Below are 125,401 nucleotides of genomic sequence, written 5' to 3' on the forward strand. Positions count from 1 at the left end.
CAAAAGGAAAGTGAAAGACGGGAAGAGAGAAAAACAGTTCTTTTGTGTAAATTAAATATATTATATATAATTTAAAACAAATTATATATAAGGGAGCCGTCGTTTTACTGACGGTAACAGTAAAGAATTATGAAACGACGGAGGCGTTATTTTTGGGATTAATTGGACTTTGAATTACAATATTAAAAGCCGCCAATTAATAATTTTAATAAAAAGTATTAAGTAACAATAATAATAGTCCGCGTGAGAAACGCATCCTCTAGTTTCTCGACACGTTTTCGGTCGACCATTTAAACGCCCCCAGACTTTTGGCAACCATAAAACTCCAGATGGCATGGCCGGCGGTGTTTTTCCATTCCCATGCTATCTTTGACAATTTCAATCTCTCGAATTATTATTCTCTTTTCGGGAAAGAATTACCCGAAAATTCTATTATGCTAGAGTTAGGGTTTAAAATATCGATATAGGCCAAAATATTGATGGATATATCTCTATATCTTGATATGAATTGCTTTTGACATGGAAATTTGTAATGCAATGTATATACTAACTTATACAAATTTAGTCGAAATTAGTAAAAAAAATCTCACAAAAAAGTTCAAAATCTACTTTGGATTCCTACAAAATTTCTGTAGTGAATGAGAAATTTTGTCAATATTCATTAATTTCCTTATATCTCGCTGATGTAGGGTAAAGTTTTCGTTTTACCCATTTTCATATGGATCCTTGATTTTTCCGATATTTCAATTGAAATATCAACAATTTGTGGATGTGTTGAACACTGACTACAATATAGAACACTTATCAGATGAATCGGGATTCAAATATATCTGATAACTAAAGATCTCATGACTAAATTTTTTTATGTATGCTATATATCGGTGCACACTAAAAAGTCCAAAAAAATACTAATATATATATTAGAAAACATTATAAAAAGTTTCTCAGTTATTGTTGCACTGATTTTCGACGGTGAATTATATTCATTATCCATAATGGAATTGCTAAGGAGATTCGCTCAAAAGTGGGACACTCCGAACTCTCCACCATTCATGTTTTTGGCATAATTTCCATGTCAATATTATAAAATATTGGGAAAATTAGAATCCCCTATAGTTTTTCTATATCATTTAGATTAAATATCTTTGCCTTTTTAAAATTTGATTAAAATGCTTTGACCAATAGCCACCTCAAACTAAATGACATGTCATTATTATATTTTTTTTTAAATTAAAATAGTTTTTGAATTTATCTTTTTATCTGCGTAATCCACTTTTCCTTATTTAGTGGAGATATTAGTAATTAAACTGTATTTTCTCTTCTTCTAGATATGTTTTTTCGATCATAGTTTTTTTTTTTTTCAAATTTTTTTTTTGCGGTTTTTTTAAGTATAGTTATTGACAAATTATTATTAGGTACAATACATTACGTATATATTATCTGGAGGTACGTTTGAATTTACAAAAATCATTAATTGGTACGTTTATTTGCAATTTTGGTCCGTTTGATTTGATATATATTGTTAATATTGGTACATTATTTATATTTTGGTAGGTTTTATTTTGTACATATTGTGTATTGGTACGTTTATATTATTCTCAATCCTATTTTCTCTTAACATACTAAAAGAAAAACTTATTTCAGTACGTTTGATTTTGTGGGATTTAAAAATATTTTAAACTATTTTGGAAAGAAAATATCTTAAATCGTAGATAATTATTGCTAAATTGTAGCATTATTGTGAAAATAAATTGAATCTAACCATTTTCCTTTTTTTTTTCTTTTTTTTTTTACAATTATCTCTAACAGAGGAGAGTGTAATCAAAATGCTAGATTATAGGAAATTTGTTACAATACAATGTGCATATAGCACCAAAATATGACAAAAAAAAAGTTTAATCAAATCACTAAAAAGCAGGATGTTTGATCTATAAAATTCAAAACCGAAGCGCCTATATCAAAAGATCTCATCCCTAAAATATTATTAAAAAAATATAAAATGACAAAAAATCCATAAAGAATCATACTTTAAAAAATCTCCTTTTAAGTTTCTCTATCCAGAACTCAATTTTGTATATAATGTGAGCACTTTGTTTTGTTTGGTTTTAACCAAATTATAAGGGATTTAGATGCGGATCCCATCAATTTTTCTACCCTATCTTTTGCTCCTTTTGAGATACAGATAACAAGTGATGAGAGTGAGAAAACTGTGGATGATCCGTGCAACTAAATGAGCATCTGACAAGGCGCTTTGTCCCTGTTTTATTTTCTACACCAAAAAAAGGGGATCCGGTTTCTCTACCCTCCTAGTTTTCATACTCTCATTCTTTTGTATTTTGTACAGTCACGATTAAATCATGTAAATATTTTATATTAATTTTTTTATAAAAATAATAAGATATAAAATATTGATGTAACTTAATCGTAATCGTACAAATAAAAAAGAATAAAAATATAAGAGAACCGGAGGGCAAAGAAGCCAGATCCAAAAGAAGGTGCGAGGGTGTCGGGCTAGTAAAGATTTGGTCTCAACATTCCACAATGGACTGCTTACACATGTCTCGCCATCGTCAAATCATCGTTCGTATTTTCTTTTTGGTCGCAATTATTGTCCAGGGAAATGACAGAGAGCCTTTTCTCCGTCTCATATTTTTTTATAATATTTTATAACATTAAAAAGAAAATTATACCAAGAAAATATAATGTGACGAAGAATTCCATTTTTAAGAAAATCTTCTTAACATTTCTCTTATCGTTCATATACATGACTTTGTAAACCAAATAGTATACATACATTTTTTTTTTCAATTTTATTTGAGTAGGAATTAAGACATTTTTAATTAAGTGAAGACAAAATGTTACCCAACTAAACCTGTCATGTGGATTAACTTATGAATCAATAAGAAAAAAAGTGAAGTGACTTGTTAATAAGAAAAATAAACAGGAAAAAAGAAAACAGATTTAGGATTAGTTTAATATTGCTTTTAAAGTGACTCAAAGCATTTTTTTTCTAAATGTTTTTTGAACCAATCTTTAGTAAAAATGTAAGTAAATCCTATAAAAAAAACTTGAAGTGCTTCTTACAAGAAATACATAACTGGTGTTTCTTGCATGAAGCGCTTGAAGTGCTTTTGGAAATAAATTTTTTTTCTTCTAAAAACGGTCTCAATCATTTTAAAAATACTTTCAAACCAACCGTTACAAAAGCCTTCCCTATAATGGAATGGATGGAACGGGAATACTAACATGCATATATTTTCTTCATGGCAAAGAAAATTAATTTACCCAACTACTTGGTCGTGGTGGTGTACTCCAATTTCAGTTGGAAGGTAAAATTTGGTGTCCGTGGTCCTAAAGCAAAACAAACAAACGTAGAAGGACGAAGTCCTTGTCCATTCCGGTGGCTTATTAATCCATGGATGATAACTGTTTGCCAAACAAGTAAGCTGTTGAATGCAAGGGCAAGAGGAATCTGGGGAAGGCGGAGGCTCTTCTGCCAGTCTACGCACCTGTCTCTACTCCAATTGGCATTTTTTTTGGCAAAAGTAATCAACGAAGGTGGACAACAACAATATCCAATAGAAATTTATCTTTGTTTGTTGAGACGACATTGTTTGACTATTTTATTTACATGTACAATTTAACTTTACTAGATAAGCAAATATAACTCGTATAATCACAAAAAATGATATACGTACATATCATACTATGATTTATCTACAAAAAAAAAAAAAAAAAAGACTTATAACTTGTAGAAAGCCACCTATTTCTGCTAAGGGAAAAAAAAAAGAATAATGGTTTTTAATTATGGTCTCAATCATTTTTATATGACAAGGGGATGAAGCTAAAAGGTTAGCAAATATATTTAGAGAGAGAGAACCCATAGGTGGTCCAGTGGTTAGGGACAAATTTCAAGTTTGTATTTTATATGGTACTCTTGGATTTGATTCTTATTGTTGGTGAATCACACAATGGGAGACAAGAGAGGATAAAATCCCTATGTGAGTCTTTCTAACTCTTAAAATGGTGGACTACTGTGCCGAAGCTAGCTTGTCACTTTTTTAAGGAATGAAAAAAAAATACATTTAGGGAGAGAGGAGTGTAAGAAATTTCTGCCGTCACATGCATTACACATGTTCTATGATATATTTTTAGTACTATGTTATTGAGTCAAATCGTCCAGGAGAAACACGGAATTACAATTTCAATGTCTGCAAGCAAAGATTATCATACTTGTTTAGCTTGCAAGTTTCCTTGACATCCATACACCAACCAACATACTTCATACAAATGATTTTATATATATATATTATATTCTAGTTAGTTTTCTTTTATTTTAATTTTAAAATGCAATTTTCTAAACTATTTTAACTTATAGTTTAAAAAGAGATTCAAACTCAAGAGCAAAGTGATAAATATGCTGCTTTGGCCAACTGTCAACTGGTCTAACACACCTCTGCAATCTTAGTTGTTAAATCCAAACAGACGTGGAGCGATTCTGAGCAATAGGTCCAGTGTACTTGGATGAAACTTTCTTGCAAAGAGGTGGCAAATGGAACTCACGCCACCATTGTAAGTACAATTAAATCCATCTCTTAACCGATTGAGAAACTTTTCTGTCACATCTTTCCTCACAAACGTTGCAGGGTGCGAGCCACCTCTTGACCAATCAACCCAAGTAATGCTCCTGTTGGAGTTCATGCCAGCACCAACTTTAGTCACAAGAGTTGCCATGTAGTGCTCGTCCGTGTAGCAAGGAGGCAGGCAAAGGTCCTTAAATTTAGGGTAGTATGTCACGTCGGAAACTACCTCCACCGCAAGCTTCCGGTGAGCTTCAAACCACTGCGAGCCCTTCCGCCAGTCTGACAATGTCACGGTTGGAAACATTTGCGGGTTGTAACGCCCGCGACCAATGTGTCTTGGATCATCGAATGAGCTAACGAAAGTTTGGTTGGAGTTGATGAGGTACCTGTAGATTGTAGTGAAGTTGAAGAGGGGTATGCATGATTCAGAGAGCAAAACGAACCTCTCGTTTGAGAAATCGAGTAAGGCATTGGCTAATAGGCGCCTCTCTGCATCAACCATTGTTGCCTTTCCCCACTCAACTATCTGCAGAGTACAGTTTCATGAAGAAATTAATGAATTGCATGCCAAATCCCACTAATTACTGTTTAGTTTCCATCGTTAATGTGTCAAAATTTTAAAGAGACGGGCCAACAATCTACTGCTAGTCAAACCGAAAATGTCTCCAAATTGCATATTAAAACGAATCGTTATATATTGTTTTTCATTTGGTCAATTTTCCGACGTAAAAGTTGATGCATTCTTCAACATAAAGTTATGACCTTGCTTGGTATCCTGCGCTTGTAAAACACCGAGGACTCCGGTGGCTTGATCTTAAAGTCTGGTCTTGAATGGAGATAAACAGAGTAGAAGCCTTCATGTCCTCCGAAAAATCTTTCCCAAAGTGGCGCCAATGGCAATCGTCCCTTTGTTAGGAACATAAACGCCACCTTTTGTGTTCGGTTATACGGGTGCTCCATGACTTGTGGCACCATCGAAGCTCGCCAGAAGAGCTCCTCGTCACTCATGGAATGCCATAGATCCTTGGGAGCCAAGTAATCTTTCAATGTCGACCCTCTTGGACTTGAAATACTTATAGGCAGTAAGCCAGAAGACAAAGAAAAGTTGCACTGGCAATGATGTGTGTAGGAAGGCCGAGGTGAGAGTGGGGTGAATGTGTTGAGCTGAGGGACGATCAGATCTGAGCTTAGGAATTTCTTCGTGTGATCGTTAACAAAGATTCCGAAAAAGATAATGAATAAAATCATGGACAGAGAGAGGATGATAGTGATTTTGACATGAAAATGGCCTGCGGAAAGCTCTTTGACAACTACTGTGAGCTTCCCTTGCTTCATAACTCTATGTTTTTTGGGTCTGATTCTGAGCATGTGAAAAGTGAAAACTCAAAACAAGAAGCTAGATATATATGTAGGAGAGAGGCTTGTGCTCCTAGTACGCCAATGTAGCATCCTGAACAAATAACGCGATTCCATGTGTATTCATTTGGAATGTCACGGTAGTCGGTATAGGTAAATTTCTTGCGTTAAATAGGTCATCCATGTGAAATGGTGTGTAAGGGGAGTGTGCTGAGTGATACCGAGTGAGAAAAGGTCGGTGCCTGAGAAATGGGTAGGCCTAAAAGGCTAAAACGTTTGATTGGAGAGCGGAAGAGCACATGAGAAACACCATCACAGCCCTGACAAACGTTGTGACGGAGTACGGGGACATCAGTGGAAAGCACAGGGCAGAGTTCATCAATATCATGTGTCATAGGTTTCAGAAATATAGGTATTTTATACGTACATTAAGAGCGCGTATACACCAACGAATTGAAAGAAGTGTTTCAGTTTCGTCCTTTTAGGATAACTGGGGAACGTTTTTGCTTTTTTTGCTTTGAACGCAAGATAGAGTTAACAATCGTTTTCAAGGGAATTGGCAATTGACACCGAAAAGGAGCCTCGAGGAAACACTTGCATGGGACGAGCGTATACGCCCTGTGTTCATCTCACTCATCGAGCGGCCATGATGAGAGAGACAGAGAGGCGTATAAGCCCGTCCTACCAACCAAGGTTTTTCTCTGGGGTCAATCTGACTTCGATGAACGAATGTCACTGGTATCAAACAAAGAAAGAGTTGTACAATTTCGACATTAACAAACAGTACAGCGCGTTCCTGGGGACTTATCCTAGAAATAGATTTTAAAACAAGTCTTATCTGGGACTAAGCCTGTTTTTAAACATGTACAACACAACAGCAAAGCTAGCCACTGCCCCGGCAACAAGAACCTGAGATTTCCTTGGCTTCGAACAATTTAACCTGACAACACTACTTAAATATGCCCCAATCCATCGAGAGAAGAAGTGCAGCCTACAAGTTTTTTGAAACCTCTGAATCGAGAATTCCTGCACGAAGTAATGCAGCAAGCTTTTATAAGCCCCATGTGAGTTAATAATCAACACTGGAAACACTGTTTAACTCTTCGGTGCTAAAATTGATAAGGGTGCAACGATCAAATAACAAAAAAAGATCATCTTTCTGTAAGTAACATATCAGACCAGAAAAACGGATATGACATAATTCAATTCATAAAACATTTTAAGATTCTCTGTTTGGGCTCTGTATATTTCAAGGATTCAATTAAGCTGCAAACAATCAAATATCATTTCGGGCGAAACGTGCAAGTTTAGTTATCTAACCTAAAGGTAGTTTGTAAAAGGGCCAAAGAGAGAGCAGCTTCCTCGCTTGGGCTCATAATTTACCCACCTTGGCAGAGAATTCAGCCAAACTGCTATGGAAAGTTTCTAAAGAGAATCCCTGCACACCTTAAAGGGAATTGTTTGAATTTGAATTTAACATGAATATGCTTCAAGAACAATGCGTCTGAGGTTCACCCAAATCAACAACCAACGTGCATGCCAAAGTTGCATTGATGTTGGACCAAGTTAAAGATTACGTCATGAAATCAGGAAAATGTTACCTTTGGTAACTTATCTTGCTCGGCAAGATGATCCACATGAAGCCTCACATTAGATGCAGCAGGAATCCAAAATCTACGATCAACCTCTGAATATACAGTGGCAACTATGTCGAACAATGTTTCTGCTCCATTTTCTATCGCTTTCAAGACAGAACTTTCTCTAGCTCTGCGGTTCCTGAAAGGTAATACTCCTCTGTCTGAATACATCTAAAATAGTGACATGATAATACCATTCTGAATTCTAGTTTTTTGGCCAAGAACAGTGATGATGATTCTACCAACAGACAAAACGGGGGGAAAGGGAGAGAGAGTTTCATACTTGAGATATCCACAAAGCAAGTGCTTTGGCCACAGGTTAACTCTCCCATGCATGGGGACCAAGGCATGTGGGGAAAGCTCCATGAATTTGTAAGTTGATTCAAAGTAATCCTGCATTCGAAATTAAAAAAAAAAAAATGTTTATATGTATTTAATTATGACAACGGGAATAAGCTAAACCACCATAACATGTGGGATATACCATCAACCTCTGCTTCTAGAGAAAATTAACTTAAGTAATATACCATAGATAGAAACTTACAGTCATATTTCCCCCAGCAGTAACATCCAGTATAGCACTACCTTGACTGAAACAAACCAAAGTTTTTTTTAAGCAAAGCAGTCACAACAGGTAAAAATGTCTGACTAATAAAACCTAATTTCGAGAACCAAAACTGGTTACAAAAAAAAAAAAAAAAAAAAAAAAAAAAGGAAACTTTGAAGGAAAAGATGATAATTTTAATCCCTCAGATTCACAGGCAAGCTAGAAACATAAACCAACTGAGAAATACAAACAAGAAGGCACATATATTTTCTATTGCTGGTGTAAGTGTATAGCGCAAAGTTTGCAACATGTTTTCACAAGCAAGGGGCTGATCAAATCATAGGTTAGGGGTCTCATAAGTTCATAACAAAGCAGAATTCTCTTCTATCTTACCCCACGCAATGATCACCCACAATCAATGTGTGGGTACTGGCATGAAGCAGTGCCATATGCCCATCTGTATGCCCCTGAATTAAAGTCAATAAATAAATTAAATAAATATTATTTTCAAACTGCATAGTAGATTAACATCAGAGTTGTATCAAATAGAAAGACTAAATCAGTAAAACTCTATATCATTGGTCATAAATATGAAACCAAAACCTTCAGTATGCTTTTTTTTCCTAAAGAAAGCATAAAGCATTGGTGCTAATGTTACTGCCAGGATATCAGGATTACCAAACAGTTAATAACTCATTAGAATAATGGAAAAATAATAGGCTTAAAAATATCTGAGAACAAGTGGCTTTTACTGGTTAAACTCAGAGATTGAACTTCTGAGAGAAAAAAATGGGAATGTAGTGAGGTTCATCACACTATTGCAGTGCCTTTCATCAATGATTTTATTTTGAATAAGAAAGTCAAGTGAGAAGTACCGGAGAAAAAAGGGCAATCAATCGCTGACCACCAATGCAAATCTCTTCAGTTCCAGAAATTGCAGTGAACCCAAGAGACCAGTCATCTGTCATCATATAATACTATAAAATTAGGAAGTAAATTTTATAAGAAGACCTTAAGAAGAGCAGAACAAAGTACAAACAACCCAAAATAATAAAATAGTAAACTAGAAGGTAATAGCAACTCATATCCCTAATTTCATAAGAAGGATCCATCTTCCATCTTACTAAATGATTATCAGTCATTCTACGTTTTTACTATAAAAACTTTACTGATGTACAATCCAAAATTATAAAAGAGGACAGACACTAGGATATCAAGCGTTTTGAAATAAAGGTCTTTCCTCTTCATCTAAAGTTAGTTTCAAAATGACCTCATCTAGAAATCACAGTAAACTGTGGTACAATCACAAAATTGAGCTAAGATCCTTATTTCTAGACTTCTCAGTCACTGGAAAGACAAGATGCTAAGATAACAACCTTTTCCAATGCGTCGCATGGTATTTTCATGTGCTAATAAAGTAGCATCAGGATTGCAATGCTGAATAACTGAAAGACCTGGAAACATCAATAAGACCAAAAGTCTACATGTCAATTTAATTTAACCAAACGCAAAAGTTAAATAAACATATGATATTATATTTTTTCTAGTTTTACAAAAGCTTACCATCCACATGATCCTGATGGTGATGCGTAACAAAGACAACTAACTTTCTTGGCAATGAAGTTACAATTTGTGCAAGCTGAATGTATAAAGTATAAAATAAGTTACCAAGACCTACAAAAAATAGCTAAAACTAAACCATACTACAGAGGCAGCAGAGCAAACCAGCATGTCATACCTCTTCATGGAATTCAGACCGGCACCCAGGATCCACTATCAATGCATCTCCACAAGCAATAAAATCATTCTTCCCAGATTCATTTGAAGCATTTTTGGGTGCAAAAACAACCAGGTTTGTTGTATAAAAAGGTTTTGCTGTCCTGCTTCCCATAGGTACAAGCACAACACCAGGAGGGTACTCCTGCAATCACAACAATCTTTACTCCGCGGGAACACAATAATACAATGCGTATAATGGAAATAAAGAAGGGGTTTAATAAGACCGAAAACACACGGCAAACCTGGTAAGGTAAGGTGGATGGAATGTTCATCCTTCGTGATTGCTCAGATTCATTTAGAAGACCTGCAACTATCAATGGCCCCACACGAACACTGCTTGGTTTCACTTCAACAAGCCAGCTTAGACAACTCGGGACAGACATCCATTTACACGATTCTGCATATGTACATTTAACATAAGCTGCATATATCTCACCAAAATATCACATCCATTACCATTTTATAATTCATACAAAATACATTTACTTAGTAAATTAAACAAAGTTCGAAAAGGGAAAACAAAGAACTGCTAAAGTGACAGTGATATGAGCAAACCTTGTAAATTTTGCTCCGGTGCTACCAATTTTCCCCTAATGAACACCGAGTTAATGGGCGGACCGGGTCCAAACTGACCTTCCTCCACGTACTTGAACAACCTCCAATCTCCACCGTCAGCTGCCTTAAACCCTACTTGTTCCAGAACCTACTAAATCAATACTCATAAGTACATAAACCCTAAACCCAAAATTTACAATTCGACGATTGAAACCACTAGATACCTGGTTGAGAGCAGAATCGAAATCGAATTTTTCCAAATCGATCTTCCCCGACAACGATTCTGCGCCTGCCACTGCAATCGAGGGCTTCGATTGTCCTTCTAGAAGGTTCAATTGGGAGGAGGGCAAGTCCCAGAGATCGGAATCGACGTACGAGTCGTACTCTTCGTCGTCGAACTTCGGCGGTCGCGTCTGTTTCACGAGGAGGAATTCGGCGTCGTTTTGAGGATTCTCGAGAATCACAGCGAGCTTCCGGTGCGCTGCCATTGCTAAGATTTGGAAGAATGAGACGGAAAGGTTGATGAAGAGAAGAGTGCGAGGGTTAGGGTTTTCAATTCGCAGAGTGGTTGTACCAAACGGCGGCACAACCGTAACGGCATTTTAATGCGGGAACAGTGACGTTGATGTGACCGTTCATGGCGGTTTTAGTCGTTGAAGTAGGGATGGGGATTGTCTGTCCCTCATCTCCTCCTTATCCTTTTCTATTTCTATTTGAATGCTTAAATCATATCAATATTTTATGTTGATTTTTTTATAAATAAAATAAGATAAAAAGTAATATGAATATAAAATACTGATGTGATTTAATCGTGACTGCTCAAATAGGAAGGGATAAGAAGAGGATGATAAGTCAGACAATCTCATCCGTTGAAGTAGCCGCGCGTTGGTGTTTTTTTTTTTGTTTCAACCGAATTTAGCTAAGCCCACTTTTAGATTGGGTTGCTTCTCGGGGCTTGACACGCCCCACTTCGCATGCGGCTTTCATAAACAGGCCTCCTCACTCCTCACTGTCCTCACCCATTTGAGATTGTTTATATAATCAACTAGCAATTATACGCATGCAATGTATGTGTTTATTAAAATTTTGAAAAGAAAATTCACCAAGAAAGAAAATATAAAATGATTGCTAAAACTTTTTGGTGACAACTTTCAAATAATTTTTTTGTCGCTAAAGAGGTTATTCATATTTTTAACGACTTTTTTTGGATAACTATTACGTCACTAAAAGTTTATTTTAATTAGAAGAAAAACAAGGAAGAGAAAATAGTGGCCACTTATATGGTTACCTAATGTGATGCTTTGAAAAAAACAATAACATTATTTTGTGTCCATAACTTTTATTTTTCTTTGGTTGTGTTGACAGAGTTAATTTGGTCTTTTCACCATCTTTAGTTGACAAAGAGCGTTTTGTTAATAGGTAGTTTAGATAAGAACTTATGCTTATAAGCGTTTTTATTGCGAGTGTAACTACATTTTATACTATTTAAGTTTACGGTGGTTTTCTAAATAGGTCATTAAATTTTAATTTTCTCACAACACGATGTAATGTTTTGAAATCATATCAATTTATCTCTTATGACTATTTAACCTTCTTATCATATGTTAAATTGATGACACAATATAAAAGTTATTTGTAAGTTGAAGTGGAAGTCACACATGCGCCACATGGACCAAAAGTAGTCCTTATGAAGATTTGGCTTATCCTTAATCTATGCCTCATATATATCCCCAAAACGACAACCAATTGCATAGTTTGGTCATAATAGTGCTGGGACTGAGTTAATAGAATTTGCAGAAATGTCAGATGTGTTCATATTTTGATGGCGTACGTGGTCTGTATCCAAAATCCAAGGAGTGGGTTAATAGATAAACACTCATGATTTGTGTTGATGGTGGGAAAGGAAAGGTGGTCAAAGATTATGAACCAAACTATTTAATCAAAAGTTAACCTAACCATATATAGTGCGACCAAATATATCTGAAAACAATAAACTTTTTCCATGCATACTGCACTACATATATATATATCATTGAGTATGAGTGGTGCAGGAGCTAGCAGGGGGTTTCCAGGGAAGATGGGAGAGCACTTTGCACACGACAGACACGCGAAAGTCGAAAGACACAGATGATAAGGTTCGAAGCTTCTCCCACTAACCTTAAAATTGACTCATGACTGTATATTTAATTTACTAAAAAGGCAGGTGTACGTGGATGCCATTGGAGGGTAATGCAGATATGCAGATGGTGGACCCATTACTACTGAAGAAAGATATCAACACTCTCTGAGGTTTCCTAGCCACTGTTGGGTAATCTGCATATAAATACGCTCACTTATAATTTACATGGCCACCTGGACGTTAATTAAGAAAGATACATGCTTAATTTTGGTTAGAAAAAATTTTAAAACAAAAAAAATGAGAAAGGAAGCTTTTATCTTAAAAAAAGAAGATATAGTTTAGTAGTAATGGTGGGTTATCCACAAAGTGATTTGAATTTACAAATGAAGAGTGTGTGCCGAACATAAGCACTACACGCTCTTCCCAAATTATTTAATCCTCCACTCATCCACTTGTGCGTGGGAGTGGAATCAACCGTGTTCAGATTTTGTCCTTAATTAATTATATGTTTAATCTGATTTGTATGCTTAATCTCAATTGTATGCGTACTTACGAGTTCGATATGAATTGAATTTGACATGAAGATCTTTGGATATACTATGGATATATGTATAGCTGAATAGCTGCATGATCAACGTAGAATATACTTTGAAATTTTTTGCAGTATCAGAAATGTATATACACACATATACGTACTCTTACTGACCTACGTACTTACGTTATTTGGGTTGTTCTATTGCGCCGAAATTCCTTTACTTATTAGTTACTGGGTGTTGTTGATCGCTGGTCATCCTAGTACGAAGTATAAAATCGTCATGAATTTTACCTATACATAACAGTTGAAAGAGAACAAAGAAAAAATTAGCTAGTAAACTGATGGCTAATTATGTACGTAATTAAAAGAAGTCTAAGTATTTCTTTGCCCTAGATTGGTTGAATTTCTGAATGGAAATAGATTATCACCTAAGCATATGCTCAAGATCCTATTGACCCACACACAAAGATCGTTGGATGAAAATTCAACGACTACAATTATTATAACTTTAAAAGAATCATCATATTTATATATGTTGAATTTTCATCCAACAGTGAGGTCAGTAGGATCCTGAGCAGATGCTCAGGAGAGAATCCATTTCCTTTCTGAATAATCCAGTTTACTGACCAATTGATATGGGCCAATGAAATCAGCACAGCTGTCCCTTTAATTCTTCATTAAACTTTTGCTATATTAAGAACCAAACATAGCAGTCAGCCTTTATCTTGTTTGCCAGACATATGCTATCGTGCTATCCGACCACGTCATCTCCCTCACCAAAATACTACCAGCTTTCCATCCCACTCCTATCCCAAGCTATCATCCTCTCCCACCACCCCCCCAAGCCTATCCCACCCATATTCAGCCCACCCAACCCTCCTTCAATCTGAATTTTTTTCCAAATTTGGTTTAATTTTCCGTTTGAAATCCCACCCATATACCAGCCTTCCATCCCATTATCCCAAGCCACCATCCTCCCCCACCCATGCAGCGAGATTGCCCCGACGAAAGCTGGGAGGATTTCAAATTGGGGTTTCTCGGTTAAGGACTCGATGTCGGCTTAGCGAGTGAGCTTGAAGCTTGCATATGATGCCGGAGCCGACGAGGCCACGGGATTGGGTTGATGGAGGTTGGAGGAGGATAGGACTTGTCCAGATCTGCCATGGCAGGGGTAATGGGAGGAAGAAGAGGGTTGTTTGCTTCTTAACATATCAAAAGTTTAATAAAGAATTAAAGGGACAGCTGTGTTGATTTTATTGGCCAATGTCACCTGGTTAGTAAATTAGATAACCCTCAGCGAGTAACCAAATATTATTCTTCTTAAATTTGCCTTCACCAACTACTTATAGTTTATTCATGCTAAAAGTCCTGATAAAAACATTATGAAATAGGCAAAGGGAATTAATTATTTTATTTATAAGGGAAAATTAATTTGTTATATGCATTGGCTGATAAATGTATTTTATGTGGAACTAGTGAAGGCTCCTAATCAATTATCGAAGGTTGAAAAGGGGTATGACTGATAACCACTGATTCAAAGCCACAAGTACATCTTTGACATTTAGAGGCTCATGATGGTAAATGGTTGTAAGAAGGGAAATAATTTGTTATATGCTTAAGCTTAATATTGATAGTTGTAAGAAGGGAAATAATAACTTTATTTGAGCAGGTGGTGTTTTAAGAGATCATGATGGTAAATGGATTTCTGTATTACCAATTTGGGCACATGTAAGATTCTTATTGATGAGCTATGGGGACTTAATTTGTTTGGGCTTACAATTGGCACGAAGATTACGGATTCGTAAACTATTAGTAGAATCAGACTTTGCACTCACAGTTCATTTGGTGTTGCAAGCTGCTGGTGACAATCATCATTTAGGTCCTCTTGTTTTGGGCCTGGCATGTCAAGAGTTGCTTTCAAGATCTTGGCAATGCGATGTTCGACATGTCTATGGAGAAAAGAATTTTGTGGTGAACAGTTTAGCAAACTATAGTCTTGATTTAGATTTAGGCAATTTTTTACTTTGACAATCCTCCTTGTTCAGTTAGTTTTGTTTATGAGAATCGACTTGAAATGTCCCAATCTAGATTTATTATTGATTAATTTTGTTTGGGCTCTTACTTTTAGAGCAGTTCCAGCGTGGGAACCCTTCCCCCAGGCAATACACTATGCTATCCACCCGGTGAACAGTAACTGCCATACAGTAACTGCCTTTTGCATCTCCACCGTTGCACTTCAATAGCCCTGGCAATAGGCAATAAAATATTAGCATTTTTTTTATTTATAAAATAATTTTATTTGTAATTTTATTTGTATTTTTTATTCAACTAATTAATCTATGCCGTTGGATTTAAAAAAATTTGAATTCCAACACTCCAGATTGTGTCATGTGTCACAACGGTAACATTTCTGATTTTTAAAACTGTTTTTTATTTTTTATTTATTTATAAAGGCTAATAATATCAACCACTGAGATCGAACGGACCGTGGAAAGCCACGTGGCTTCCCAACGGTAACAATTTTCAATGGGTCACGGGCCCCAATTCCTGAAATCCTGTCGGCCCACGCTCCCATACGCGCGCTTGAGGGCCACGCGCCTGACAGAAAAAATAAAAAAAGTGGATGACGTCTGGGTGACGTCAGCCGTGCGTCATAAAGCCCTCGGGCTCTCGGGCTGGCAACTCATGCCAGGCCCCTCCCTTGGGCGGGGCCTGTCCCTTGGGCTGCCACACGGTGGACTCTCTCACTCGGGCTCTACAGCCCTGTTCACCAGCCCTTCCCCCGAGCACCAGCCAACGCTGGAACTGCTCTTAACCCCATTTTGTCCAAAAAAAAAAAAAGGTTGTGAGTCTCACTCATCCATGTCAAATACAAGGTTTGAAACAATAATAAGATTAAGATAATTGCTAATATTCCACGGACCATGCATGACTAGCTGTAATACAATGTCCCTGTCCTCAACAACCATGCAACCACAGATCATCCTGCGCTGCGTGATATTATAATATATGACCTTGGAATAAATACCTTCGTATAAACTATAAACTATAAAATAGTTGTCTGTACAGATAGAGAGACTTGATTAGACTACGTTATTTATGCATATACCGTGACATTTCGAACTAACAATTATTATTACAATCTCACACGTCGGCATATCCTGGTGCAAAGAGTCAGAACTCAAAGTGAATACGGCGGTACATCAAATTGATACGTGCAAATTAATAGCCCGTCGTACCAAATATGCTGTCAACTTACAAGTCATAAGATTCTGCATTATCTAGTCACTGACCAGTTATTGCATGCCATCGACAGGTCCTCCTGCATATGCTTCCTTCTTACTTTAGCTCTCTTTGTCGATCTACGAAGTGTTGCGAGTAGGCATACGAATATTACCATATCAAGCCCCTAAAATTAACTAATTCTATGTAATAATGATGAGCAACTTATATAGAACGAGTTTATCGTTATGATAAATTTTTGATTTGAGAAATAATGTTATGATAATAAAAAATTACTCATGACACTTTGTTAGTGAACTGAAATGCTCTGATAAACCGTGAACTCAATTCATATAAATCCTTATCACATTAATCTCACCACGAGTAATATGCTAGCCTATCACGTTAAAGTTTCCAAAAGGGAAAAAAAAAGAAAGAAATAGAATGGTTTGTTTTCTTATTTTCTACAACTTTAGTTACTGTTCATACGTGAACATGCACGTCGTAGTCGGTCGGTGGCATAATGCATCGTAGCCACCGGTTCTGTTCGGGTAGTAGGTTAATTTGGAATCTCCAAAGCCATGGGAGAAGAATATCTGAACGTACACGGAACTTGTAACAACACGGGCTTGTCACGTGCCACCCAAACATTGGCACGTCCTCCATTTCCGCCTTAAATATCTTAATTTCAATTAATACTAATTTTTTTTGTAATAAAATCTCACAGCTATTGAATTATGCCAATAATCTCTACTAATTAATAAAATATTCATTGTCAACCAAAATTTCATGAAGTTACCAGTTTAACCTTCTAATATTTAAAATAGAACATAATAAGAAATATAAGGTAGAAATGTAATTTCACATAATCAAATTTTGCTGTTTTTTTCTTCAAAGTCTCATCTACATGTAATCCTAACATATCTCTAATTATAAAAAAAAAATAAAAAACTTCCCACTCCCACGTTCCTCTCTCGTTCTATTTCAAAAACAAAAATAAAAAATTTTCTCACACATTTGATGTGTGCCCATATGCTAGTAATTAATAAGTTAAAGATAATATCAATATTATTAAAAATGAACCTTTAACCTGTCTCTCATAAGATCCACCTTGGCTCCCTGATTTTATCCATCACTGAGTGGATGCTTACGTGGTCAAAACGACAAACCATGTACACGTGATGCTGCTACCTGTCTGATATTATCCATCACTGAGTGGATGCTTACGTGGTCAAAACGACAGTCCATGTACACAGTCCAAAACCACCGTGGTGGTGGCTTACTCACGCGTGGAGGGCACGTGTAATATATAATTATTTCTCCTCCCGACAACTATTGTACTCGTCATCATTCTCCTCAAACTTGTATATTTACGACAACAACCCTAAAATATAACCTGAGTCTCCTTGATGTCCCCTACCTATAAAACACGGTGGCCAGTTCGCGACGTGGACAACTATAAAATGTCCCTCCCTTATCTATTTGCAAAGCGTTGAACGTTCTCGTGCTGTCGCCCGTTCCGTCCTGCTCGCACAATCAGAACCACCATAAACGAGCGCGCGTGTGTGTCTGCATTTTGGCGAGCCGACCGGATTGCCCAAATCCAGTAGCACAGGAAACCCTAGGGTTTATGGAAATCTGAATCCGCAATCACGTTCCCAAATTTACGACGTGTCGGTTTCTATAAATGGCGGCACCATTTCCTGCTGGTGGAGGTGGAGTTGTGGCGGTAATGGCTGGACCCTTAGCCCCGCTCGATCCTTCTCCGTCCAAGACTTGCCTGAAGAGCTCGGCGCACAAGTCGCCGATCCTCATCTTCTTGCTGTTTCACAAGGCTATTCGCTCCGAGCTCGATGGCCTCCACCGAGCCGCCATGGCCTTCGCCACCAGCGAAGGCTCCGCCGCTGGAATTCAGCCCTTGCTGGAGCGCTACCACTTCCTCCGCGCTATTTATAAGCACCATTGCAATGCCGAGGACGAGGTGTGTTTGTGGTTTGACTCTGGCCTGTGAGACTGTATGCTTGTAGTATTCCAGTTGTTTCAGATTTCAATTTTGTAGAGAATTTGGTGATTAGTGTTAGTATTATTGGTTTAATTACTCATCATCCATGCGTTATGTAACTATTTAATTACATTTTATGCTAGTGATGGTTATACTTGCTCAATTTTGAGGTTGTAGATTATGCACAAACTGTTTAGGTTGTAAAAATTGATGGATTTGGGCTTTTCAGGTCATATTTCCAGCTCTCGATATACGGGTGAAGAATGTGGCTCGAACGTATTCTCTTGAACACGAGGGAGAGAGCGTTCTTTTCGATCAATTGTTTGAGCTGCTAAACTCCGATAAACAAAATGAGGAGAGCTACCGGAGAGAGTTGGCTTCTTGTACTGGAGCCATCCAAACATCAATCAGCCAGCATATGTCCAAGGAAGAGGAACAGGTATTTGTTTCATCCCCTCGTTAACTTTACATGATTTTCGTCATTGTTCAACAAATGCTGAGTTTTATTGGATTTGGCAGGTCTTCCCTTTGCTTATTGAGAAGTTTTCATTTGAGGAGCAAGCTTCCTTGGTGTGGCAGTTTCTGTGTAGTATTCCTGTTAACATGATGGCGGAATTTCTTCCATGGCTCTCTTCCTCCATATCATCTGACGAACATCAGGATATGCGCAAGTACTTGAGCAAAGTAATACCAGAAGAGAAGCTTCTGCAGCAGGTGAGGGTTGCTTTTCACGGCATATCATTTCAAGTTGTTTATTAGAGAAAGAAATATATGTTTTGCTGACCTTAATTTTTATGATGCGAAGGTTGTATTTGCCTGGATGGAAGGGGAAAATGTTTCTCAGGGAAAAGGTAATTCCAAGGGGCAATTTCAAGATTCTGTAAATAAGGGGAAGTGCGTGTGCGAATCTTCCAGGACTTGTAAAAGGAAACGTGCGGACGTACAATCTGATAATTCCAGCACCATTGTTTTGAATCCGATAGATGAAATACTTTTTTGGCACAATGCTATAAAAAGAGAGTTAAGTGACATAGCTGAGGCCGTTAGGAGGATACAACTTTCTAAAGATTTTTCTGATTTGTCTGCATTCAACAAGAGGTTGCAGTTCATTGCAGAAGTTTGTATTTTCCATAGGTATGGTTTTTGGCCTTGTCTGTTCCTTTGATATTCTTCTTGTTGCGAAATGACATACTCCTAATGCATTGAATTCTTTGCTTCGACATCTTATATTATGACCAAGGACAGCTAGTAGTGGGCCATCAGTCAGTCTGCATAATGGATTAGCTTGAACTGCGTTTTGCCACCTCTTGTGCCTATTTTAATCAAATTGTCTTAATTACTAAAATGTTCAGTTCCATGAGTTATGCAAGGTTATGATTTTTGAGGCGATAACTTTGTTGTTGTGTATAGTTTAGTATCTTGTAATCTTAAGTTTCAATAGATCATATGTTCTGTGCCATCATGGGTTATATGCAGTTTATTTATTTTTGGGTTCATAACTGTGAACGAACACTAGACATCAGTGCTGTATAAAGACTTGTATGAATCAAATGCTTTACTTACTTGGTATCTTATGATTGCCTACGTATTGTGAGATGAGTTTCTCTTGACTTCACTGCAGCATTGCTGAGGACAAAGTTATATTCCCTTCTCTAGATGCAGAACTCAATTTTGCTCACGAGCATGCAGAAGAAGAAATTCAATTTGACAAGCTTAGGTGCCTCATGGAAAGCATCCAGAGGGCAGGAGCTAACTCATCCACTTCTGAATTTTATATGAAGTTATGCTCTCATGCTGATCAGATAATAGATGGCATACTGAAGCACTTCCAGAATGAGGAACTTCAGGTGCGTGCTGTTTCCACTTCCAATATGACAATGAGCTGACCTGCCTAAGAGAGGGAGAGAATAGCTAACCTATTTTTCACATTCCTAAGATCATAGTCAAATAAGTAGAGAGCAAGTTATAGGAAAGTAACTTTCATTTTTGTTTTGTGAATTTGTTTAAGGGAAAGTTGTGGGCACCATGGAAATCAGTTCTCCCACCTGATATATTTTTTTTTCTGCAATTTTTATAGGTTTTGTGAGAGAGGAAGGGAAACATTCTAAAATTATCTCTGATAAGTTGATAATAAGTTCCCTGCATCTTTCTTGTTGTCCAGACTAGAGTATTTGAAAGCTTCAAGGATTTTATCCTGAAAACCAAACATACAAGAAAAGTAATTTTCTTTTCCGTTCTTATATCTGGAAAGCTAGATGCTATAGGTATTTTGTTAGACAAATGCATGAATATGATAATTTAGTTTCCAATTCTAGACATCGGTTTTACATTTGTTGAAACAGTTTATTTGAGAGTGTTGTGACTGTGAGCAGTGTCTAGGGTGCCTTAACAATGTTGCTATTCTGATTCAGCGTTTATTCTGTTCAAGCATCTTTTTTCTGCTCAAATGTCATCTTATGAGTATAATGCATTTTAGGTCCTTCCACTTGCTCGTAAGCATTTTAGCCCCAAAAGACAGCGGGTTCTTATGTATCAAAGCTTATGCATGATGCCCTTGAAGTTGATTGAGTGTGTCTTGCCATGGTTGGTAGGATCGCTTACTGAAAAGGAAGCAAGTTCCTTTCTTCAAAATCTTCGAATAGCAGGTTCCTCCTGAGTTATCAAATTATTACTATTGTTATTTTTATTCCAGCAAATGTTGTGTTCTCCATGCTATTTGCATAATCTTGTATACCTGTTCTAACTACCAAAGTTATCGTAATGCAGCTCCAGCATCAGATTCAGCACTGGTTACTCTTTTTTCTGGCTGGGCATGCAAAGGTCGTTCTGCAAACATTTGTTTGTCTTCAAGTGCAATCAGTTGTCCTCCAAGGACATTGAATGAAACCGAAGAAGACATTAGCTATAAATCACTATGTTTGTGCACCTCTATGTATTCTGCTAGGGAAAGGCCTTTGTGCAATCAAATAGATGGAGCACATGACAATCTAAGGCCAGTCAAGAGCGTAAACTCAGTATCAGAAACTTTTGCTTGCCAGCCTATAGAAAGTATAAATACCCTTCAAAGTTCTTGCAGTAACCAGACATGCTGTGTCCCGGGGTTAGGAGTAAATGACTGTAGCTTAGGAGTGGGTTCTCTTACTCCGGCAAAATCTCTGCGTGCCTTATCTTTTAATCCTTCTACTCTTCCGCTTAACTCCAGTCTTTTTAACTGGGAAACAGATACCAGCTCTACTGACGCTAGTAGTACAGCACGACCTATTGATAACATATTTAAGTTCCATAAAGCTATACGTAAGGACTTGGAGTATTTGGATGTTGAATCTGGAAAGCTTAATGGTTGTAATGATGCTTTTATTAGGCATTTTACCGGTAGGTTTCGTTTGTTATGGGGTCTATATAGAGCTCATAGTAATGCAGAGGACGATATTGTATTTCCAGCATTAGAAGCCAAAGAGACTCTTCATAATGTTAGCCATGCTTACACTCTAGATCACAAGCAGGAAGAGAAACTGTTTGAGGATATTTCTTCTGTTCTTTCTGAGCTTTCACAACTTAATGAATTGATGAGTACTAGAAATGTATCTAATGATTCAACTCGAAGTAGCTTGGATTCTTTCGAGAGTGATGATACGCTGAGAAAGTACAATGGACTAGCCACGAAACTTCAGGGCATGTGCAAATCCATAAGAGTGACATTGGATCACCATGTTTTCCGTGAAGAACTTGAACTGTGGCCATTGTTTGATAAACATTTTTCTGTGGAAGAACAAGATAAAATTGTTGGTAGAATAATTGGTACTACAGGAGCAGAGGTTCTTCAATCAATGTTGCCGTGGGTAACTGATGCTCTTACTCAGCAAGAGCAAAATAAATTGATGGAAACATGGAAGCAAGCAACCAAAAATACTATGTTCAGTGAGTGGCTTAATGAATGGTGGGATGGAACTCCAGCTGCATCTTCCCATACAGAAACACCAGAAAGTTGCACATCTTTAGGTCTGTATGATATTTTTCTTGCTGCTGTCTAGTTATAAATTGTCCAGAATCTACTTTTATGGTTATTTGAAAGAAATTGCTGAGGTATGATTTTGATAAATGCGTAGTCATTACTTCTTGAAATCTATAAGATTCAATTGTGTAGTAGATATTACATTTATGTAAAAACTTTCTCATGCTCTTCAAATCTACTGTTTCAGGTGCAGAGGCCTCTGAAAGCTTCGAACATACTGATGACACATTTAAACCTGGATGGAAAGATATATTTAGGATGAATCAGAATGAGCTTGAATCAGAAGTAAGAAAAGTTTCTCGGGATTCAACTCTTGATCCAAGAAGAAAAGCATATCTGCTTCAAAATCTAATGACCAGGTATGTTCATGTTTTAATTATTTCACGAACACTTATGTTCAGCCTTGTAAATCCATGCTGCATTTCACTTGTCCTGATCAAGTAATGGGTCATGATAGTCGATGGATAGCTTCTCAGCAGAAGTCCCCTCAAGCATCTGCAGTCAAAGGTTCAAATGGTGAAGATTTGGTTGGATGTTCACCGTCATTTCGTGATTCAGAGAAACAAGTGTTTGGATGTGAGCATTATAAAAGAAATTGCAAACTCCGTGCTGCTTGCTGTGGCAAGTTATTTACATGTAGGTTCTGCCATGATAACGTGAGCGACCATTCAATGGATCGGTAACTATATACTCTTCATTTCTTTATCTTCTATTGGAAATTTTGTTAGTGAATGGACATTTCTCATTCGTGTTTATTTTGACTAATTTGCAGGAAGGCTACATCTGAAATGATGTGCATGCGCTGCTTGAAAATTCAGCCTGTTGGACCAGTCTGCACAACACCTTCCTGTAATGGATTCTCGATGGCACAGTACTATTGTAGTGTTTGCAAGTTTTTTGATGATGAAAGGTGCATACTTCGGTCAGAACTTTTCCTCCAAATGAAACTAGGTTATGTTAACTTGGATTCTCAAGATTCATCATTTTTAGATGGGTAGTGCTATTCACACACCCCATTTTACCTCTCACACACCCTTGTTAAATTTTTGTCCATTGATCTTCTTCAATTCATTCTATCCGACGGCCAGAAATTGAGAAGGGTGTGTGAGAGGTAAAAATGGGTGTGTAGATAGCACCACCCTTTTATACATAAACTGATGGAATGCTAACTTTGCTGGTGGGTAAGTCTGGGTTGGAGTCAAACATAGACGTATACTATACACCTTTATCATTTAGTGCTCTAGGTGTTGCTTCTTATTTATGAATCTAGAATTTTGATTGCAAATTTGGGTTTCTCACCTCATCTTTTTCGGTTATATCAGGACTGTTTATCATTGTCCTTCCTGCAATTTATGTCGTGTTGGGAAGGGACTTGGCATCGACTTCTTTCATTGCATGACGTGCAATTGTTGCCTGGGGATGAAGTTACTGGATCACAAATGCAGGGAAAAAGGTCTTGAAATAAACTGTCCCATCTGCTGCGACTTTTTGTTTACCTCAAGTGCAACTGTGAGAGCTCTTCCTTGTGGCCATTACATGCATTCAGCTTGCTTCCAGGTTTTTTTTTTCCTTCACTTGTTCCTCTTGAGTTTCTTTCCTTCGGTTCCTACTCCCGTTTTACTCCAAATTTATCTCTAGTTAAAGGACCAATGTTCGAGGAAAGATCAATATGTAATTGTGTTCCCTAATCCATCATGTCAGGCATACACTTGCAGTCACTACATCTGCCCAATCTGTAGCAAATCTATGGGAGATATGGCGGTAATGATATAACTTTTTGTTTGAATGACGGGAACTCCCCTTTGCAAGCCTGTAATCTATAAAGATTTTGACTGCCTTGCAGGTTTATTTTGGCATGCTTGATGCACTACTGGCTTCCGAGGAACTCCCAGAAGAATACAGGGATCGCTGTCAGGTAACTTATCCGACGCTTTTCTCCCGTTTGTTGTGTTGTCCCCTTATCATCTTCATTGTCCCAAGGAAAGCGATTGATTTTTGGTATCCTGCTCCAGGACATACTGTGCAACGACTGTGATAAGAAGGGGACCGCGCCGTTCCACTGGCTGTACCATAAGTGCAGGACTTGTGGATCCTATAACACCAAGATTATCAGGGTAGACTCCAACTCCCACTGCTTAACATCACACAACTGATGGATGGCTTATGGACTTGCTGTTTTCCAACGTGTGTAAATACATTTTCCTGGAGAATAACTTACATGAAACGGGGACGTCAAAGCAGTTGCATGCCATTACAACCCACACGTGGCTTTGTAAATTATGTGCACCACTATAGCTATTTCAATTTAATTTTGGCCATCGTTAATGTTCACATAAAAAGGGAAAATGGAAAGCATTTAGACTGGATGGACCTCGCAAATGAGTTAAACTACACCTCTATAGTTTGCTTAGCGTGGGCGGCCGGCCGAACCGATTAAATAGTGTGACGCTTCTATCTTTCTCCAATATTTAAGTTGCCATTGTGAAAAAACTCTTTAATTCTTAAGAAAACTAATGAAAAGTTAAAAAAAAAAAAATTTAGTTTTAATGAAAAATGACAAATAAAAGTATGGTAAATAATACAGAAAAAAGTAAAGATGTGATTTTTCGTTAAAAATAAACAGTAACAGAAGTGTTTCGTTAAAGTTAAACAAAACACCTTGCCTAATACAAAATCTGGAAGAACAAAATAATAGGGGCAATTAAAAGGAATAATCATTTTTTATATTTATTTAATATGTGATTGTAATATTGTTTGCTATGCATCTATTAAAGATGGTGTCTCCTACTAACCCGATGACTTAGGCATGCTTAAATATGATCTCTGCATGAGGTGATAATGAATTTCTCATTTGATTATTCATACAACCAATTACTTTATATTGTTGAGTCTAGTTGCTCTCTTTTTTTTTGTATATCTTTGAAATTGAATAAATAATTGTTTTAGATATTAAATAGACAAAAATACCCTAAAAAAAAAGTAGAAAAAAAAAAATGATCAGGTAATGTTTGTGTAAATTACTCAAACCAAAAAAAAAACAAAAAAAAGAGTAGAAGGGGGAATTTGCGAAGGGAAGACAAGGCAAGTGTGCTGGCTTTGGGTCTTCTCCGGCTCCCTCAAGCTCTCCCTCTCTCTCACACGCGAAAATGGTACAAAACCCTAATTTATCTTTTTCATTCTCTCTTTCTTTCAGCTATTAGGCCTCGTTTGGATTAGATCAATTTTTTGTTCCAATCCCTTGACCTGTTCGCCATACAAATTCTCATCCCTTCTTCATTTCCCGAGATCAGAAAAAGAGAGAGCGATCCAATACGACTTTGAATTGCGCGCTTCGGCGACCAAAAGTTGCAATTTTACTATTGTTTGTCAATTCGATTCTTCCATGATTAGACCAACTCGGCTGCTTCGAGGGAGATTGCTCTAATTTCCAGATTGTAAAGTATAATTTTCTTCAGAGAGAGAAGAGAGGAGGGAGAGAGAGAGATGGAGACGAATTCGAAATTGGAAGGGACGTCGGCGCCGGCGATACGGCGGGACCCCTATGAGGTGCTGTGCGTTTCGAGGGATTCGACTGATCAGGAGATTAAAACCGCTTACAGAAAGCTTGCTCTCAAGTAAGTTCAATTCCCTTTATTTGTTTAATTCAAATGTTCGGTTTTATTCATGTTATTGTAGGTTTAGTGTTTGATTTCAGCTCAGTGAGGAATTAGGATATTGTTACTACGATCAAGGTTATAGGCTCGAGCTTTCGAACATGTGCCAAAAATGTGGTTTAGTGTGTGGAATTTGAATTGTTTGTGGTGGTTGTGTATTGCGTTTTGTTGAAGGCGATTGATTTGATTTTGTACGTCTTTATTCTAGTCTTGTTAAGCCATTTTGCGTGGAGTTGATCTTCACCATTCGAGCTGTGTTAATAATTTGTTTATCATAGAGAAATGATTGTGCCATAGAAAGTGGGAATTGAGCTGCCTTACTGTGTTTTGAATCCTTCTGCGGGATCTGTCAGTATCTACTGGTTAAAATTGGAACTAGAATTATTTAGAAACATATACGTTATGCAGAAAGAATCAGATGTCCGTGCTGTGATATGCAGAAAGAATCAGATGTCCATGCTGTGTTTGCTGTGTGGTGCCCCATGCATGCATGTGTCTATGTCAATGCCTCAAAGACGATGAACAATCTTGAATGCCAAGTGAATTTTAGCATCAGCAGATGTAATTGTTGCTTGATGCCCAAAAGCTCCTTCCCTCACTCTCCCTCACTAATCAATCTTACATTTTTTTTCCCTTGATAGATGTAAAACGACCCCAATTCATGAATGTAACCATGATTCTACGCAATGTTTTCTTGTTTTTCCTGTTTCACTTAGTTTTATTGCATATGATCATTATAATGTGATGAAAGTACACGTGACCGTTCATTCAGCGTGATGTTAATAACTAGAGTGCTATTCTGAGACATATTTCAAATACAATCTTGTTTTGAACCAAATTATGAAAAGGTATCATCCAGACAAGAATACCAACAATCCTGAAGCTTCAGAACATTTCAAGGAGGTTGCATTTTCGTATAGCATCTTGTCGGATCCAGAGAAGAGGAGGCAGTACGACAGTGCAGGGTTTGAGGTGCTTTTTTAATTTAGCTCACTATTCTATTCCATCCCATCCCTCTCCCCAAACCCACAATAAACATATATACTGCTGAGTAGATTCTTGATTTGGGTCTATTGTGTAATTTTAAGGAATGCATCAGTCAATACTTCTATTCAGATTTGACTTTTGTAAATTACATTCATTTCTCTACATGGAGTTTGAAATTTAATTGTTATTGTTGTTTCAGGCTCTTGATGCTGATGCCATGGACATGGAAATTGACTTGTCAAACCTGGGGACTGTCAATACAATGTTTGCTGCTTTATTCAGGTAATATATTGTTAGATATTTGTGTGGGTCTTGGATCATTGTCTTTTGATAATCATTTTATTCGTTATAGCAAGTTGGGTGTCCCTATCAAGACGACAATTTCCGCCAATGTACTTGAAGAAGCTCTTAATGGTACAGTTACAGTCAGACCTCTCCCAATTGGAGCTTCAGTTAGTGGAAAGGTGCTGTTTTGTTCGTATCACTATGAAACAGTAGTGGATTTGGTGCATCTTTTACATATTTTGTGATTTGCTGCAGGTGGAAAAACAGTGTGCTCACTTTTTTGGTGTAACAATCAGTGAGGAGCAAGCCGAATCAGGGATTGTAGTTAGAGTTACCTCAACTGCACAAAGCAAATTTAAGGTGCATATATATATATATACATATATCGAATCGATATACTGATACATATATCCTTTTCTGCATCCTGTTGATGACGATGTACCATGAAGCATCTATTCAATGTATCTGCTTTGTTTATAATACTAGGACCCTTACTTATATTTCAATCAAACCGTTGTGATGTGCAGTTACTTTATTTCGAGCAAGATGTCCATGGTGGTTATGGTTTAGCCTTACAGGTACTTCATATTATTCTCCGATGCTTCACCTCATTTCTTTTTTATAATCATGTTTGAAATCCATTGGAGTAAATTGCCTGAAATCATTTGAGATTTAAACATAAATGGTTGGCTTCTACTTGTCTGCTTTAGTGTGCCGTCAATACACATGCACACACAACTTGAACGGATCTAGTGGTCACCGAACCTCTTTTGAACCTGTTATGAAAAGTAATTTTAACCGGTCGTGATCTTGTCATGAACGATCTCCCCATGTTTGACTGAAGCGACGTATGTTCAAGTAAGCCCTTTTTAGAAAACTTACTAGAAAAGGGAAACTTTAGGGTGTTTCTAAGATAGATAATGTCTATATAGGTGTTGCGCTGCATTATTCTACAATGCCTTTTATCCAGACCAGTCCACTGATTAACGTCTTATTTATAAGCTATTTTAAGTTTTTATTTGTGTTCTAATTTGCTTTGTAGCAAGTCACAATTCAATGTTGCAGCATTGTTCCTTTTCTTTTCATGACTGGATTAGGTATCAATTACTATGTGTTTGTTTTGTCAACACCAGCTATGTTCTAATTTGTGGGACTTGCACGTGGATATAGGAAATATGATTGTTATTGCTTCTATGTACAGGAAGATAGTGAGAAGACAGGCAAAATAACGTCTGCAGGGATGTATTTTCTGCATTTTCAAGTATACAGAATGGATTCGACTTTGAATGCGGTATGCAGGACACTGATTTTTCTTTTCTTAAAGTTTGTTTCCTGCTGTTTCTGGATGGGCCTGAGAAGTGGTGATTTAATAGATTTCTATTTATGGCTCTAAATGATGTATGGTTTTAATGGTGTAGTTGGCTATGGCAAAGGACCCTGAAGCTGCTTTCTTTAAGAGGTTGGAAGGTCTTCAACCTTGTGAGGTTTCAGAACTAAAAGCTGGCACTCATATATTCGCTGTTTATGGTCTGAACTTTGATTTGGTCCCTTGTTCTTTTGCTTTTTGGGGTTAACTCTCATAAATCGTTGGTCATCCTGTTGTTTAACCTCCACTGATATTTCTTCAGGAGACAATTTTTTTAAGACTGCTACCTATACAATTGAGGCACTTTGTGTAAGGTCATATGAGGATACGACGGAAAAGCTTAAAGAGATTGAGGCTCAGATTTTAAGAAAGAGAAATGAACTTCGTCAATTTGAGACAGAGTACAGGAAGGTATTGGTCTGGATTTTCTTGGCTGTGGCTTGTAATAGGAATTGATCATGTTTAATGTTTATGTTTACAAGTTTTCTGTAATGTTATGTAGGCATTGCAACGCTTCCAAGAAGTGACCAACAGATACACCCAAGAAAAGCAATCTGTAAGTTTTGTGCATAGTTCTCATCATTTGTAAATTATAACACACTGCTAAGCATGGATGCATTCATAAACATACTCATTATTAACATGAAATTCTTAGTACGTGTGAACAACTTTTTTGTTTCTTTTCTTTACCGAGTCTAGATTCTAGGCCAGGTTTTGGGTTTCAGTTAAAAGAGAAAACCATCAATGAAGTTTGATGGTAGTGTCTAAGCAGCCTCTCAGATATCAATTTGAGCAAAGCATTACTTTCGGAAAAATGTGCAGCAGCCTTCCTCTCATCACCACAATCCATCGAATACTTTCAGACTCCGTGATCTGATGTGGGTGGCTAGTAAAGTTCACTCTCCCAGCCGGTCTGGTTTTCCCAATCCTCGCCAGCTGGTCTGGTTTTAATGGAATTTGAGGGACTTAGTCTCCAAGTTTAAAGTTCACCCCTCTATGTTTTAATCAGTGGAAGACTTTGTTGCTATCACTATCCCTTTCTTTCTTCCGTATTTGTTTTCTGATTGGATCTTATAATTCTACTTATATCAGGTAGATGAGCTGCTGAAACAGAGAGACCATATCCATTCTTCCTTCACTATCACCAGGACAAACAGTATCATCGTGGGTGGTGGTAGTGGTACGGCTAACGGCAGCACTAGCAAAAATCCTGGTGAGGATTCAAAGGCGGAGAGCCCAGTGGAAGATGGAGGCTCTGACGGGAAGGATAAGTCGGGTAAAAAGAAATGGTTCAATCTTAACCTCAAAGGATCAGATAAAAAACTTGGTTGAGAATCCGTCTGTCTGGAATATTTTTTATTATTTGAGATGTTTCAATATCCATTCGTGTCAAATGCTTGCGCAGTTCTGTTGCGTAGAGGCTCGTCTTGTATCGTCTTTTCTTTGAAATTTTTCTCTTATAGGTTGCCCCATTGTTGTTCTTGGTGTTATCATTTGTTGTAGTTTTGCTTATGTAAAACGTGCCTGTTAGAAAATGCATCTGTATAAATTATTAAATTTCATAATCCTTAGGTCTCTCATGAATTATCCATGTTTATGCACCATTTCAGTTCAAACACGTTCTAGTTATGATTCCTCAAATTCAGTTTTGCGCCTCGTACGGTATTTTTCAGTGTCACTCTCACACCATCACGCGGTATTAGTACCAATTCACTTATTTTATACACGTTATCTATTTATTAATATTATATCGTAAGTCATCACATATTAACTCTCAGTTTAATCATAACATATTTTGTGTACGAACAAATACAATCATAAAATTAGATTTTCCAACGTAAATTTCCGTTGATTCAGTTGGTAAGGGTGTGTTCATGGTTAACCTCCAATCCAAGTTCAATCCCGCACTATCAGTAGTTTTCTTTGGTATGCAGTTTGTATATTCCTACGTAAATTTATATCGATGGCAGCTGACAATTAGGTGTCACACGTAAGTCCTTTCAACCTGAGGTTGTGGGTATGTTGTGGTACTGATGGTAAGAGTAATCAATCTGTCTTTAAACTTTATTGTATCGATGTAAAGTTAGACTTTCGTCAGCGTAACTATATAATGATGGCCAAAAGTTTTTCCAATGCATATTACAAGCCCATTGAGATTTGGATCACAGCTTTAACGACGTAGTGGTCCAAATGGGCTATATGAGTTGTGACTTGTGAGTAGGAGTTTGGGCCCACTTTTAGAATACCCACGATGGAGGAGAAAAAATTAATAAAAATTGCATTTCATAATTTGTTTTCTATAAAAAAATGTAAACAGCAGAGATTATTTATGCTCATGCATGGCCCATGAGAGGGTAGTTAGTTACGTTATTTGTAACATACTTCTTACGTAAGTACAAAATCATCTGTAAATTTTATTTTAGTTTCATTCGACCTCACGCTAATCTATCAAGTGTAAAAACCGACCTAATCAAGCATCCTACATAAATTTCTCTTAATAACACTTCATAATATACAATTGCTTCAATCAATCAACAAATAGACTGGTTTAAACAACCACTGGCTGCACTAGTGGAGCCACATTGGGGTCATTGAGCTCACATGACCCCAATAACCCAATGTTTTTCCTCTTGTTTTTTTGTCTTGACCCCTTCCAGTTTAGGAAAGAAATGGTTTGTAGGTTAGCTTTTTGTTCTCAACAGTCTCCTCTATGCTGCTGCTTCAATTTTCTTCTTTCTTTCCTCTATCTTCTTCTTAATTCAGATTTCCTCTGTCCCTTACAATGTGATTAACTCAAATTCTTATTAACTGACAAAAAAAAACTTGCGTTCTTATTTCCACTTCTGTCCTTGACTGCATATATTCCTGGATGTATTGACTTCTTGATTCGTGGCTTATTGTCATGTGTGGTGCTTGATGGTTTCTTTTACTTTTTGTTAGCGCTTTACATATAAACAAAAGATACGATATTACTACGTGGACAAACTATAAACAAAAATATGCTTAATTTTACACTTACTTATCATGACCCCATTGTTATATAATCCTGACTCCACCACTGACTGGCTGAGCCAGTTAAAGCTTAGGAGGGTCCAACATATGTAATTTGCTCATAGATGAGGGTCCAACACTTAATTTTATACTTTCATTCTTTGCCTCTTAATCAAATAAAAGATATTTAATTTCAAGTCTTCATACTCATATCTAATTACTTTTATTCAAATTCACACCAAGGTGTGTAAGCATAATTGTTTTTTATCATTGTTGTAAAGCGTCATCTGCCATAATGTAATTAACTAAATCATAACGATATCAAGGTTGGAAAGTTTGGAATATTTTTTATGCTAAATAAGTTGATACTTATGGTCATTCCTTAAGTAATTTTCATGTATAAGCTTAATTTATCCTAATTTTATAGTAATTTAAAACTGATCATTTTTAACAAAATTTATGACTTCGCCACCGTAAACAACCATGGAAAACGTTAACCTTTCCTTAAAATAAGGGACCACTAAGAATAGTAAACAGAGTCTTAGGTTATCTGCGCTTGGACTATTTTGGATTGGCCAAAAACCAGTCACCTCAAGGAAACCTAATTAGCAAGCCAAGGATTCTTTCCAACTCAATTTTTAATCAAGCCAAAAGTTTGTCTTGACCGATGTTTTCAAGTCTACGGTTCAGAACTTTAGACCGACGCATCCACTTGGATCTTGTTTTTAATGAAAGCCATGAGAGTCGGACAAATTCCTGCAGAATTCATGGGATAGTTTATGCGAGTGTTCTTGGTTTAATTTAATTAAACGGATCATGTATAGAATGTAGATTAGTAAATGCTTAAACCCATTTTCTAAGACCAAGCCCCACATGTGTATAAAAACTATGGGATCCCTTTATGTACATAAATATGTATATAAATACATATATATCTTGTGCTAGATTCGATCCCCATGTTCAGGAACAGTAGGTTCTGAATAGTTGCCACCTTGTTTTATAACTTCATGTGGTCGTTTTTTTTTTTTTTTTTGGTAAGCAACTTCATGTGGTGGTTTTCACCCAGGTTTGGAGAACACACTTGTTTAGGGGTGTTTCAACCACATTGTTCGGAGAGCACTTCTTATAAAAATATAAAATTTTTATGTGTTTTCATTTCACTCGATCTCGCGTACACTTTTGTACTAAATGTGAGAACCGTCTACTACTAAATATCTCAAATTAGTTCACAATAAAAAAATAAAAATAAAAGATTGAGGAAAATACAGTGGTCACTTAGTCAACATGGATAGACTCGGTAGAACCCTAAGGTCATCTACAATCAAGGGCTATAGGCCACATTTAGCCCTAAAATTGACAAAATCAATCTCCAACCAAAGGACTAAAGATAATCGAGTTAGAAGAATCAGGTTAAGTTTGTCTCTAAAAAGTAGTAAAATATGAAGGAGAATAGAATATAACCTTGCATGGTTGGAGATAGAAAAATTTGACCCTAAAATCATGTTTAAAGTATTAATTTTTAGAAAGCTAAAATATAACTAAGGACTACGTTTAGCCGTCCTGGAGATGGCCTAATGGCATTGAACTTGTGGCACAGGGCAGGGAGCAGTGATTCAGCAGAATTTAATGGAGAATTTTCAAATGTGATTTTTGTCATGTCGTGTGCAGGTGTCCCCCAGCTACATATGTTGTTTGGGTTATATGTTGTTTGGGTGTGTTTTTCGTGTAGCCGTCCAGGTGTCTCTATTTCTCACATTTTTTTAACAAACATACCACATCGATTTTGTCTCATTGATTGACTAAAGTCCTTCTCCAAATCAATTCAGGGACTTCAAATTATGGATTTTTAAAACCCAAAAGTTTGATGGACTTCATGTAGCAATGCTCTTAATTATTTGTATATATAAAACATTCTAGACTGAAATAACCTAGGGTTTAGCTCTAATTAAGTTGGATTAATTAATAATGGTATGTATTAGTTGAATAATAGAGAGAGAGAAAGAGTGCCACTTCAAAATTCACATGACTTAAAGCTAACTCCACCCAACCTTCACCATTATTTTATTAAGAAAAACAAGTAGGTAGTGTCACTTGGAAGAGGCTCATTGAGTAACCCATATTGTTTGGAATTTCCCTTGAAAATTCCCTAGACATATCCATAAAAGGGATTTCCAACTTGAAAACTAAGTCACACACATTGGGGTTATCTTTTTATCCTTTTTGGATCCTTCCAAAAGTAATGGTTGCAAAAAAGAAACAAAAATAAAGGTGATTAGAAAGTTAATGGGGTTTTAACATGATATGGGATCATGTCTTAAATACTAATCTCTCTTGTTTAATTAATACAATCGATGTTGTCTTGTCATTGGTTTAAGCACAACTAGGTGGGCCATGCTCGAGATTTAGGCAATCTTAAAACGATAATATTGGCATCATTTCAATCAACAACAAAACAAAAAAGCATGATTAAGGCCCTAAAATATGTTTTATATTTAGATGGTGGAAACCATTACAACATCAGGAACAAGAAACCCATTGTTAAGTAGACAGTTGTTAATTAATCAACATTAGTGATTGGACAATCCTCTCATCACCCCGACTACTGATTAACTTAAACACGTCTTATTTGACAGACCTTGTAGGTCCAATGTCACAAAACTTGGAAATTGAGGTGGTCCCAACGTGCCCTAATGTGCGCGGGCCCTGCCAGAGTTTGATCAACCAAGTAGAAGCTGCTGCTTCACATGCCTAACCCTCCATCAGTGGAGAAACCCTGTGCCTATGTCACCCGTCCTACAACATGCATTACATTACATTATATTTTAGCTTCCAGTTAAGCCATTGCTTGATCTCCCCTCTTGTGCAGCATGTTTGATCGGTGTTTCGACTTTTATGTCCAAATGCTTTTTTTTTTCTTTTTCTTTTTCAATGAACATAAAAACTTCAAACCATGCATTGAAAGAGAAAAGTGCAGAACGTTAGAAAATGAGCTTTTTTTTTATATATAAAATATAACTTTCATTCAATTACTAACGTTACGGTATGATAATATTCATTTTTATTACAAACTGAAAATCTCGGATTCAATTTTCATAACGAGAGTCTTGCGGACATGAAATGAACTCTTCAACCTTATAGCACAGACATGCATGTAAATGAGAAGGTCGCCTCGGGACGTACAAGGTGAGCCCCATTTCTTGAGAACCCCAGCTAGTTGGCCTGGTTTTGCTAACCCTCCCCTCAAGTGTGACTTGAGACTCAAAGTGACTGATAGATGAGTGAGAACGACCCAAAGGGATCATTGGATCCAATTAATAAAGCAAAAAAGGCGTTAGGTTTAATTAGTAGAAATGCATCATTTCAAACTAATTAATGCAGAGATATTCCCCATCCCAAGTCCTAAATCAATGTGCAGTAGTAATTTAGAACAATAATTCACAACCCTCAATGAGAGGATTTTAGAGATTTATAAATCCTGTTCGTTTAGGCCTCGTTTGGCAGCTCAGACTGTACTGATTATTTCTGTCGGATAGGATAAATAGCCACCGGATAGTACTGACTAAATTAGTTCGGTGTTTGGTGCAGTATCGGACTAGTGACCGTATTATTTATACTATGTTTGGTATTATACTAGATAGGAGGAATCAAACTTTAAAAAAATTTAAAAAAAAGTGAAATCATTTTTTTGTTCCCAGTTCTCTCCGCACCCCCAAACACCCTCCCTCTCTCTCCCTTCTTCTTCCCCGACTGCATAAGAATCCCAAATAATTGTTCCCCAGCTCTCTCCGCCACACCCCCCAAACTCCCTCCCTTTCTCTCCCATATTCTTCTTCCCCGACTAAATAATCCGGACGTTTTGGTTGGTTTTATTAAGCGGGTGTATACCGTGTTATCCTATCCGACCGGTTAAATTAATCCGGTGCTTATTTAGTACGAGTGAACACCAAACACCCGAGTCCGTATAACTAATCATATCCGATCCTTTATCCGATCTGCCAAACAGGGCCTTATTATATATCGTTAGGTTAATTTTTATCAAGTGTTATTTGTCTTCAATTTTAAATGAAAAAATTTAAAATAATTTCTAACTGTACAATATATAATAAACGAATATGATTTATGAATTCCAAAAATCCGAATAGGATTCTCACTCCCCCTCCTCCTTATCAATATACTCGTAACTCTTCTATGTTTCATGTTCGAGACTTCAGCATTATGGACCCACATAAAACTATACAGGAATGGCCCATCACAAGTCTCAACTATCATCTCCCACCTGCTTTGTACAAATTGGCGTGCTCCTTTGATGAAGGAATCATCTCTCCTCTTAACAAACGAAATGAGTCGCTTGTGGGATCATTATTCAAATTAATCAATAACTCTATTTCTTTTTCCCACTCTTTAGTTAGTAGAAAATTAAATAATTGAAAAACATTACTCGATTAATGAAAACGCTATCTAGTTATTAATTGTAATCAAACAAATAGAAAGAACGTTATAATAGTCGTGATGATAATCAAATTGTTTGAAAAAAAATTGCATGAATAATTCGTAAAAAACGATTATCAGTTAAGGTAGTTCAGTTCATTTGATGTGATTGAAGCACTCCCTATAAACAAAATGAAGTCTAGATATTTGGGTAGAGGGTGAACAAGTTAAATACCCATGAGATCAAACATGAATGATGGAGCGATTGACTTTCGTTTACCTAAACATAGCATATCTAGGTCATATTTAAGCTTTGTAATGGCGCCTGTTGTTTTGTGGTATATAATATTAGTAATCATGATTGATTATCCAGAGCACAAAACAAAAACAAAAAACACATGATTAATTGTGAAATCTAACGGTCGAAAAAGAATGCAAACTCTCACTCGAAAGGTGGTCCAGATGATGATGGGGTATATGGGATCGAGGGGATTTTTCTTGTATGGGAAAATTTGACTAAGGAAATCGGAAAGAGGAGAAAGAGGAGAAAGAGGAGACAAGGTGGGTCAGGTTTGGAGTTGTGATGAAGACTTATTAGGGTTAGGGTTTATAATTAAGCAACTTTATGCTCTCGAAGTGGGAGATTACGAAAGCCAACTTCTTGTCTGTCTTTATAATTTTCTCTCGTAGTTAGTAACTAAGTAAGATTCGCAGAGATCTCTCGCAAAGAAAAAGTAAATCACATTCATTGATTATTCATTTGATTAATTATACTTATATGGACTTCAACGTCAATCACGCAAACATCCTAAACGACTATTGATCATCAACACGTAATGGTGGGGTCCGTGGGGCCCAAATATAAGTTGCAAACACACCCCGAACCCAACTGTCTAACCCTAGCTTGAGTTATAAGAGCTTCCCATGTTGACTTTATTCACGATACTGCCATCATTGCCGTCACTAGGGTTTAGATACGGAAGATAAGTAGACGGTGACACGTGGGCCATGCAAAGTGGAGTAGAGGCAAACCGACGGTAGGAGATCTCAGTTTGAATCCATCTATTGACGTGGGACCCATCACGAGTGCCAAAAACCATGAAAGATTTGGATTTTGCATATTTGCATGCATAAAGTTTTGACTTTGGAGGGAAAGGTAAGGGTCATTGGTGGGTGCTGTCGGCTCCTGAGATTGAGCACCCCGGAGCCATCTAACGGGACCATGAGGCGATGGTAAATTTGGAAACTCAAGTTTCATTGTTGTGAGAGAGAGAGAGAGTGGATGTTACAAGTTTTGGGATTTTAAATTTTCTAAGTTTCTAGCAGTTGAAGGAGCAGTTGGAGTCAGAAAAGGGAAGAAGATTTTCTCTCCTTTTTTTTTCTTTTCTTTTTCCTTTTTTATTTAAACGTCAACGTTTTATATTAATTTTTTATAACAAAAAAAAAAAGTTAAAATAAGAAAATAGGATGGAAGAAAATAAAAAAAATGAGGAAAAAAAATCCTAATTCCAAGAACAGAGAAATGGGCTTCATGTTGCTTCATCGAGTTTCGTCCCCCACAGAGTACGAGATTCCAAAGTACCCAAGTTTTTAAAATGTGAAAAACTTAGTTTGCACGTACTCAAAAACCTAATCAGAAAAGTAGTATTACAGTTTTTTTAGCTTCAAAGACTATTATGCAATGAAGATGTCATAAAACTGTATCTTGAGTTCATCATGCATTATAACGTATTAAAATTAAAATCTACAATAATGTGCAATCAATTTGAGATATTATTATAATAAAATTCATGTTATAAAATTCACTTACCCTATAGCAAGGAGTATATAAGACTATAAATAAAAGTGTGCAATTGATTTGATAAATATATAGGACCATAAGATCTCGTTCGAAGAACTTTTAAAATATTTTTGAAATATTAACTGAAAGCGACGATGATGAAAATATTTTTGAAATAAATTATTAATAAAAATGCAAGTTAATCCTGAAAAAACACTTAAAGTGTTTCATGGAAGAAGCCTCAGTTATGTGCTTTTTGCATGAAACACTTTAAGTGTTTTTAGAACACCAAACATTTCCGCTAAAAGCACGTTTAGTCATTTAAAAACACTTTCAAACGAACACTAAATAAGAAGAGTGTACTTGTCATGGAGTGTAAGACTAGTTGCCCAACAGAGATTTTTTAGTATAAGGCATGAGAGGTTCTCCAATTCGAGAGATTTTTCAGTGTGACGTGGTATACGGAGTGGTACATCACGTGTCATTATACAAAAGATGGGATATGTATGTTAAAAAGTTAATAATTTAAAAAATCAAATTTCCCACCACTGCTATTAAAACACATAATGTACTACTTGTGTTTCCATCACAATTAAAAATTTCTCCTCCAATCTCCGGGCAAAGTTTCTTAATTTTGATGAAACATTATTTTCTTTAGATAGGGATTGGTCATCTTCCCCAAAGTTCCCATCATCACTGACTGAAAGGAAAACTAGTCGTACTGGCCCATGCACTAAGTTAAATTACTTGCATCCAGACTTTTCTAACCCTATTTTTTTTTTCCCATGTGGCTGATAATCCTCTAAGTGAGCGGCTCATATGAAATATGATGGTCCTGGTCCAATTCATAGAAAATGAAATTACAAGTTAATCACATAGCTTGTTTGGCTTAAAATATAATAACCACAAATAATAATAAGAAATTAAGATGGTCGTTGATTAAGCACTTCCTGGTTGAAACGGTAGTGGACAAACTCAATCATGTAGATTTACTTTAAATTAATTTGTATATAAATACATATACACCAAACGCCGTACCATGCTAGCCATCACATGCATCATTGTCTCCTCAAGTCACAAATGACAGAACTCACACATTCGTCTTTAGCAATTTGTAACCAGTAATGTTGTTTAGAAATACAAAATAAATCGTGTTACTATCAGATTCTTCAATGCATATAAATTCGTATATAACTAACTCCGTGAAAATATGTTTCGATGACATGATCAGTAATGTACATCTAAATAGCGGTATTGAATTATAATTTTGAATTTGAAATCCCATCATGTCAAGCAAAGGGCATTCTTGCACCTTGACATGTATTGAAAGAAAGAAACAGAAGTGAAAGAATTGAAAAGAAGTAGATTAAGTGGCAAGACAAGTGCAATCCTTGGGGCCTAGAGTGTCCTTGGGTCGTGTTCCCATCATTAAATCTTTACATCTTTACATCTTTACATTACATAACTCTCACTTTCTTCCCCTTGGGATGTCCGCAACCCGCAACCGTCTCTCTCCCACCGTCTACCACCTATATACACACATACATATATTATACATATACGATTCCAATCAACTAAATTACATCATTAAAGGGTTAAAATCCTTAGAGGAGGGTGGTCGGCTCAGTCACATCTACGCTTTGAAGTTCTGAGGTTGATTTTCGAAAAATAAAATGTGAAAATTAATTCTGAAAATCGAATAATTAAGATTATTTTAAAAATCGAACCATGGTGAGTTGGACTACAAAAATCAAACACCTCTAAAAATTGTTACCAACACTTTAAAATAATTGTTTTTAATTAATTTTTTTTATGGAATTGAAGACCCTCTTTTTATTATCCTGTGTATAAATACCCCAACACATGCAACAACTCCCCTGCATCCTCCATTTCCCTTTCCTTCTCTCTCTCTCTCTCTCTCTCTCTCTCTCTCTCTCTCTCTCTCTCATCACTTCATTTCTCTATCTTAAAATCAAGCATGGCCGAGGCTGCAGAGCTTCACTATGAACCCAAACCAACCAACAACACAACTACACGCTTAAAACTCTTCGGTTTCAATGTCCAAGAAGACGACGTAGAATCATCAGCCGTACTCGACTCCACCAAGACCGCCACAACCCCTTCCGGCTCACCTGAATCCGCCCCCTTCTCCACCTCCGGCGACCGTAAATATGAGTGCCAGTACTGCTGCCGTGAATTCGCCAACTCCCAAGCCCTCGGTGGCCACCAGAACGCCCACAAGAAAGAGCGCCAGCAGCTCAAGCGAGCTCAGCTCCAAGCCAGCAGAAACGCCACCGTCTCCTACGCCCGAAATCCCATCATCACCGCCTTCGCTCCGCCGCCTCACCTCCTCTCTCCGGCCGGATCCGTGATGGCTCCGGCGGCATCTCCGGCGAACCCGTCGTGGGTTTACGTCCAGCGCGCGACCACCCCGTTCCATGTATCGCACGGGTGCGTGTTTCCCGCGGGGACCAATCACGGGAGGGCTGCAGGAAGTTATTCCTACGGTGGCGGTGTAGGGGATTCCGCATTGACTTCAATGGGGCCGGCTCATCATCAGGTACTACAACAGGGCCGGGCCCACGGGAGAGCGGATGGGCCGTCGTTGAGTAGGTTCACGAAGGGGGATGTTGGGCCCAGTTTCGACGATGCATTGGGCTTGGACTTGCATCTCAGCCTTTGACTCAGAAAAATAAATGGTTTTTGTAATATGAACTCAACTGGGAAAAAATGTGCATTTTGCTAGTGGAGATCTTTGTACATTTCAAATTTTATTTATTTGTTTATTTTAAGAACGTAATTTAACGGGCATATACATTGCTCACTAAGCCTCATTTCTACTATTTTTGCTCTTTTTTTTCTCTTTCTTTTGCCACTAGGTTCACGATAAGTAGGTAGAATACAATACAAGTTCGTATTTGGATCATTCGGTTTCGTCTAGTTCTTGGTCTACTGGGATTTCTCTTTCAGAAAGCGGAATTCCCACTTAAGAGTTGGAATGATGAAAGTGGGACGTTGAGAGTTTCTGCATCTTGAGTCGTCGACATAGAGTTTAATGCTATAAAGGAAAACTTTTTGAAAGGATCCAAAGGAAATGAAAAAGGAATGTGAAAGTACATGTAAATGGGGAAGTACTTGCAAAATCCAAATGATAATGCTCACTTTAGAAATTTATCTGATTCCTGAGAATCTGGACATCTGTGATAATCTGGACTTTTGAAGCAAGAAATTAAGTTGAGAAAATCTTCACATTCTAAGGCTACTTTAGAATGTTTATTTTGTTAATTAATTAATTAATTAATTGATATATAAAGTGAAAGATGTGTATGCCATTGCCAACCATCTGGTGTTGACTACTCAAGTAGTCATGGTAGAGATTAAAGTATAGTGAGTTTCATTAAAATAGATTTTGACACTAATTATATTCAAATTTTACCATTTAATTAATAAGAATTTATCTCACACGCTTGTCTAATAAATATTTTTGGAGCTTTGGTTCTTAAACTAGAACCGTGACTTGGTTCCTGAACTTGTTAGGCGACCTCTGTTAGAACTTCCATCCAAAATAAAGGATTTAAGGGACAAAAAATGAGTGGAAGTTGTAACGGAGTTAGCCAAAATGATCATTGTTCCACATTATAGCAAGTTCGAGGGACCAATACTCACAAATGTTTAGCTCAAGGACCAAAACTCTAATTGAGCTAAAATTTAAAAACCATTGCTCCAATTATCTCTTCTCCACTATATATGGTCCATCCTCTCTTTTTTATCTCATTCATGAAAGCATGGGTTGACAATTATATGCTTCTGCATAGATAAACGAAAGATGTTCTTCAGGGCTGCAGTATATGATTCCAATTAAAAGACACCAAAAACATTAAACGTTATTACTTTATATTATTATGTACTTAAGAATTCGCTGACAACATGATCAACTTAATTAGGCAGATAATTGCATCAGCTAACTGAGTAAATATTCTTAGTTTTTAGTATATTTTACCTAATGACTACACAATTTAATTAACTCAAATTATTAATTAAATATATCATTTCAGGAGTTTCTAATCACAAAAAACTCCCAACTAACCCATTGATGGTTTGTTGGTGCCTTCATTTCACCTCTCTTCCTCTTGACTAGTAGGTGGTGGTGATGGAAATGTGGGACCAATCACATGCAGACCAATCTCCCACAACTGATAGAAAAGTAGTGGTTTGATTAGATAAGCTGAAATAACACTAGGGTTTAAGTTAAACACTACAATCTTTCAGTGTTCCCTGTAATTATTAAGCGATTAGTTTATTAATCAAGCTAGCAGCTAAGGTCTAATGGAGGTTAATTAATTGGTTGCTGATATCCAACCATAAAAAAGCAGCACAGATAGAGTGATCAGTGTTGCTGTTGTATTAAGAAACATAAAAAAATAAAAATAGAGTTATAGAGAGAAGTGGTTCGATTTAAATTTAATTACAAGCTGAGCAAGTTGGGAGAGTTTCTTGTGGGTAAAACAAACTAAAGCTTACGTGTTAGCACGAAAACAAGATAATGCATGCCAAGCAAGCATCTTATATATACGCATCATTGGTTTTTTCTAGGGTTTCTTCCCACAAATCTTAAGTTGCTCGGTCAAAAGGTTGGTGGCACTACCAAAAATGGTACCCTTTCGTGGTGTAAATTCAAGTCTTGAACTAACACAACGTCGGTGCTTTTTGCACCCAATAATATGAACTATGGGCACCCAAGAAGTAAGCTTGCCGACATCTTAATTAAATTTGAAAGGAAATATGGCATTCCTACATTTCTGTTAATTACAATTTGGTATGCGTGCAATTTTTTTTCAAAATATTTTTATCGAGTTATATTTAAATATATCATTAAACTGTGATTTACATGAATGGAGAATGACTCATTTGAAAAAATGAGTCATGCATGTAGTGTTCATTTCATATTAGCTAGGGTGGGAACTAGCTAGAGTTAGACTTCTACAAGGAAACAAGAGAAATAATAAGTTATATATGAAGTACTAGAGTAGAGATGGAGGATTAGATGCTTTTAGGGTTTTCCTTTATATTGTTTGTTTGTTTTTGGCATGAAATATTTGATGATTTGAGGAGTAAAGAAAGGAGCTAAGATAGGGTGTGCAAGCAAGCATTTATAATCATAGATAATTTGAAAAACTTCTGCACTTGAAAAAGTTCATTCTTCTTTAGAGCTTTTTGACAATAAGAGAACATTAACCAAAAGAGTAGTTGGTGAGGCATATAGCAAAGAAAATCAAACTCACTCCCGCAGCTTTGCCTTTAGCAATATATTAATCTCCAGATTGGACCCCAACTTTAGCTTCATTAGTGGCATGAAACTTGATTTAGACGTCCACTTCACCTTACAAATCTCTCTCTCTCTCTCGATCAATCCCTGGCCAGTCTAGAGAGACACTCCACTTAAACTTGATCATCTGAGTATAATTTATTTTAAACCCTAATTAAACCAAGTGATTATTAAAGTTTATTAAGTATCGTATAAGTACCTAGTCACCATGATCCAATCAAGCGATGGCATAGTTAAATAATGCACGCCTCTAAACGTGACAAATCAAGCATGCTAATTAGCTTCCCCGAAAGTAATTAAGGCCGGGACCATGGAAATAGGGTTCTCGATGACACACATTGTTATGCCTTGGTTGGTTCCATCTAATTGGAGAGAAAAATACAAGATAATTAAGCAGCCTTTTTCTTGTACGAGTACAGTTCAACCACAGGTCATGAACTCATGAGTGACCTTCAAATGCAACGATATATATATGGCTTGCGTTGGAAAATGACCTTAAACAGGAATCAATCAAGTATCATTTATGCGTGGGTCTTGCACTGATTCCATTAAGTTAATAAGATTTTACAAATGAAGTGGAGGGTTTTGGAATTCAATTGGTAACATATGTTAGTTGCCCCATGTTAGGTTCTCTAATTATGCACTGTACTATGATACATATATATATATATATATATATGGAGAAATTAGTTTCTCATCCTTCATTTTGCTACTCCATTGATTAAAATCCTATTCCTTTTCAATTTTTGAACAAGGTCCTTGGGTATTAATAACATCATTAATTATTTCAATAATAAAAGATTTTTTTATTTCTAAATATATTCATTTAATGTTAAAAATGTTACAATTAGTATATTTATATTTATGACTAAATTTTTTATCATATATTTTTAGTTTTAGTTTGCACCCATTTTTAATTTGTACCAATTTTCTTTTCAATTTTAATTTGTACCCATATATTAATTTCTTTTTTGCACCCATATTTTTTAAAGTTTATTTGTATTTTTACCCATATTTTTTTTTATCTATACTTTTTATTTTGCTAAATGTACCCATGCTAATTATATGTACCCATTCATGTAAAACTTTTTAATCTTAAAATGTACTCATTCTTAAATATACCAATTTGTTATATATAAAATCTATTCAATTTTTTTCTAATCCATTTTTAAACTTATATGGGTACATTCTTTTTTCTTTGATTTTAAAATGTATCCATATCAAGTTTAATCGAAAAAAATTACTAATGTTATTAAGCCTAATATCTTTATTTTTTTGTGATTTTGAAGAATGTACCCATGTTTTGATACAATACGTCTTTTGGTTAATTTTGATGAATATACCCATGTTTATATATATATGCACACACACAATAGTATATTTATATTTTGATATTTTTAATCCCACAAATTATGGTTTTTTATTTAAAATCTCATTTATATAAACAACTAAAATTTCTAATTTTTAATTTAAAAAAAAAATAGTAACGTACAAAGAAATAAATTATCACATTAATTTCAGGAACCTTGATAAAAAATTACAAACTAACAAGGTTTCAATTAAAGAATATTGATAGCTAAGGACCGCATCCAAAGTCTTCCCATATATATAGTACTGATTAATATAGAAATAGTTGGAAGCTAATGAAACCAGATGGAATTCTGGTAGTTTAATTTAAATATATCTTGAGAGAGTTGAACAGATGCATGCATGCCTGTTGTTTTGTGATAGGTTATCCAAACCCTTTCTTGTACAGACCAAAAAGGGCATGCATGTTAAATTTCATCCGTGGTAATTAATAATCAAATAATTTTTCGGTGTACTTGGTACACTGTTACACGATGTCACTTTTACATTCAAATTATAACACGTAAATTTCTTTTTATTAATATACTCTAGAAGTGAGACATTCTATAACCGCTATTGTCCAATCCTTATTAAAACACATAAAATGATACATCAATATAAACTGTTTTCTCGATATTCATAAACATTTCTTGTGAATAATCTATTATTCGATTATAAATATTTCAATATATATACTTGTCCATGTACGGATGTTCCGACGACAAACCAATTTTGATTAAATAAGCTTAATGGCTAGCTAGAGAAAGTTGTGCCGACCTTGATTAACATATATGAACAAGTGCAGTACTGTCCAAAAGAGCAGATTTGATTTGATATATGCATGTATCCGTGTCAAGTTGTCAACTGGGTTACACATGAGATGTGAACTGTATAAATTACAAGACTTCCTAAATCCAAATGTACACAGAGATGATATATGAGCTTTGTAGGGCACCATACATTTGAAATGATCTCCTTGTCGGGAGCTAACAGTAAATATAAATTCAAGGGAGCATATAATATCTTCCAATCTCTGTGCTGATCTGATAGTAAAGATTGTAAGGTAGAAATTAAAGAACAAAAAGTGTTTCATCCTTTCCATATCGTATGGTAGCTTATTAGCTTTAGCTTTCATTTCATGCCTTTGTATAGAGGTAAGAGGTTCAATCTGAACATGAAAAAGGACGAACAGATTTCCAATATACAATACTTTTAAGTCCTGTGTTTGCCTTTATACAATCATGCATGTGCACTATTGTGTATGCTTCACAACTAGCTTCAATACAACCATGTTTAAAGTACTTCAAAATTGCCACAACATTGCTCTGGTCCCTACTTAGGGTTTCACATCTAGTAATCTACCTCACAAGAAAAACTTGTGTACATATTGCTCAGATTATGTCACTTGTGTACGGATATTTCTCCAATTGTGTCATTTGTATGACACCTCTCACTAACATGAAATCTCTATATTTTGATCTCGTTTGATCATCCCACGCGATCATAATCAGTATAAAAGTTTATCTACTCAAACAATCGTACTGAATATCTTCTATCAGCGCTAGCCCACTAACCCTAAAAACAATCAATGAGGAACTACATAAAGGATAAATTTCAGCATATACTAACTTCTCTCGGTATTAAAACAACTATGGTTGGAATCATAATATCCTGCAACTTGCATCGATTATGAGTTTTTCATGTCGTATAGCTTTTTTAGAAGATGTTAATTTTCTTCAGGATTACTCATTCCATCTTAGACTTTTGATACGGAATATTTAGCCTGCAGACTTGACCTCAAGCAATGCAATTTACAAATATATAGTAGCATTCAAAACAATTGAAGTATAAATGATGATAGTGAATTGAGCCAAACTTTTCAACGTAAGGTTTATACTTTCAATCTTTGGGGCCCCATAAATCAAGAGGATTGTCCCAATGTAACCCAAGTACTCTCTTTCGGATCCTAGAAAAAGGTCTCAAAGATCTTTTTTTTCCTCTTGGAATATACAAGAGCGAAACAATCAACCTATTGATATTACAAGAAATTTTTAGTTCAAGTTGTTTGTTGTTGACTGAATTGGATTAACGAAGCTTGAGCTCATGAGGGATCGAAGCTGGAGGTTGTTCCAATCTCATTTATTTATTGGATAATGTTAGAGAAACTAAATTTGTAGATAAAATATTGTAAACTAAATGACATAGAAGTTGATGATTGGATTATTACTTAAGCATTGATAAACGTGCTCATTCCTATTGGTAACACATCATTTAGTTTACAAATTTTGTCTACAAATTTCTCCTTAGTATTACCTTCATTTATTTTGTTCAGAGCTCGACCTTACTTCATTGAACTGCTCAAATTCCGTGTCACATGGGGAAAAAATCAGTGTTTATTGTTGAGACCAACCAATGTCACTGGGTGTAGCATATATTAGAAAGCTAGGTTACAAACACTTAAATTAAAACTGTAATCAAGAAGCACATATGGGGAAACAACCTGTTGGGTTTGGACGTACGTAATTAGTTTTAAGCAGTTTTACACTTCATGATTCATAAGCTTTAAGTGAGATTCATATATAGATGGTGAGTACCATATTATTATGGTATGTGATTTATCCTAAACTCACGCCACTTAGTGTAAATGTTTCATTGTCTTAAAAAAATGTAAACCCTAATACACATAAAAGGTGCGTGGGAATGGGAACCACCATCAACACATATATAGTGTACTCTTGTGAAAAGATATATTACATGGACCAGGTTCATTAGCACTGTGGCATTCATGTTAAGTAACGCAATGTTAGTCTTTCTTCACAAGCATGGCATAGTGTTATAGAACCGAAACATCATAGTGATTACTCATATGAAAGTTGATGTCCTTGTGAAAACTGCTTGACATGAATGAGCATGATATATTATTAGTAATTGGTAGCAGGACAGACCGAAAATAATTCAGCCAAGAACCACAACTATCGGTCGTACTCGTACTAGCACAATACAACAGTTGATGATGAACTTTGTCTTGCAAGGTTACTATCACAGCGGGCTACCTAGGCCTCTGTAAATTGTAATATGTATCTATGAAGCTGCATGCATGGCTTTTAGAACAAGGACAACATCTCCATTATTAAAATTGCGGCTTTTGAAACAAATGATGGGAATTCAAGTCCCCAAAGAAAAAAAAAAAAAAAAAAAAGGGGCAGGGCATTGCTTTTGGCTCCTAGCCTGCGACTGCGAGGAAGGAAGTAGGAACTACTACTTTAACAGTGGAAACCAGACAAAACCGAACGATTTGTGTTTCTTGTTTGCACGTTCGTACTCCTCTATCTGAAAGCTGGCCACTTTGACTTTGAATGTGTATATGATGTGCATGTGGTCCTTCCACTTCCACTCCTTAATCGTCCATTCACAATTGCTTTGTAGAATTCAAAACTATTACAATATTTAGGAGATGAGAGAAGAAGTTTCGAACACATAACGCATGGGGACAATCACAACATCCACGTCAAAGGGCATCCAAGCCTTACTTTATGTCAAAGGGTCTAAGCCTGTCTCAATCTCAACTGATAGTAACAATTAGTGTCACAATCTTGGGCATTTTTTTCTCAAGTGCCTCCTCTTATTTCTCGAATCGCACTTTGTAAAGCTTCCTTTTGTACTTCCGACGATATTAGTGTTTAACTTGTAAATTATAATCTTTGCTCTTGTGATTATGGGTACAAAAGATTCGAAGCCTGTGATTTGATCAACTTAATTAACATCACTCACATAACTTGATTTTTGAGACATCAATTCAGTGTAATGGATTCTTCTCCTTCACTTTTATATTCTAACTTCGATGCTATAAGTATTGATTATACAAAATGTAATATGCATTATGAAACGAAGAGAAATAGTTAGGACTACTCAGTGTACGAGAATGAATGGTCAGAATTGAATTGAGGAAATACTATTTTTGCTTACTCGCCTATCTAATTGATATAAAATCAAACCATCCAATAGTCATGTTTCTTTGTTTCTCACAGTAGGTAGTTTGGATCAACCGGCCAACACCACAAGGAGGGCTCTCAAAGGCTTGACAACCAAACTCCAATCTTGGACCAAGCCCAAGATACACCTATGTTAAGTTCACACCTTCCACCATTAATCTAAAGCCTACATGCTCTCAAGGAAAGTAAAGTACATTGAGGATCCTAATGCACTTTACGCCATTCGTGGATCTACTAAAGTTCAAAAGCCCAGAAGACCACGCTCCATTCCCACCTAGTAAATTAGTATTAATCAACAAGCCCTCTAACCCGGCCTAGTGAATTAGTATTAGTCACATTTCTCATGAGAAGAATTTTGTGGCTGACAAACTGTCTAACTCGAGTTTATCGCGGACGCTGCTCAGATTTCTTATTGTAGTTTCTTTTTGTTAAGCGTTTAGTCACGTTGTCAACCCCCAAAAAAAAAAAAAAAAAAAAAAAAAAAAGGGCGTAATATCATTTCGGACTTGTGTACTGGAACAACTAGTCTAGGAAACAGAATAACGAAAAAAATAGGCTTCGCAGAATCAATCGTGTAGATCTTGTCTAGCGCAAGGGAAATTTATGAACAAAATGCACCAAATAAATACAAAATAAACCATATGCTTCCGTAAATTGTATAATGCAGCAGAACCTGTATCATATGGTGTTAACTGGCAAGACTAAGACAGTATTTCCTGCTTCCTTGATGTTTAAAGGACAGCAGGACCCAAAAAATATCAAAAAGGAAAAAGAAATAGGTTACAAAAACAAACTTCAAGACTCCGGGGGCCTTGGCCCCTCTGATCCCCAAAGTATTACAATATTAATCATGTATGAATCAAAACTAATAAGCGATTTCCCGACCTGAAAAGATTAACCACTCACGCTAACAGGTCAAGGCCGGTAGATGGTTGTACACCATTCATGTAGACGCAGGCGGTTCCTTTGCTTTGACGGGTAATGCCTTGTGTTCTTCTTCACTTGGCATCTGTTTTTGTTCTTCCTTTTGTTCAACCGGCAATACCTTATGTTCCTCCTCAGTCGGCAGCTCTTTTTGCTCTTCCTCGATGGGCTCTTCTCGTACACAAGGTCTCCAGATTGTCTCCTTGCCCACATCCATTAGTGCAATGCCTTTTCTAGTCAAATCAGCTCTGATCTGATCGCTCATTGCAAAATCTTTGTTTTCCCTTGCTTGTTTTCTCTCTTCAATCTTCTTCAGTACATCGCTTTCCATCATCCCTGCTCTCTCCAATGCTTTCACTTTCAATTGCTGCAAAACCTGTACAATGCAGTATCCCTTTGTAGTTGATAACTTCAATCCATGATTTCAAATTTAAAGGAAACAAAAAAGAGGACATATCACCTCCGAGTATGTATGGGGCGATTTTAAACCCAAAACGTCCAGAACATCATCAGTAACTGCTTTCTTTACATCCGTTAGTGACTGGACCATTGATAACTGTTTTTGCTTTTGCTGCTTCTTCTATAAAAGTAAACACACTTTTGTTATCACAACACAGCCATATACACATATAAAGGTGGGAGAGAGCACAGAAAAAGAAAAGGCGAGGCATGGTGGAACTGAATCTAAATGTTTACCTTGAGTCCATTCAAAGAACTATTTATAAACTTCAACGCATCTTGGAAAGCACCAGTCAATATCTGTGCAGTGTTCAAGTCATCGCACATTTTGGACTCAAACTCATTATTTAGCTTACTGATGCATTCTTGGGCAGTCGGAGTAATTTTAACTGTTCTGCCATTTTGATCTGCGCCTTCCTTCAGACCCTCTTCTCGAAATGGAGCTAAAGCATCTTCACAATCTTGCAAGGTCTACCATGACAAAACATCAAGCTATAAGATTCCAGATACAGAAACATAAAATCCATTTGTACTGTGATCCAAAATGCATGTTTAACTTGTCTTATTAACTTCTGTTTCCGTAAATTTGAGACACAGGCAAGTATCTTAAAATAGTCACAATGCAGCTTATGTCGGGAAAACAAAGCAAAGAACACTACATAAAAAGGGTAAACCCATGGCAAGCCAAACTCTATAAAATTCTGTTCAATCTTGATCAGTATTTTACTTGTATTGTGCTAAATTAACCGAAAGTCCAGAATTCTGGAACCAGCTACATCACAAAGATTAATATTTAATGCCAACAGCCATCATTCCAGAAGACATTGGCCAAACAGAAATTTGCAGGGGTAATCCAACAAGATAATAATTACCATTTAACCCAACCAGGAAAAATTGCCAACAGAAAGTTTAGCGCAACGTCCACTAAAATTACACCTCAGGATACAGTAAAAGATATCAGTGGAAAACAATATTCCAGAAAAGGAAAGGTCTCAGAACAGTTAGGAGCTAAGCAGGTGCATGCATGCCCATTGACTAGCTAAGGACTGAGAGACAAACTTCCAAATTAAAATTATTCGGATCCAGATAAAAAACATACCTGATATATGTAATAAATAGCATCTGATGAACTTTCCAGCTGGGAGATTGTGTAGTTGAGAGGAGACCTATAGTGAGCGCTTATCAAGAAGTGTCTCAAAGCCAATGGATGGTACTTTTCTGTAATCTAATAGAGAATGAAATTATATATTAAATGGTAGTATAAACTGAAAATATATAGAAGCTCCAAGAAGCATTAAAAGGAAAAGTTACCGCAATTTACCTCCCTAATAGTGAAAAAGTTGTTCAGGGATTTTGACATTTTCTCATTGTTATTGGTAACATGTCCATTATGCATCCAGTAACTCACACTGCTCTCTTGGCACGCAGCACAGCTCTGGGCAATCTCATTCTCATGATGTGGAAAAATCAAGTCAATGCCGCCACCATGAATATCAAACTTGAATGTCAGATAATGTGCACTCATTGCACTGCATTCAATGTGCCATCCAGGTCTACCAAGTCCCCAAGGGCTTTCCCAACTTGGCTCACCAGGCTTTGCAGACTGCAGATTTATTTTGAAGTTTTATTAATTTAAAAATACAAACAAAAAACTGCAAAAACGAGGTAAATGGTTGAGGATCCCAGACCTTCCACAATGCAAAGTCTGCAGGATTACGCTTTCTTGAATCAACAGCAACTCGTTCACCAGCCCGATTGTGTTCCAATTTTTGTCCAGATAACTGGCCATAATTTGGAAATTTATCAACAGCAAAGAATACATCTCCGCCAACTTGGTATGCGTATTCCTTGTTAATAATCTGCATGATATAACAATCATTAGAGAGAAACTGTGGGCCCGTAAAAATAAAACGAACAAAAAACCATCACAGAAACATAATATATAAGCATTAGAGCAAGCAGAAAACCTGTGTTATCAAATCCTTGATATGTTCTATGTGGTCAGAAACATATGGCTGATGGGTGGGAAGAAGGCACTGGAGATCACCCATGTCCTTGAGATATTCTTTGCAAAAACGACTACTTAAACTAAATGGGTCTTCACCATTCTTATTTGCTCGTATTATTATCTGAAACGTCCAAACATTAGCAATCTCTACATGGCATTAAGTACACAACGAAAATGAAAAGAACAAGAAGAATCAGAAGATTCAAAATAGAAAATTATAAAGAGTCAGAAGATCCAAAATTCTTTCAAGCATATAAAACACCCATCTGTCTCAGATATTCAAATGCCAAACAACATTAAAGCATTAGCCAGCTGCCAGATAACTGATTTCGGACAAAAGAAAAAAGACCTCAATATGAGGCCAGTGATTTAGTCATAAAAAGGTAAGCAGATTTATAGCACTAAACAAGCCAAATGAAAAGTTTTAGCTAGAAAGAGATAACAAGTATAAGATAAGCGAAACATTAATGTTCTGTTTGGATGAGGGATTTCCAAATACCAAGGGATTAGTCATAAATTAGTTAGAAATACACTAAAGGAAACATTAGGTAGAGTGATCGAAAATGCACCACAGGAGCATCACAAAGTCACTAAACAGCAAATGACTCCTTTCAAGTAGTGATTTACAAGTCCCACTAAGTACATTGCATCTAGTCATTTACAAATCACCCTAAGTTCATTGCAGCTAGTCATTCCTTACTAACGTAGCCTAATTCTCTTGGAACTCGGTAATCCCTGTCCAATCACAACATAAATATTGGTGTCTACTCCTAAAATGCAGGAATGTACAAGGGTATTGCTAAAACTACAAACAAACCAAAGCAGAGTGCACGCGAATGAAGGGAAAAGAAGGAATGCAATACAAAATCATCTCATGATATGGCTCAAAATTCTCACCTTGTCATCAACATCAGTGAAATTACGGACGTACGTAACCTCGTAACCCAAATGCTTTAAGTATCTGCAGGATTCCAATTCAATTTCACACATGATTTGTTGCCACAAACTAATCCTCAGTTATGATTTATGCCAAACAAATTTTGCAGCGTTTGACAGTGATTAAATCAACTAGCTTTATTAAATAATTCTAACAGAACACGGAAAAATCAAAAGCACATGCACAAAATCAAACACATCAAATTCTACACTAATCAAAAGCACAATTAATTGCATAATTAATAACTTAAACATGGCGAACCTGAAGAGGACATCGAAATTGACGGCGGCGCGACCGTGGCCGAGATGGCTGAGGTCGTAGGCGGTGATTCCACAGACGTACATCCTAACCTTGCCGGGTTCTATCGGCCTGAAGATCTCCTTCTGGCGGGTCAGCGAGTTGTAAACCATGAACTCCTTGCCGGCGGCCATTCTCGGATTTCTCAACCCTTTGCCGGCCGCTCAATGCTTTATGTAAATGTCTGCAATCGAATTGGGTAAAAACCCTAACCCTATATCAAGTCCCCCTTTTTTACCCAAATCGATTCGCAGTGCGTAAACTTAAAGCACAAGGTTTTGCTTTTATTCTCCTTTTTTCCTCCTTTCTTACAAAAAAGGTCAAAAGGTTACTGTAAAACAGTAGCCGGAAAACACTGTTATTTTTACCCTCATTAAATGAGACAGGTCAAATTGTCTCCGGTCCGGTTTTTTTCTGGGGCCCGAGAGTACCCAATTCCATTAGCGGTGGGGACATACGCAATTTTACGTAGCAAATTTAGGGTCTGTTTGGTATCTTATTTGAAATTTTTTATCATTTCTCAAAATATTTCTTAACAATATTTCTTGAATTTTTTTTTTTTAAGACTCAAAAACTTAATTGGTTTGCGATTTAAGACAAAGAGATCTAAAAAGAAGAGGTCGCAGGAGAGAGAGAAAGAGGAGAGAGGATAAAAAAAGTAAAAGATGATTGAAGGAAAGAGAAAAAAAAAGAGAGGATATGACGAGATAGAGAGAAAGAGGAGTGAAAGAAAGAACCGAGAGAATGAAGAGAGCAAATTGGATGAGGGACGAAAAAGGTAAAAAAAAAAAGAGGAGAGAAGAAGAAAAGAGAGAGATAGATTTGGAGTAAGAGGGGAGGAGGGAGAGAAAAGAAATGAGTGAGTGTAAGTTTAAAAACTCTAAATATTCACTTTTTATGTTTTTAGAGAATATATTATATTTTTGAGTTAATCTTGAGTTCAATTTTTTAAAATAGTCCTACTAAACAAGTTTTTAAGGCCTAAAACTTGAAAATTGTTTTGAGTTTAAAAAGTTAAATTCAAGTAGAATATCAAACAGAATCTTACATTTTTATTATTTTTATTTAAAACCGTATCTAATATTATTTTGTAAATAAAAAAAGAAGAAGATCAGTTTACGAATTTGTAAATATTTTAGTTTTTTAATAGCGAATATGTGTGTTTTATATTCATTGTTAAAAATGGTTGATCTTAAAATAATTATCAATTTACAGAATATGTTAATTGGGCGTAAATCTCTGACCAGGACTTGTGTGGTCCATAAGAAAAATACAACGCTTTCCAATATGATCAAGGGCCATATGATGTGACCAAAACCCAAATTGGAACAAGGCCTGGCCCATGATATTCACAGGGTAAAAAGGTTATATGCCGAGGTGATCAATAAACGTGACACAAATGACGTCGGAAATTTGGATTGTACAAGCAACCTATTCATTGATCCCGACATTAAGACTGCCGGAGACAAAGCTCTTTCTTTTCCAGATTATGATGATACTGTCAAGGAAATACCATTCACTTGTATGGAACTTTGGGACCTTCAAACAAGGCCCAACATAACATACATAAAGTTTTGATTCCGACAACTCCAAAATGTTCCGTCCAAAAAAGTTACTGTATCGGAATCGGAACTTTATGGTAACATGTGAAACCTCTAAGTTGGTCTATTGTCACGGTCATGTTTCTATATATTAAACAGACAGATGGCAGACACTAACTACCATGTTTAGGGATTTGTTAAGATTAATCAATATCTTAAGAAAATGTGCACTAATGATGATGGCGGATTTTTCATACTTTTTGTATGTTTAGGGATTTGTCATGTATATATGAATGCTTCTGTTAAACAGCCCAGCTTCATTGAAGTTCTTCTATCTTCCCTGTAGGCAAATACACGGTACTATGTGGTCCATTTATTTCACTTCCTGCCAGCTTAATTCTGCTATGGACCACCATTCTAATTATCAAAAGGCGACGACGCATCGGTACAACATAGTTGCAGCTACATTGACCAGAACATACAAAAATCAATTTAAGGTAGAATTTCGCTTGTATAAAATAAAAAGTGTCAAATGTCAGACAATTATGAGATTTAATAATTTGAAAGTTTAATCAACACAACAGCGTTCCTATGCCCCAAAAATACTAATTGCCACACATGTCACGAAAAAAAAGGAGTAATATCATTCAAAAATCAACAAATATGCAAAAATTTGGACTAAAAATTTGATTAACTTAAAACGATTCCTGCCTCTGCATTCTCATTTCTTCATAGAACCTCTCAATAAACATCTGCGCCCGCAAGTCAATGGAAGCTTCTTCTTCGTGATCTCCCCAATCCAACGGCTCGTATAAAGCCACTGCATTGTCATCTCCGGCAGTCGGCAGAGCTTCCAACGTGAAATCTCCATCTTCTCCTTCAACTCTCAAGCTATTGCCCCAGCATTTGCAGAGAAAGTACATCGAGTACACGTCTCGAAGGCTTCCGTTCTTCATGAGCTGCCTCCTTCTGTGGTAATGAATGAGGGGACTGTTGGAGGGAGAGAACTGGTATTCTCTTACAAACCCAGAGTTGTAATCCTTCAGGAGCTTCATCTTCTTTGAATATTGTAACTTACTAATAAATGAGTTTTCAAATGATAGTTTTCTCACTTTGGCAAGGAAGATAAAGATTTTCAGGAGTTTCGAGAGCTTCTGAAAAACGGGCATTCGCCTTCTCGACATTATTTTGTGGAAACTTCAATAGATAGTGAGGCTTACATGAAACGAGTACACTAATGAAGTCGGAAATGAATCACTCTCTCTTTTAGTTGCAGAAAGTTTGAGTTGGGGTTTGTGGAGGAGGGAGAGAGCATTTAAGGGTGCAAAAAAGTGGAAGGAAGTGAAAGGAATATAATTGGTGGTTGGAAGCCAAGCTTTAAAAAGCGGGTAGATGGTCGGTTGCTTCTTCTTGTTTGTTTTAGGGTTTAATATAAAGGAATAAGCAAACTAGCCGTTGGACTTTGGGACCCCGAGTGGGTTTCCTTCCAAGTTTAATTGGAGCTTTTAAAACCGATCGATCTCACGTTTAAAAGGCTACTTTTTGATGATTTCATATATCTTTTGATGTTTACCATGTGACTAGAGGGCAGATGAGGAGCTTTTCGAATTATGTGATGTCGCGGCTTCGAGTTTTAGAGCAGTTCGAAAAAGGGTTTTTTTATTTTATTTTATACACAAAAGATCTTGTCTTGAGAGAATGTTTACTTTTTTGGATTCGAGAAAGTGAAAGAGAGAGAAGATTTGAGGACGGAATCAGGTTCATTAGTTGATATGATTCATGATTTTTTAAGTATTAGATTAACAATTATAACGTGAAACTACAAGTTAGTAAACACAAAAGAAGTTAGGAATTGAAATTTTTAATACATTATAGTCAATGTAAAAAAGTATTGAAGAATTCTAATATTTATTATCGGTAAGTAATATTTAACAAAAGTCGAGTTTAAAAGTGGAATTTTGTATACGTAGTGAGAATCCCAATTCACAAATTATAAAAAACCTCCATAAAGTTTAAAAATCATTTTTTATCTAATGAAGGAAAAGGTTCCAAGTTATTGCCATGCAATTGATAAAAAAATATAACTATATGGATAATGCTTGTGTTTTTCCGTGGGAGAACATACTTGTCCTCCTGCTTATGACTAATGTATTTTTAACATATGAACATCACAGTAGAAATTGCACATTCTCTTATCAACATCTAAATATCATATATGCACAAAATCATTTAATTTGAAGATCGTTTAGCCATTCATACATGTCAAACCAATCAACGATTTTGATAACAAATAACATATTCATGATGAACCGTCTATTTGTTTAAAACATATGAATGACTAAAAGATCTTCAAATTGAATAATTTTTTGCATTATGAACTTTAGATGATGACAAAGAAAATCGACAATCTAATTATAATATTTGTATGACGAATATATGCTAATCATCATATTTGACGCTCAGATTTTGGAGGCCCTATGCGAAACATAAATGGAAGCCTTCAATTTATGGCCCTATTCAATGGCCCCGCCTATACTCTCCTAAGATTGGCCGTATTAATCATAAGCTGAAAGACAAAGTGGGTTTCATTACGAAGAAATACAAGCATTATCCTTATTATATATCGTCACTTATGAATCCATGTATGATAAATTGATGGTAAAAATTGAACTTCATAAATTCTATAGCACTTCTTGAAAATTGTTATTGTTATACTCATTTTTACAATAATACAAAGTTAGTTTACCTTGTTTTGAATTCAAGCATGCAAATATACATACCGTTTGGAGTTGGCCCAGTTGGGCATGCAGATGTCAAGGGTTTCTTTCTCCTTACACATTCCTTAATTTTCTGTCACTTTCAAATTATTTGCAGTTTAAAAATGCTTTAACGGTTTTGGTGGGGTATATTGGTCCGACCCGACTTGATTTGTAATGAGGAAGGTAGATTGATGTTAGCAATTAAAACAAGGACATACTTCTTCAGAGAAAGTCTTTATTTTCTAGTTTTGTTCATTCTCTTAAACTCATGCGTATATTGTATTTGAAAAACTTATTTGATTTAAAAACCGTTTAATTATTCATATAAATAAATAAAAATTGGCAATTATGAGAATGCTACTTATTACCATAATTGTCGGTTTGTTTGGCATGTATAAATAGTTAAATGATCTCTAAATCAAATGAATATATGTAAAATCATCTTTACATGATGATGAAAAAATGAACAATACCAATTATGAAGTTTGAACATAAATTAATGACCTATTAGAAAGGAAGTGAGGAAAATATTATCCTTAAAATAATGAGATAGAGAATTTTACAACCCACACGAATTGTATTAATTTTTTAATACATACTGTTTGTACCATATTTCATTAATATCGAAATTATCGAGTACCGGTCAACTTTATATCTTTAGGGACCTATTGAAGGATTTGTGTTGAAGCACTTGTGCCGAAGCACAAGAGTTTCCAGGCCAATCACGACACAACACGTGTCAACATCAAAATAAAGTTCTTAGAGTCTCACATTGACTTAGCCGGATACTCTCCTCAACTATAAAACAGATCATTCTCCAATAATTAATCCTTAATGATATTATTTCCTTTAACCCTTTATTAGAACTTATTAATGATGATTATGCTTGAACATTTGTACTGTGTAAACTCTACATGATTAATGAGAACTCATTTACCTTTGTGGACCCAATTTAGGGTGAATTACGTATATCTTGTGTTTGTTACCCTACCTATATCTCTTTACATGTTACCCTCGCTAGGTGACATGAGCAATCTCGTGAAGGTTACAACTTTGACACTTTATATTGTTCCAAATTCAACCTGATTGTGTGCATCAACACATACGATATTATCTACAGGATGGGTGGAGGAGTTAGCTAAACTTCACGCCATAATAATTTAGTTCAAATTTCCCTTTGATGAAAATCGAATCTTCAACGTCTTACTTGCAACTGGCTTGTCATAGTAGCCGTTGGCCTATGCACATCTAAGGTATAATTCTTCTACATGGATATCTTTTTTATTTTTTATTCCTCAAATATTTATTAATTTCATACAATTTTCTCTACGATTTACATCAACATTTCCTTTCATTTTTGAATTCAAGGTTTCTACCCACATTTTCAATTTTAGATGAATATCTAATTAGTAAAAATTAAATAATTTTTTTTGTTCAGAATAATTAGAAAGAAATAAAAAAATTTGACTAGCGTGGTTCAATCCGACAACGTAGAGCAATAAAGTAATTCAAATTAATTTCGTTGAGAATAATTAGAAAGAAGGAACAAAATTTGACCAGAGCGGTCCGGCCGTATCCAACAATATATAGTAATACAGTAAATAATTCACCATAACTAGTTTTTCTTATCCACACGCTGGTTTTTGTTATTTCACTCATTTCTATAACCGCTTAAAATTGTGAGATTTGATAATTATTATCAAGCTTAAAATTGCGAGATTTCATTATTATTGTCAAGGTTCGAACACTACACAATTACATTTACACATGTTTGAATTTTTGTGGTGAAAAATATGTCACGCTTTACAAGAATGAATTTTGCCACCAAAAGGAAAAATATTAAATGAAAATAATTTTCATTTTTGAGAATTAAAAGAAAATAATTTTAAATCAACGGCTGGGAGAAGAGATCAAGGAGGTAAACTTCAAATCGGAGGGTGGATAAGGACAAAACCTCACTCAAAAACGACGCATCACCCGGGAAACCTCAGCGGTGCGGAAAATGCACCAAGGGCGCACATTAGCAGTGGCCCAAAGAGTAAAAGGAAAAAGAAAAAAAAAAATCCATAGTATATATAATCCGAACGTTAAAACGTTCTCTCTCGGAGTCTCTCAATTCGCTCTCGCCGCGCACTCGTAAACTTACGTTTCCCGGCGATTTGCGAGAGAAAAACAAAACAATAACAACAATCCCAATAGAAAAACTCTCCGTTTTTCCCAGAAAATTCCGAGATTTTCCGAGAAAATCAGAGGAGGCGCGAGAAACAGAGAGAGAGAGAGGGAGAGCTGTGATCTGAGAGTGGCTCTCTTTGGTCTGAGTTTCCGATAAATGGTGTATATAGGCGGGTCGGAGGAGGAGGAGAGAGTGGAGGCGAAGTCCATGGCGATGGGTTCCGAGAGGACGAAGCCTCTGCACAATTTCAACTTGCCGTGGGATTTGAAGTGGGGGAACCAGAGGCACCTGCGGTGCCAGAAGGAGAGCTCCGACGCCGGCGGGAGTGGCGGGGAAGGGTCTGGGGTTAATCGGCGATCGTCGGTTCAGAGGATTGAGAGCTCGCCGGTGGTGATGACTCGGCGGAGGGATTTGGAGTTCGAGAAGCGCAAGTTTCGGCCCTCGAGGCCGAGGATCGAGAACGACGACGCGGAGGAAGGGATCGATGCGTTTAGGCAGAAGCTCATGTTTGATCTCAAGACGGCGGCGGATAAGATGAAAGACGCGATTTTGAGGGAGGAGGAGGTGGCAGTGGCGGGGGCGGCTGCTGATACTCACGTGGCGGCGGAAGAAGAGGATGTTGAGATGGCGGAGGTTGGGGAATCGGAACCTCCGGTGGCGCCGGAGCCGCCGGAGGCGAGGCCATGGAATCTGAGGACGAGAAGGGCGGCGTGCAAGTCTCCAATCGGCGGCGGCGGTGGTGCTAAGGGGGTGAGAATCGAGGAGAAGAAGGCGAGTTACTCGCCGTTGAGGAGTGAGGGTAACAATGGCGTGAAGTCGCCAAGGCTGGTCAGAGGGGCTTCGGGTTCGGGTTCGGGTCCGGAGAAGAATAAGGAGGAGGAGAGGCCCAAGTTTTCATTGACGCTCAACAAGAAGGAGATCGAGGAAGATTTCATGAAGATGCTCGGCCACCGCCCTCCCCGTCGGCCAAAGAGGCGGCCAAGAAATGTTCAGAAGCAATTGGAAGTAAGTCAAATTCCCAAATTCATAAATCGTGACCCTCCTTTTAGTTTCTTCCCTCTCCCCTCTCTGTTTGTTTATCAAATTAACTGGCGGCGGTTGTTCTTGCTGCAGGGTTTGTTTCCCGGTACGTGGTTGACGGAGGTCTCGGCGGAGACGTACAAGGTTCCTGAGGTCCCTGAAAATACAAAGGTGATTGCTTTCTTCTGACTTCTCTCTCATAACCTCAAAAGTCTTCGTCTTCAAACGTTTCATTGATTTGAATGTTTGATCAACACTGAGTCACTGAAGAAACTGGGGTCTCTAAATTATGGAATTCTCCCCAATTTGGCTGATTAATGTTCTTGGGGTTTTCAAATTTTCATGAGTTATGAAGATTATGGAATTCAAAGTTCCCGCTTTTCTTTCTTTCGCACATTTTCAAATCACAAATTTGTTTAGTTCTGAACTGTTTGCTCATTCTATTTTGCAGAGGTAGGGATCCGGGCAATGCCGCTTATGTGGAGTGTTTCAAGGCTCTGTTTGTTTCCTGACTGCTGCTGCTGCTGCTTGCAAAGCTGATTAGTGGGTATGCCCACACACACACACACATTGGAGTTTTGATGAAAAGCATCAAATCCCCTGTTACTGCTGAATGTTCAGTTGCTTTGGAACACTAATTTTGTTTGTTAATTATAATTCATCTTCCTTTGTTTTTTCTGAATAAAATGTAAATAAGGGAAATCTGGCCGATGCGGTTATATAGAATAACATTTGTGCTCTGAGCTAGGTTTTTCCTTTTCAATGACTGTCTAATATAATATCAGTTGCATTTGGTATCAGTGTTCCCAATGTTCATCTTTGTTTTCGTTTTCCTTTTGGGTGCATTCTTGGCCTCATACTGCCTGACAATTTTGAATCTTTTACTTGTTCTGTTCATTTACATCATCTTTGAAACAAGAGATTGAAAGACAAGAGTGGCTAGGGAATTAATTGTTTGTATGGAAACGGATTTGTAAATTTCCTTCTTTTCGGCACATTGTAAAGTATTTAATAAACATGTTCTTTGGAATGTAATTGAACTTCTGAGCTAAATGCAAATCCAACGATGACTTGTTTTGGGTCTCGGTTTCATGGAAGTAGTGTAGCTTCAACGTGGTTGGCTGGACCTGAAACACTTGGTTGCTCTTCCTTCTTGCTTGCGTTTTGGTTTCTGGTGTGAGTTTCTTGCTTGGAGCCTTGGCACATAACTGCTCACCACAGACCACAATTCACAAGTCACAAAATTGCCTGCTCTGCGCTGCTCAACTACCCGTATCTTAACATCTTTGTTTCGCTTAATTAGTAGTATTAATCTTCACTGTTCTGCAATCTTTTCATTTCTTTCCTTGCTGACTGCCATCACACTATAAAATTCTGCAACATTATTCGCAATACTTCCTTGGTCATTGTTTATCGGTAATCGGATTTTCGAGATTTTATAAAATTTTTAGCAATATAATGCTCGTCATTTGCATCCAATCCTTCTGGTATGAGATGGATAATCTTTGTTTTCTTGTTTTGTTTATTGCCTATAGGAAGGCATGCTACTGTTTAAAGTCAATCCTTCACAGATTCCATCATACTCTTAAAACAGTTTGGAGTTCTGTACGTTGGTGATCCTTTGATCAACGTCTCGTAATCAATGAATACTAAACGTCGCGTAATCAATGATCTTAGTATTCGTTGTTGCATTATATCAATGACACGAGATTTCACGGTGATATACGGTGCGTGGACAAGTCTCTCTCTTGCTATCTGGTCTCTGCAGGACCTTTTCCCATCCTGGGATTGGCCTACCCCTAGCCTACTTGTTTGTTTGACTTGCACTTTGACTCGTGGGTTTTGTTCCGGGAACTGGATGACCTGTCATTCTTTTGGCGGAAACCAAGGTCTAACTCCAAGGCTGTTCTTTGACTGGGTAACTTGTCCTTGCCGTGATTACGCGTTCGCCTATGGTTGTTGTCTTTGGGGGATCAGGATCCTCGCCGGATCCTTTTGTGGGGATTCCGAAGATCAAGCAATTATATTCGTTCATCGTATATTGTGCGGTCAGTTTTTTTTAGGTACTATTTATATTTAATTTTAAATTTTAAATTTTAAATGATTTATGATCGCACAATATACAATGAACGGAAATAATTACTTGATTCCTAGGATCCCCACAAAAGGGATCCGGCGAGCATCCTGATCCGTCTTTGGGTTCTCAGTTCCAAATTTCCTGTCGTTCAATTGTTGAGGCCCAACCCAGTTGTACCTCCATTTAAGGGGCCTTTTTGCAGCCCATGATGGCAGCGGAATGTTGCAATAGAGCTTGCTCATGCTCCTCAGACCGCCACATTGTTGCCTTGATTATGTATCGTGTACGAAATCAGCCAAATTATCTAATTCCGTAACGGAATAATCCAATTTCAGGAATTTAATTAAGGGGATTTGTTAATCCAATTTCCTTTTCTTACTTTTTCTCGTTCCGAAGTTATTCAATGTCTTATTGCCTCATTACTGATAAGTAAACGAACCCTGTTTTCTGATTTGGACTGTGTCTTTGTTATTGTTTGAGCTTGAACTTCCTCCCTCCTTCTTGTTGCTGCGACTTTTTCTTGTTGCCAGTGTTTGTAGCTGTTTGAGTTAATGAAGTTACTATTTACCAGAAAAACAACAAGCCATTGCCCAAAAATCTTCAGACATTATATAGAGAAACAAATTTTTTGACACAATATTCTAATCTAAACTACTCTAACCTATGTGAAATGAGAATTTGAACTTGAACGAAAGGAGACAGACACACTACACTATCCGATTGACCCAACCCACGTTTGTGAGAGAGAAACTTTTGAGCCAGCTTCATGGGACCAAAGTGTAAATTATCAAATTAAAAGTTTAAGCCCCCTTGGCCTCTATGATTGATTCTTAACATTCCCTTGAAGCACACTGTTTTTGTCCTAATCCCACAATATTAAAAACAAAAAAAATGAAGCATCGTATGCAAATCAATTATTTCTAAACTCTAAATATACAGAAATCCAAAAGAATTGTTTTATCAAATTTCAAAAGAAGAAAAAGAGAGTCAAATTTACTTATTTAGTAATCTGAAAAGGAATCAAAAAGCAGAAAAGAAAGAAGGGGATGTGCGAGTTGTTCGTATGTCTCCTAACCCAGTAACATGATAAGCATCCACATTTACTGGGACAGACATCATTCCTGGATTTTATTGTCCACAGTCTAAGAACCAGGTAATTCGGACGGTTCAAATTGAATACAACGGTCCCATTACCTTATTCTGCTCTCTCACCTCACACAAATGAGCTTTGATCTCTCTTTCACACAAACCAAATACTTGAATTTCCTAATCTTTAGGCTTCAGAGAGGATCCAAATTCCATTAACACTTTTTCCACTCTACTTTTCACCCTTCCAACAATCAAATTTTAAATTCCTCACATTTTTTACTGCTAAAATTTTCTTCATTTTACAGAGTATGCACATGCTAGCTAATAATACAAGATTGCAGACAGCTAATTTCATATGTACTTGGAAGATTTAACTCGTAGTCATTTCTTCTTCTTTCTAAATTTACCACTACAGAAGAGAGAACCAAACCCGAAAAAACTCACAGTAACTTTGGAAATGTATGGCGGTGGGAGGTTCAGGACAGGGTTGTTTCTAACCCCATTGCCGTAAGATCCACTCCTTCTCAACGCAGGCTTTTGATTCATGTTGCTGTAAGGATAATATGTACTCGAGCACATGGACGCAGACGACGATCTTCTACTCGAAACCGACGTCTGTTTCCGCAAATGCTGCTGCTTCTGATGAATTGTTGTTGTTCTTTCCTTTGGAGGCAATGCTTGCTTTTGATTTGGGTTTGGAGCCGACCCTGTTGAGTTGCTTCTCGAAAGAAACTGCAGCGGGCGGATTAGGTTCTTGCCGCGGGCAGCGTCGCAGTTGAGGCTGCTGCTCCGCCGGAACTGCCAGAATGGCTTTGCTGTTGGAGGGTTGTCGGTTTCATCTGCATCGGCGTTGGTGTCTAGAAATTCTTTCAACCTCTTCTTCTTCTCCTCTGTTTTTAGCCTCTCTGTATTTAGAGGTGTTGAGTGTTGAGCAAGGGCTGGAGGTACTGCCCTCTCACGAGCCTGGCGAGGAACGTCAGGCTGGTGGGTGTCTTCGGCAGCGTTGAGATTTCTCTTGATTTGGATAGGGAGGATCTTCCCGTTGGAGAAAAGCTCGTCCGCCGAAGACAACTCCAGCTTGAGATTGTTTACAATGCAGAAGTCGAAATCGGAAGTGGAATCCAAGAGAGAGGAGTCTAACCGTTTCCCTTGGTTCGAGTCATGATTCGTCTTGTCCAGATCATGGGAGAATGAAATTCTTGGACTGAATCCGGGGCTCGAAATCTCCGAGCATACCTCAATGGCCATGGTTGCTCCAAAACAACTAACAAAACGTTAACGAATTCAAACAGAAGTGCCTGAAACAAGGCTTTAAAATCTAGCAGAGAGCCGAGAATGGCACTGAATGTCAGCAGAGTCGGAGTCAAAAAAAGCGAAAATTCGGAAGGAATTTGAATTGTGGGAATGAGAAGTCGGAAGCAGCAGCTTTAGCTTTCCCATTTTGTCTGTGCTTCGAGCATATCTGAGACATTCCAGCAGCACTGGGAGGATATCAGAACAATTTGTGCAGATTGCACAAGTGGTTATATTGCCTTTGCCCCAAAGTTATCAGAACAAAAAGAGAAAGATAAAGAGAAGGAAATCAAACTGGTTGAATTTAAGCACCGAAAGGCTAGATAAGAAGACCCTTATGGGGGTTTCCAATGAAACTTTTACTTTTGGGGGAGAGGAATAACAGAGTGAAAGTGAGGCACTTGGGATTTAAAGTCCCAAAAAGCTATATAATTGTCTGTTCGTTTGTACACATTGTAACTGAAGAAATAGGAATTTGTAGATTTGGGAAAGACGATCGTGTTTATCTTAAAAATTACTAAGTCTATATGGTGCGCAGACCAAATAACGAATGAGCTAATTACGTCATTCTGATGGATACAGGCATGTCAACTTGCAATTGAGCTCAGTCGGCGAGTAAAATTCATGTGTTGGTGGTGTCAATGCGTTGTTGACTTCTGCACTCAAGCAACCATGGTCGAGGAAGGAACACGTCTTGACCTTGGGTTCTAAAACCTGAAGACTAGTTTGCTTAAATCACTTCGAAGTTCAGGATCTTGTGTACCATGTTTGGCTACCTCTACTATATTCATGAGAGTATAAATGCACTAAATTGGTATTAGACTGTAAGGGAACATGCTCAAAAGAGATAAGCGTCTTGATAGTGAATGTTGTTCGACTATCAGAATGTTGAATCCTAAAGTGTACCTGGAAATAACCAATCATAGAACACTTCACTCGGCTAGGAAGCTGAATGTCATGACCTCGTTTAGCGAAAAAATCAAAGACTGCTCGCTAACTGAGACTTGGATAGATAATTAGCGAACTTGAAGCAATGTTATTAATTCAAAATAAAAATATATCTTGGTTGCCTGATTCCATGGCTCCGATGTTGTTAATTCAAACTGAAAATGTCGACCGTTGTCAACATAGTTCGTAAAATGTTGACTAAGTAACTCAATAGCTTTTATTATGACATTTGTATGGTTAAAATGCGTCAATCACAACCAAGCTGATAGGAAGGTGCGCCTATGAATGAATGGACGGAAGTGCACAGATAAAGAAAATAAAATTTTGGCAGGAGCCATCTGGTTAGATTGTCCATTAGGAGCCTGCTATTGGGCTTCATTTCTGAACTCAATCAGTAATAATCCATGTGAATATTTATCTAGTACTATTATTTATATCTGTAGATTATAAAAACCCAAAATTCTGATATCTCTGCATGAAAGGGAACAAAAATTGCATGGGGAAGCAACTGGTTTTTGGGGTGGATCTAGTTGATTAATCTTAATATATATTTTTTATGTTTAGACAGAAGGTACATTCAGATCTAAACGGTTGCCATTTGGATTAGAAATCCAATTCAACAAGTTCCAAATTCAAAACTAAAAGGCGACTTCAAGCCAACAAGGTTTCTTAGTCGGTTAAGAGTCTGAAAAGAACGTTATAGCATGCATCTTTACTCTTATTTTACAAAAAAGATTAATTTTACGATTTAAACCCATGACTTTTCGATCATAAAAAAACAAATTTTCTGTTGTGCCAATACTCGCCCTCTTCCAGATCCATAACTATGAAAAATAATTTAGAGAAGTAAAGCAAAGGTGTGGGATTTGTTGCCTAATTGGTTGGCAGAATATTGATGATTTGATGAGGCAACAATAATGTGTCACGCGAGGTAGGGTCAATTTGGGAGTTAGCCCCATAATGTTGTTTTGTATAGGCATTATTTGTTCTGCTCAAGCTAGGTGCAACCTTATCCAACAGGATTCTCTTCGGATCTTTTTGGTGAGGATCCTGGGGATATGTGAATCGTATCCGTTCATCGTACATCGTGCAGTCAGTTTTTGTCAAGCATTGTTTATGTTTATTTTTTAAATACAAATATTTAAAATGATTTCTGACCGTACAATGTATGATGAATAAACACGATTCACAAATCTCTGGGATCCTCACAAAAAGGATCCGGACTCCAACCTTATTAGGGCAAAGACACAATGAAGTTGCGCCAAATCTAAACCTAAAGCTAGGAGAATGATGGGTGATTGAGGCTCATAAGTCAACTATAAACAAATCCTTAAAGCAAAATTATGTGATCATGTTAGGATGTGAGAGTATTCAACGCAAAAATATGTTGAGAGACTCAAAGTTGTTTTAGTGCGTATGTTAAACTCTATTATTGGATGTGCGACGCTTTTTGCGCTTAACATTTTATAGTTTGAATTTGATATGTAGGAACATATGGGACCGTTGAACCTAATCACATAAATATTATGTTAGAATGTTAGCGTCTAACATGAAATTAGTTGGCAAAGTATGAAGAGGCTTAAAATCTTTTAAGCACTTGTATTAGACTTCAATCCTTCCATCGCTCTCAACATAAAGCCAACAAGAATTATACATGAATTAGCACTAGATTAAAGTGGGATCCATGATGAGCACCCACACAAAAGAGACTTCCATAGTGTTGGTTTATTGGGATAGATCTCACATGGGGTAGAACTAAAGTTACATCTGATCAAAATAAAGATGATCTCATTATTTATCATGCGGTTACGCACTACTGATGCGATCACAATTTGTAATCATAGAATGAATGTGCAAGTACAAACTATGCACAAACACAATTTGACACAACTATTAGTGATTCACTACTAATGTGTTACACACTTATTCGCGTCCAATGGCAATTTGGACACATGCGCTAGTACCACTATTGACCTAAATGATAAGGATTCCTCCAAGAAATCACTAGTACTTCCCGATCTTTAGGTTAATAGTGAAAAGAAAATTAAAGTAATGGTCTTTGAATCATGGTCCACTTAGAGTTTTGGTTCATGAGCTAAAAGTTAGTGTGAAACACTAATAATTTTTGTTAGAACATTCATCCAAAATAAAGAATTTAAAGATGACCATTGCTCTATATTATTATAAGTTCAGAAATCAATATTCACGAAATTGTAATTAAGGACCAAAACTTACGATTAAGGGACAGTTACTCAAATTATTCAGAGTCGCATGATATAGACCCACGTACCATGATGTCAGCCCCCCTTAATTTGCTGGGTTTGTACATTCCTCGTCCCACCTCCCACATGGACAATGTTTTTGGTCAACCCACGTGGTCAGTGTTTGGGAATCTATTCAAGCATATCCCAGAAAGTGGAAGTTAAGTAAAACGGAGCTAGATTCCGACCCACCAAACGTTGTCGTTTACGCATTAAAAATATATAAACCCTTAATTACCCAACATAAATATCTGCAACTGAACCACACGTAAAATACCCAAACAGCCCCTCAGACGCGACGCGGCTTTTACCAAAAAAAAGTCACAGCAGAAAAATTGAATTGAAAAGTCGTCAGATCTAGACCCGGATCCGACCCGCCAGCGGACCGACGCTGACGGTTGACTATCGGTTACCCTGCAGATTTCCACAAACGACACGACCTCAAATTCCCTCCAGAACGTCTTTTTATTCCCTGCAATTTGGGCCGATTTGGTACATCATATATAGGACCGAAATGAGAAAATGGAGCCGCCGTGGGACAAGAACATGAAGAAGAAGCGCAAGCGGATCCGCCGCCCCGTCAGGCTGAGATGCTCCGTCAAGAATTACGATTGGGGTATTTTCGGCCGCAATTCCAAGGTCGCCAGGCTTTTCGCGCTCAATTCCGGGTCCGACATCGACTCGGGCAGACCGTACGCCGAGTTCTGGATCGGGACTCATGAATCTGGGCCGTCCTATGCGGATTCCGGGTCGGAGCCCTTGAGTCTCAAGGCCTGGATCTCGCAGGATCCCGGTGTGCTTGGCGACAAGGTGGTTGACAAGTGGGGTGCTGATCTTCCGTTCTTGTTTAAGGTATGGTTTCTGTTTGTTGTTTGGTTGTTGAGAAAATGCTGAATATAGAAAAGAAAATTGAATAGCAAATGATAGTGTGTGTGTGTATTGTGTTTGCATTTTGTTCTTGTTATCTGGTAATACATTGTGAATCTGAGATTTAGAACTTTGTCCTGCAAAATGCTCGTGATTTCCTCGGCAAGATTATGGAGTTTTGGGATTGTTGTGGATTGTAGGTGCTTTCGGTTGGGAAGGCGTTGTCGATACAGGCTCATCCGGATAAAGAACTGGCTAGGGTGTTGCACAAGTTACACCCAAATGTTTATAGAGATGACAATCACAAGCCTGAAATGGCATTGGCATTGACGGAGTTCGAGGCACTTTGTGGGTTTATCAGTGTCAAGGTAAAATACGTAACATCATTCGATGTCATTTAGTTCTTGTGCTTGTAGTGAATTTGATCTTTCTAATACTGTAGCTACGATTAGATGGTGTTTCGTATCAATTTCTCGTAAAATTGTTGATAATAGTTGCGATGGATCAGATCCATGGTAATTAACAAGGAAGCATAAACTTTACTTTTACTTTTAGCTTTAGCAATCAGTTCCACCGGAAGTTGTCTTGTGGTAAAGAAGCAAAGGAATGTAGTTGAAAACAATAAGTAAAGAAGCAGTTGAAATCAAGTTTTTAACTTTCTCAAGTGAACCTGAAATGCATTTCACTTTTTACCCTCAACTTATAAAGATTTTATAAAACGTATTCATATGAACCATGCGATGGTAAGAGAGGAGACATAAGCAAATTAAGAAGTAAACCAATGTTTAGGACATAAAGGAACATGAAATAAGAAATAACTTATAAACTAATTGCATTCTTTTATAGTTATCAAACGATTTCCCTTATTCCATTTTATTCATTTGTTTTTAATTGCATATCTTATATATTCCAGGAGCTCAAGGACATGCTTAATAGTGTTCCCGAGATTGCAGAATTGGTTGTAGTTGCAGATGCAGAGCGAATTCTACTTTGTAGTGAGCATCATGAGAATGGGAAAGCAAAAACAGATATAGAGTCCATCTTCACTCGACTTATGTTACTAAGTAAAGATACAATTGCTGACATGATTTCTAGACTGAAAAGACGTCTTAATTTAGAGAAAAAGGTAAATTCAAGTTGTGTTAGCTGTAAATGTTGCCATTAAATATTTGCTTTCTTCTAATCGAATTGAAGGATATAACCCACAGTAACTAAAATCAGAGTTAGATGTGCTACTATCAGTATATACCCAATTTGAAAGTAACGTTGTTTGAATGGTCAGTAAAACTATAGGGTTCCACCATTATCCATCATGTTTATGCATCACTAGGTTTTCTTCAATTACAATATTCTCTCTTTCCTTGAACCAGAAAAGGCTTTTGACGGTTAAAGAACAACTGGTACTCAGATTGGAGAGTCAATACCCAGATGATGTTGGTGCAATAGCAGCGTTTTTTCTTAACTATGTGAAGCTGAACCGTGGTGAAGCAATTAGTCTTGGGCCGAATGAACCTCATGCATATATTTCTGGTGAATGCATAGAGTGTATGGCAACTTCTGACAATGTTGTCCGTGCCGGCCTTACTTCAAAACCACTGGATGTTCAAACACTTCTTTCTATGCTCAAATACAGACAGGTAATCAGAAATTTTGATTCTCGATTATCCAAATTATCTTGTTCCATTTCTTTAGATATCTGTCACTGTTGTCCAATAGAACATTAGGTTTGCGCATTTGCCTTGACTTTTTAATTGTATCATACATAGATGCTTGGCTGGATGCCATCACGCCTTTTGGAGGAGATGAGCGTCCTAAATTCTTGTTTGCTTTTGCTTCACAACTGCTTTTTCTCTTGCTCATATGATTGCTGAATGTTGTATGACTGAGCCTTGGGGATTTCATATGTTTATTTTATTTTATTAGTATGAGCTGCATCTAATCTGTCTACGTTGTTTTGCAGGGTTCTCCAGAAATTATGCAAGGCGTTTCTTTGAATCCATACACAACAAGGTATCTCCCACCTTTTGAAGAATTTGAAGTCGACTGCTGTAACATTCCTCGCTCTGCATCGGTGGTTTTTCCTTCAGTCCTAGGACCATCTCTTTTCATGTTTACAGCCGGGAAGGGACATTTTGATGCAAGTCTGCCTGAGGATGATATAGTGGTGGAGGGTGATGATTTAGTTGAAGAGGGTGAGGTTTTCTTTGTGCCTGCCAACACGAAGATTAGCATTACCGCCAAATCAACAGAACTACAATTGTATAGGGTGGGAGTGAACAGCAGATTTTTTGGGGATTCGTAGTCCGCAGGTACTTCGAATTCTTCCTTCTTCTTTATCCGAAAGAAGAAAAATACGAACTAGATTTTATACAGCCACATCCTGATGTAATATTTGCTCCTTAATTCTTTACATTAATTTTATTTATCCTTTCCAATTCTTATAAATTCTATAACTCGGCCGTTCTTTTGCCATTTGACTCTTTCTGTGGAGTTTGGGCTTAGTTTGCTTGCTGAAACCAGATTTTGATACCAATTGCCTCTTGACAACTGACTCATAAATGAATAAATCACGTCAAGATACATTTCGGTTGTAGAAAACAATTGGGATCTAACTTTTTTTATTACAATTTTCACAACCAAGTTAAATGAATTCACCGTTCTTAGTTTGGTCAATGTGATTTAAGTGGTGGCTGATGGTTTGGCAAAGTTGAGTTTTTCTTTGAACCTGAGTTGTATTATGTTGGATGACCCTCTTTTAATTTTTGGTCTACTTCCAGATGGTATTTCGGGGTTGTTAGGACTCGAGTTGTTTGTGTAAGCCCATTGGCTGATGTCTTTCTTTATTTAGTGGGTCTGCTTGGGCTTTGGGCCCCTTTTAACTAAAAAAAAATAAAATAAAAGAACAATCTCAAAATTAAATCTCCAGAAGAAAAGGAAAAGCAGAACTTCGAGCTGCTTGAAGCTCAAGTTGGACATGGTAAAATCAAGTAATGGCTGATGATATTTTCTAGGAAAAAAACAAAAAGGATGTGCAGATGGACACTTTACCAGAATGAAGGAAAGTAATTATACATATACATCGTTGTGCATGTTCGATTTCCACCAACTTTCCTTCTCTTAACAGCTAATTGTTTAACTCACCGACGCTACCACTCCACTTAATAAATCTGTTTTACTAACGGGTCGGGTTGCTTGAAGCCCAAGTTTATCAGGTGGGTTAAATGGGTTTATGACAATCCAATTCCAAGTAAAGCTTAAGCCCACAGAAACGCGAAAACCACAGGCTCTCCCTGCCAGAGTCCCTCCGCCGCAATCCGATTCCCTCTCCACTGCCTCGTCTGCTTGGCGCCCTCCCCTGACTAAACCCTAGAAAGTCACGCGCAGGCTCGCTCCGTAATCCTTAAAAGCTCCTTTCCCGTTTCAGAGATGCCCGGCAAGGACGAGGGCTGCTCCTCCTCCGAGAAGGAGAAGAACCTCGAGCTCTTCCTGAAGGTCGGATTGGACGAGCGAACGGCCAAAAACACCATCGCCAACAACAAAGTCACCGCCAATCTCACCGCCGTCATTCACGAGGTACTCCCTCGTTGATTTTTCTTCTTTTCATTTTGTGTATCTACCGATTCAATTGCATGCAATATTGCAATTTAGAACCCCGCGGATTTATATTTTGGCTATTTATTTTTTTGAATAATTTCAGGCGGCGGTTGAAGGATGCAGTCGAACAGTTGGTAATCTCCTCTACACGGTCAGTAGTTTAACTTTAAGCCATGTGTTAACATTCTTGATTAAGCTATTAATCCAGTAAATTTTAGTGTCATTTGTAGCCTTGTAGAATTTACTTTAGCTCCGTCTGTCTCGAAACGGGTCATAGTTCCATAAGGGTGCTTTTGGATGACGGACTTTGAAGTTGCATGGAGCTTTGTTTGAATAAATATCAAAAACAGTGAATAAATGTTAATGATTTTATATGCACTTGGTGTTGTATCATCTATGGCAGGTTGCCACGAAGCACCCAGCAAATGCCATTGTGCATCGCCCAAAATTGGCGCAATACATTGTATCGTCAAAGGTTGGTGCCCATACCTTCTTAATGTTTTGATTTTAAAGTACATACTGTTTTATAATTCTTGCAGTTGATTATTGAATTACTTTTTCTTTGAACTCATTACACGGTTTTTATGTTACAGATTAAAACCCCTGCCCAGTTAGAAGCAGCTTTTTCATTTCTTGCAACGACAGGGCCAGAGAATTTTGATATCCATAAATTTGAAGAAGCTTGTGGTGTTGGTAAGATAAATTGGGACGTACATTGAACATGCTTTGAAATTGTTACTTTAATGTTTCTGTCTGGAATTTAACGAAAGTTCTTACTGATTCCATTTATCTGTTCTGCTAGTTGCATTTCACTTAGATTGTCTCAATTTGAATTAATTGTATCATGTTAGTTAATAGTAACCTCTTTTCTTTCTACAATTATAGACATTTAACCTTTGTGTTTGGCAAGCAGGTGTTGAAGTTTCCGAAGAAGAAATAAAACAAACTGTTAATGAGGTTTTTGAGGAGAATAAGACTGCAATTTTGGAGCAGCGGTATAGAACAAATGGTTAGTTTTTTTTTTCCTTCCTCCCAGGCATTTCTAGTTACACACAAGGGAAACAGATGATACACATAGACACATCCAGAATACTGTAGATTGGTTGATTGCTATTATTTCTTCTGGCTCTTTGATGGTTCTTCAAGCCTCATAAGTACTTTTGGTTTTGAGAAATTGGACATGTCGCACACATGTTCTTGCACAATTATCTTTCCTCTTTCAGGGAGAGAGGTAGAGTTACCCAATATGATCCTTTGTACGGTCCTGTGTATGTGAATACAACAAATATTTAGTCAAGGGAGGAGGTTCCTGTGTGATTGTCCTTGTATGCTTGCTTCTCACCCATTAATTTGTTGGGTTGTATCTCTCCTGTCGGATCCTCAGTTGCTCCGAATTGTGTGGTGCCCTCGCAACTGTGTTCTTGTTAAATTTTTACTATAACCCCCAATTCATAATAAAAGTTTTCGTATCTCCTTTTATGTGTTGCATCAGCATGTTGTGTTTGAAACTACCAAACTTCACATTCTGTTGTTTCATCTAGTGGGTGATTTGTTTGCACACGTTAGGAAGAGGCATCCGTGGGCTGATCCAAAAATTGTGAAGGTGATCTTATTTTACTTCGCTTTGTATTTATTGTTAGATTTTTCTTTCTTGGGTTTTTTAATAGAAAAACTGAAAAAGTAAGTGATAGGCAGACATTTTCGTAATAAAATATTTCTGACTGCCATATCTTTTTCTGTGACAGCAATTTATTGATGCAAAATTGCGTGAATTACTTGGTGAAAGGACAGCAGCAGATGATGAGAAGGTTCCAAAAAAGAAGAAAGAGAAGCCTGCTAAAGTAGAGGTTAGTATTTTTCCCATGTTTCTGCATTTTTCCTGAAACCTATTAAGAGGTGACTGATGACCTCTCTACACTGTGAATCCTTCCCCTCCCTTTCCATTTGTGTAGGAAAAAGTTGTTGCTGTTTCTACTCCAGAACAGCCATCTGAAGAAGTTCTTAATCCATACTCGATATTCCCTCAGCCATCGGATAATTATAAGGTATGCACTTCCATTTTTATTTGTTCTTCTTCCCGTAATACAATATACCTCCAACTGTTTGTACAAGGTAATATTTAGAGTCAAGACAAACTACTGAAGAAACAAAATAAGTGTTTTCATGTATGCTCTGACATTTTGTTACCCTGTTGTCATTTTTCAGGTTCATACTTCTGTTTTCTTTAGTGATGGTTCTATTTTGAGATGTTCCAATACAAGGGAATTGCTTGAGAAACACTTAAACAGGACTGGAGGGAAAGTTTTGACCCGCTTTCCTCCTGAACCGAATGGGTATCTACATATAGGTCATGCCAAGGTAAATATATTTGTGTTCTAGGATAGATTCAGTGTTTGCTTTGTCTGTGATTGTTCCTCATAATATATCGTAATTATTGATTAGGCAATGTTTATTGACTTTGGCCTGGCAAAAGAGAGGGATGGAGGCTGCTACCTACGGTGAGTGTCACTCCTTGTCAGCTTTTATAGTACAATTTACTTTTCATTTCCCATTAAGGAGGGAAAAACAAAACAGACATGAAAACATATCATTGATTATTTTGTTATGGTTGGTGATGCCAAAATTTGTTTGATCACATATGATGTACATGTACTTTTTGTATTATTTACTGAAGATAATCTTACCTGAATTTCTTGTTTGCAATATCTGGAACTAAGAGAATGTGTTACAATATTACAATATTTCTGATTTGCCAGGATAACATATTTGAACTACTGTCTGTCGCATAAGTTTATAATCTTCCTTCAAATTTCGTAAATGTTCTTTAACTTGAAAGGGAAAGAACTTTTTATCTGTACTTTTTTAAAATTTGATTCCTACTTTATCACTTTTAGGTTTGACGATACAAACCCTGAAGCTGAAAAGAAAGAATATATTGATCATATACAGGAAATCGTGAAATGGATGGGTTGGGAGCCCTACAAGGTAAAAAAGTTGATTGGGACGTCTTCTTGACAGTGTTTTTCGTCTTTGTGCCAGCTGACACCTGCTGGATTTCTGCAGATTACTTACACCAGTGATTACTTTCAAGATCTGTACGATTTAGCAGTGGAACTCATACGAAGAGGTCACGCTTATGTTGATCATCAGGTTTTGTTCAAACTTAATTGGAAAATTGTTTTGTACACTGGGATAATTTAGTTTTCTACATGCATACAATCCTCTGTGGTAGTGTGGTACTATCAATTGTTGACTTCTGCTTTGTGTTCATGACATTGTTTTTATTTACAAATCAACATTGATTTCAGACAGCGGATGAGATAAAGGAGTACAGGGAGAAAAAGATGAACAGCCCTTGGCGGGACAGGCCAATTGCAGAGTCATTGAAACTTTTTGAGGATATGAGACGAGGCCTAATCGAAGAAGGCAAAGCAACCCTTAGAATGAAGCAAGACATGCAGAGTGATAATTATAACATGTATGACCTTATTGCATATCGTATCAAGGCAAGTGTGAACCTTAAATAATTCTTCTGATTACTCAAGTTTATGGGCATAGTTACATTGTGAATTTCTTATTGCAGTTTACACCCCATCCGCATGCTGGAGACAAGTGGTGTATCTATCCAAGTTATGATTATGCTCACTGCATTGTTGATTCTCTTGAGGATATCACACATTCGGTATGCTTTCTAGCTTTGAGTGATATTCTTTCATAATAATAGTTGTGGCATGATTCATGAATCATGATCATAAAATCATGCCAAGTTTATCATAATTCATAGGCGCATCTCTCTCCCTCCCTCTGTGTTTTCACACTATTATGCAAATGTTGATGGCTGAGTCATCCTGTATTTTTTTATTTGGTTAGTCATCCTGTATTTGAATATGGCAGCTTTGCACACTTGAATTTGAGACTCGCCGTGCTTCGTACTACTGGTTATTAAATGCCCTCGGACTTTATCAGCCATATGTATGGGAATACTCACGACTGAATGTCAGTAACACTGTCATGTCAAAGCGTAAGGTGAGTCAACTACTGAACATACTTTTGTTAAGAGTTATAATGTTCGATAACTACTGAACTTACTTCTGTTAAAGAGTTATAATGTTTGATTTATAATTGTTATGCATGAGGCTTTTCCGCACTTCACAACCACCATTTATGTTCCAGTTAAATCGACTAGTGACACAAAACTGGGTTGATGGTTGGGATGACCCACGTCTTATGACACTGGCTGGTCTACGGCGTAGGGGTGTTACTTCAACAGCAATAAATGCTTTTGTTAGAGGAATTGGAATCACCAGAAGGTATGAATATGTGTGTGTGTGTGTGTATGCTTGCTTTTTGTGCTCTCAGTATATTGTGCTTCTTCATTGTCATTTATGACCTTGTGATTCTTTCTGCGACAGTGATTGTAGTATGATACATTTAAGTCGCCTTGAGTATCACATAAGAGAGGAGCTAAATAAAACAGCTCCTCGCACGATAGCTGTACTACATCCCCTCAAGGTGTGTATCTTACTGCCATTGGTTTTCTGGTGGTATTTTTCTTCCAACTGTGTATGACTCATCATTTTTTATTTAAGGTGGTTATTACAAACCTGGAAGCTGGCACTACAATGGATCTAGAAGCAAGGAAATGGCCTGATGCTCAAGCAGATGATGCATCTGCTTTCTACAAGGTAACCTGATTTTGCTGATTTCTATTATGCATGTGGGGTAATGCTGAGATATGAGATTGTGACTATTTTTCGTGGCTGTTTTAACGTTCATTGCTCTTGAATTCTGTTAGTTTGATGTTATCTGGTTCCACGTGATCAGACAAATAATTATAGTATTAGAGTACTTGTGTATGGATTTTTCATGCGTTGGTAATTTCTGAAATGATGAATTAATTTAATACAAACAGAGAATCACTTTGTTTTGGCTTTTTTGTTAAGAATTCTGCATATTGTTTTTATTAAACGTTGCTCCAAGCTTTAGGTACTTCAATTGTCACTGAATTTTTTAATTTCCTTCACATCAGGTTCCCTTTTCCAATACTGTTTATATTGACCGGTCTGATTTTCGGCTTAAAGATTCAAAGGATTACTTTGGGCTTGCTCCTGGTAAATCTGCCCTACTCAGGTACATACGGATTACATGTTTTCAGTTTCCTTTCCACTTCAGCATATTTGGGGCCCAGGGTTACAATATCTATCTTCATGTTTGCAGATATGCATTCCCTATTAAGTGCACGGATGTCATATTAGCTGATGATAATGAAACTGTTCTTGAGATACAAGCCGAGTATGATCCGACAAAGAAGACAAAGCCAAAGGTTTATGGTTCATCTTTTCGCTTGTGATTGTTATTTGATGCTTGGAAACTATGCTTTGGTGTTTCATAGTCATATTTTTTACTGGTCAATTTGTATATTCCACAGGGGGTGCTTCACTGGGTTTCTGAACCTTCCCCAGGGGTTGATCCGCTCAAGGTGGAAATCAGATTGTTTGACCGACTGTTCCTTTCAGAGGTTGGCCATCATTACTCTCTCTCTCTCTCTCCTCCTTCCTCTCCCTCCCTCTCTCTCCTTCCTTCTCTTTCTCTAAATCTTTTGGAAATTTGTTTGTCTGTCAGAATCCTGCTGAGCTCGAAGACTGGCTTGCTGATTTGAACCCACAATCCAAGGTGGTAATACCCAATGCATATGCTGTGCCCTCACTTGGAAGTGCTGTTGTTGGGGACACATTCCAGTTTGAAAGGCTCGGTATGTTTCCAAGTCTTCTTCTACTTGAAAAAGGTTCTTAAGAATACAAAACCATCTTTATTCCAAAACTAGCATGTCAAAAAAAGGTTACCGTCAACTTCATGTTCATTGATTTCTCCAGGATTGATTTCAAAGCCTTGATTGTTTCCTTGACCATTAATTAAACCAATCTTGTTCTAGTTAATTATGTTTTTGAGGCAAGAAGTATTCTTTTAAGTGTCTTGACAACAGTGTATATTGAAGTTGTCTGAGGAGACACTATCTTTCTGTAATGCAGGATATTTTGTAGTTGACAAGGATTCAACTCCTGAGAAGCTCGTGTTCAATCGTACTGTCACGCTGAGAGATAGCTATCGCAAGGGCGGGAATTAGGTTACACCTTAGCGGGACACGAAACTGAAAATTTCGGAATTCAGTAAGTTGATACGAATTAAAAACTCACTCTCTTCGCTGTACTGAAGTTATGTGCCAGCTAGCTTTTTATATTTGAAACTACCAAATGGACCGAAACCTAGATTAGTGTATGATCCTTCTGTCAAGAAAAAGAAAAATGAGGGAGACCGTATTATGCCTCTGCCTGGTTTTTATGTTTGGTATTAAATTGAACAACTTGTAAGGTTCAATGTATCTTGAAGTAAAGATGATAAGGTAGAGACGAATGATTTTAAATTTGGGGGATTATAAGTCGTTTATAAAATCATTTTGTTGATTTCTTTCTTCGACAAATCTTGAATGTATTGATGGCTCGTTTCCTAATGTGTAATTAGAATGAGTGGAATTAAATTGAAGATTTAGAATATGTGGAATCATAATTAGATTCTCGTTAGAGCTGTTTACTAAAATTTTCCGGAATCAGAATAAGAATAGTATTGAACCATATAAGTTATTTACTAATTCACATGAATCGGAATGAAAACCAATGTGATTGCTAAAGTGTCTCTACTCTAGTAATCTATTTTAGATGCTAATTTCAATTAACTTTGTGAGAAAAACTTAAATTTTTTTATTGTGATGAGAACATAGATGGTACACCACGTGTTTTCATGTAAGTGGTGGGAAATTTTATTTTTAAGTTATTAACTTTTTAACACATATGTGTAACTATTTGTATAATAATACGTGATGTACTACTTTGTGTGCCGATCACACTGAAAAATCTCTCTAATTTTTGAGTTGAATTTCAAAATTTGTCCGTGTCTCGTTAATTTTTAATTCTCCAATATTTGAACAGTGAAGTATTCAGTTATTAGAATACAGTCCTACTTTTGCGTGTCAAATCAGATTCGTTGGATTGCCATGAGAGTCAAATCCGATTCGTTGGATTGCCATGAGAGTCAAATCCGATTCGTTGGATTGGATTACTCCGAAGTGAGAAAGGAGTAATAAAAGAGGTAAAGAAATCATATTGGCCTGCAGTCGCCAGTGTTGACACGAAGAACGAAAATAAAAAGCCAATCGGCTGCCTCCTCAGCTCTTACTGCTGTCCTTTGAAAGATGGATCCAAAGCGTGAGAGTTCAGTCTCTTCACGCTTACTCGTGAAAGCGAAAGACTGATTTGATTGAGATTTTGGACGGATGGTAAAGCGTTGGTATTATTCTGATTTCCCATCATTTTCTAAATTTCTAAGGTTCCAAACCCCAACCCTCACATGAAAACTTAGCTCACCATTTTCCATTTGGCTCTCACACATCTCTCTCTCTCTCTCTCTCTCTGATGCCCCACTTTTTCCATTGATAACCCACCCCAACCCTAGTACTGGGCATCACTTTAATTCATCCACATTTCAAACAAGTTTACAACAAAAAGCACCCACGAATTAGATACTCTCTCAAATTCACATACGCACCATAAATTTATGTAGATCGATATTTTAGTCTAGCAGCTACATCAATCGATACTTTAGTTTAACAACTAGGTTGATTTAGATTCATCGATGATTTAGTCTGACAGCTAGATCGATCAATACCTTAGTATAACAGCTACATCGATCGACACATTATTCTAACATATAGATGTTAGTTAGTTAGTCAGAGTATTATGTATGCTCCATTCTTCGAATATCACAAGCACAGTTGGATTTGTTAAAAAAGAAAAGTATTCTTGTTATAGATATTATATCATTGACCACGTGGTGACATAGAAATCATATGGTTGACCGTTGGAAAAATAAGAACGATGTAAAATCATTAGGGTTTGATATCATTTCATCACCATGTAATCTATTCTATGACGTGGCTTCTAGCTCCTTTCAACAAAATAGCTGCTTCTTCAATTCAACTCTTTTTTTTCCTGGGTAAACTTCTTCATGCTTCGATTCCTTCGAATCAGAACATTTTAGTCATTGACACATTGTCAATTGTCATGTCGGATGACAACGTTTTCCAACTATGAGAACAAGGTCAAATGTACAGAAGTGAATTCGGTCAGTTGGTTAGAGAATACCATTTTCAATGGTCGCTCACCTAAGTTTGAATCTCTCTTTCTTAAAGTCTCAATTAATTTTAAATATAAGTTATATCTCGTCTTGTCAAACAAAAAGAATAAGGTTCAAACAGCATCAAATTACATTACTAGTAGAAAATACAGTTGTGAACAGCCATACATCCCATAACCCCTTAACATCTTCAACTCAGAATAATCCCCTGAAAATCTTCTAACTTTCAAGGTTGTCACGGCCCATCCATGTTCCATAAATTGTCAGTCAGATTGTCCAACATCCAATCATCTCCCCCCATCTGGCAATCAAACAGTGAATTGCCAAGATTGCCCATTGCCGAAACAGGGTCCAGGCTGAGACCCTCCACGTCATAGCTACTGCTGTCCACATAGTGACTGCCATCTGGAGTTAAGCTGTTGTAGCCAAGTCGGTAAGATGCAGGGGGTAAACTCGTGGACGGTTCTGCCATTTGAGGCACATGTGGAATAAAAGAATCCGCCGAAAGGATATTACTTGGGAGGGTGGCAAGATTGGCATTTCCACTAATGTGATAATTGTCCAACATGTTCGTCGCATTGCTAGGTGGAGAGGTTGAGAGTGGCACGGAAGGAGCTGCGTGATTTGGTGACAGACAAGGATACGCGGAGTTCTGAGAAGTGCTCAAGGTTGAAGAGCAAGAAGAAGAAGATTGCTCCATTTTTTGCAGCAGAGTCGGCACCCAGAAACCCCGAACTGCATCGAGAAATTGCTCGCTGTTCGACTCGATGTTCAGTTGGCGCGCCTGTTTTTGCACCCTTGTTCTCCAATAGTTCTTTATCTCGTTGTCTGTTCTTCCCGGCAAATGCTGCGCAATTTTAGACCACCTGAAAACCGTACAAACATGTTATCGGTACATTTTAGACATTACAGACGCGTGACATAAAGAAGGGATATTTGGCATGGAGAATTCCTGACATAACAAACACCAACTTACTAAAGAATTAAGGTTGTGACATACCTGTTACCCCACTTGGCGTGGAGTTCAAGGATCACGAGCTGTTCTTGCGGAGTAAGGTTCCCGCGCTTAATGTCGGGTTTTAAGTAATTTAGCCATCTCAATCTGCAGCTTTTTCCCGTCCTCTTCAATCCTAAAGAAAAACAGAGTTGAATGCTTGAGAACCAATCAATGAAATGGACTCATTGACAAATGGTTGTCATCATGAGGCTAGCTGCTATTTACCTGCAAGTTTTGCTAAAGAATTCCAATGGCCTTCGCCGTGGTTCATGATGTAATGTATAAGCAGATTGTCTTCCTCAAGAGTCCATGGCCCTCTTCTGAACTCATTTTCTTCATTAGGGGTTGTAGGAGCAGCCATAGCTGCTCTCTTGCTTGAGAGAGAGAGAGAGAGAGAGAGAGAGAGTGAGTGAATTGTTTTGTTTTGTTTTGTTTTGAGGAAAGAGAGGGATGAAAGTGAAACAGAAGGAACGCAAATTAAGATTTTATAGAGCAGAACAGAACAAAGTTTCAAATAATTACAAATCTAGAAAAGTAAAACCCTAAAAGGAGAGTGTCCGCATGCATTTTTGGCTTCTAAACTGTCCAAATGGAATCTTATGAGATGAAATTTGGTTGTATAGTCCATGGATTAGCCTTCTGAGGTGTCAAAGCAAAGCTAGAGCTTCTAGCTATATGGGTCACAACAAAATAAACTTTTCTTAGTCATCCTTGGTCAAGTTCAAACCACATAATTATACAACTCGAGTGATATTGTGCGGGATCTGAGTAGCCAGTCGATTAACACAATACAACTGCTCGACCGTCATTCACATCCCGTAATATAAGTCATGCACTAGAGAGTTTATGATAAACTTACGTATGGTTAATACATAATGATTTCATAAATAGTTGGATAGATTCGAATTAGGTCTGAACTAAAGAAAGAGAAGATGGACGAGGTTCTTGAAAGTGAGACGTAGTAGGGTTTCTTTTCTTCAAGGGATAGCTATTTTCGTTTCGTTTCTATTTGTTGTCCATCTGGATTCGATCCCTCCTTATACAAGAAACGTGATGGACTGGACAAAATATATTTTACGCAGATGCATACAAACGTGGAAAATGGCGTATTCTAAGTTGGGCTCCATCGAACCATGTTTCAAAGTATTCAACTTTATAAAGATATTGACGGTGTGTGGTTGGAATATAATGATGCCCCTTCCAAGCACAAAAAATCATTTTGTTCTTTTCAGCGTGGTACTACATGTTTTCTTCCAAAACCAGGTCATTACGTGTATACTCGCTTGATTCGTAATTAGCGTATTTTGATTGTACAAATATTGCAACTGAAATCACTTATTTTTTTCCATTATCGTTTAAAGAGCAATTCTGTAAAAACTCAATTGAATTAGAGATTGTTAAGTAACTCATATGTCTCAAATAAATTACAATTTTGATAAAAATTAACAGTTTCGTGATGAACCAATCACATATTTGATACATATAGATGACTGAATTGAATCATCTCAATTTTGACTATTTTTGCAAAGATGATTTGTAAATAATTAGTGAGAAAATGAATGGCTTTAATTATAACATTTCACAGTGAAAATATGTTCAAGTGTAAGCACAAGTATTGTCCCAATAATAAAAGAATAATACCTGGGTGCACACCATGGTACCTCTCATTGTCTACTTAGTTGCTACAATTTTCATTGTAAACGTGTCATAAACAAAATCATTCAATCTATTATCATAGCCGAAATATTATCCATACAAAAACAACAATAAAATTGAAAGTCGTTTAATCATCATGATAATCTTAATTGTTCTTAAAATCGTTCATTTGTTTCGTACATATTATTGACCTTTTAATAAACAGTTTTGAAAGTAGCTAGATTGTAGGAAAAGTGGTACTAAGGAGAAAGAAAGAAAGTGACATGGCGAGCTCTCGTGGGAGAGGTGGCCAAAGGAGAGGACTCAGGGGAGAGGGGGGACCCCGTTCGGGGCGGGGAGGGGAGGAGGGGGGGGGGTGTTTTGTTTAAAGTTTTGAATAGATTCAAAGGCCAGGTATATATGATGTCATATGTCATAACATGAGAGAATCAATTATTTGAGGATAATATTTTTCCAAATGTAGTCGAAATGATTCTATGATGGGAGGGAGATGCTCTTGTCATCCTACCTGTTTTGGGAACATGAGAAGAAAAAGCTTAGAGTAAAGGACCACTGAACTATTCAGCATCATGTGAGACTTGATATTGATATATATCGAAAATGCACGCGTGCTTTCTTGGTCACCTCTGGTGGTGTGGGGTGGGGGTACCCTAGCCATGAGCTGTGAATCCAGATGATCCATGATTATTGACGTTAAACCGCTTTATTGTTTTAGATAAAAGAGAGATGGATTCCTCAAACTCAAAGCAATCCATCCACAATCAAACAATCTAGCATCCCTGCAGTTTTGTACAAATTTTTTTTAGTGCTACTAGTAGTAACATCACTCATCTTGCGTTGTATTCTATTTCGTTAGTCCTAGGGAATTTGTTCGGTGTCTCGTAGTTGTAATCTTCCTATTAATGATTCTGATAACTTTTACAGGATATGTATTACCTTGGGGTCAGATGAGCTTTTGGGGAGCTACAATAATAACAAGCTTAGCTAGCGCCATACCTGTAGTAGGGGATACCATAGTTACTTGGCTTTGGGGCTGTTTCTTCGTGGACAATGCCACCTTAAATCGTTTTTTAAGTCTTCATTAAGTTTCCGACGTGTGACTATGTATTATTTGATATCTACTCGTTTTGAGATTCCATGAAGAAGTTAGGACGGAGGAGCCTTATAATTGAAAGCACTGAAATTGCACTCGGGATGTGTGGGTTGAGAGTGACAACTGACGCAGAGCACAAATAAAGGTTGCAGATGGGGTGGAGCGTACACCTATGAGTCTATGATTTATTTGTAAAGGCTAAGTTCAATGAAAGGACCCAGAAAATTGGACATATATGTTTGAGAAATGGTAAGAAACTCTCTAAAAAAATGTGATTCTCTATGAACTCTCTGTTACCTTATACTTTTGGCACAATGTGGTTTATAATGTTGGTACGGAAATTAACGTAAACTGCATGGTAGAAGAGAATCCATTAAGAGTTCCGCTTTTGAAAGAGTTCTCTTAGCATTACCTAGCAAAATAAAGAGTGGCAAATTATTGTTTTGACTCGAGGCTCGAGTAGCTTGAAGTGTTATAGTTTACAGGGATGAAGATTTTGATGAGGTGTATGATGCTCATTCTTCTCTGGATGATCATGTAGCTAGCTAGCACTTTTAGAACAAATCCCTCACCTATGCAACTAGAATGGAATATGATCATCAATTCAATTTTACTCTCATCATTTCTTACTTAGGTTAACCCTGCATGGAAATGTGCCCTTCATAACTTCCAAACAACTGTCAAATTGAGGACATGTTTACTTACAAGAAACGAAAAAACGAAGGGATAGGAGAACCTAGCAATAGGAAAAATAAGATTAATTAGCCGCCTTAGCCTCGTAGTTAATATGATGATTTTTCTCATTCTTGATTTATTTTGTAGGTTTCTAATTACAGATTTCAGTGAAAAATTCACTTTGAATTCAATCCCATATTTGTTAATAAAGTAGAAACTCAAGAAATGAAAAGGTGTGGATGGTAGTATTGCCGTGTCGTGTGTGTTGTTGATTTTGTGAATTTCGTGTCGTTAGAATTCCGGAACTTGTTGGCCGGCCTGCCGTTTGGACTGAGTTAACATATGGGCCTGTTGCCATTTCCAACCTTGCAGGGGAATGCGTTGTGCGTCGTTTGAGCCCTTAGAAGGTCCAAGCCCAGTTGGTATTACAGGGGCAAAAACATGTAATTTCAAATGCTAAATGTTTTTATCTGCTTATAAACTACTTCTCACTAATGAATTTGAGCTAGTTTGAATGTGCTTTTAAATTATTTAAAGTGCCTTTAGTAAAAATACTATTAAATCCTGGAAAAACACTTCAAGTCTTCCTGAAAGAAGCACATAATTAGTGCTTCTCGTAGAAAGCACTTATAGTGCTTTTGGAATCTAAAAATATTTTCTCTAAAAGCGTTTTCAATCATTTTAAAAACACATCCAAATGAGTCTTTTATTATAATACAAGCGATTTTAGACAATAAGGAACCGAACAAAAATCCTCAAGTGTAGTGATAAATATTCTAAACCACTTACAAGCATCTTTTTTTTTTTTTTTTTTTTTTCCTTTTTTTAATATGGAAAGGTACTATATACATTAGGATGTCAATAAAATATGTACAAGAGAATTAATAATAAAAGAAGGGAACCCTTGAAAAAAACCTTGCCGAGACTTTCAATTCAGAATCAAGTAAAAAAGAGGCCGCCATTGCAAAATAAAAAATAAAAAAGATGCAATCACTTTAGAACCATCCTCAATCAAGATGTCTGCTGCCATGTCCGATAGTATCTCAAACCAAGCCACTTCAAGTTGTTCTCCAAGTCCTGCTCTTACAAGCCTATGTGCTGCCTGATTTGCTTCTCATCTAGCATGACTAAGTTTGGATTGGGAAAAAGCTTGGAAGGATGAGCGAAAATCATTACCTTGTCGATGCATCCTTCAAATTCTATTTCGCAACTCCTCTACAAACATGACGACCCTTCTTGCAGCAATCAACTCTGCTACTTACAAGTCTCTTAGTCACAACAGTTACAACAAGGTGTCCAGAAATTTTTGTTAGACCATTATGTCATTTTCAGTGAAATAAATTTCATATAACTTTTAATTTATGACTTCTCATTCCGTAATCATGTGACCTTCGCCTATCACTTTCCTCCATGATCATGTAGGAGGACATGGACATTAATTATGAACTTAAAAAAAAAAAAAAAAAAAAAAAAAAAAAAAAAAAAAAAAAAAAAAAAAAAAAAATCTCCATTAATTTTGACCAAATGTGAACACCAAACGACTGCCTGCCTAACAATTTGGGTTACGACGCGTTTCTTAAGAGCAAATGTTTTGTTTAGTAATTGCACGAAAAAAGACTAGAAGTTTACGTATATATGCAACATTACTTAATTGGTTCGTTCTTTTCAATAAAATAAAATTCTGACTCACTTGAATTCAGATATAAGAAGACGGATACATCGTTTTGATCAATTGACCTAACCCACATTTGCAACAATACAATAAAATGAGATTTGTATTGGTATGGAAATTCGCCTAAACAAGTTAAGGTCGGTGATAGGCCATTTGTGATGTACCTTCAAACGAGGATGTTGACAGTCTCATTTCATTCTTATATGGTAAAGTTATCATTCAATTTCTAAACCCTAAACCCTCTTCTGTTTCCACCATTAAAGAAATAAAGTTTGGCACAGAATATGTGCATCCGAATTCAAAATCAAAGATTAGCTACAATGCAAAATACAAATTGAATCAAGAATCAAGGGCTTATTAGGTGAAGATTGACTTTTAAATGATACTTAATTGTAGTCTAATTAGTATGCTATTCTAGCTAGGGTTTGTGTGAATTTTGATGAAAAGTTATATATTTGATCTTAAGAAAAAAGATTAGAAGGGATAAGAATATGTAGATCGACAAAAGTAGGAGAGTACAATCAATTACACAACCCTCTCCATACTTTAAGCCATACCTAACAACTACTAGGTAAGGTAGCAGCTACAACCATGCTTAATCTTCCGATAATTTGATATTCAAAACGAGCAAAATGCCAATTAACTTGAGATGCAAGGCATGCATGTATATATGCATGGTATATTATTATAAGTTGGGATTTTGAGGGGGATGGGGGGTTGTCAATGAATCGGTATGGGTTATCAACGTGGATTGGGAATATCGAGTAGAGAAATGAAGTTCTCCAGATTTGGAAAGTTTGGAGTCAACATTTTTATGGACTCTTTAGATTGTGAGCACTCCAATTGAGGCTAGTGTTTATATTTGGTTTTACAACCTTTTATTGAATGGAGTTGAAATGGAAACCTATATATGCGATTTGTGGTAACGTCATCATTATCCATAAAGAGAAGATGTATGTTCCCATCAAGGACAAAAATTGAAAACAAACAAATTAAGATAATCACACCAAATCAAATACCAATTTTACATAATTCAACACTAAACTGGTTATATAGCCCCACGCCTCCGATGCCCCACACACTATGACAATGAACCAGCTTTCTTTACACTCAAGTTCGAATCTCCTTTCTGTAAATTAAAGTAAGTTTAGAATTTCTCTTGCTAAAAACAATTAGTATATGAAGAGAGAGGTAGGAAGACAAAGTCAACTTATAACTGAAATGAAAATCTGTACTATAGCCAATATGCTTTTGGACTTAAGTTTCTATAAACTCGGTTAGTCTGTCTCTAAAAGCATGCAAAACCGCAAGTTTCTGTGTAGACAAACGACTCGAAGTTTGGAAGATGGAACTCATAGACGATCTTTGCGATTTGGAGACTAGTCTTGGCGCCAATCATCATGAAATCATGGCTCTCTCGGCTAATGACACCTCCTTTACTACCGATCATCATCATCAGCCCCAACCTGACCAGCTCCCTATCAACTTCACTCATCATATTCAAAGCTTTTCCCATAATTCTGATGATCCAAATCATGATGATTTCTTAGTTGCTCATTCCACAGCTCATCTGATGACTGGAGATTTTCGCCAAGAAACAGGAAAAGGAAAGGTACGTACTTAATATTGTATATATAAGTAGATAGTTGCTCGCTGAAGAGCTAGTTTATATATGTTGTCTGGTTAATTACCTTGATGTGATAGATCATGTGTATGCTTAATTTATGGCTAGACTGACTTTATATTGATCATGTGTTTTCTCTCGATATTGAAATGCGCACGCGATTGGGGATTCTTGGCAGTCGTTAGGAGGAAGGAAGAGAAAGATAAACAATAGTGACAAAGATGGGGAGAAACTAAAAGAAGTGATTCATGTGAGAGCTAAGAGAGGCCAAGCTACTGATAGCCACAGTTTGGCAGAAAGGGTACAAATATTTCAGTTCTTTTAAATTGGACATATTACCAGTATCTGGTTTAGAAGTACTAATTCTCTTGTTAATTTTCAAGGGCAGATTTTGAAGCAAATTTATCTTAATTCCCTTGCGCCTTAATTAAATAGCGATAACAAATTAAATCCATAATATTCTGATAACGACACAGTTAATACATATAGAGGAAAGATTATCGGTGTTGGTCTTGCGCATTTGTTTAACATTCATGGTATTACTAGGTAAGAAGAGAGAAAATAAATGATAGGCTGAGATGCCTGCAAAATCTGGTTCCAGGGTGCTACAAGGTACATAATTTGATTTACTTGTCGCTTTGAATAAACTACGATAGAGTTCATGAGTTATTATTTTTTAAACATAATTGATAATGTTTTTTATGGATGAATTAATTTGCAGACAATGGGAATGGCAGTAATGCTGGATGTGGTTATCAGCTACGTTCAGTCACTGCAGAAACAAATTGAGGTGTGAGTCATATCATAAATAATTAACCAAAAGTTCAAAACATATCATGGAGATTTCTTATAATGTCACAATTATGGATCAATCGTCGTATATATCCAAATAGAATACTAATAATTAAAGTGCTTTTTGTTTGGTGGCTTCCTAGTTTCTGTCAATGAAACTTTCTGCAGCAAGTGCGTATTATGATTTCAATTCACCAGGTGTGGATGCTGCGGACGCAATGCAACAGCAGCAGGTATAAATTTAGAAGATTACAGAAATACACACACAGACACACATTAAATTATGAATTTGTATATCCATTATTTCTTCCCGTCTCAATCATCTCAACGATGTTTTTCCCACTCCTTTTTCTCCTCATGCACACCAGGTTTATTTATGACTTTTCATTCAAGAAAAAAAAAATCAACGGTAAAAAATAAATTGAAATGTACAGAAATCGTTTTCCTATTAAATATTTAAGGTTGTTAATGAACTTTTAAAAGATGAAAGTGATTAAGCGAGCAATGTGGGATGTTGCAGGGGACAAATACTGCATATCACGAGGTACAAGAGATGGCATTAAGATCAGAGATTCAGAAGGGTATGGAGGACTTCCTCACCTCAACAACGCAGCATGGCCTATTTGAGAACTGAGAGTGTAAGTTCAATCTTCTTCAGATCTCATGCTGCTAAACCCTACATGTACATGTAGAGACAATGAAACACAGGACGATCAATACCATCTTCTCCAGCTTCCATGGATCCCATATTACAATAAAATACTACTGTTTTCATGCTTATTTATATATATATATATATATATATATATATATATATATATATATATCTAGTTGCATATATGTATATTTGTGTAGGGTGCAAAACGAATCTTGTACTATTGTATAATAACTAAACTGCAGTAATATTAATTTACAGATGATATTGTACTGTACTTGTATCATCAATATCACCCATTACTGATCAGCATTATTCTCTTCAAAATTATGTCAGTTGTACCACATATTGACCGATAATATTGCTGATCGAGACTCACTTGTATCAAAGAGTGGTCATTGTATAGTCAATAAATGTGGTGCAAATAGCAACACTCAAATTATGTTAATGACCGCAATGAGCTGGTGGATAACTATAAAATTATGGGCTTGAGATGTTCCTCTTTTTCGTATCTCTTTGTATAAATCAACGAAAATAATGCTATTAAGTATAGTGACGACCAAAAACCTTGAATTGGGACTTGCATATAATTTTTGGTTTTGTGACCATCTACTCTACATTGTATAATCCAGACTGATCAAAAAGGTTGTTGAGATAGATCAAAGTGGTAGTTAGTCAGCAACGCACAGGCTCAGGTGCACTGCATCCGAAATAAGGGTTGGATCCCTGTAGATCATGATCTAAAGACAGCTTGATTGATGTATAATTGAAATGAGAGAGTGATCTGTCATGTGGGTTTCAAAGATTACCCTTAAAATTAAGGGCACTGATGCCTCAACGCGGTTTAAGTGATGAAAGAGAGGCAGCTGAGAATGATGTGTAGTAGAGAAGAGAACCATTTGCCATGGGTCCCCTTATTGGTCACTAAACTAAAAAAAGGGACAGGGTCATGTATATTTGGGGGTACATGCCTCTCAAATACGATTTTGCTTGACTGAACATTTCGAAGAGGGCAGGTTCAGTGACTCTAGTTGTAGTTGAGGTGGCAGGACAAAACTTCTGTGAGAGTGTCCGACTATATCATTTGTAGGGCACTTTTACAAACAAAGTTTTTCTTATGCGGACAAATTTTGTACGGATGAGTTACGCATGATCCGAATCAATATAATGACGCAGCAACAACAATAATATGACACCATAACATCAATCCGATGCTATAATGATATTGTAACAATAAAATCTAAAATCAAGTCATGCGCAACACATAATTGAGGTTTGCCGGTAAGATTTAGATCCAACTTCAAGATTCTCAACTATTTGACCCAAATTCACCACAAGAAGTATATAGCCCAATGGGCCTTAATATATTCTCATTTCCAGCCCAAAAGAAAATCCTTTTCCATGTGTTGTGTGTTTACTGCTTGGGTTTGAACGCCAATAATCCAAACAAAACCTCCCCAACGCAACCACCGTCCCTGTCTCTCTCTCTCTCTGCTCCGAGCACTGCGCAGCACTTTTGACTGAGCGGAGCTGCAGAGATGTTGCAGTTGCAGGGCCTGCGGGCGTTTTCAGTTGCCGAACCCACCCACTTGGCCTCCCCCTCCTACTCACGTGTCATCCGGACGTCGCTCCGCCTCCGCCGTCAGTCAGCTTCGTTCCCGACGAGGCGGCCACGTCTCCGATCACTCCCCGACGTCAGGAGCTGCGCCGCTCTCGCATTCGATTTCAAAGGTGGCAAAGGGTACTTTCTTAAAACGTTCAATTTCTTTGTTTAATTTGGCGGCATTCTCTATGTTATGAATTCGAATCGTCATACCATCGCAATTCTTACACGAAACATCACGGTTTTATTGATTGTCAGATGAGAATAGTATAATGTACCTAAATCTCTCACTTTGTTCGTTGAATTTTAGATTTTTGATGTTGCGTTGGATAACCATTTCGATATTATTTTATTTCCCGATACAAACGATATTGGGGAGGGGATTTGAACTCGGAATGCTCTTAACCGACTTGAGCTATGATCCTCTTACTTTCGTTATTAATTTTTGGTTTTTGTTTCAAGAACACGAAATGGATATCAAACGAGCCTTAATTTGTTGCTGAAAGGATTTATTTTTTAATTAAAGCCTTGGCCTTTTTGGACTTTGCAGAATGAGTGAGTTTCTTGATGTTGAGCTCAGAGTCCGGGATTATGAACTTGATCAATATGGTGTCGTTAACAATGCTGTTTATGCAAGTTATTGCCAACATGGTGAGTTAAACGTTTCTGTAATTTGAAAGGCCTTTGATTTTTAACCACAATTTATGATTAGATCTAGCTGATTACACCTGTTGATTTCCAATTTTTCCCTCTTCCATATTTCACCGGGGGATTCTTCCAGTCGAATTCGTGCTCTTAAAGGTTGTATTTACGGCAGAAATGTGTTTCTTGGGGAATTATTCTGTGGTTTATACATAATCGAAACTTGTAAATGAATCTGAATTAAAAGATTACGCCTTTTTTCAATCTTTGCAACTCTATTAAACAAGCTGAGCTGTTGTGCTTCAATATTTTGATCAGGTCGTCATGAACTTCTGGAAAGGGTCGGCATCAGTGCCGATGGAGTTGCCCGCACTGGTGGCGCATTAGCATTGTCGGATTTGTCACTCAAATTCCTTGCACCTCTCAGAGTATGTCTCGATATTTACGTTTGAATTTCTTTAAGATATTTTTCCTACTGCAATGTACATGTTTGTATTAGTGATTGAGAATTCGGCCTTGTCACTAACAAGGTCTGTGCAACTAGAGTGGAGATAAGTTTGTCATAAAGGTCAGGCTCGCTGGCTCCTCAGCTGCTCGCCTATACTTTGATCACTTCATTTTCAAGCTGCCAAATCAAGAGGTTTGTTATTTGCCAGTCCTAAGATTTTTTACATCATATCAAGGAGTTGTCTCGACTTTCAACACACTGTGAGCTTCTGATAATATTTTCTGAACAGCCTATCTTGGAAGCAAAGGCCACAGCAGTATGGCTTGACAAAAACTATCGTCCTATCCGCATTCCACCAGAGGTGAAATCTAAACTTGTTCAATTTCTTCGCCACGAGGAGTCGAACTGATTTTCCTGCAACATGAAGTTTGTTGGATAGACTCCAATACAAAGGCTCATGTTGGATACGCATCTTGTTTCCGGGAAATGAAGCAAAAGAAGATTTCAAACACAATTACACTTCAAGAAAGTATGTTTTTAGTGTTAAAGATGTAACTACATTACTTGCATGTTATAGTATTAATTGGACAAGTTTGGTCTTCAATCTGTAGGATGATGGAAGAAAATGAGAAGCTCTAAATTATGTTGTTGAACTCATGGTTTATTTACTTCACACCGTTTGTCACAACAATAATGATTGTCACATACCCCGTTTATTTATAACTTTTGGATTGAATAAATCAATGGAAAATCGAGAGACAATTTAAACAAGAGTTTGCAGAAGAAGAAAAAGGTGCGTGCAGAAATTTATTTTTCTTGTCACAGTTTTCAATATATGGGTCTTGAAGCATCTTGACGGGCTCGACATGAATTGCAACAAACACCATACAGGCATTGGACCATTATGACCATGAACTGTGAGTACAGGCTCTGAACCCGTTCGGTGACTGGGACTGGACAAGATTGGAAATGAGTCCGAGCCAGACTAGATCGAGACACCACGTTTGTGCTTGTAGTTTTGACTCTTAGGACTTGGTAGGAGTAGGAATACAGGAGAGACCAAGTCCTCCCATTATCCTATATCCCGGATTTAAATGGACCACAGGGGCATGCACAGACAAACGTGATTTGTCTTGCCTGTAAAGAAAGAGAGTGATAGACACTGATAGATGGAGAGAGGATGGAGGACCAGGGAATAGAATATGGAGAAGAAGAAGAAGGTGATGGTGGCGATCCATGTGAGCGAGTTTAGCCAATACGCCTTCAATCGGGCACTCAAAATTGTACGCCACACCATCGTCAGTTCGCAGCTAGTCGTTCACTGCACAGCCCATTGACTTCTCTTCGGCTTAGGCTGCCAGTTTCAGACCTGGCCGTAGGGTCTCTAAATCCGAATCACCCTACCTATTTCGCTATTTCAACAAATGAACTGTTGCAGTTATCGGAGTGTAAGTTTGTAACTGTATGCTTGATCAGCTGTCGTTTCCTTATTTTTGTATGCGCTTTGTGCAGCTGCCGAGTTGATAACATTTTGCTACAAAACCACCACAAGGTGACATTAGCTTCGTTGGAGAAAGCTAAAGAAATTTGTGCCAAACATGGGGTACAAATGCAATCCGCACCAAGTATTATCCTTATCAAAATCTACCTATGTGGGGTTGGACTAGGTGTTTGACTGGCAGTTTTGACCTGAGAAAACCCTCCATCTGTTTCTTCAACTACCAAGTTTTACAAATATCCCGAAATATCTGATAAATAGAGATACAACTCCCTCTCGTTTTGTCAACAAAAACCCGAAGGGAAAAAAATGGGAGAAGAAGCAATTGCGAGAGGAGAAGAAAGAATGGGAGAAGCGATTGCAAGAGGAGCTGAGAAGAGGGTGATGGTGGCCATTGACGAGAGCGAGTGCAGTCATTACGCGCTCATGTGGGTTCTCGACAACCTCAAAGATTCCATAACCAAGTCGCCCTTGATCATCTTCACGGCTCAGACTCCCTCCGCTGGCAACGTCATCTTCTCGGCATCGCTCGGCAGTGCTCGCATGTACTATCCTATGTCTTCCAGTTAAGTTGTTCAGTCTCTTCATCGTGTTTTTCTTTTGCTCTTTTATTTTCAAGGTGCAAAATGCCGTACACATGTGGAGAGGAGATTTCTGTGAAATCTTCTGACAAATTGTTTGTTGTTACCTGTTCGTGTTATGGAATAAAGGTCAGGAGCTTGTTAACTCCTCCCAGGAAAATCACAGGAAGTTTGCGTTGGGGCTGTTGGAGAAAGCTAAAGAGATCTGTGCTAATCATGGGGTAGGGCCAAAGTTCTTCGTTCTTCAATCACAAAACTTTATGTGTGCGTATATATATACTTGTATTTGTTTGTATATAGTATATACTATTCGTATAAGTACTTCTTTTGAGACTGCTTTTGGTAGATTCCCTACTTATATGTGTTTTTACTAGCAGCGCTTTTTGCAGAAGCAGTTCAGATTTTTACTAAATATTTCAATACTTACTAGAGCATTACTTAGAAGTGCACTTTTCAAAAAGTGCTTGTATGACCCAAAAACACTTTTATGTTTACCAAACCTTGTCAAAGGTAATTTTGGTTATCAGTAAGCAGTTTTAGCTCTACCAAAAATGGCGCTCTGATGTTCTTTGGGATGCTATACTATACCACTGTGAAACATTTGACTTAAGTTTACCATTTTTTTTTTCTCATAGGTAAATGCAGAGACAGTCACAGAAGTAGGAGATCCGAAAGCAGCCATATGTGACGCTGTCCAAAAACACAACATCAATCTGCTAATTCTAGGCGAGCGTGGGCTCGGAAAAATCAAAAGGTTAGTATCATTTCATCTAATTTTCTATTTTTGCGTCTATTTGCCTGCATCTCATTTAGGGGTCTGACGATTTTGATGTGCCGAGCTAGGGCAATTCTTGGTAGTGTCAGCAACTACTGTGTTCAGAACGCCAAGTGCCCTGTCCTCGTCGTGAAGAAATCACAAGCTGAAGGTGAAGTTGCTTGACTGTGTTTTCATTTGGATGCTACTGGTATCGATTGAGACGATGTAAGAAAACTTGGTGTTAACTTATGACAGTTAATATGAACCTTGCGATGTGAAAAAACTTTCTGTAGTTGAAAAGAAATCAGAACGATATATGAAGGTTTATATTTGTGAAACAAAGATAATTCTAGAACAATACCTAACAATATAACTACAAGTACAATATCTTTAAACTTGGAGGCATATATGCTTCTGGAAATCTTATTAACTTTAAGCAGAACAAGTGTTCTGTCACCCGAAGATGCGGTTGAGGGTAGCTGCTAAACGCACACCACCTTGAGCTAACCGCTTATGGACTATTGGTAGCCGGGAGAGGAAGTATTCATCTGCAAATTAACAATGTTTAACTTATTCCATTCATTTTTTTCTCCTCAATTTATCGAACAAACAAGCATACTACCATTGAATTCAAAACATCCATACTTACCTTCTAGCACTGAACCTTCATCTGCACCCTTGTATGCCCAATCACAAGCCGCTTTGATACCTTCAGACGCATATCTGCAAATAAGTACCCCCAGTAATTAGGTTAGTGAATCGTCTAGGCCGAGCCTTGCTGATCTTATCAGCAAGCAGAACAGACTTAACACAACCAGAAGGCTCGAAAACATAAAGTTTGGCCAATTTATAACAAAAGCGAAGGGTACATACACGTTGGGGCATGCTTTCTTGTTTAGGCCGCAGGTCTCCCAACCCTTAACTTGATCTGACCATTCAGTCTGTTTTCAAAGACATATAATAAGCATCAAAGAACAAAGGTTAGGATTCAGACATTTCAGAAAATATTCTACCACAGTTAGTCTAAGATACCGTAATGTTCTGTTTAATTGCGTCAATTAGTTCTTCGACATTGGAATCGTAAAACCTCTCTTCCGCCGTCTCAATTATGTTGTCATCCCAAATCTGTATGTAAATTTTGAAAATTTAGTTAAATTAAATAGTAGTTTGTCGAACAATTGAACTGGAAGATGAGACTTACATGGTGAAGATTTTGCTTCCTCGTATACCAGTGAACGTCAATTGTGTTGCCTCCCTTGTCCGAAGCAAAACCAACATGCAGAGGCTGTGTAACACGCGTAAGATCATGATCATGAGTTAGGGTAACATAACATCATGCGTGTTTGGTTATACAGATTGCGCCATACCTGATGGATGTCTCCTATGAAATGGGAAAGAAATAGAAATGCCTGCGTGAGGTTATCTAATTATCACAGAAAAAAAACGTAGTTAAAAACAGAACTCGGTCACATAATCGTATAGTCCGCGACGAAAAGGGATTCTAATATATCATCGATAATGTATTGATATCTGTCACATCCCGGTCTCCACAACCTTGAAGATATTGTCCGCTTTGGCATTCCCTCTGGACTATGTCGCAGCAGAGCTACCGCACGGTTTTGTTCTTGTGGCCGAGTGTTAGTCCGCAGACCACATCTCCCACCACAAAAGGCCTCTTCAAAGTTGAAGCACCAGGCATGGATATATAAGGCCCAAAAACCACGCCCTCACGGGCGATGTGGGATACTACAATCCACCCCCCTTAGGGAGTCCGACGTCCTCGTCGGCACACCACGACCGTGAGTCTGGCTCTGATACCAAATTGTCACATCCCGCCTTCCCTCGCAGTGATATTGTCCGCTTTGGCATTCTGGGCCTGGACTAGGTCGCAGACACCCAGCTACCGCACGGATTTGTTTTTGCAGGCCGCAGCCCCAAAAGGCCTCACTGAAAGGTACATGTGGGCATGGACATATAAGGCTCAAGATCGACCCTCGTGTGGTCGATGTGGGATACTACAATATCATAGTCCCCAATAAGACATATATATCAAAAAAATATAGATACATTTTTAACGACATTGATACATTATCAATCAACTGCGCGTCATGCAATGAGAATTCTACGTAATAGTAATTTTCAAAAGTTATAGTATTTACATTTAGGTTGAGACGACTGGCTATTGTAGGTCAGAAGCTGAGTGGTGTAATTGTTAATTGCCCCTGCAACACAACGCCCCTTCTCTCCATCCTCATCTTTGCAGTCCCCTGGAGATTAATCGTTAGTAATTCCATGATTAATTAGAATTAATACATATATATGTACTAATCACGTTTAAAGGAACATACTACTGTACTGGTAACTGCAAACTTCAGGAGTGTTAATGTAGTGAAGGGCAGATGACCAGGGAAAAATAAACTTGACACGATCTGCCCATATGCACAGGCTGCTCCAGTCATTCTCTGCATAGTCTGGAAGCAGTTGCTTCACCGCATCCGCCGCCGCCTTGCTCAGCCTAGACTGTCATCACATCACCCAAAAAAAAAGGCCCGAATTTTGACTAAAAATTTAACCGAGACGCAAAATATGGTATATCTTTATTACTCTAGCCAACTTGGTTAAGCCGAGGTATGAGAAAAATATGACGTTGGTTAAGAACCTGAGCAATTCTGCAGACTGTGACATGCCCATCATTGCTCCAGCCATGAATCACGGGAAAAAGGAGCAGCGAGCACAAGGCAATAACAATCAGGATCCTGCCACACTCCATCGCTTCCCCTTCGTCCGAAGAAACAAAACTGCTGAAAAATGCAGCTAATATATGACGGATTTTCTCTGGTTTTGTAGTTAGTAATGAGAACACAAATTGGAAAGGAATTTAAATTTGAATTATGTGGATGTCATTTTACATATAAATTAACTTTTGTTTTTTGGCAGGGATGGATATCGGATTTCACCAAATTGAATCATGTGGATGATATTTAACAAGCACGACAATGGTGGCTCTGTCATCTGTGTGTGCACTCACTAATCGCCTGCAGTAATTAATGGGAGATTTTGATGGTGTGTATATATATATCTTGGTTATTTAAGCAAGAAATCCTGGTTTTTGTGTTTAAATATCTAATAATTTTAATTTATTGATTGCGTGCTTGAAAAGGAAGGCAACTTTTAAAAAGAGAGATCATTTGAAACGTGAAATGGTGGTAGTGGGAACGTAAAGGGTACGTGCCCTAGAAAGTCAAGCCAACAGAATGAATTAACCAAAGTATCTCATAGGAGTAATGTTATTCATACTATATTTTTGTATCACATTTTTATACTATTTTAGGTGGTATCTAATGTGGACAGCTACATCATTTGAAAAATTTACAAAATCCAAGGAAAGGAATAAGAAAAACTCATCGTATACCACAATCATCATTTAGTTAACTAATTCTTCTTAATTATTAGTTTATTAAATAATGAACTAAATTTAAAAATCTGATTAATTCAAATGATGTGGCTGTTTACATCAAATGTCACCTAAGGTGATATGAAAATGTGGTACAAAAATATGGTATGAATAGCATTACTCATCCCATAATTCCTAGTTCTTTCCAATTGCCGGATCATTTTCCTGGTGATTTCGAGAATCTCATGATCGTAACCGTTCATCGTATATCGTGCGGTAAAAAATCATTTAAAATTTAAATTTTAAAATTAAATATAAATAGTACCTAACGAAAACTGATTGCATGATATACGATCACAAAATCCTCAGGAAAATAATCCAGCGATGATCCTTATCCCTTGCCAATTAGGCTGTTTACTTTACCTAATTACAACTTACATTTTTCTCGCCATGTGCTCTCTCACTCTTTATATTAAAAGCTCATTTGAAAATGTTTTAAAATAACTGAAAACGTTTTTTGTGAAAATATTTTTAGAACCAATTTTTAGTAAAAATGCAAGTGAATTCTGGAAAAGCACTTGAAGTACTTCTTACAAGAAGCACATAAATGGTGCTTATTGCAGGAAATACTTTACGTATTTTTGAAACATACAATATTTTCTCTAAAAAGCATTTTCTGTCATTTAAAAAAAAAATTAAAACGAATCCTAAGTGTTGAATTCACGCGTCTCTCACTTTGACTTGGCATCAACGTTGATGCAGTTCTGCACGGGTGATGCATGCATTAGCATTTTTAGATTTGTTCCTCAAATTCACTAGAGCTCTCAGAATATGTCTCAATATTTACATTTTGATCTCCTAAGTTTTCCTCCTATGTACGTACGTACTGTATGCATTCTCCAAATTGTTAATTACATGACCCCTCGTATGCAACCAGGGAGGAGACAAGTTTTTCATAAAGGCTAGGGTAATTGCTCCTCAGGCGTTCAAGCTGCCCAAATCAAGCTGTTTGTTGTTCAACAACAATTGACTTATAGCTCAACTAGCTAAGAATATTTTATCTTTGCATCGCTGCATCGGAGTTATTTTAATACTATAATAATATTTAGAGACGTGACTGTGAAAGATCATTCATATAACATTCATGTACCTAAAGTAGTAAGTCTCAGGAGAAAACATAAACCTAGAAAAAAGCTACAATAATTCTTAGAAAAACAAAGATCGCATATTTTACAATTAATCTTATATTTTCCTGCCTCCACCCATAATTTTCATTTTTTCTTGGTAAGCTTTTTTTCATGTGAAAAATATGTTTTACGTCATTTTTTTTAATATTGCTATAGGCCCAGAAACTAAGATGGGCCATCTCAATTTCGGCATGTTCCTAAAAATTTGAATAGACCGTGGGCCTTGAGCCCACGATCAATGTAAAACAAAAAAAATAGGTCATGCTCCAAAAGTTTAATATCTCAATTTTCATCCCCTTTCTTGTGGAGACTGGGGCCAGCACCAATGATTGAATTGAACACGTGCTGAAATTAAATTCAATTCAATAGTTTGAAAGGCAAAGATTAGCTATGCCTCGTGCCTTGGTAGAAATTTCGTGTAACACGTTTCGCACCATTTTCTTCATAATTTTTTAGTCAGTCATGTAAAGAAAAAAATAAAATAAAAAATAATACAAAACATAGAACGAGAGAATATAATGAAAACTAATCAAAAGTTCTTAAAAGCTTTAGTTTTAATGAAAATGACAAAATAAAGGTGTAAGTGAACAGTACAAATAATAACTTTTCAAGGTAAAAATGTTCTTAATATTAAAAATAAACAATACCAAAAGTGTTTCATTAGGATTCTTATAATACATGCGTTTCTCTCTGCATGCTTTGTACGTAACATAAATATATAACACTTATTGAGTTTGAAATGAGATTTCATTTGATTTCCTTATTTGCTCGTTGGATTGCGCGTGTGGCTATTGAACCTATTTTAATTTAAAATTTAAAATTTATTTTGTTTTAGATTTACTTATAGATTTTTTAATAAAAAATTTGATAACAAATGAAGAATATTTTAGGTCACTTAGTACTATTGTCTAGTTGTATTATTCTTCACTTGAAAATAAGAGGTCATAGGTTCGATTATCTTTAAAGGTGAATTTGAACCATATTATTCCTAACATATTGTGCAGCTTAACCCACTTCCTCAACCTTTAATGTAGATAATATCGTTTTTTTTTTTTTTTTTAAAAAGTCAAAATTTTTGGGGTTAATCATTAAATACTCTCTTCCTGTTCGCGTAAAGTTTGGCAGAAGATAATTATTTAGGCCAATGCAATACACGTTATATATATTTTATAGGTCTTTCATGAAGTGTCACCTCCTAATTACTTCTGCGTCCCTTAAGTTGGACAAACTTTGAAAATAAAACTTAGAAACTTCAGCAAGTAATTATATTTAATTTACCCAAAAATATTGCATGCGTATCACGTAAATTGGTTTCAGACTTTTTGGATGATTGGGTCTATGGATCCCTCCCGCTTGACTTGACTTCAGTTCGTCTCTCTTTTATTAATTTTTTTGTTGCTATTACTAGTCCAGTTCCCATTACCATAGTGACCCCTTGAAATTTGGTTTGTGTTTACTCGAGCGATTTTTCATATACTTAGAACATCAATCAGGACATTAACACTTCATTATTTAAGTTGACTTCTAGTTTGTCTCTATTGTTAGGTACTAGTCAGAGTTCTCATCACCATTAATGATCTTTGAAATTTGGTTAGTGTTAGCGATTTTTCATATACTCAGGATACAAACTAAAGCGTCATTATTTAAGTCGACTTCTAATTCGTCTCTATTTTATTATTTTGCTGTTGTTATGAGTAGTCAAGTTCTCATCACCACTGCACTAGTTATCTTTTGAAATTTGGTTTGTGTTTACACGAGATTTTTCAAATACTCATGACACAAGTTGGGACACTAATGCTTCATTATTTAAGTCGACTTCTAGTTAATCTCTCTTTATTCTTTTTTGTTGTTGTTATTACTAGTCGAGTTCCCATCACCATTAGTGATCTTTGGAATTTGGTTTGTGTTTACACGAGAGATTTTTGACGTACGATCATGACACAACTCGAAATACTAACACGTCATTGTTTAAGTGAAAAAGAATATATATTTTTCTGTGTCCCTCATCTGATATTATTATATGTGATATATCGTTTTGTATTTCAATCACACTGAAAATTTCTTTACACTAACAACTCTACGTGTAAGCTGCAATTAACCAATAATTAAGCTTAATTAATTTCATAGAAGTATCATATTGACCGTGAGTATTTTATGTGTGTTTGGGCATATATAATTACCTAATACCTACGGTTTGCTTGGTAAACGATTGAAATCGAAAAAGAAAGGAGCATGTAAATACGTACTCTAGTGTTTGGGCATATATGGACTTTTGTTATTACTAGTCGAGTTCTCATCGCCACTAGTTATCTTTTAAAATTTGGTTTGTGTTTAAACGAGATTTTTCAAATACTCAGAATACAAGTTGGGACACTAATACTTCATTATTTAAGTCGACTTCTAGTTCATCTCTCTTTTATTATTTTTTGTTGTTGTTATTACTAGTAGAGTTCCCATCACCATTAGTGATCTTTGGAATCTCCACGATAGATTTTTGGTGTACGATCGTGACACAACTCAAAATACTAACGCATCATTGTTTAAGCGAAAAGAATATATATTTTTATGTCCCTCAACTGATATTATTATCTGTGATATACCGTTTTGTATTTCAATCACATTGAAAATTTTCTCCACACTAACAACTCTATGTGTAAGCTACAATTAACCAATAATTAAGCTTAATTAATTTCATAAAAGTATCATATTGACCGTGAGTATTTTATGTGTGTTTGGGCATATATAATTTACCTAATACCTACGGTTTGCTTGGTAAACGATTGAAATCGAAAAAGAAAGGAGCATGTAAATACATACGATCTTATTAGTAAAAGCCACGCATTCTTCCAAATAGTTTGTTAATTAGGAAGTGTTTTTGGCCAGTAATCCACAATTAGGAAATATTAGGTGTGTATTGCCTGTAACATGCTTCTATGATTTTGTCAGTAACCAACATAATCCACTTGTTTCTAATGTGAAGAAACCAGACTCAACCACCTCTCCTGCACTGATTAATTAACTGGACCTCAAATCAAAGCCCTTAATCTTTAGGAAATTATTATTATATTTCAAAAATCTCATCCTACACTCCAAACTTTATATATTATAAAAAAAAAATACACTTATAATAAGTGTAAAATGAAAATTTTAAAGTGCGAATAACCGTTCACAATCTTTATATTAAGATAGAGATTAATGCAAGATATATGGACTTTTGCACTATACAAGCAACTGCTGCCACATAAAAAACAGAAAATAATAATAATTGTTTTCAATTGGACCGTAGCTGTCGCTGTGTGAGCGCAGAGAAGTGCGCCATGCGCCACCATGCGAAACACAGTTGGGATTGAAATTGTACCATAACCATAAAGGAGGTGCAGTGGATTAAAAATCTTATAAAACTGGACCACAAATGTCAAGGACATTTCCCCATCTTGGTAGGTGACTCAATAGGTCGTGCAAAAAAGGGCACCCACCGGCGAAACCCTTAAAAAAAAACCAGCTGTGCTAATAACAATCATCCTGATTATAAGCGTTCAAGTGCTAATAAGTGAATATCTAATGACAAAAGACAAAAATTTGACCTATACCGTGTCACTGAAAATACAATGAAATGCTTATAATAATAAACAAATAACTAATTTATTTTTTGTTATTATTATTAAGAGGAGTGAGAATTTTGAACTGGAGATGTATGGGTACAACATCAATATTAACATTTTATCTACTAGGATATCGTACCACATTCTAAATAATTTTTAAATTGAAAAAAAATGGTAAAGATGATCTTTAAATAAAGATGTAAAATAAAATGTTTGCAGTTAGAATCGCCTAGTGTTTAGAATCTTCCTCTTCAATCTATTACATTCCAAGCTCAAACTTTACCCTTAAATAAAAATAGTAAAATTGTTTTTATTAAAAAATAAATAAAGTGTTTGAAAATTGAAAAGATTTTGTAAATTAAACTCAAATTACGTATTAACACTCTATTAAATCACTAAACGATTAGCGCTTAAACACTGATTTTACAATGATAATCACTGACAAATATATTACCTATTTTTATCGTAGACATAGTGCTTAGTGCAGCCACAGTTACAATGACATCATAGGAAAAAATGAAAATAAATTAGAATTGCAGGATCAAGGAATTAAGTTTGATCACGTGTCAAGATTCAAGTGGTGGAACGTCTAAGCTCTGACAGCTACAGGTTTTGGACGGGGCCGGCATCACATCCTGCAGCTCGCTGCCAATGAGTCAGCCTCACTCACAACCACGAATGGTTTATTTCGTTTTTTTGATAAATTTGTTAGATTAAAGCATTGATAAAGTCCGCATTTATGTTATGGTACAAAGATAATATTCTTTTTCTTCACTGTAATAGAATGTCACTTGTGATTCAATCTGATTTGACACAAGAGGTTTTTTGTGAGACTATTTGTTTTTTAACACGATGATTTCAACTTCTTTTTCTATTCTTTTTAATTCCTCGACAAATGATAATAAGTTTAATTTGATCAAATTATAGAGGTGTACATTCGAACTTAAATTCGCTTTGTGACTACAATATGTGAATTTATTTATTTATACTCTCTTACTTCTATTAATGTAATTGAATGTATTTTAAAATAGTCTAAACTCTATGGGAGTTTGTGGTTGAGACAATTTTGACCTTACATCATGACGTTTTATATTCAATTCTATCGTATGCATAAATAGCTTAGTAAGAAAAACAAAATTATAAACACATATTTTTTCTCCTGCAACACATGAAAGTTTTATAATGTCTGCAATTAATGTTTAGTTTGTTCAACCTATGGAAAAAAATTCTGGAGGAAAATTTGAATTCGTGTACAGAGGTGAAGGTGTGAAGCACATTTGCTCTTGCTAATATTGTTACACCTCCGTCTGCAATATAATCAATTATGTCGTTTGGTATCAAAGCACGTAAAATTCAAAATAACATATGACCCGACGCAAATTCAATAATTTCCAGCCACGTTGTTTTGCAATTGCAAAAGGCAGCTACGCTTTTCTGACGTGGAACGAATATCCCTGAAACTTACAGAGCGAGTCGTTATCTTCCACATCAGTCTTCACACCTAAAACCTTTTTAAATTTCTGGTAATTTCTTATTCAAAATTTCCAATTATCCCTTGGCGTCCTTATAAACCCCAAAGCCCCTCCCTCCTCAAACCTCCTCATCTTCTTCTTTTTTATCTTCCTCTCACCACCGCTCACCGCCATGGAAATTCCAGTGCTCAATAGAATTACCGATGTTCCTTCCCGCCTGACCTCCCTGCCGGACCCTTCTTTTCTTTCCCAGAGTTTATCGATTCCCGGAATCCAAAACGTCTCTCAAGCTTACAGTTTCTGGAAATGGGGAGCTCTAATCCTCGCAATTCTTGCTTCCTTCGGCACCCTCATCACTAAAATCAACATTTTTGCCATCAGTCTCCGCCGCCTCCGGTTATTGGCCCCGCAGCCGCTTTCCCAGCAGCTCCACGACGGCGATTACTCCGACGTCAGCGATGACGACGATATCTGCTCTGTTTCGTCGGCTTCCTCCGTATCCGATGACGAATCGGAATCCGAAATATCGTACGACGACGAAAGTAGTTCGATTGGGAGAGATGAACATTTCCACGTCAGAGGCTCTGGGTATTACGGCGACGACGGAGAGCAGAATCGTAACTTGGGACTCCGCCTCCGAAGAAGCTTCGGAGGCCATCGATTCTCATGGTCTGACTTCACGGCCGGCAAGAGCGTCGTCAAGCTCTGGGACTCGTCGTCTCCGTCTACGTTTCTGTCTGCTGACTCGGGCGTGTCGGGGCGCGTGTCTCTAGGTGTTTGGGACACGCGCGTCGGATGTCGGATTCCGGCGATGCTCGCTGATTGGGGCCCGCAGCTCGGGAGAATCGTTGGAGTGGCGTCAGGCGTCGACGAGAAGGTTTACGTCAAGGATGGCGTAACCGGTAAAGTGACGATTGGTGACGTGAGGAAAGTGGCGTCGCCGTTAGGTAATGTAACGGGGGCAGACTTGGATGATGCGTGGTGGGACACTGACGCGGTTGTTGTGACGGACGAGAGTTTTGACGAGTCAGCCGTGCTTGGATGTGACTCGGCCGTCACGCGGTGCTGTAGCGCTGTTAGGTCGTATCTGTTGTAAATTATAGTTAAAGGACAACGGAAATCAAATAATGCAAGTTCATTATTTTGTAAATATAGCTTTAATATTAGTTACCTGGATTTACCATTTTTTGACTTTTCAATTTGGTTTTCTTAGCTTTTAATCAACACAAAAATGGGAAATTACGAGCTTCTTAGTAGCTTCCTCTCCCGGCGAAGGCTGCGACAGCGGAGTCGTTAATCTTCTTTGCCAGTTGTTTTGGTTGTTAATTGTTAAACAAATATAAACGATAAATTTAAAACCCGTTGGTATTAGTTTTTTATTTAAAATAGAGATTAGGTATTGTCGTCGTTATAGCAGTTCACTTTTATCGGTATTATTTCAACATTCCTCTTTTGTTAAGTGAATGTTATTTCAAGTAAGTACCAAAATAAAATGGAATCAATTAGTGCTTCATATAGAGATAAGAGCGAACCCCTTTTTTTTCTTTGTCAGAAGTGATGAGAATAATATAAGCTAGCTCTCATTGAAACTGAAGGAAAATGATTCTCGTTGGATCCTATTTTTGGGGATTTCGAGAATCCCGTGATCGTGATCGTTCATCATACATCGTGCGGTCAGAAATCATTTAAAATTTAAAATTAAATATAAATAGTACCTAACGAAAACTGACTGCACGATATATGATGAACGGTCACGATCATGAGATTCCCAAGAAAAGGATTCGGCGATGATCCTTTTCCGAAACTATATATATACAAGTTAGATGTTGAATGTGGCTGGAAAGAAACTCACCAACCAAATACATAGTGTATGTTTGTAATAAAAGAGAAATTTCTCAAGGTGAGACTATCCATGAACCTCTAATACCTATATTTTTTTACACAATATTTTATAATGTTGGCCCAAAAATTGATATCAAAGTTTAAGATGATAAAAAATTCATAAAAAATCTCACTTTTTAAATTGTACTTGGCATTTCTAAGATGTATTTGGGGATGCCATTGTTTGAAAGTTAAGTTGTGCCTCGTAAAAGTAGGTAGGTGGCAATGCCAACAGTAATAATAATAGTTCAAAGGTTTGTCTGGACAAATAAAATAACTTGGTAGTTGCGCCTAATGAAGTTGGAATAATACAGCAATTAAACATCACATGTTGTGCTCTCTCTAATCAACATCATATTGTCTGGCTTTCTGGCGCATCAGAATATAATTAGAAAAAAGATGCATATATTTTTAAGATATTGTGGTTGAGAAATAAGCTATTCGACTCGGAAGGAAGAAACATAATTCAATCACCTATATATAAACACATACATGCGTGTGTGTGCGCGCATATAACTTGAAACTTGGAAGTTTAATTTTCTGATGACATATAGCTCTAGATTTCGCATGCTTATCTTGTGCTAAAGGAAAGATCGATAAATAGTAAACAAACGTAACTTGTAGAACATGACCGGTTACGAGACTGTTTTCCATACTTTCTTCTCACCAAAACGAAAACGCAACGTTGTTTTTAGAATCCGATCCTCGGACCAGAATATGTTCCCAGTCAGCGTTGTCGGGCCTCTTGCGACTGCGAATCAATGCCTGATTGTGATTGCTGCTTGGACTTGGGGCTAGCCCAATGCAAACCCACGGACCAGAGAAAGTTCTTTCTCAAAACATTTTGGACTTCATGTATGTTTTTGGACCAATATAGATATTTGGTGGTGGGCCTTTGATGATATGAACTCAATGTCGGCGGCGGTTTTGTGCGTTGGTTTATTTGTTTTGTTATGTTTTTTTTTTTTTTTTTTTTTTTTAACAAATGAAATTATCTACAATAAAGTGTTCAAATTCGTCTTTGTCGAAAATCAAACCTAAGACCTCTCACTTACAAGTGAAGAAAAATACCACTAGACTGTAGTACTAAGTGGCCGTTGGTTTAATTGTTGACAAATGAATTTTGCGCTTGTGTGATTTCAATATTACGTATCATTCAATGCTACGAGTGTTTTAACAGTTAGATTTGATTTTTACTACTATTAATATCTTCTAATTTCAATCTCAATCATTCATTTCTTGTATCAATCTTGTTATCCTAAGGTTCTCATTTTGAAGACGTGTGAGGTCCAGTCACAAAATTATACTAGTTTAGATCATATAGCTTAAATATTTGACAACTTAATAAAGCAAAACAAGAAAATGAGTTTTCTAATGTTTCGTGGATTTTAAGTTGGTATTGCTTTATAAAGTTGAAGGTAAATTATTTTTTGCTGTGCTATTTAATTTTTATGGTAAAAAATGTCAGGATTTTTTGGGGTGCTAATGTTCTCCTTTATTGTTTCTAGTACAAACTTTGTAGTTTGTACATACAAGTCCAATGCTGGCTTAGCTAGCTTTAATTTAAGGCCAAATTTTTATTTTCTAAAAGTTTCATTTCTTCTCATGGCGTAGATGTGAACAAATATTGTAACCAATACACATTGTAAATCATTTTGTTAGTCCAAATTTCAATGTAAACCATGTGGATCTTAACTAAAACAATATTCAATTAGCTACTAGGTTAGCTCCCCGTCGTTAAACCAATATTCATCCTTTTCCAGAATACTCATGTCGATGTGGTTAGCGTTCAAGTCAACTCTTATTTCTAGCGCAGTAGTTGTGCAGAATTATATAATATGTCAATGGATATGCGTCATAAAGTTTGCTAGTGCTACGTACCCAAAACCTAATGAAATTTCAGAAGGCCAATATTATTTAGTTGGTTACCAGCTGCCAGTGGTAACTCACGACCTAAATCCACTTCAGGTTAAATGTACAGGCTCGAAATCCACAAATTCATAAACAAAGACTAACAAAACAAGAACCTTGATTGAATTATTGAATGAATTAAGCTATGGACAAGCAATATATTTTTTGTGTCTACATAATAAAATGAATTAAAGAAACGGATAAAGAATCAATTAACCAATAAATTAACAGCGGTAGCAAATAATCAACTAGCTCGATTGGATAATCCTCTAGCTGTGCTTATTAGTTGTTCATCATGTAGTCAATATTCTGGGAGTCCTTTGATGAACTTGAACATTGATGGAGACATCGAACCGCCAACGTTCGGAGACGATGAGGAATCGGAGAATCTGTAAAGCGGCCTAGGCGGGCAGAAGAAATCCGCCGAATTATTTGCGGTCGGCGTAAACAATGGAATATCTGCAAAATACGGGCTAGGATTGCTGAACATGGCATTGGGAGAATATCCGGAAGACGATGAGCTCCCCACTTGATGATGAACACTATTAATCATACTATTGTTATCGTAATTCCCACCACCGCAATTAATCTCATCCGTCAGATCTGAACACGACTCGTTCCCATCATGGCTGCGGCTAACGGCAGATTTAGCAATGTCTGGATTGTCGATATGGTCGTCTTGACACGACGAAACTTTCACTTTTGCATGATCTTCATGAGTAGTGTCAGTGTCTAGGGTTTGGCCGTGGACGCCGTCGTGAATATTATCGGAGCGGGAGAGGCCGGTAAGCTTTTGTACCAAAGCCATGAAATCGCGTGCCTGCGTGTGGATGATTTTTGGAGATTGGGTGTAGATGATCACCGGCTGCCGCTTCTGGTGGTGGTGTTGCTCCTCTGATTTATTGGCGGCGCCCATGCGGGAATAGGAATTGGGAGGTTTGTGGATGATATGGGAGCCTCGGTTGATCTTCAACGGGGAGGGGCGGTTTCCGTTGATCATCATCTGGTCCCTCCTAACTGATGAATGTTGTGCTGGACGATTATCATCCCGCTGGAACTTTGCAGGGTTCATGCTCAATGATCTGTTACCTAGTTAACCTAACTAACTGATCTTAATAGTAATTAGCTAACTCCAAAAGGAAAGGATCAGTTAATTAAGAAACTAATTAAGATGTCGAACTAGCAAATTGAGAGAGAGAGAGAGAGAGAGAGAGAGAGAGAGAGAGAGAGGATGACATTTGGTTAGACTAGGGAGAGAGAGGTGTGATATATAGGACAGAATATGAAAGAAAGGAAGGAAGCCAACATTTCTGACCGTTGACATTTACCATAGATATATACACAATCAGGGAATTAATTGGGATAAATATTGGGAAACTGCTATCCCATTCGTCCATTGCCTTTCGCCATATGTGTTTGAGGTTTGGTTGTCCTCTTGAGAGCATTTGTCGGCTGCCACACGGAAAGCCGGCGCAGTTGCCGCTCGGTCAAGCAAAACTCTTTTCTTTATTATTATTATTATTAGGAAAATTATTTCTTTTATAGTGTGGCCCTTCTGCATGCCTAGCTCCTTGGCCGGACACTGTTTCACACTGCACCTAAACCACCGTCCCAAAAAGATGTCTTCCATATATAATAAAGGGAGTTTTAACGAAAAGTCCACGGTATTATTCATTTTAACGAAAAATTACATTTTTACATTAAAAAGTCAATCCTGGTACTATTCACTTTACCCTTTATTTTGTCCTTATCGTTAAAACGTAAAGTTTTCAAATCATTTTCATTAATTTTCCTTATAATAAAATAATTTAGAGGTACAATTTTGAATCAATTGTCACATCTACCAAACATATGAGAAATTGTGCATATGTAAATTAGGGTTGCAACCTCTAAACAGATAGTAAGTATAACATACTTGAATGTTATAAGCATCGCGTTCATGTGAGTCAGGCTAGTTGGCTATAGTGCCCTATTTTATGTATCTTTTTTATAAAATAAATTACTTTAAAATATCGTTTTATTAAAGAAATTAAAACAAAAAAATAAGTTATTAGCACTTTATAAGGTGCTTTGGAGTTCAGTTATACAGCCTGCGCAGCTCTTGACACTTGTGTTGAGCTCCCACCTTATTTCCTCAACAGAGAGGCGTGAATTTCGGGAGGTTCCCATTATTTAGTTCAGTGAATGGAAGGCAATTTAGGGCAAATTAAGTAGGACTTGAGATTTACCAATATATATGCAAAATTACAGATGTATTTTTTTTTTCTTTGGGTAATATATATGTAGATGGTGTTTAATTACTGCTTGAACTTTATATATGCACGTGGTGTTTTGATAAGAAGAAGTATCTCCAACTCATTCAATTAAACACAACCAAATTGCAGATAATTAAGTGCACTTAATCAGTTGGACGGTGAGGAAATGATTATTAGTTGGGCTAAAAGTAAATCTTATACGATTTTTTCCCCATAAACTATTCAAGTAATTGAATTTGAATATTTGACTAATTTTTTTATACGATTTTTTCCCTATAATCTTCAATGTTATATCATTCTATTGACCTCAATCAATAAAGTCAAATTCATCAAGTTTGTATTGTTCTTTACTAAATTAATTTTTGTACTTTGGTCAAAACATAGCATTTGACAAGCAACACAAAAATATTACTTATTTTTATCGTTGTAGAAACTACCTAATCGAAGCAAAAGTTGGCAGTTCAATCCAGCTATCTCTTCAATGCACTGCTGTTTTTTTCAAAGTCAATTAAATGAAAATATATTTCCTCACGTATTGAGCTTCCTGGCTTGTAGAAATTCTCGAGGGAAATTTTTTTAGTATGCCAGAAAAACAATTTGGCATACATTAAATGTCATAATGCAATTGGTTGAATTTTATTTAAGTTTCTAACTAATTGTATTATGACACTTGATGTATCGTACAATGTTCCTAGCATATTAAAAAATCTCTCTTCTTGAAGGACCTTCCCAATCCTACAACCTTCCTTTTGGCATACATGCACATTGATCGATCCCTTCTTTTTCTTTTTTCTTTTTTAAAGGAGAACAATTGGTGGCAAGCCACGGTTACGCACCTCTTTCGGGGGCCGAAAAGACTCATAGAGGCATTTCAGCCTCCCTTGGCCACAAGTCTAACTTCCATATCAGCAGCGGGTTTCGAACCTAAGACCTTCAATTTTTTATTTAAAAAAAGCCTCACAATCCACAAGTCTGGCTTCCACATTGATCGATCTCTAGCCAGCTACACAATCAGCAAACATGTAGTTTTTGAAACATGTTTTATAAACATACCGTCTTTTATCATAATATATTTTTCCATATATAGTCGTTCTTCATCGTGGTCATCGTAATCCATGCATGCATATATATTATTTTTAAATATTCATGTGTGGAAGAATAAATATTTTATCGGTTTTACCGTTGTAGTTTTTTTTTTTTTTTTTGAACACTACCGTTGTAGTTAAGACATGGTGAATATGATGACTACCCCTTTCGAGTTTCAATTATGCAGATGGGCTGCACAACTTAGCGGCATTCTATTAGATTATTACACGGTCAAACTCGGACCCAATAAAGATTTACTACATACTACACAATTCTTGTAGCGCAGGCTTTAATCACTTTAGCCCGGTCTTTAACTACTGCTGCTGCTGATGGCATTCACAAATATTTTTTTTATTTCTTCAAACAAGTTTATGCCAAATACCGAGTCAACAAATACTTTGGTACCGAAATTATCATGCATAGAAATCGAACATAAAAACTCTTACTTACCGTGAAGAAGTATACCATTAGAGTGTAGTTGTGAGAGTGTCGGGACAAAATCCCACATCAGTAAGAGGTTGGCTAGAAGTTGGTTGGATTTACTCGAAGAAAAATTACCCAATCAAGTCTTCCCCAAAATGGTTGGAATAGAATGATAGGTTTTATTCTCGTTTAATCCTTTGAAAATGAAAAATCATTCTTCTCTATCTTAATATGCCTTGATTTATCCATTTATCAGACATTTCTTGTGATCGCTTAAATATAAAAGGGGTTTAAGGACTGAATAAAGGAAACCATTGAAGATTCAAAAACGGAATCATTCCGTAATCTTCTTTGCCTTTTAGAAGCAAATGTTAATAGACAAGAGCCTAGGGCATCCTCAGCAACTCATGAAACACGTTTTTTTGACCATGAGAAAGGACGACTGATTGCAAATTTGTATGTGTTTATCAGGAGCAAGGGTTTCTATGTTTTCAGCGCCTCCTTTCATAAATTGCATACATCTTTAGCGTTCAATTTTACTTCAAGTTTGTCAAAGGTCAAGTTGTTCTTCGTTCCTACCTTAAACAATTTTCCTTTTTCTCACATTTTTCCTACGTTTGGTTTTTTATTGGTAATTATTACAGACGAAAAAATAAACAGCATTGCATGTATTTCTTATTATACAGAAATGGTAATTAAGCATTTCAAAGAAAGATAAATTGACCGACTACCGGTTTCATTCGATGTAAGAGCTATTATAATCAGACATTTCTATCGAGTATCTGGTAAAATAAGGAACAATACATAACGAGAAAAATGGAATGTTGTTTGTCTTTTGAAATCTGAAGAGTATGATTTTCGTCTATATGTAGCTATGAGCCTATGAAAATGAGCTCGCTGCTCCCCGTGGCCTGCAAGACAGGGGCATAAGTGTCATTCTACATTATTTGGCAAATAAAAGGGCCGTGGCTCTTGTATCAGAGTGGGGCATTAGGCCCATTAATATCTGTCCAATGTCCCGTGCCGGTATTGTACGACAAACTAATTCCTGTGATTCATCACGTAAGACAATATATGTATGTATGCCTGATATATTTAATAAATTTTCCACCAGGCATTTTTAACTGGGACTTATATGTATTAATGCGTCCTATTTTCATTAGAAATATAACATACAAACGTGATATAAAAATATAATTATTCATGTATCGATCGAGTTTTTCCTTCTTCAAAAGAGAAAAGTAAAATAAAGATTGTCGTCAAAATAGATGAGCTTTTTAGCCTAGGTGGGTTAATGGAGCAGTAAAATGGTGTGAACTCTCATAAAATACTAATAGAATTCACGGTGGCAATTGCAAATTTACAAACCCCACATCCACATGCTTGTCACTGTGCTTGTAAAAGGTCAGAGCAGCATTCAGTAACTCTTCCATGGAGTGCTGCTCAAACAAACAAGATAAAAAATACAAGATTTTTATAAATATTATTGTTTTCAGTATATTAAAAATAGAGGAGTTGTTATTTTATTAGGGTAATTAGTTATAGGATCATGCGCAAAGCAACCGCACGCGCACTGCGTTTTTCTGCCTTTCTTCCCCATTCTCTATATAGTATATATCAAAAGTGGTAGCAGAATTATGCAGTTGCAGTTGCAGAGCGGAGGAGTGAAGGCCTCTCTCTTGTTTCTGCTTCTTCTTGGTTTCTGCAACAAAACCATCTTGCTCCTCTCTACTGATCTAAATACTATACTATTAATTATTGGAACATTAGCTGACTGATCACTCACTTTTCGATGCTTTGTCTTTTCACTCTTTGATCACTCCTCGTTGGATCTCCCGTACACTCTTTTAAGCATTCCCTTTCTTCCGCCATTGATTTATTGTTTCTTTATTTGTGTGTTTTTATTTTTTTATTTTTCAGCAACATCCTCATTGGAACAGCTTCATTACAACCAGCATGTCACCACGTTCAAGTTTCAACCATTGCTAGCTCCTCCAATATGTAAATTTCAACTCAAGTGCCACTATCTGAGCAAACCCACTTCCCAACTTAATTAAAGGTTGGTTTGGTATTGATGAAATTATTTTAAAAAGTAGCTTTTTAAAGAAGCTAGAGTTAAAATTGTGTTTGGTAAATAAAAAAAAAACTTGATTTTTGTCAAAATCATGAGTCCAAAATAGTAGAAAGCAGAAACAGCTCTACCATTGCTTTTGAAAACAACACTTTTTTTTGCACAGCACAACAACCCCAAACTATCCCTAATTTGTTTTTTCCATAAAGATTAATGAGTTCATTTCTACCTTTACTCAGAAATGTCTTATTGACTAGAACAATTTTCATGCACCTAGAATGCCAATTGTTAGATGTTTTATTTTCCACACATGACAGATTTTAACTGATGCAAACTCGACTTTGGTAAAGGCAAATGCAAATGCTGACTCATGTTTTTGACAATCCATTTCCCTCCATATATAGCTAGGTCTTGGTGGATCACTTTATATATTGTTGTTGTTTTGTAATTTCGATTCTATGCTTGTGAGTTGAGCTTCATTGATCGTTGTTTCTTGAGCAACACAACAAAAACAGACTCAGCAATGCCAATGTGTAATAATAATGCATAAATACACGCATGCATGTTTGCTTGTGTTAGTTACGAGATGATCAGCTAGCAACTCATAATTCATGGTCCCCCAAGTGTTTTATTAAATTAGTAATTTACTCAGTTTTCCATTTGTACGTGCTATTTCATGCGCAGCGCATTGCACATGCTGCGCCCTAAGCCATTTCACCATATATAACCATCTGCAAATAGTAGTTGCATCGATCTTAATTAAATATTGTTCCAGTTCAGAGAACTTAACCCCTAAAATTGATGATTATTAGTTCTCCCCAGAAGCTTTCAACTAATAATTGGTCTCAAAGAATATGAACCTTGTCTCTCTTTAATTCCTCTATATATTTAATTTTTGTTCTGCTTAATATAAAATTTAGTAAATAATAATTAAGTGGTCACTGATTATTCAAATAATTTAAACTTTTATGTCCACGAAATAATGTCTGCCCCTCGTGTGTTGCACCATTGCTGGCCGACCGTCCCATTATACCATGCCATGACACGCCCTACACTTCACTTGTTAAATCCCCATGCCACTGTCAGCCTATTTCCATCCTTTATTAAATAAATCCTTCCTCCAAACTACCATATGTGAGCATAATCACATTAGTTAAAATTAGTGTTTTTATGTATTTGAGTTATAATTTTTGTTTTCGTAATTTAGATTACTCTAAAATGAAGCACCGTCTACTAAAAAAATTACACTACAAATGTATCGTAATAATCACATCACATCACATCACGTCACGTCACATCACATCACATCACATCACATCATATCGAATCATATAACAGAAGCTTCTATAATTGATTCGGAAGATTCATAACCTTCTGACATTGTATACTGTCGTTGTGTTATTGATCTGTAACCTGACGAGTGTAGGCAAGTCCTTCCCGCAGGGGGGGGCGGAAAGTTTCAAGGTTTCATGCTTTCTAACAATATTGCAGATAATTTGGAAATTTGAAAAATATTATTCCATTTGACACTGGTAAACTTAATTGATGTTCCTGTGTTGCTCTTAAATTTGTAACTCTGCTGGCACAAAATTGACTAGTCATGACTTCCATGTCTAGGTACAAATTCCAATTAGATCTTGCAACTACCATTGACCCGAAGTCCTTCTCCAAACCAGATGGCTGCAATTATGTTTTATGCAACAGAAGCACTTGAAGGAAAAGCACTTTCAAGACTTGCATTGTTGGTTGAGAACTTGAGAATGGAAAGAAACCATCATCCTAGCCTTCCCTTCGTATCCTGTCCTACGGATAGGATACCATTGTTGAGAAAGTATTAGCAACTCTGAGTTAATATTATTATCCTTATTATTAAGAATACTTGGGACTTAAAATCACACATTTTCCAAAATTCCCTCACGAATTCACAAGCCACAACCCCTGTCCTTACATAGTAGACCGAAAAAAATGGGTATGATACTTATATACTAAATTTATATAACATTCACACTTTTATAGTGAGCCGAAAAATTTAAGTATGATACTAATATATTATAGTCATTAGTTTAACAGAGTCTTATATATTAAACGACGTCTCTCGTTGCTTACTAAGAAATATGAAGAAACATAGAAACGGAAGAAAGGGAGGAATGTGGCTATGTGATGAGGAAGAAACATATGTAAAAATTGAAAAAACGTCTAAAATGAAAATGACTAGACAAAAAACTCATCTAACGCAAATCAATATCATATTTTCCGTTGGACTTATGGGCCTTTGTGGGACGTTCGTCAAGAAAAATGCAAGTTTTCTCTGAATTGTTTTAAAAATGGATTTCTGATTTGTTAATTCGCAACATATCAGCTGATGAGCATACAATTATGATAATATATATCATCAAAGAATAGACACAGAAACTTGGAGGAGACTAAGAACGTGTTTAGTGTGTATATCTAGAAATAAGATCACGGACCAATTTTATATGACCACATCTTTCTTTTTTCTTATAATTTATCTCTTCGTTTTGGCATTTGACAAGATCTAACAAAATCTAGTAAAATTGCCCAACCTCCAACTCCCTTGCTAATCTGGCATATGCATAAAAACACACTTTTATTATATTTTCCTCCTTTTTTCGATCGCATAATCAGTTGTAACGTCAACAACTAGAAAATAAATAAATTATGAAACGAATAATAATGCAGGTCAAATACCTGACAGACTATTTATTCCCTCAATTTGTAATATTAAATCTGGGTTACTTCTTGGCAAACTCAAACCGCTAAAGCTGCAGCAATTAAGTATTGGAAAAAGAATTCTTTAGTACTGTGTGTTGCGCGTTATAGGAGAGAAATCTTAACCGCAACGGATGTTTATCTTGTTGTGTTATTTGTTTTTTTTCATACAAAATATTAGGTGATGAGAAATATAGGTACAATGTACAGTTTCTTAAACTTAAAAGATTTTGCACTTTAGACTGTAAAACTAGCATAGTTATATTCATATGAACACAAAATTTACATACTTGCTGAAACGCTATCGACAGAACCTGAAAGGCCAATGTTGTATCGATTCGGTATGCAAGTGACACCAAAACTCTATTAGGATAGGAAGGAACTAAGAAGAGTTTAGTGAATGATTTGCTCGTTGCTAACACGCTAAATTTGTGATTAAAAGAGTCCCTACTCAATTACAATTGAGAGAACAAAATTCACACAACTCTTTTGCACACTTGCCAAAATTTTTGTTTCTCTTTCTTTTTTTTTTCCCCTCTCGATTTCCTGTATTTTGTGCTTTTTTGCATTTCCCTCCCAAACACAAAAGTTGTCGCATTCTGGTCCCGAACTCAGCCTTCCGACTTCCGAGTCCATCGGACCACTCCCGCCTTTGGATTTTTCCAATTTTTGTCCGGTGCACACAGGATTTGGGAAGCAGGGGCACAGGGGGTTCTTCCTCCAAAATTTGTTAACGAACTAACAATTTGGAGGAAAAATTAATTAAAAAAAAATAGAAAGAGAAAATAGGATTTGTAATTTTGTATAGCTGGAAAAAGCTGGAAGACCTACTCCTCCAAGAAGCGCTTCACAATCTTCACGCTTGGTCCCGCCACCTGCCTCTCCCATATATCCGACCACCTTTCTCCGCCGTCACTATCCGACGATGTCGTCGCAACCACCGCCCTAAACGCGTCCGTTGCGTCTAGTCTCCGTAGGTCCCACCCTCCCCCTCTCAAACGTAGGATCTTCCCTATCTGCCTCTTCGCCAGCTGACACGTGTTGTCCTTGATCGCCCTCACCGCCTCTTCGTATGCTTCTCTTCGCTCCCGATCATCGTCCTCATCCCTTTTACTTTGTGGGTATTTTTTAAAATACCGAGTGAACTCGGGCACTCCAATCGCCTTTCTGAGCCCGGTCGGAACCGCTGCCGGGTCTTGCTTGTCCTGGCAATCCGGGTCCCAAAACTCGGACAACTCTTCGAACATTCCCGAGTCGAGCATTTCGTCGACTCGCTTCGATAGATACTCCGTCAACACCGCCATCGACACGTCCACCCATAGAAAACAGCAATTGTACCTGAGCTCGGCAGAGAGGGAGGCGTCTGAACCCGGTTCGAAGACATTGCACCCCGGTTCGAAACGGTCCGCGACCATCGCGTGAATGAAGGAGTTTGACCCGCCGACGAGCATCGGCACCTTCCTCCGATTTGTAATGCCGGAAACAACCTGACCGGCGACGGCGCGAAAATCGGCGGGCGTGAAATCTCCGTCTCGGGGGTCGAACTCGCCGAGGAGGTGGTGGGGAACGCCGAGTCGTTCCGGGAGGGGGAGCTTGTTGGTGGTGATGTCGAGGCCGCGGTAGAGTTGTATTTTGTCGGAGTTGACGATTTCGAAGAAGGGGAAGCGGGTGGCGAGGTCGAGGGAGAGGCGGGACTTGCCAGCGCCAGTGGCCCCCATGATGACGAGGAGCTTGTCTTTTCGACGTGGGACCGCGGAAGTGTGGCCGGTGGCCATGTGGGCCCAGCGGCGGGGCCTTTGGGGGAGGAGAAGCGGAGGAGTGGGGTGGTTGTAGAGGTGGTGGAGCTGCGGGAGCAAGTGGAAACGGTGGGAGATATAATTCGTATTGAAATTGAGATTAGAATACTGGAGGGAGTGAGTTGGGAAGGGATAAAGTGTCATAGGAAGGAAGGGAGAAGGACAGGCTGGTAATTTTGGTGAGCTGGGAATATGTGATCAGGTGGCTGCGCACATATACGGACTGTCCAAACGGAAAAGAGAGAGAGAGAGAGAGAGAGAGGACAGAGAGAGTGTGGGGAGGAGAGGACAGCTAGCTAGCTGGATGATAGTACAGTACAATTGGTATGAGCGGCGGAGGAGGAGGAGAAGAAGTGGTGGTGGTAATGAAATAACAGACCAACACGATACAACAGAGGAGAATGAAGGAAATGGGAATGGGGAAGTGGTGTTTTTGTCCTGGAGCTGTTGGCTAATGCAGGACTACTATATGTATCGTCGTGCTCGTAACCTAGTTTTATGTTCATGCTCCGTCCTCTGCTCTCTCTCTCTCTCTCTATTTGTTTCTGCCTTTCTGGTTTTTTTAAGGCTCTCCTCTCTCATGCCTCATTTTCTTGTTTATATATATACCCCAAGAAATATTGAAAAATAAATTAAATGGAAAAAGTTGTGTCATGGTGTTAACTAGTTCACCAAACTCTATTTTATGCCCCCTTCTCCTCACTATTACTAGTTCAAAATCACACACCTTATGTATCAAATAATCATAATGTTATATGGCCATGTAGGATTGAAATAGACGTGACAATAAATAATCAAAATGTTACGGAACTCGACAATTAGAATAGGTTCATAATTCAATTTAATTTAATAAAAAATACAACATTTACTCTTAGATCGGGATTTTTTTATAATCCGAATAGCCCTTATACATGGAGCAATGTCTCGTGGAGGTAGAAATCCTATGGGTTGTGAACTTACTTTCCCGAAGAAGCAATTATGGTATTTACCTATTAAGCATCGAGTAATCCTGTGCTTCGTAGGACCATCAAGGTCAGACCAATTATGAAGGTAGAGACGTTAAAAAACAAACGGAACTCAAGGGACGAGATAATAGGTTGATGGGTTCGCCAGCCAGTAACTTCATCAAAACATATAATTATTAATGCAAGCGTTATCTGAAATAATTGGGAGTAGAGTATTTGTAGGTGACTTGTAGTTTAGATGACTCGATCTCTAATGACTTCGTGGGATAACCCTATAGGTCACCAAACTAATCAATAAATAAAAAAACAAACATTATAAGAAGAGGGATGCTATGTGTACTCTCTCAAAGTGGAACTCTATGTTACCTCACAACTTAACATCAATTTTCATGTCAACATTATAAAATATTATGCCAAAAATATAAGACGATAGACAATCCGTATAAAGTTCCACTTTTGAGAGTGTCTTCTCAACATTCCTCTTATAAGAAGCACCAAACATCCCTCTTCTTTATTGATTCTCTCTTTCGGACACATCAAATTTAATTTCTGCCAAGTTCTACCATGCATGCATCCCATTCAAACCAAAATCCTTTTTCAAACACACTAGTCATGTAATATACTCAAGTTACTAGTATATGCATGTGTGTGTGTGTATATATATATATATATATTTATACACTCATATTGTAAAGTCAAATAAAGTTTAAAAAAACACAGATTCAACCATTAAGTTGGAGACAAAATTGGATGATGCATGAATTTGCATATTCAGTCTCTTGCTTAACTCTCATATTTTAATTAAGTCCTTCAATCGTAATCATTAATTTTCTTTATCAGGTGCATCCTCCCACCTCTTTATGCCTTAAAATCCCAGTTATTGGAAGCACAATACGACATTACAGAGAGGCTTTTTCTTTGTATGCCATTCGGGGTTCAAAACCTGCTGGCCAAAATGGTTTCTTATTAAAATTGAGATTCTACTCCTCCCCTTCTAACATATGTGATCAATGACGAAATCTTAATCCTCCATTGGTTAAGTTATTTATACATATTCATTATATTATTATAATTTTATCGATGTCCTCGTTGGCACTACGGTCTACTAATGTTCTTTTATGCTTATAAGCGGGTTGCCCCAGGTTCGACTTCTATGGCTATGGAGGACGAGTTTTTGGAAGAAAAACGGCATGTGGGGGAATACAGGACAAGGATTTGAAACTATAAAATAATAATATCAAATACGGCGAAAAATTGTAAGTGACGGAGAAAGCTGTATATGGATGAGAAGTTTGATACCTAATTATATTGTGCAACGTACTTTACTCAAATCCTCAATTCCAATATCGTGGTATGAAACATATATAATATATGGATATCAAACACCTTCCTTGATGCATAATGTTTCATGTTTGAGAATTGAGACGAGTGATTTGTACTCAAAATCCATGTTCATTGGTGGTGAATTTTCTTCAATTTATGTATAGCAAGATAGCAATTAATAGGACTTCTCCAAATATTCTCGCGTGCATATTTATATAACCCCTTTAGTGTTTGCCAAGTAAGTTGTATTCTACATCGTCTTCAAAAAAAAAAAAAAAAAAAAAAAAAAAGACTAAAAAAGCAGTGACATGCAGCTAATGACAGCGGCGGCGAAACCCTCCGGCAGCAGTCTTTTCGTCTTCTTTTCTCTTCCTCTTTATTTTGAATAGGTTGCTAACTGTTTTTGAAGTGTATGATATATTGGCAAATAGCACTGTGACACTAGTATATATCCAGTTGTTTTATTTTAGTTTCATGCTTACAATTTGTTTGGTAGCAATACGTTTGCCGGCGAGTTTAATTAATCTTGTTTAGCAATATACTTATATAGATAATAGCTACATCTATCTTAGACAATTATCGTATTAAGGATGCAAAACAAGATTAATTGGACAAGCGCACACACACGCACACATATACAACGGAAACATTATAAAATGCTGAGGCCATGACGAGACGATGACGCCCTGGTTGGATAAATAAGTAGTTCATGCGACGTCTGTTGAGGGAAGGAATAAGAATAGAATAGATGGCATGGCATATAGCTAGGGTGGTAACGAAGCGTACGTGGGCTTTGATCAAGGATAAGCGTGGCGATTGGTCATTGGTGGCGAACTGGCAAAAATGAGGGATTAGGTAGCTTGCTCTTCAGTTTTGGCTATGGAGTTGGCGTCTGTGAGTCTCTCTCACATGGCCATATATGTTTGATAAGTAGTTTGTGTTGCAATACATGGTTGCATACTTGTTTTTATGTTTGTCCCTGTTTTAATTTGCTTGTTTTGCATTTCAACATCCTTTCAAGTAATGCAACACTAGTTGTGTTTTCATCAATTGATCTTGTTTCTAATTAGGGTTATGTTGCTAATTAATTATATGCATAGTACATAATACTCGTATTTTGTAAAAGGTGTTGTTATTGGTGAAAAAGAAAGTGTAATTATGCTGTCTTTTGTGGCAAAATATAAAAGAGAAATTGTATTTGCATGTGACGAGTGCAATCCACAATGATTTATTTGAAAAAATAGAAAGAAGTTCATGTTTTTCGTATAATTAGATTATTTATGAAGCAATTTTATGAAAGAATTTCATTTTTCTCATGTGCCAGCGTTGCGGGAGTGCCATACAATTGACGATAATGAATATATTGTCAATAGATATTCGATCTAAAAAATAATTGGGTTATGTACATTACAATTGTTGCAGTTGCTTTCATTCTCAAGGATGATGTTGTGAAGAGATTTTATCTTGTAGCGAAAACAGAATCTTAGTTCCACAACTATTCAATAAGCGTGTGTCACAACAGAACTGAAAAAGTAGGGTTTTTAGCTATTTTCTGAGATTGAGATAACTTCTTACTTTGGTCCTAATAATGAAAATTAATAGAAGTAGTCCATGAGTTTGTCCATCATAAATCATTTTAGTTCTTTCGTAAAAAATCTATCAATATCCTCGATAAGTTGATGGATTGGTTTGACAAAAATATCCCTAAAAAGGTGGTTACGTGGTCGTTCACGTGACAATTTAATAAGGATATTGACATATTTTTCACTGAAGGACAAAACTGATTTATGGTAGACAAACACAAACTCATGACCACTTCTATTAATTTTCGTTGTCAGAGACCAAATGAAAAGCTATGCTAATTTCATAGAAAATTTTGGTAAAAAAGCTAAGAAGATATAATAAAGAAATTCGATACTAGTACTTAGATTCTTAAAATGACAATAGAAATAAGTCGGTAATATGCTAATATATATGCAAGTTCAAGGGAGCACTATGAAAGTATGAAGTGGTAATTTATAGGATAGTTTCTTGGTTATTATGCAACAGATTTTGATGATTTTGTGAGTCGGTAAATCCTGTCCACTGAGTGAGGTCGGTGTTGCCGCTCCAGGGTTGAATTCTGCAAAGCCAAAACCAATAACAAGCAAGTCTACGACGACGACGATGATGAAAGACAAGACATATGACTCGTGCATGAAGAAAATTGTAAAAGATGATTAGAAATTCTTTCAAATCGTGCATAAAGTGTTCCACGATGTAAAACTTGAATTTAAGAGTCGGCCGGTGTTGAAAGGCTGGTCTTAAAAGCTCAAATAATCAACATCAGCATCATTACCTGTACTGAGCGCACTCCCCTTTACCAACCATGGTATAAATATTTCCAACTAATGAAACTGCAATTAGCGGATCCCAGAAACGATGACATTGACCAGTTGCTGTTGAAGAACACAACAATTCCACATTGAACAAAATTAAATATGAATTATATCAAGCGGTTTCATTTTTTACGTGACTTGGATTGAGTGGTTTCACTTCTACTGCCACTGGAAGCCTTTTTGTGACGTGTGTGTTGTGCAGTTAATTAGTGAAATATTTATGTGGTTAAATGAACCGCTTATTTGTTTTTCAAATATGTTAACACAGTTGCCACATTGATGCTAAAAGATGGGTAGAATGAACGATTGTGACAGCAAGGAATGTGACCCAGCTGATGCAGCAAACGGCAACTTTAATCTAAGAAGGCAAAGAATTTAATCTTGAAGGGATCCTGAAAATAACGGCTTTGGCCTTTCAATCGGCGTCAGTCTTTGTCGTTGATTTACAATATGAACTACTGAATATCCTTTTGACTATAAGCTGAAAAAGAATCATCTAGGATTGGATTATGGCCCCTATAAGATTCGTTGCAGTGGGGTTTAAGCTTGGTCAGTCGTTTTATTAGGGTTTATTTGAATACTAATTAAGTAGGGTTTGTGTTCATTTTGTTTCCAAATATGCGCGTGCATGCAGTTCATCAAGCAGCCAATGGGCCACATGCTACGCGCGGTTCAAAGAATAACCGTACGCACGCTTGCTGATCAAGCTTAAGTAGATTTACTTATTAAGTAATTTGATAATTAGCTACTCCTAATTAATCTCATTCTCCACAGCAGTAGTACTGTAAGTCTGTAACCCTAAACCCTATACTACTCTTTAATCTCGTGTGAAGTCTAATTTAATCATGCTTTGAACTTCCATTAGTAAAAGAGCACCCAACCCCATCATCATAAAATTACATCACAGCTACTTCTCTGGATATGAAAATGAGAAACAAAAATCCCACTGATCGGCCAACGATTTTCCAACTGTTGAATGCTTTTTCTAGTTGAAAACTGATTCACCAAGTCGATCGATTCATATACTTATCTTCTTTTCGCATTGTAAAAAGTCCGACACTATAAACATGGAGTTCGATCGGGATCACTTCGTAAACTAAAATGATCGATCAATGTTCTGTGTTCACATTCCAGAAAATAATATCGAAAAAAGAAACCTAGTAAGGGTTTATAAGCAATTGAGATGCTTTATATTGTCAATTAATTTTATATGGTTGAACCTCTTTGTTTAATGGTATCAGAGAAGGTTTAGCCACTTGTGAAGTCGAATGACCACACGTGCTCTACGTCATTTAATT

The 125,401-nt window shown here is 37.0% G+C and overlaps 19 protein-coding genes across 31 annotated transcripts; 10 read left to right on the forward strand and 9 right to left on the reverse strand.

Moving 5' to 3' along the window:
• Positions 1 to 4,464: 4,464 nt before the first annotated feature.
• On the reverse strand, positions 4,465 to 6,039 carry LOC137731268 (glycosyltransferase BC10-like). Its single transcript, XM_068470367.2, has 2 exons — positions 5,346 to 6,039; positions 4,465 to 5,109 (listed from the first exon to the last, which is right to left on the reverse strand). Exons 1-2 carry the CDS (start codon positions 5,949 to 5,951, stop codon positions 4,465 to 4,467), a joined length of 1,251 nt encoding a protein of 416 aa, XP_068326468.2. The 5' UTR covers positions 5,952 to 6,039.
• Positions 6,040 to 6,656: 617 nt separating this feature from the next.
• On the reverse strand, positions 6,657 to 11,190 carry LOC137731316 (uncharacterized). 4 transcript variants are annotated; one of them, XR_015957782.1, is made up of 13 exons: positions 10,682 to 11,187; positions 10,458 to 10,605; positions 10,145 to 10,299; positions 9,862 to 10,044; positions 9,687 to 9,762; positions 9,500 to 9,577; positions 8,999 to 9,084; positions 8,517 to 8,590; positions 8,121 to 8,166; positions 7,860 to 7,969; positions 7,541 to 7,715; positions 7,260 to 7,377; positions 6,657 to 6,965 (listed from the first exon to the last, which is right to left on the reverse strand). XR_015957782.1 is itself a non-coding variant. In XM_068470416.2 (12 exons), exons 1-12 carry the CDS (start codon positions 10,943 to 10,945, stop codon positions 6,774 to 6,776), a joined length of 1,587 nt encoding a protein of 528 aa, XP_068326517.1. In that variant the 5' UTR covers positions 10,946 to 11,190; the 3' UTR covers positions 6,657 to 6,773. The 4 variants fall into 4 exon arrangements, 2 of the variants coding, with proteins under 2 accessions (XP_068326517.1, XP_088543869.1); XR_015957783.1 differs by having other exon boundaries at positions 7,260 to 7,385; XM_068470416.2 differs by lacking the exon at positions 7,260 to 7,377 and having other exon boundaries at positions 10,682 to 11,190.
• A 6,541-nt stretch (positions 11,191 to 17,731) lies between these two features.
• LOC137732039 (zinc finger protein BRUTUS) lies at positions 17,732 to 24,686 on the forward strand. Of its 4 annotated transcripts, none has more exons than XM_088688078.1 (15): positions 17,820 to 18,314; positions 18,565 to 18,774; positions 18,855 to 19,049; positions 19,141 to 19,469; positions 19,957 to 20,182; positions 20,497 to 20,553; positions 20,812 to 20,980; positions 21,102 to 22,334; positions 22,535 to 22,706; positions 22,805 to 23,026; positions 23,120 to 23,269; positions 23,670 to 23,904; positions 24,049 to 24,108; positions 24,191 to 24,262; positions 24,360 to 24,686. In XM_088688078.1, exons 1-15 carry the CDS (start codon positions 18,021 to 18,023, stop codon positions 24,498 to 24,500), a joined length of 3,765 nt encoding a protein of 1,254 aa, XP_088544204.1. In that variant the 5' UTR covers positions 17,820 to 18,020; the 3' UTR covers positions 24,501 to 24,686. The 4 variants fall into 4 exon arrangements, with proteins under 4 accessions (XP_088544206.1, XP_068327431.1, XP_088544204.1 ...); XM_088688079.1 differs by having other exon boundaries at positions 23,120 to 23,257; XM_088688080.1 differs by lacking the exon at positions 20,497 to 20,553 and having other exon boundaries at positions 17,732 to 18,314.
• A 671-nt stretch (positions 24,687 to 25,357) lies between these two features.
• LOC137730967 (chaperone protein dnaJ 15) lies at positions 25,358 to 30,203 on the forward strand. Of its 2 annotated transcripts, XM_068469987.2 has the most exons (12): positions 25,360 to 25,496; positions 25,638 to 25,961; positions 26,849 to 26,972; positions 27,187 to 27,269; positions 27,340 to 27,451; positions 27,528 to 27,632; positions 27,800 to 27,850; positions 28,474 to 28,563; positions 28,691 to 28,799; positions 28,901 to 29,049; positions 29,141 to 29,194; positions 29,731 to 30,203. In XM_068469987.2, the coding sequence occupies exons 2-12, from the start codon at positions 25,831 to 25,833 to the stop codon at positions 29,968 to 29,970; spliced, it is 1,248 nt and encodes a 415-aa protein (XP_068326088.1). In that variant the 5' UTR covers positions 25,360 to 25,496; positions 25,638 to 25,830; the 3' UTR covers positions 29,971 to 30,203. The 2 variants fall into 2 exon arrangements, with proteins under 2 accessions (XP_088544207.1, XP_068326088.1); XM_088688081.1 differs by having other exon boundaries at positions 25,358 to 25,961.
• A 9,513-nt stretch (positions 30,204 to 39,716) lies between these two features.
• LOC137732540 (zinc finger protein GIS3-like) lies at positions 39,717 to 40,680 on the forward strand. The gene has a single exon (XM_068471860.2). It carries the CDS (start codon positions 39,816 to 39,818, stop codon positions 40,518 to 40,520), a length of 705 nt encoding a protein of 234 aa, XP_068327961.1. The 5' UTR covers positions 39,717 to 39,815; the 3' UTR covers positions 40,521 to 40,680.
• Positions 40,681 to 49,128: 8,448 nt separating this feature from the next.
• LOC137731947 (cysteine--tRNA ligase 2, cytoplasmic) lies at positions 49,129 to 53,475 on the reverse strand. 2 transcript variants are annotated; one of them, XM_068471212.2, is made up of 9 exons: positions 53,092 to 53,475; positions 52,791 to 52,854; positions 51,853 to 52,014; positions 51,574 to 51,744; positions 51,207 to 51,488; positions 50,985 to 51,110; positions 50,123 to 50,356; positions 49,887 to 50,006; positions 49,129 to 49,802 (listed from the first exon to the last, which is right to left on the reverse strand). In XM_068471212.2, exons 1-9 carry the CDS (start codon positions 53,259 to 53,261, stop codon positions 49,446 to 49,448), a joined length of 1,686 nt encoding a protein of 561 aa, XP_068327313.1. In that variant the 5' UTR covers positions 53,262 to 53,475; the 3' UTR covers positions 49,129 to 49,445. The 2 variants fall into 2 exon arrangements, with proteins under 2 accessions (XP_068327313.1, XP_088543572.1); XM_088687446.1 differs by having other exon boundaries at positions 49,887 to 50,003; positions 53,092 to 53,474.
• A 1,702-nt stretch (positions 53,476 to 55,177) lies between these two features.
• LOC137731270 (uncharacterized) lies at positions 55,178 to 55,989 on the reverse strand. The gene has a single exon (XM_068470368.2). It carries the CDS (start codon positions 55,850 to 55,852, stop codon positions 55,364 to 55,366), a length of 489 nt encoding a protein of 162 aa, XP_068326469.1. The 5' UTR covers positions 55,853 to 55,989; the 3' UTR covers positions 55,178 to 55,363.
• A 3,542-nt stretch (positions 55,990 to 59,531) lies between these two features.
• LOC137732397 (uncharacterized) lies at positions 59,532 to 61,420 on the forward strand. The gene is made up of 3 exons (XM_068471704.2): positions 59,532 to 60,605; positions 60,714 to 60,791; positions 61,072 to 61,420. The coding sequence occupies exons 1-3, from the start codon at positions 59,757 to 59,759 to the stop codon at positions 61,075 to 61,077; spliced, it is 933 nt and encodes a 310-aa protein (XP_068327805.1). The 5' UTR covers positions 59,532 to 59,756; the 3' UTR covers positions 61,078 to 61,420.
• A 2,332-nt stretch (positions 61,421 to 63,752) lies between these two features.
• LOC137730642 (uncharacterized) lies at positions 63,753 to 65,473 on the reverse strand. The gene has a single exon (XM_068469616.2). The coding sequence runs from the start codon at positions 65,032 to 65,034 to the stop codon at positions 64,168 to 64,170; it is 867 nt and encodes a 288-aa protein (XP_068325717.1). The 5' UTR covers positions 65,035 to 65,473; the 3' UTR covers positions 63,753 to 64,167.
• A 3,070-nt stretch (positions 65,474 to 68,543) lies between these two features.
• Positions 68,544 to 71,627, forward strand: LOC137730831 (mannose-6-phosphate isomerase 1). Its single transcript, XM_068469815.2, has 5 exons — positions 68,544 to 69,140; positions 69,356 to 69,523; positions 70,069 to 70,281; positions 70,526 to 70,792; positions 71,116 to 71,627. Exons 1-5 carry the CDS (start codon positions 68,811 to 68,813, stop codon positions 71,455 to 71,457), a joined length of 1,320 nt encoding a protein of 439 aa, XP_068325916.1. The 5' UTR covers positions 68,544 to 68,810; the 3' UTR covers positions 71,458 to 71,627.
• A 718-nt stretch (positions 71,628 to 72,345) lies between these two features.
• LOC137730830 (glutamine--tRNA ligase) lies at positions 72,346 to 79,227 on the forward strand. The gene is made up of 23 exons (XM_068469814.2): positions 72,346 to 72,728; positions 72,853 to 72,900; positions 73,153 to 73,224; positions 73,343 to 73,442; positions 73,663 to 73,758; positions 74,291 to 74,352; positions 74,495 to 74,596; positions 74,702 to 74,794; positions 74,955 to 75,107; positions 75,192 to 75,247; positions 75,644 to 75,734; positions 75,813 to 75,899; positions 76,058 to 76,255; positions 76,333 to 76,431; positions 76,644 to 76,775; positions 76,923 to 77,059; positions 77,162 to 77,261; positions 77,339 to 77,434; positions 77,779 to 77,879; positions 77,967 to 78,072; positions 78,178 to 78,267; positions 78,372 to 78,501; positions 78,779 to 79,227. The coding sequence occupies exons 1-23, from the start codon at positions 72,582 to 72,584 to the stop codon at positions 78,871 to 78,873; spliced, it is 2,391 nt and encodes a 796-aa protein (XP_068325915.1). The 5' UTR covers positions 72,346 to 72,581; the 3' UTR covers positions 78,874 to 79,227.
• A 1,816-nt stretch (positions 79,228 to 81,043) lies between these two features.
• LOC137731888 (transcription factor MYB78) lies at positions 81,044 to 82,538 on the reverse strand. The gene is made up of 3 exons (XM_068471135.2): positions 82,159 to 82,538; positions 81,937 to 82,066; positions 81,044 to 81,802 (listed from the first exon to the last, which is right to left on the reverse strand). Exons 1-3 carry the CDS (start codon positions 82,292 to 82,294, stop codon positions 81,172 to 81,174), a joined length of 897 nt encoding a protein of 298 aa, XP_068327236.1. The 5' UTR covers positions 82,295 to 82,538; the 3' UTR covers positions 81,044 to 81,171.
• A 5,584-nt stretch (positions 82,539 to 88,122) lies between these two features.
• LOC137730447 (transcription factor bHLH48-like) lies at positions 88,123 to 90,367 on the forward strand. The gene is made up of 6 exons (XM_088688209.1): positions 88,123 to 88,641; positions 88,832 to 88,954; positions 89,200 to 89,265; positions 89,375 to 89,443; positions 89,589 to 89,678; positions 89,966 to 90,367. Exons 1-6 carry the CDS (start codon positions 88,375 to 88,377, stop codon positions 90,077 to 90,079), a joined length of 729 nt encoding a protein of 242 aa, XP_088544335.1. The 5' UTR covers positions 88,123 to 88,374; the 3' UTR covers positions 90,080 to 90,367.
• A 1,156-nt stretch (positions 90,368 to 91,523) lies between these two features.
• On the forward strand, positions 91,524 to 93,446 carry LOC137731474 (acyl-acyl carrier protein thioesterase TE3, chloroplastic). Of its 3 annotated transcripts, XR_015957887.1 has the most exons (6): positions 91,539 to 91,841; positions 92,254 to 92,354; positions 92,664 to 92,773; positions 92,890 to 92,985; positions 93,083 to 93,322; positions 93,405 to 93,446. XR_015957887.1 is itself a non-coding variant. In XM_068470588.2 (5 exons), exons 1-5 carry the CDS (start codon positions 91,639 to 91,641, stop codon positions 93,200 to 93,202), a joined length of 630 nt encoding a protein of 209 aa, XP_068326689.1. In that variant the 5' UTR covers positions 91,524 to 91,638; the 3' UTR covers positions 93,203 to 93,446. The 3 variants fall into 3 exon arrangements, 2 of the variants coding, with proteins under 2 accessions (XP_068326689.1, XP_088544096.1); XM_068470588.2 differs by having other exon boundaries at positions 91,524 to 91,841; positions 93,083 to 93,446; XM_088687970.1 differs by having other exon boundaries at positions 91,699 to 91,831; positions 93,083 to 93,446.
• A 1,098-nt stretch (positions 93,447 to 94,544) lies between these two features.
• On the forward strand, positions 94,545 to 95,976 carry LOC137731475 (uncharacterized). The gene is made up of 4 exons (XM_068470589.2): positions 94,545 to 94,856; positions 95,002 to 95,093; positions 95,508 to 95,626; positions 95,716 to 95,976. Exons 1-4 carry the CDS (start codon positions 94,601 to 94,603, stop codon positions 95,810 to 95,812), a joined length of 564 nt encoding a protein of 187 aa, XP_068326690.1. The 5' UTR covers positions 94,545 to 94,600; the 3' UTR covers positions 95,813 to 95,976.
• On the reverse strand, positions 95,905 to 98,715 carry LOC137731472 (endonuclease 2). 2 transcript variants are annotated; one of them, XM_088687968.1, is made up of 10 exons: positions 98,539 to 98,701; positions 98,289 to 98,430; positions 97,978 to 98,149; positions 97,789 to 97,896; positions 96,997 to 97,052; positions 96,831 to 96,914; positions 96,662 to 96,754; positions 96,503 to 96,570; positions 96,279 to 96,352; positions 95,905 to 96,177 (listed from the first exon to the last, which is right to left on the reverse strand). In XM_088687968.1, exons 2-10 carry the CDS (start codon positions 98,397 to 98,399, stop codon positions 96,083 to 96,085), a joined length of 861 nt encoding a protein of 286 aa, XP_088544094.1. In that variant the 5' UTR covers positions 98,400 to 98,430; positions 98,539 to 98,701; the 3' UTR covers positions 95,905 to 96,082. The 2 variants fall into 2 exon arrangements, with proteins under 2 accessions (XP_088544094.1, XP_068326688.1); XM_068470587.2 differs by having other exon boundaries at positions 98,289 to 98,715.
• A 6,647-nt stretch (positions 98,716 to 105,362) lies between these two features.
• On the forward strand, positions 105,363 to 106,483 carry LOC137732348 (uncharacterized). The gene has a single exon (XM_068471657.2). It carries the CDS (start codon positions 105,457 to 105,459, stop codon positions 106,378 to 106,380), a length of 924 nt encoding a protein of 307 aa, XP_068327758.1. The 5' UTR covers positions 105,363 to 105,456; the 3' UTR covers positions 106,381 to 106,483.
• A 2,694-nt stretch (positions 106,484 to 109,177) lies between these two features.
• On the reverse strand, positions 109,178 to 110,295 carry LOC137731271 (uncharacterized). The gene has a single exon (XM_068470369.2). The coding sequence runs from the start codon at positions 110,146 to 110,148 to the stop codon at positions 109,378 to 109,380; it is 771 nt and encodes a 256-aa protein (XP_068326470.1). The 5' UTR covers positions 110,149 to 110,295; the 3' UTR covers positions 109,178 to 109,377.
• Positions 110,296 to 118,128: 7,833 nt separating this feature from the next.
• LOC137730560 (adenylate isopentenyltransferase-like) lies at positions 118,129 to 119,980 on the reverse strand. Of its 2 annotated transcripts, XM_088687301.1 has the most exons (2): positions 118,473 to 119,980; positions 118,129 to 118,379 (listed from the first exon to the last, which is right to left on the reverse strand). In XM_088687301.1, exons 1-2 carry the CDS (start codon positions 119,579 to 119,581, stop codon positions 118,253 to 118,255), a joined length of 1,236 nt encoding a protein of 411 aa, XP_088543427.1. In that variant the 5' UTR covers positions 119,582 to 119,980; the 3' UTR covers positions 118,129 to 118,252. The 2 variants fall into 2 exon arrangements, with proteins under 2 accessions (XP_088543427.1, XP_068325643.1); XM_068469542.2 differs by having other exon boundaries at positions 118,129 to 119,980.
• Between the last annotated feature and the right edge of the window lie 5,421 nt (positions 119,981 to 125,401).

This window comes from Pyrus communis, chromosome 16 (assembly GCF_041283825.1).
Source record: "Pyrus communis isolate YQ-2024b chromosome 16, ASM4128382v1, whole genome shotgun sequence".
Classification (NCBI taxonomy): domain Eukaryota; kingdom Viridiplantae; phylum Streptophyta; class Magnoliopsida; order Rosales; family Rosaceae; genus Pyrus; species Pyrus communis.

Bases quoted from the DNA above. Each gene is read 5' to 3' on its own strand.
- LOC137732397 (XM_068471704.2), top strand. From the start codon at position 59,757: ATGGTGTATATAGGCGGGTCGGAGGAGGAGGAGAGAGTGGAGGCGAAG. The intron at 60,606-60,713 runs GTAAGTCAAATT...TTCTTGCTGCAG, and splicing joins ATGTTCAGAAGCAATTGGAA to GGTTTGTTTCCCGGTACGTG.
- LOC137731888 (XM_068471135.2), bottom strand. From the start codon at position 82,294: ATGGCTGCTCCTACAACCCCTAATGAAGAAAATGAGTTCAGAAGAGGG. The intron at 82,067-82,158 runs GTAAATAGCAGC...GTTTTTCTTTAG, and splicing joins TTCTTTAGCAAAACTTGCAG to GATTGAAGAGGACGGGAAAA. The intron at 81,803-81,936 runs GTATGTCACAAC...TACGGTTTTCAG, and splicing joins CACGCCAAGTGGGGTAACAG to GTGGTCTAAAATTGCGCAGC.
- LOC137732348 (XM_068471657.2), top strand. From the start codon at position 105,457: ATGGAAATTCCAGTGCTCAATAGAATTACCGATGTTCCTTCCCGCCTG.
- LOC137731947 (XM_068471212.2), bottom strand. From the start codon at position 53,261: ATGGCCGCCGGCAAGGAGTTCATGGTTTACAACTCGCTGACCCGCCAG. The intron at 52,855-53,091 runs GTTCGCCATGTT...GGAATCCTGCAG, and splicing joins AATTTCGATGTCCTCTTCAG to ATACTTAAAGCATTTGGGTT. The intron at 51,489-51,573 runs GTCTGGGATCCT...ATAAATCTGCAG, and splicing joins CAGACTTTGCATTGTGGAAG to TCTGCAAAGCCTGGTGAGCC.
- LOC137732540 (XM_068471860.2), top strand. From the start codon at position 39,816: ATGGCCGAGGCTGCAGAGCTTCACTATGAACCCAAACCAACCAACAAC.
- LOC137731270 (XM_068470368.2), bottom strand. From the start codon at position 55,852: ATGTCGAGAAGGCGAATGCCCGTTTTTCAGAAGCTCTCGAAACTCCTG.
- LOC137731474 (XM_068470588.2), top strand. From the start codon at position 91,639: ATGTTGCAGTTGCAGGGCCTGCGGGCGTTTTCAGTTGCCGAACCCACC. The intron at 91,842-92,253 runs GTACTTTCTTAA...TGGACTTTGCAG, and splicing joins GATTTCAAAGGTGGCAAAGG to AATGAGTGAGTTTCTTGATG. The intron at 92,986-93,082 runs GTTTGTTATTTG...TTTTCTGAACAG, and splicing joins TCAAGCTGCCAAATCAAGAG to CCTATCTTGGAAGCAAAGGC.
- LOC137730967 (XM_088688081.1), top strand. From the start codon at position 25,831: ATGGAGACGAATTCGAAATTGGAAGGGACGTCGGCGCCGGCGATACGG. The intron at 27,633-27,799 runs GTGCATATATAT...TGTGATGTGCAG, and splicing joins CTGCACAAAGCAAATTTAAG to TTACTTTATTTCGAGCAAGA. The intron at 29,050-29,140 runs GTATTGGTCTGG...AATGTTATGTAG, and splicing joins TTGAGACAGAGTACAGGAAG to GCATTGCAACGCTTCCAAGA.
- LOC137731271 (XM_068470369.2), bottom strand. From the start codon at position 110,148: ATGAACCCTGCAAAGTTCCAGCGGGATGATAATCGTCCAGCACAACAT.
- LOC137731268 (XM_068470367.2), bottom strand. From the start codon at position 5,951: ATGCTCAGAATCAGACCCAAAAAACATAGAGTTATGAAGCAAGGGAAG. The intron at 5,110-5,345 runs GTCATAACTTTA...TGTACTCTGCAG, and splicing joins AGCGCAGGATACCAAGCAAG to ATAGTTGAGTGGGGAAAGGC.
- LOC137731472 (XM_068470587.2), bottom strand. From the start codon at position 98,399: ATGGAGTGTGGCAGGATCCTGATTGTTATTGCCTTGTGCTCGCTGCTC. The intron at 97,897-97,977 runs GTATGTTCCTTT...ATTAATCTCCAG, and splicing joins TTGCAGTTACCAGTACAGTA to GGGACTGCAAAGATGAGGAT. The intron at 97,053-97,788 runs GTAAATACTATA...TGTGATAATTAG, and splicing joins CCAGTCGTCTCAACCTAAAT to ATAACCTCACGCAGGCATTT.
- LOC137731316 (XM_068470416.2), bottom strand. From the start codon at position 10,945: ATGGCAGCGCACCGGAAGCTCGCTGTGATTCTCGAGAATCCTCAAAAC. The intron at 10,045-10,144 runs GTTTGCCGTGTG...TTGTGATTGCAG, and splicing joins CATCCACCTTACCTTACCAG to GAGTACCCTCCTGGTGTTGT. The intron at 9,578-9,686 runs GTAAGCTTTTGT...TGATGTTTCCAG, and splicing joins CCATCAGGATCATGTGGATG to GTCTTTCAGTTATTCAGCAT.
- LOC137730642 (XM_068469616.2), bottom strand. From the start codon at position 65,034: ATGGCCATTGAGGTATGCTCGGAGATTTCGAGCCCCGGATTCAGTCCA.
- LOC137730831 (XM_068469815.2), top strand. From the start codon at position 68,811: ATGGAGCCGCCGTGGGACAAGAACATGAAGAAGAAGCGCAAGCGGATC. The intron at 69,141-69,355 runs GTATGGTTTCTG...TGTGGATTGTAG, and splicing joins ATCTTCCGTTCTTGTTTAAG to GTGCTTTCGGTTGGGAAGGC. The intron at 70,282-70,525 runs GTAAATTCAAGT...TCCTTGAACCAG, and splicing joins GTCTTAATTTAGAGAAAAAG to AAAAGGCTTTTGACGGTTAA.
- LOC137730447 (XM_088688209.1), top strand. From the start codon at position 88,375: ATGGAACTCATAGACGATCTTTGCGATTTGGAGACTAGTCTTGGCGCC. The intron at 88,955-89,199 runs GTACAAATATTT...TGGTATTACTAG, and splicing joins GCCACAGTTTGGCAGAAAGG to GTAAGAAGAGAGAAAATAAA. The intron at 89,679-89,965 runs GTATAAATTTAG...GGGATGTTGCAG, and splicing joins ACGCAATGCAACAGCAGCAG to GGGACAAATACTGCATATCA.
- LOC137730560 (XM_088687301.1), bottom strand. From the start codon at position 119,581: ATGACACTTTATCCCTTCCCAACTCACTCCCTCCAGTATTCTAATCTC. The intron at 118,380-118,472 runs GTAGGTCTTCCA...CCAAATTGTTAG, and splicing joins GTGAAGCGCTTCTTGGAGGA to TTCGTTAACAAATTTTGGAG.
- LOC137730830 (XM_068469814.2), top strand. From the start codon at position 72,582: ATGCCCGGCAAGGACGAGGGCTGCTCCTCCTCCGAGAAGGAGAAGAAC. The intron at 73,759-74,290 runs GTTAGTTTTTTT...TGTTTCATCTAG, and splicing joins GCAGCGGTATAGAACAAATG to TGGGTGATTTGTTTGCACAC. The intron at 78,502-78,778 runs GTATGTTTCCAA...TCTGTAATGCAG, and splicing joins ATTCCAGTTTGAAAGGCTCG to GATATTTTGTAGTTGACAAG.
- LOC137732039 (XM_088688078.1), top strand. From the start codon at position 18,021: ATGGCGGCACCATTTCCTGCTGGTGGAGGTGGAGTTGTGGCGGTAATG. The intron at 22,707-22,804 runs GTATGTTCATGT...GGGTCATGATAG, and splicing joins CTTCAAAATCTAATGACCAG to TCGATGGATAGCTTCTCAGC. The intron at 24,263-24,359 runs GTAACTTATCCG...ATCCTGCTCCAG, and splicing joins AATACAGGGATCGCTGTCAG to GACATACTGTGCAACGACTG.
- LOC137731475 (XM_068470589.2), top strand. From the start codon at position 94,601: ATGGGAGAAGAAGCAATTGCGAGAGGAGAAGAAAGAATGGGAGAAGCG. The intron at 94,857-95,001 runs GTTAAGTTGTTC...TATGGAATAAAG, and splicing joins GTACTATCCTATGTCTTCCA to GTCAGGAGCTTGTTAACTCC. The intron at 95,627-95,715 runs GTTAGTATCATT...GTGCCGAGCTAG, and splicing joins GGGCTCGGAAAAATCAAAAG to GGCAATTCTTGGTAGTGTCA.